The sequence below is a fragment of the Mangifera indica genome, chromosome 14 (genome assembly GCF_011075055.1).
Source record: "Mangifera indica cultivar Alphonso chromosome 14, CATAS_Mindica_2.1, whole genome shotgun sequence".
NCBI classification, from domain to species: Eukaryota; Viridiplantae; Streptophyta; class Magnoliopsida; order Sapindales; family Anacardiaceae; genus Mangifera; species Mangifera indica.
In genome coordinates this window covers 2,947,372-3,085,631 of record NC_058150.1, presented here as the reverse complement: position 1 = coordinate 3,085,631, position 138,260 = coordinate 2,947,372, and the positions used below count along the sequence as shown (strand labels likewise).

Genomic DNA, 138,260 nt, shown 5'->3' with positions numbered 1-138,260 from the left:
TAACATTCTGCATATATACACAACACAGCAGTAAGTGCAAAATTAGGAAAGCAAATAATAGTTACAATGCAACTGATGAAGTAGAAGTGTCATAATGTGATAAAAGCACTGAGACTGTTTCTTTACAAGAATAAAAAGGAAAAAAATTCAGGAATTGACTTCAGAAAGCTTCCTTCTCTTGTCCATTCGGATCAATAAAAGAATGGTAATGAAAATTCTTGAAATTCCAAAAGACAAGAAAACTTCGAGGATTCAGCTGCCCATAGACACGTAAGGCATGCTCAATTCAATATACAAGACCACTTGAAATACATGTAATTAAAGGAGCTCTCTCATTGCAAGATTTAACATGAATTGACCAACATAAATTGACTATATCTATGTCATTATTGATGCAAGACAGGTGTTAATAGGGTTGTGATATTGTTTTCTTCAACCTTGGTAGGAACCACAATATTCGTTTTTTATTCCACATGAAAGAATAAGTATTGTCTCGACCCTTATATGTAACATTCATATCAAATTGTCATGGGCATCCAAGAAAAACAAGACATGCATCCATATCTACTACATCACAAAAGATCTCAAATTTGTAGGTTTTCCCCAAGATAAGGGTAGCCTACATTGTTCAATTATTCTATACTTGGACCTTTTTGAATCCAACATATGTTATATAAAAGGGATGTGGTTCGGTTTTTAGCTTGAAGTCCTCCATTATTCTTCTCTTCATCCTCCTTTCCACCCAACCTTCCCCTTACCTTGGATCTTTATTTAACCTCTTTTATTTTCACGTTTTATCTTTGTTTTCCTTCCACGAGTCGAAAGTCTCGTCCCCCATCAATTATTCATGTAATCCATATAATTCCAAAGTAGTGCTCCAGAACAATTCAACTAAACCTCAACATAGTAATTTGACAATATATCCAACCAATTTTATAGCCAAAAGGATAGAAATCCTTCATTGAGGGATAAGTGTCAATCAACAATTAAGAATGTCTACAAAAAGACATTTGATTTAAATTCTTCAAAAAAATTATGAATTAATTGGTCATCAAAACAAAGAAAACTATTAAAAAAATTAAAAAGAACTTAAACAATCTAACACATCTAAACTAACAGAGACACATAACAAATACATTTTCTAAGGTCATCTCCTGACTTTACAAATTAAAAATATGCAAAACTACTTTATGGTTCAAGTCATAGTTATCTCCCTTGTGCCCCATGGAGTTAGCACCGGATGGCGATATTCTTTACTATTCACATGGGCAGTGCACACGGTTATAAGTAATAAAGATTAACAAAAAACCCAACATGTTTGTGTCCCTTTTTCATTGCCAAAAAAAGATACCTATGTTTCATTGATGCAATGGATTGTTACTCTGATTTTCTCTACCAAACATTGTTCAATAATAAAAATTACAACAGTAGTACACGTACATTTTATACTGATGAGTCTGGCATGAAAATGAAGAACCCACTTTCTTTAACGTTTCATTTCATGAACTCACTTGCAAAATTGAAAGCTACAAAACTATATACTAACAATAGCAAGTACATGTAAGTTAAGTGCAACTTCTAGAACCAAAGAATGGCTGTTTGTAATTATTTCAATTCTCTGTTGGCAATAGATTTTATAAACGAAATATAAATCATACGAACAACATCAGCTGAACACTTAAATTTCATATGAAAATCACACCACCATAATTTAGCCACGTTCTGATTACTTCATTCCTTCTCCTTTCTTATATTTTCCAAACAACACAGATCAGCCTTAGCTCTTAAATTACTTACTTCAACAACTCCTACAAGTTCATTTCAACACGACCAACTCAATATCTCATCAATTCAAAACGCACAAGCATTCTAACTTCACAATCCCTAACCAGCACGTACAAAACAAATACAGACACGCAAAAATACAAATACGTAATTTTAACGAGAGGGAGAGAGAGAGAGAACCGTCTTCGTCAGGTACTTGAACGTGGATAATGAGGAGCTTGAAACCAGAAGTATTAGAGCGCACGATCTTCTCAATTGTCCAATCGAAAGCTCCTCTGCTACTTATCGAAGCGTGCGGATAACCTTTGATAGTCGACTCACTCACGGCCACCATTATCCGAGTCGGCTCCGAGCTCCCCATTTCAACTCACTTCCTTAATGTTCAGTAACCGAGTCAACACACAATATCTTGCTGCGTATATGTTTCTCCTCGATTGCTTGTTTAATCTTCAAGAATGGAGGGATTTATCATCTATATGAATGTAGCGTATTGTACTGAAAGCGTAATTTAGTAATTACATAGTAGTGAATACTAACATGTGCAGGCCCAAGTTGCCACCCGTCTAGTTCGTTTTTTGTCTAAATTATTATGGGATATTAAGCAAATTGTAGACTTTCTTTTCTTTTTTTCTAAAAAATAATTAATAAATAGAAAATAATTTTTGATTATAAATAAATTATATTTTTTTGAATCAGATTTAAATTCTTGTAATAATATTATTTAATCACATAATAATATATTTTTTATATTTATTTGTATACTTATTTTTATACTAAAAAATGTTTAAACATAATTTTATTAATATATTAAAATTAATGAACAAGTGATTTAAAAACAATATTTTCATATTTGAATGGGATATTGACGCCATGATAGAGCTAATTCGAGTCAATCAATTATCAGACTGGTGATTGGTGGTCAAAATATTGTAGTATTTAAATAAAAATTAAAAAAATATTCAAAATAATTTTTATATATTTTAAATAAAAAATAAAAACTAAACATAGGTTGATGGTATTGCCCACACCATTTTATGTTGACACACCCACTATTCAATTTAAAATCCAAACTGGGTTTAAAAGAGAACTAAAACCATCTTCTAATTTTTTAATTAAACCGTTTAAACTGATTAATCTAATCCAAATGTTATGAGTCATTTGGTTTGCAGTTACTTCAACCGAATATCATAAATTATTTATATTTATTTATTTTTATTAAATATAATAATAATAATTTTATCCTAATAATATTTTTTAAGATAATCTTTTATTTTTAGTAATAAAAAATTACTCAAACTAAATACACACTAAAAGTAACATTTAAGAGCACTTTTTATGAGATTTTAACCCTTTTGAAGAAAGGTGGTTATCCATTTTAGTGGAGATTTTCAAATGATTCTTTAACCCAGAATAGTGATTTTGTTTCACATGCCAAAGACTTTATCTTCTTCAATTCTACTAACTCATCCTTACATTTGGAACATAAAATCTTCAATTGTCAGAGAGTTCACAACTCATTTTAGATTCTTTCTTGTCACTTCTAAAGGTAAATTTTTCTAATGCTGCTTCCATCACTAGATGGGATTGTTGCAGAAATTAAGGGTAAAGGACTATTTCCTACCCAGTTTAATCTTAAAAATACTTTTGTGATAATTTAAAAAGTTAAATATCCAATTATAATCTAATTTTTGTTAAAATTTTTATTAAAAAAAAGATTAAATCCTTATTTTTTTCTTAAACACTAAAGCTCTAAAAATTTATAACAAATTCCCCACTCTTAATTTGAAAACTAATATTTTCCTTTTTCAAGATTAAGTTTTGAAAAGTGACATATTTTTCCTCTATCAAATTTCCTTGCGAAAGATGACCGTTCTCTCCCTCCCAACAATAGCTCTCTGTCTAACACTTTCTCTCCATTCAAATCCCTCTCCCTGGCTAGATTTCATTCGCATTTTTGAATCTAGACAAATTGTCATTGTCTAGACGACGATGATATGTCTAGACCAAGAGTAGATGCCAAAGACAACGAACCCTTGGTTTGGATGTGTCATTGTCATCCAGACAATGATGATTTGTCTGGATAATACCTTCGTCATCTAAGCAAAATCCAACTGGAGGGAGAGTGCTTCAGATGGAGAGAAGACATCAAAGGGAGAGTCATCGTCGGGTGGGAGTGAGTTGTCATCATTGGCCAAGAAATTTGAAAGAAGGGAAAATATCACTTTTCAAAACTTAATCTTAGGGGAAAATGTTAGTTTTCTAAACCATGCAGAGAAAATGCAATAAATTTTCAAGATTGTAGAGTTTAGGGGAAAATAATAATTTTACCCTTCTTTCCAACAGAAAATTTTGGAAAAAGTTAACCCATAGGTGTATATTTAAGTTTTTCAATTGTCATGGGTATATTTTTGAAATTATGCTAAAATTTCAGTGGGATATAGTCCTTCATCCCAGAAATTAACATTAATTAAACACTGTAGAGTTCTAAACAGAGGAGAAATAAAATGGACAATTTTTCTCAATACATTGCTTCTCAAGAACTCAGGCTTAAATTTGACTGCAAATTAAATATACCCCCGAAATGGGTACAAATTTGGGACTTTTTCACAATCCAAAACAACAACAACAACAACAATAATTTATACGACAAATTTTGTTGCTTAATTTTCCTGATCTTGAGGTTGAATTCCAGTGAAAGAAATTCTTCCAAAACCCAAATGGCCAATCTGATACAATTCTAACCACATCCTCTCTGCTTCAAATCTTGCACTGTTTACACCCCCATCCATTTTTTCTTCTTCATCTTCACCGAATAATGCAAATGATTCAATCTGTAATTTCTCCTTGTTCAAATCTCCATAATTTCTCTCTACTAGAAATCCACATGATGATGATGAGCCTTCAAGTTTCTTGCATTTTTTCTTCGTTTTCTCCTTCTTCTTCGCCAACCCCAAGCATTTCTTCCCACCGTGTAGGGGATCTTTACAAAAGCCAGCGCCAGGATGTTCACCACCGCACAAGGGCAGCAACACAGCGCCACACAATCGGCAACCAGCCCGGTTGTGCATGATCTGCAATACTTGCCAGAACACTCTATCAAATCTCCTCCGTCGTCAACGGCAGCGGCGTACCGACTCCTCCTCCCTGTGGGCCCTCCTCCGCCCTTTCCGGCTTTGTGGGGTGACACTCGAGGTGGGTTCTCCATTTGATGAATAATGATAAACAAATGATGATATATTTATCACTACTTCAGCTTCAAACCTGCAAAAAGATCAACACCATAACCATATATATAAATCTTTTGATCTTCAAGTGCTTGCTTTAAACTTTAATGTCGCTCGTATAGGAAATATAAAGCCCTCCATCTCCATGCATTTATCCAAGTAACAAAAAAGCAACAGGCACAGAGAGAATTAAAGAGAAAGAGAAAGAGAGAAACGAAAATAATATTGGGACTTGGATTTTTCTCTTTGGAAATTTGTCCTGATTAATCAAGACGACTGGTTAGCAAATTTGGTTCATTTTAGATTTTACTTTAACAGTTGACGACAAAGGAAATGCCTTAAATGACAGAAACTTCACTTGTAATTAAGCAAAAACACCCTTAATTATCTCAAGATTAGTGGCAATAATATTGATTTCCAGGATGATGGCTTTGAAATGTCTATCAATGAAGCTAAAAGATGTGAGTTGTGGGTGGAGATAAGAGAGAAAAAGGTGAGCTTGAAAATGGAATGTGAATGAGACCAGACACCAAGTGAGTTACCCAGTTAATGTAATAACTTTGGCGCATTGATTTTCCTTAAACAAAATCTATCACTCGTCTGTTGCTGAATTTGGCTTTGCAACAATTCCTTCTCTGACCTATGAGAATTGAATTTTCATCAAAACGCATCACCTTTTTAAAGGCCTCTTCATAGAAAAGTAATTTTATCATAGTTCCTCCATCTCCCGTTTGACGGTTAAAAAAAAAAAAGAGTAGTTTTATGTATGTCCAATTAGGTACTTCATTTGAATGTTTAATTATTTTTATTCATATAATTATACAATAAATACCAAATTGAATACTAAAATTGAATATTAAAAAATATACAGTTCTTATCGTCAAATACATTTTCTATAAGAGTTTAGATCCCATCTAATCTCATTCAAATTGTTAAATATTTTTGTGACATGTAATTATTTGGATGAAATTTTATATAAATAATTTCTTTTATAAACGAGACCCTATTAGTATTTGTTGAATAAATAAATCTAGGACATAGTTATCGAATTTTAATCATTATATTAGATAAGTCAAGATTTTACAAACGTAACAGAGACTCGAATTCAGACTTTATCATAAAAATTTTATATAAATATTTACTTATAGCATGTGGGTGATAATAATTGGATAAAGATTCTCAACTATTTTATAAATATTTTAAATCAATAACAATATTTAAAATATTTACCGCTCATATGTCCACTTACACAACATCTTAAACCTTATATTATAAATATTAATTTATGACTAGAAATTATAATTAAAAATCTACAAAACTAATTTATTATAATTAGAGAATCAAATGAGCAGAAATCTAGGTTTGACCAGCATTTAAATTTGATGCTAATTTACAGTTTCCAAACTGCAGCAAATCAACAAACAATTAAAACCAAATCCCAGCGGCTTCTTCAAACCTTGCAAACTCTCTGCAACAATTCATAAATCATAATTTGCATTAACCAGAAATAATTCTAAAAGATTAAATTCTTGAGGCTAATGGGATCCACAAATGAAGTCCAATCCTGTCAAAATAGTAACAGTACTATTTTGTTGCCATTTCTAAGCAGGCAAAGAGCAAACCTAAAGGCAAAAATTTCACAGAAAATGCAAAGCCATAGCCCCATAGACGATGACAAGAAATTAAACAATGGTGCATTAATGCTATCTACACTGTTGCAAGTCATCGCAAAATGAAAAAAGGTTGAAGAATGATGCAGGGTTCATATGAAGAAAAGGGATTAAAAGTAAAGAAAACTAACCTCACTTCCCCAATGAAAAAAGAAAGCTGTTGATGGTCTCTGATGAATTTGAGTGAAAGAAATAAATGTGATCCGATCTGAGAATGGCAGTGTGAAAATGAAATGAAGCAGCAGCATTTTAATTTGGGATCCACTTGCCCTCTTCCTCTTTCTCTCTCTTTCTCTTAGTTTGTGATGATCTCTGTGGAATCTGAGATTTTTTTTTGATTATTTTCAAGGGTCTGACTGATGACTCTCCTGGTAAAACTAAAACCCTTTTCTTAAAAACAACAAAGCATAATGCCGATAGTACAAAATGGGGAGATTCATATATATAAAATAATGAGAAAATGATATATATGCGATTTGATCAGTCCGATGACAGCGAATATAGGAAATTGTCTCTCTTTTTCTCACTGTCTGTTCATCTTTTTGCATGACTCATGCACGTGAGTTTTCGCCTCTGCACGTGCGGCCACAGTCGAGCTTTCATTAAACTAATCGGAAATACGACCACCGCGACACTGTGCTCTTGCTTCTGACTGACTCAGTGACTCCGTGCAGCATCTCATCAGCTTCATATTTTTTTTATAAGAAAATTCAAAAAAAAAATTGATTTATTTAAGGTTTGATAATCATTCATGCACATTCTATGATATGTTATAATTCTAATAAAAAATTATATATATTCTAAAATATATTAAATTAGTACGATATAATAAATGTATTATACAATATAATATACTCTATAATGTAATTTATATTTTTTATACAGAATAATATATCTTTTTAAAAATAAAAAAATATATATAAAATTTTAATAATATTTTTAATATTTTTAAAAATAATAATATTTTAATTAAAATTTTTTATTATTTTATTACATTTTTTTCATAAGCTTAGATACAATACAAAAGATTTAGTTATCGTATATTATAGGGTACATAATTCAATTACTATACTGAGACAAATGATCTGCTCTAAATAACTCAACAATATACAGTGGCCCAAATAATTAAACGGGCCAGGCTTAGAACTAGCCCAGAAAGCCCACAGAAAATTGATAAATACTAGCGGCGTCGTCTTCCGCGGATCATAATTCGAAACCCTAACTTTGGTGCTGATGCAGCCGCTATCTAGATTTCATCGTATCTTACTCTTTGTATTGGTTTTTTTTTTTTTTTTTGAATTGTGTAATTTAAGTTCGTAGATGGGCAAAGATGAAGAGTGCTTTATATTCTGACACCTCTTGTATGAGAAGAGCTTTACCGCTCTTCTTTGAGCACAGATAGCAACTCTCTGAGCCAACTCTTTCATTTCACTATTTTTTCAGTTTATACGAGAACGTATCGGTGTCTTATGCTTGTAATATGGGCATCGGTGTTTTGGGATGTTGGTTCAAGAATATACAGTTTGAACGCAATGTCCTTTAAAGAATTTGCAGTCTTATGGATGAGTCGTATTGGTCCTCTGTCGTTCGAAAAAAAATTAATCTTTTGTTTTGAATCACAATTAAAAAATAACTTTAAAAGCAATTTTTTATTTTCTTACCATTTAATTTTTAATTTTGTAGATCATCTTAAGGGAGAACGATAATTTTTCACAAGATTTCCCCTTTGACATTCAAAAAATAATTTTCCCTCCATAGATATTGTTCTCCCTTATGTTAATCATTTTATTTTGAAGATTTAATGGTGATCAAATGTTAGCTAGTGACAAACAAGCAGATATGTGAGGTAATATTCCTTGCAAAGTTTTCAGAGGAATAAATTGAAGATTTTGAAGGCATAGAAAATGGTAAACATATGGGTAAGGCAATCAACGGAAAGACTTGCCCTTATCTAAATTTCTCTTTAAACTTGAGCACATGTATCTTTCTAAAACTGATTATAACAAGGTCTAAGTGTTCTTGACATGAGAGTTACAAGCTTCTTGTTTGACAGCTCAAATGGCATTGAAATAATGTTTGTATTTCCAGTTAACTTGTTTTTTGGCATTCCCACTTGGCTTTCTAGCTTCTCTGCCTCCTCTTCTCTTTTAATCACCTTATCGAAGCAAATATATCTTCCAAATCCAGTCTTGTTCATCGCTTCATATACACATACATGAGCCTCAGCAAGCCTCATTATATCCACGGTTGCCAGCAACCCCTTTGCGTACATCTCTTGGCCACCTGCATCGGATTTATTATGGAAACTACATTTTCAACTCTGCAAACAGAAATAGGATGGAAAAAAAAAAGAAAAGAAGCCCAGTATTTCACGGATTCTTGCCATCAATGGAAAACAAACCGAGCTGTAGGCTCAAGATTAGGAACCGAAATTGAAGGGGTTGGTGGAAAGGTAAGGATAGCGTGATTGGCTGACTGGTAGGAAAGTAAGAATAGTATGATTGACAGGTTGCGGATCCTTGGGACATGATGCTTAGGTCTTCTGATGGCTGGCTGGGCTATATTGGAAGGTTAAACTTATTTTGTATATAAAATGGTTGTTAAATGGGTAGATTTTGAGGGTTAAATTATATATGTACCTTTGAGATAAGCAATTGTGGCTGTGGGATTTCTTTGAAAAAATTCAGGACCTGTAATGAGACCTGGACAAATGGTGGCTAACTTTAGGCCCCTTCTTCTGCTATTTGCCACGCAGTCTTCTCTGACCTCAGTTTGCCCAACGCATACCATAGCTGTCAGTTATCAAATCATATTAATCAACTAATTAGGTAAGATGTTACATCATTTAATGTAATGCAAACCAAATTTGTACTGAAATGCGAAGGAAAAATACCTTCTTGTTTATGCAGAGTGATTCATTGCTCCAGCAATCTTGGTTAACTACTTGAGAGAGGTCTTCTCGCCAAATGCAGGCCAAAAGTGAGGATGTAAGCACACATTTTCTTACTGAGGAAGTTCTTGCACATGCCTTTAGTACACTCTCAGTTGCTTTCACTTCTAGCTCAGCCATACATTTCTAAACAAAATCAAATTCAAAGCACTGGTTAGTTGTTTACAGGGTAATTTTACAGAAGCACAGTTTTGCCTAATTCCTAATTATAATTTCAAGTATAATTATTTCAGGGTGGGTGGGAATGACATGGCCAGCCACTCTCATTTTTTCCTAGCCAAGAGACCAACTTCATGTGGGCATCAATTATTAATTCCTTTTTCAACAACACAAGGGATCTAGTAAACCTACGAAGCTTCTCCATATATGCCGCTCAATCCATCATATCTTTGTTGGGACCGGCACATAATTCCAGAATTAAATTCTCAGATTCAGTTGCAAAATTCACAGACCTAAAAAAAAATGATGATAGAAACTTGAATCAGTAATATTGAATCATTTTTTTAAGATTTACGGTAGAGTTTAATGGCGGGTTCTGCAGCTTTAGTTTAAGAATTTGGCTGGGTTGGTACCAGAACCATGGAACTGTAGCTCTTGGTAGATGGCACCTCATTTATGGAACTTCTGCTAGAGTGCAGCTACCCAATAATGCCATTGAAAAAATTTATGACATCTAACCACCTTTTAAGGGAATAGCAAGTCACATCCCACAACTCAATTAGATTGACATCTTACAAAATTAAACAATATATCAATTCAACAATTATTAAGCATTCAAATTGTCACTCCCCATAATTTAGTGGTACCCAATATGCAATTAAAACCAAAGGGTAAATCCCAATTATATGCACTCACCCACCTTTCCCATATCAAGCAATAATATGTGAGGATAAATGGGCAAAATTAAAGGAATGAACAGGGCTTACAGAGTAGCCAGAAAGGCCAACAGGGTCAACAAAAGCAGAAGTGTGGAAGATGCCACGACAGCCCTCAAATGCTTCCACCATATCCTCAACTTCATTTAGCTTTGCAGTAACTACTTCCAAATTATTGTTATACGTCTCCATCTCCCCAGAACTTTTCATCTCTCTCAATTTCTCTATATCTTCTGCATTTATTATTAAAGTTAAAGCCACTCCAAACAGAATCAACCGTGAGCATATTGCATTCAATTTTGCACTAAAATATTCCATTTGCTTCCTTAAACAAAATTACACCATTTATTCAATCATACAGTTCATAAAGTCAATTTCATCAACTGAATTCCGAAAAGTTTAAGGGGGAGGAAGGTTTATTAAGAAATTTGAATTGAGAAAACTAAGAAGAAGATCTCTTTGATATTAAACAAATACAATTGGGAAGTTTACCATACTAGTCCTTTAAGAAACAGAGTTGATAATAAATACATGGTATTTGAATTAATCAAAAAAGTAAAAATAAAAACCTTTTTTTTTTTTCCTTTTAGAAGGAAGCCAAATAATTAATTTATCTCGAAAATCTAATAAAATTATAATTAGATAAAAGTATTACCTTGATTATCAACAATGATTCGAACAGAGTATCCACGAAGCAGCAGCCGGTTCACAATCGCCAAACCCAAGAACGAAACGCCACTGGTCACACAAACCACCATATCACGGCGGCGCTCATCATCATCCATTCTGACACGCAACCCTCTGAGCTCTTCATCGTCTTTCCTTCTGTTAACGCTGGCGCATGCCACCAATATGCGGCGGAGTTCCTCAATCTCCATCCTCTTGCTCTCTTGGGTCTGCAGAAACCCCATCTCTGAAATCTGAAATAGATGGAGCTGAAGAAGAAGACAGTAACACTTAAAATTCACAAGCTGGTTTAGGTTGTGAAAGCGTTTGAGTTAAATATCTAAACGAGGAACAAGAATCTAAAGTGGAAATAGATAACAAGTGGCTCGTCATGCAAAAAGTATGCTAAAATTTTGCCATGGCGTTGAAGAGTTAAAGACTTTATAAATCAGCTCAGCGCCGCTTGACTTGGGTTTGCGTTGGCTCACTCGGGTCGAGTTATAGTTTTAGTAATAAAAGAATTAAAAGTTATTGAACAAGTCAAAACAAAATAACAAAAATAAATAAATAAATCACTATCGTTGATGTAATAAGAGATAATAGCAAAATCCGTTGTTTGTGAAAGTTAATGGGTCGGGTCGGCTAGGGTAGGATAGTCTGAAAGATCGGAGCTGAGTGGGTAAGTAAAAGAGAGGAATGGCTCCATCACGTGTTGAATGGCCAGTATGCACGCGCTGGCAACGTATCAATACCAAGATAGTTGATGTTTATCTACTTTATTTAAGAAGGAATAGATATTATTAATAATCTGATTTATTTGACGGGATTATTCTTAAATTATGCCATCATTTATCGGCCTGTTTCAAATGATTTAACCTCTATTAATAAATAAAATATCAAATTAAAAGTTTAATCTAAAAATAATTTTTTAAGTTTATTTTAATACATTTCCAAAGATAATCAATTAAGTTGATTTTGGAAACGTTATTAAAAAACGGGTAAATAATTAAAAATATTTGTTATCACTTACAAGATAAGATCTTTTTTAGATCAATAATAAATATTTTTTTTGTATAATCCATATGTTGATAAAGATGATTCTCTATTTTTTTTATTTATATTTGGATATAAAAATCAAAGATATTTATTTACAATGAATAATGCCACTCATTTCAAATCTTTTGTCTTAAATAAGATAGTTTCTACATAATAATTATAACTAATAGAAATAAGACAGCCTTATATATATATATTAATACCATACAGTAGTATTATCTAAATTTTTATTGCAAGAGATAGTGTAATTCTATATAGCAATGAGATGTATATAATAAATGGGTATCATTTGGAATGTATATTTTGGGAAATATAGTATAGTAATGTTCTGTGTACATGTTTTTTTATATACAATTTAGTTACATAGATGATGTATCTTTATATGATTGAATATTATTTTATCTTTAATTTAAAATCATTCAATCACACAATGACGCATTATCCGTGTATCTAAATTATATACTAAAAATATGTATATAAAGTTTTATTATATGTTATGTAGTATTACTCCACAATAATGAATGTAAACTTCAAAGATTAGTAAAATTGATTGAGTATTAGAATTTTTGGGAAAAATATAAATTCAAGTCTCTTTTATGTTTATTTAATTTATCTGATACAGTGATTGATTGTATCTTTAATTGAAATTTTGGAAATAGGGTTTGGTATATAAGATTGTTTTGATGTTAACAATAAAAAAAAAGAAAGAAAGAAAGAAATGGAAATTGAAGCAGCAGATTTATATATATAAATGTTAAACTAAGAATAGTAGTAAATGAAAATTGAAACGGTTTTTGAGAATACTTGTTTAAGTAATAATAAAATTTTTACTATTAAACAATAATTAAATTCTGTGTTAATTTTTTATATTAAATTAAAAAAAAAATAAAATTAAGAAAAAGAACCCTTTGACCCTTTGGCTTTTCTTTTCTCGCCTTCTAGAACATTTCTTCTGGACATAACAACCCCCGAACCAAATTTCAAAACCCTAAAACTTTGCTGTGCTCGATAAGCTTATCACAATTTTCAAGCGCCACATAATTTACCTACTACCTAAAAAAATCAATGAATATTTTGACTAATCGTCCTTACAATTCAAAGTTTGATATTTTCCATAGAATCTAACCTTTTTTTCTTTTTAACTTTGCCTTCAAGTAAATACGGAGTGCAGTTAAACGGGATGCCAGGGCTGAAGAACACAAGACAGCTATGCATGCTAATTATGTGACGCAGAATATTTACATTAATAAAATTATATATAAAATATTTTTTTTATATACAATTATATAAAAATATTATATTATTATATAATTAAATAATTTTAAATTAAAAATAAAAATATTATTCAATTATATAATAATATATTATTTTTATACTTAAATTATGTATCAAAAATATATATATACATAATATTATTATAATTACCCGCATCTAAATTAGTAGGATGACAAGGACTTTTTCTGCCGAAAATGTGCCTAACTGAAATTTTTACACCTTTATCCACCATTAAAATTTATATTAGTTCTAGGCAGTGTATACTCAATATAAGCCCAGTCAAGTACGAATTAAAGCATCGACCCACTTTAGAAAGAGCCAGAGCTACTAGCTTTTCAAATTACAATAAAACACCTATTTTTGCTACATAATTTAAGTACACAAATAAAGTGTTCTCATATGATTGAATATTTCTTTATCATATAATACACATATTTTAAAATCACTTAATTACATGATGACACATCACTGTATACATGAATTATGTACCAAAATGAGTACACAAAACATTACTCTTCAAATTATAATGAAAATCTTGATTCAAACTTGAGATAAGTTTGATTAACTCAAATTTAACTCAAAAAATTATATATAATAATATACTGTCTAATTGTTATATTATTATATTTTAACGGTATAATTTATATATTTTTATTTATTCATTATACTTAAAATACAAAAATAAGATATTAGAAATATAAGCATAAATTTTAAAATTTATTGATATCTTATCTAAACCGAATAATAAATTCGTGAGATCACCGAGTCAGCCATCCTTAAGCTCACACATGACTCAACATCAGTTAAGCCTCGAGCTAAGCCCAAACTACCCATTAACAACTAGACTTCACGTATACCCTGGCTTAACCAACATAAAAATCAATCACTTAAACCCCCCGCTTTATATAAAAGAGTGTTTTTGTTGAAGCCTAATCACAAGAAATAAATAATCCTTGGATTGGGGATTATTTTTGAATAACCCCAAGATAAATAGTTATTTAACAAAATGCCCCTAATTATATATTACTTGGAATGAAAATTTAGAACAACTCTATACAGAAGATGTGCCATCCGACCACTAGACATACGGGGAACAACAATTTGCTGGCAGTTACGTTCTATTGGTCATGAAACAGAACAAACAACAAACATTTCGTGAAAAACAAAAGTTGAAGGAACTTTTTGAATTCTATTTCTAGGCATGATCATGTGGTTGGTTCCACAAAGGGAGGCGACCAAAAGAGAGATTGTGTATATATATTAATTACAATATAATGCAAAGAAATTACATGTTACACACAAAGAGACTCAACACATGACATCTCAAAATTTCTGCGTTCACGGATATGGATATGGATATGGTACACTAAAAATACAATCCAATGATTACCTGGCAGGATCACAATCAACTCCCATCAAGCCCTCAATTTATCAATATTACCTTCAGCTTCACTTTCTTTTCTTATTTTCCCTCTTTGTTGGTCAAAGTATTCAATCGTTTTTCTAACTGCAGAGAAAAGAAAACATTAGATACCTAGTCTCATTATTAACAAGATGTGAATTGACCCAAAAAAAAAAATTGCAATAAAGATTCCACATTGTTTGGCATATATAATCTGTCGATCCTCTCAAATCCAAGCTATAATTTGTCGATCATCGATGAAAATAAAGATTTAGAAAGCCAAAGAAAACAAAAGTCAACAAAGAATAACATAATATTCCTTGCCCTTTTATATTTGTCAAGAAATTAAACTATATATAAAAACAAATTTTACAGACTTATTTGCACAAATTGAGGTGACAGTTTGTGATTAAGTGATATAATTGTTTACTTTTTCTTTCATTTCAAAATTACCCAATCAAATGTTACCACCTCAATTTGTACAAGTTTGTGAGGTGGTTACTAATTCCTCTCTCATACCTACTACAGATGCGAATACAGGAAATTCAACCATTTAGACCAAATAACAAAGTTGAACTTGAATATCAAGTTAAGATTATTTCAATGCATACCTGAGAATTTTTCAATTTTTGCCTCTGCAATTCTTCCGTAAGGCTTCCAAGTCTGGCATAATAATTGAATTTCAGTCAAATTTACTGAAATAAAAAACTGCATAACAACATTTCTTATTCTTTTAAAAATTTCATCTCATACCTCTGTAGCAAAAGACTCATCTGAGACTGTAGTTCCCTCTCCCTCGTAGAAGCCGGAGTAATCTACATGTACAAAGTAAATACCGTTAATAAAATTGCAAAGGACCAATTCCTAACCCTCCACACTAGCATTCCTATTAAAACATTAAAAAGGAAAAATAAATTCTTTTTAAACCTAACATAATAATCCCACACAAGCAACATTAATCTTAGCATTAGAAACCGAGACTTTAAAATACAACTTCTCTGCAATTCTGGTTGCCACAAAGATTATATTAGACTGGAAAAGCAGCACTGAACAGCTAAATTACTGATCAATAATAGTTTTGACACAATAGATTTTATTTTTTCACAAAAACTTTAATTTTTTTTTACTTGATTACTATTTTTTGTGAATATGTTTTGCAATAAAATTAATGCAGAATTAGATAGGTTTAGCAATCCCTAAGATTTTACCCAACAACTACTATTCTATACTCTGATGGATCATTGTCTCAGGGGTTTTTTAGAAACTAAAAAAGGCAGATTACTCACTTCTTATGTTTCAACGCAACAAATCACAAAGTAATTTTGTTGGTCAATTGATCAGTCATAATCTTCTTGAATGGGTTTGTAAAGAGAAAATAATGTGTTATCTTGTATTCATTAAACTACCTTATCAAGCTATAGTGATTGTATCCCTAGTAAACATTGATTGTGGCCTTTTCTAGCGTAAGAGAGAGAGAGAGAGAGATGCCAAATACCTGTAAGAGGTCCACAGTGGCAAACTCGGGCAATTCTGGAGACTTGCCTGATAAAGAAAGGAAGTCACAGCCAAGAAAGTTATTGTATGGATAATTAAGTGGTAAAATATGAATGGGAGCAATATGGCAAGCATTACCAGAAATTTCTTCCACATACTTGATCAGTTTAATAATCTCTTCCTGTCAAATAAATATACAAAAAAAAAAAAAAGAATATATATTAAAGACAAATTATGAAATGTACAAAATAGGGCATACAAATAGAAAAAAATACCCGCTGTGCAGTGTTCTGCTGCAATATGTACTGCAGGGGTGCAAGAAGTGAGGCAGCTGTAAAATTTGGAGCTGTTGGACTCATTGAACCTCCACTAACTGGGCTAAAGAAGCTGTTTATAGGTCCCTGAATGAAAGAAAATAATGGCAATGGTTATAAAGCCATTGCCTAAAAGATAAATTGCTAAGTTCCACGCATATTATTTCTAAAGTCAGTCACAAAAATCAATAAATACAAACTCATTAATGTATCATATGCACGCAAAAAAAATGTGTACAGCAAATACATGAACGAAGACATAATATGTGTCCATGGGATGATCTGAACAGGATAAACCATCATTCACTGAAATATTCATACAAGCACCAATTTAAAACTTTAATGATCATTGATTTCTGGCAATAAAAGGGAAATCACTGAAACAAGTAAGTCAGATGCATAAAATACTGAGAAAGTTTAATCAAGCCAATTGAAAAGAATATGGAGCAAATAATTTTACAAAATGGTACGTCATCAATTCTCATTTTTTATGGACTGCATGGCAAATTGATAGATAATACAGCAAAGATAACCATTGATAGCCTTTTTTTTTTTAACTTTTGTTATTATTCTTTTACCATTATGTAGATTTCTAAGAGTTTCAACTTCAGTAGAATAAAAAGTTGACGCTAAGAACCAACAAAAGCAGTGGAATAGACAACCTACACACCCTCATTATTTTAATGACTATAAAATAACAGGCATAACATATGGTATAACTGATATTGGTACATGTTAAGACCTTGAGTTTCTTAAGGAAGCAGCACAACACAAATGGATCATTTAAATATTAACTAAAGGGTACATGATGTCAAATTAGTCAGCTAGTGTAAAGATACCTTGGGGCTCAAATCTGCTGAAGTAACTTTAAAGCGTCCCTTGCGTTGGACCAATGCTCCATCTGACGTATCCTCGGCTGCATAAACAGATGCGACACAAAAATAGAAGACTCATTATAAAGTATAAAAAATAATAATGCCTCTAGTTTAAGTTGTAAGAAATCATAAAGCAATGAAATCACGACAGATATACCCAAAGGAACAATATTTGCATCTCTTCTCTGGCGATAAAACAATGAACCACTATGATTCCGCTCAGTTTGATTTTTAGGCTGCACAGAATCCCTTCAAATATTTCCAACAGACCAGAGTTATTTCATATGCATAAACAAGGCTTTTCACTCAAGTGCATGAAAAGGAAAAAAATTTATAGTTAATAAAAATCAATCAGTGCATAGCTTTGTGCAGCAAATCATGACAGCAGACAGGCTGTTGATATAAAGAATCCATTTTGCCATTGTGTGTCATCTGTCACCATCCAAGACCAAATCTTATTCTAATACTAATATATCATGTCCTGGCATTTTCAAGCAGGCATTTCATCCAACATAGGTTCCAAGCAACCCAACAATTCTGACCCAAGTTTACATGATGCTTTCCAGAGAGTCAAAAAAAGAAAGTGGCATAGGTTATAAGTTTAATGTGTCTCAAAACAACTATATTATGCATCTATCAAAAAGAAGAGTGAGTTGTACAAATCAAATAAGCAAATTTACAGTGTGCATTCAAAAATAAAGATGTGGCAGGTGGAAAAACAATGAAAAACTAAATCCTTTTGAATCATTGAATCTAAGAATTTCATTATTTCAAGGACAAGCAGCTTGCAATAACTTTTTAGGAGGCTTTAATGTAAAGTTTCCAATTTATATGCTAAAATGCTAAATAATATAGCTAAGAATTCTGATAAAATTTGAAGAGAGCTTGCAGAATGTGACAAAACTCAATTTCAGCAAGCAGTATACAATTGAGAGAAAGCTAAAAGTGGAATGGTATAATATTTATTTTTCGTATAAGTGAACAAAGAAGGAAAAATTAACCTGATCATAAATTCATATTAATGAACCTTGTAGCAAATAAACTAGGAGAAAATTCAACTACAATCATGATTAAACTTACCTGTCCCCTTCACCAATAACTTTCTTAGGAGAAAAAGCATTATCAGGTATTAGTGAACCACTCAAGAATTTTTTATGCCCAGAAATGGCATGATATGGCAGAGAGCTATTTCGCCCTGAATTTTCACCCTCATTTCTTCCAGTGTTTTGGTCCAAGGCCCCTGGTGAGGTATTCCGAAGAAACTGTTGCTCATCTGATTGGGCAGTATCCTTCCAAACAGGGCTTGTCTCACCCTCATCATCCTCACCAATATCAAAACAATCTCTGCATCAATCAAGGAAACAATTTGAGAGAAAATTCTATGTTTCTCATTTGCAATTTGCTTTTGCAAATGCAGAAGATTGATATGGTTAGAAGATAATATCAATGAAGTGGGGGGAAAAAAAGCTTAAATCAACATTTCTTTCTGCATTCCACTCAATGCAGAAGCAGTATCAAAATGAAAATACAATCCACTACCCTTGAAGGCAGCTAATGATATAAATGAAGTTATTAGCAACTAAAATGAGAGGGAAACAATTATTACTTAAGTGCTTGCAATGGTTTGATGGGAAATAAAGGAAGTGACCCCAAATCATGAAGATTGTTGAACCCATCCTGAAACAAAGAAAAGGAAAATGAGAACCTCTGATGATATAATCAAATGAAAAAAAAAAAATACCTAGACAATACTTTAGCCCATGCCACCTGACTTGGTGAACCACTTGAATGGTTAGCTCTCTTCGGGGACAGCCTTTCTGCTGGAACCCCAACATCTTCATTACTGTCCCTTTGCTTTCCACTCCCAGTTGGATCTTCTTCATTTGTTGTAAAATCATCATCCTGGATCTGCAGGAAACACAGTGTTTTTGTTATAGTAAAAAACAAGAAAACTAATTTTACACCACTAAAACAGCAGGGAAATAGATTAAACAGACATCAAAATGATGGCTGAGACTACTTACAAGCGCAGCCTGACTTTTCAAATCCTCAAGGTTGAAATTCCAGGCACTTATCCCCCTTATGTACTCTTGCTGCAAGGTAAACAGAGTTTAAAATGAGGACAACATTAATTTGGTTAGCAGACTCTATCCAAGGAAAACGTTATTTTAGATGCCATATGTAAGAGTTGCATGCAATGATATGGTTAGAATATTGGTGGAGGAAGAAAAATTTATGGGGCAGAATATGAAACCCTTTTTGTCTTATTAAAGCAGGAAGCGTTCTTCTAGTTGTTTAGACATTTTTGTTCTATTAGTACCTGGACCAACTATAAATTTAACTATAATTTCATTAGTTTCATAAACAAAACTGATGACACAATAAACAAAGTGATTAATTTCTGAAATATTCCTTCTTCCCAATAAGGAAAATCCTCTTCTCATAACAGCCCAAAACACACCAGTAATTGTTGACACAATAGTAGGCACTGATGTTCTACACTAGAATTGATAAATTCCTCACCTGTGATAGCTGCTCTTTATCCCCATAGAGAGCCTTATTCTGCAGTAGATCTGCCTCTCTTGCCTGAACATAAGAGATCAGAGGAAGTTTAGGACTCATTTCACAAGGAAATCGGCAATGCCGAAAGAAAAATATGGAATAAGCAAGAGACCTTCAGCATCCTAAAACGTTCACCTAATGGAGCAAGATCATCGAGAATACTGCGAGCCAGATAATCGTTTGAACGTGCATGTTTAAAGAAATGGTGCTTCAAAAGTTTTTCTGATGTTGGGCGTTTTTTTGGATCCTTTACCAGGCAAGCAGCGACCATCTCCTTAAAAGACTAGAAAATTTGAAGCATTTTCAAAAGAGGTTAGGTTGAAATTTCAGAAAAATCCAAGGATATCAGTCAAAAAGTGCATGCTGAACACAAACCTTTGAGAACCTCTTATCTCTTTCATAATCAAGACCTGGAGGTGCATTTTGTAAGGTCATCAGCAAAACCTGCATTTAAATAAGAGAATAAGAGATTGAATTCCAACACAGTAGGCATCTATGGAGAGCTTCAAGTATGAAAATTACTTTCATTGGTGGATACTTTGAAAAGGGAGCATGGCCATGAGCAAGTTCCAGAGCAGTTATTCCAAATGACCAGATGTCTGCTCTGTTTATACAAATAAATTTTGTGAACATTTCAACATAAAAAAACTAGCAAAACTGAAAAAGGTAAAAATAAAAATAAATAAACAAAGGCAATCCACTCACTTAAAGTCATATCCATGCAATTGCTGCATCACTTCAGGAGCCATCCTGTGAAAAAAGTAGATACATGCAAGTCTGTATAGATTAAATTTATTTGTTCCACAAAATAACAAAGCAGTGAAATCTCAAGCAACAAGCAAGAAAATAACCAGCATGGAGTTCCAACAAAAGTATTTCTGGTACGTTGCCTATCTCCAGTATCAAACATACATGCTGATACGCCAAAGTCAGCTAACTTAACCGCACCATTAGAATTCATCAATATATTCCCCGACTGCAGGAAACATTATTACTGTAAATACTAATTGTTAAATAAAAACCACAAACAAAATAGGAAAACACAAGAAAAAACAATGATAGAAAACAAAACAGTATCCAAACAACATGAAACAAGCTATACACAAGCTGACAAAGAAACAATAATGTAACAATTTATAAAACCAGATGAGCAGAGATAAGAATGCTGATGCCTTCACTAGAAGATAAAAGATAATCCATTTTCAAAAAAACATTCATCACAGTAGTGACTTCTGAATTGGTTCCCAAGTAACAAATCAAGATAAGTGAGATACCAGAAAACAAATAGGAAACTTATACTTAGATGCAATATCATATTGAAAAAATTCCTCATAACATCTGTATCTCTTTCTATAATTGTTCCCTGTTCTAATCTGCTAATGAGCATCCCTATAACACTATGAAGTTCTATGACTACTTGTTTCCAATAATTTTCATGCAGTACTAACAATTCTAATTATTATAAGGAGAAGTGCTCCAGACTGCAGGTTAATGATAATAAAATGCAATATGGAACTACTAAAATAAGCAGGTAAAGTACAATACCTTCACATCCCTATGGATGTGTCCATGAGAATGAAGATAAACAAGAGCTTTGAGGGTCTCCCTCAATAAAGTAGCAATAACAGACTCTTCAAAACCTTCTGAATAAGACGATTTCATGATATGAAGGCATGATCCCCCAGCCATGTATGGCATCACAACCCAAAGGCTGTGATCAGCAGTGAAAGAGCAATGGGCCCTTAGTAAATTTGGATGATCAATCAAAGTCATTGTTTGTACCTCACGCCTGATACCGTCCTGTCCATTGGAAAACTCTTTAATGTGATGAAGAACATATTTCCTATAGAATACTAGATGATATTAAGAGTCTTAGACATGCATTCGTAGATAATGAATCCAATTAACCTTATAGATGTAGAAATGGATTGTTTAACATTCAATCAAGGGGCAAAATACCACATATAACATTATAAACATAACAGATTTAGTCTAAAAGAACTAAGGACTGTATGTGTAAAGCATTAGCAATGAAACTTGAAACACAAGCTTATTACTATAGTAACTCTTATCTAGTTTAAGCTTCTAGCAAGAAGTTACTTAGCATAGTACTAGAGTAAAGTTGATCAAGTGGCCGTAAGCACAAGTCCCTCTGTGGATTAATTAAATTATAATAAGTTCCATATGTAGATGTTAGTTGATGTAATTGTGGTTGTGCTCAATCCACATGCATTGCCCGTGAGGGGCATGTTCGAGCATAAATACTAGTGTTGACCAATTACCTATAAATTTAAGCTTTTAGATTAAGCAGTTACTTAATAGAACTTACAAAGTTTATATATATATATATATATATATATATATATATATATATATATATCACATATCACAGGAAAAAGAGCAATGCTTCATTCTGTTCTGCTCTTGGTAAGCACTATGAAAATAATAAAACAGGCAAACATTCGAGGACAGATAAAGCATTTAGTAGAGTGATTCTTCTTTTCTTTACTTATATGTCCCAAAATAGAGAAGACAAAGTGTATTTGTAGCACATTAGGCTCATAAAAAAATAGTACACTTACCAAGTCATTATTGCACTTTTCCAGATCAAGGACCTTGATAGCAACTATTTCATTAAGTGGAATGCAGAGTGCCCTATAGACAGTGGCACTGACACCTTCACCAACTTCTTCATATAATTTATAATCTTTGGCATTGAGAGGAAATCGTTTCTCCAAAACATACTCCATGTTCTCTTCTTACAGTACACTTTTAACATCCTCTTTACTCCAAAATGGTCCAGAAAAGATCGATAAAACATATAAAAAGCACATGGGAGTCAATCTGATGTGGCACTTCTTCCAATTGGGGAGCATTTCCTTTTTCTCAGCATCAAACAGCATGTGAATCAAGTAACCTCATCAAGATGAGTGTTTAACCAATAATCCTTGCATGCATTACCATATAACCTCCCAAAAACTTGGATAATCACAAAAACAGTTGAATACTAGCAAATTGTATTAGCATCTACCAAACATATCATCCAAACAAGATGCTATATCCAATATCTAGTACACTTAACTATTTCAACCGGCAGTGAAAAACAAAATAAGGTATGTGAAACAAAAGTAAGACCACCTTAAGCACTATAAAGAAGGCATGTAACACAGGCAATGAAAAAAAGAAAGTCTGCAGCTTTGAAGTTCTATATCCTGTATCTTTTGCAGTCTGCAAACCGATATTATACAACTACAAACTGACAAATGCACTCCAAAATCCAACCCAAGACTGTCCTTTGCAAATGTGATAAAAAGATCCAATAAGGAAGAAGAGATAAATAAGCTGTAACTCCTACAAAACTGAAATACTGGAAATTTGGATAGACTATAACCTGCAGGAGAAAATAAGCATTAATCATCTTGTTTTTTCAAATATAGTTCATAAAACATAAAACATGATTCAGAAAAACGAAGCAAAACGATTGCAAAAAGCATCGGCAGAGACTCACAACACATAACAAAATTAACGGCATGGGTATTCTCACGCCCAAGTTTGATAAGCAGAACAGTCACATTCACAGAAAAGCAATTTTAACTATGTTTAAGTTAAAAACCTCCCTGACTGATAATGGAAACCATAAACTTGTTGACTCATGCCTCCCAACAAAGCAGTTGGTCCTGACTATTCCAATTGATTACCCCATAGGAAGTGTGCATGTATTGTATTAACAAAGCCTCTAACATCGAAAATAATGCATGTCTGGCCCATTTCCAAACAGAAACATATAAGATTCACATTCTAGAAAGAGTTTCCAGAAATGATATCGAAAAATGAAGAAAGTTGAGAAAGTATCGAGTCTAACGAGCCCACTGTTTTGTTTGCAAAACAAATTCCAAAAAAAATAATTACAACTTAACACCACATTTTCCGCATCATTTAGATACTCTGAACTTCCAAGAGAACAAAAATCAGTCTCTCTAATATTACAATCCAAATACCAAGCAAGCCCGTAATCTCAATGCTATAAATCAAGAGGAAGGCAATATATACTAAACAAAAATAAATAAAATAAACAACCATCATAGAACAACGTAAAAACAAAATTGAATGATGCAACTATACATACACACGCCAAAAAGCTAGGGTTCGGGTGAGACAAGAGTAGAAGGCAGACGAACTAACAAGAACTAAATCTGATTCTGATTCTGACCTGGCTAAACAAAAGTAACAAAACAGCATCGGACTGAGCTGGGCGACAAGTGCCTTATGAAATATAATTAGTAGTTCATCGAAATAAGAAGACACTGAAGAATTAGTTGGTTTCAGATGTTCGACAAAACCAATGAAAAGATGGTGAGAGTTTCAGATTCCGTCGTCTCTGTCGAGTCTTTGGAGGTCCTCTGAGATCGAATCTCTCACCGTTTACATCTATTGAAACGAAATGAAAATTTAAAATAAATAAATAAATGAGAAGTCCAATTTATTTATTTATTATTAACTGAAAGAAAGAAAATTAAATTATTTTCTCAAATCAACTGAGAAATAAGAGGGGCTGCTGTTGAGGCAAGTGGTAGTGGGGCCCGCTAAGAGGTTTGATCTGAGTTGTACTTTTATGAGTTGGCGATTCATCGGGAAAATCGTTTGATCGGGGTTAACTTTGATTCTCGATTGGTTGGTATTATTTATTATTAAAATTTAATAAATAGATTTCTTATTTATTTTTCTAATAAATATTTTACAGTAAAATATTATTATTAGAGAATAATAATAATAATGTAAAATGGAAATATAATTATTGCCCTACCAAAACTATACAGTGAGAAAATTGTATTGTATTTAATTTAAACCAACAAAAGAGGAAAGTAAATAATGATAATAATAAAAAGATTAACCACTAATCATGCGATTAGATGCCCTCACATGAGAAGGGACACCCCTTAATCTACCTTGTCACCTTGTCCCCCTTTACATCACAATAAATCAACAAATACTAAATCATTTCCATTGGATGTTACATAGATATGTATTTTAATTTTTTTATTATTTTTAAAAATAATAAATTATTAGGCTACTCTAATAATGGCATAATGTCAATTAATCTTTTAGGAAACTTGTATATGTTACTTTCAATTAGAGTTTGTTTTAAAATGAGATTTACTCGAATGAATCCAAATATAAACATAAGATAAATGAATACAAACTTGAATACGAGTTAAAGAATAGTAAGGAAAACAAAAATAAACTTGAGTCTAAACTTGAATAGAGGTTGTATTCGACTCGCTCAGCTCATAAATCAAGCATGACTTGTATTATTAAAAAAATAAATAAACTAAAAAGAATGATATTATTTGGGAAAGACGGGTCAAACATCTTATACTAATTCGAGCTGAGTTTAGCCAGTTTACATGAACCTAAGTCAAATGTGAACTATTAAATCATGAACCAAATCGAACATAAATTAGTATTTCTTCGTACTTGATGAATTTGAGCTAAACCCACCTGAAAATGAGTTTTACTTTATTTGAGCTTAGTTTGATTCAAATCTAACTTTATTACAAGTAAAATTTGACAATTTGACATAACTAACTTATTCTTGCTCATTTTAAACAACTCTTTTTATCTTTGTCCCCGTTTATTTAGAAAACTCTTGGCTTAATCATCCATCTATGGCATAAATGACATGCAATTTGGGTTTCCTTTTTTCTTTTTTTTTCTTCTCTCTCTAATGCACCATTGATGTTGGTCATCAGCTGTCCACTTCATTTAAGGATATTAGCAAATCAGTACTTGTCCATGATTGCGACTGGTAAATAGAAATAGAAGAGTCATTGACGTTTAATACTTTTAAAATTCAATACAAGAACAACTGAGATCCAGCATTCTTATTGAGAACAAGTAAGATATGGTTTAAAAGAAAATACAATCGGAAAGTGTTCTGGTGGGTGACCTTTTCTATGGTCATCCTTTGAGTTTGTCTCTGTGATAATATGCTCAGACGTCAAGACTGACTTTTAAGATGGTTATGTGATTTAATTTTAAGTCCATCCATCATCTCTTACAATTCTTGACTATGCTTATTTATTATTCCTCTATAATATTTGCTTCGAAACTTAACATTGTGTTTGTGGGCTTTAATGTCCAACTTCTATTGCAGGCCTAAGTGGGGTTGGGCTTAGTCATGTACATATGATTGGCGTGATTCCGATTATATGAAGGCCGAAAGACTTGTTCACATCTGAAGTATAGTGAAATCCCACTAAAGTGTTACTTTTAAATTTTTAAAAACCAAAATATTCACCCATATGATAATATATATTAAAAATATTAGTTAAGTTTAGAAATAAAATTGTTATTTATTAAAAAAATTAAACTTTTATCACATTTTTCTCTCAAAGTTTAAAAATCTCACAAATTTCTTTCATCAAAAGTTTGAAAAGTGATAATGTTTTTCTTAGGTTTTTTTTTCTTCTCTTTGGTGATAATTCGCTATCTTGGATAGTTGGTCGTCCTCCCTCCAACCTTATCTCCATTCTTGTATCTCTCCCTTTGCTCTCTAATGACTTTTCAAATGAAAATTGTCTGAAAAGTCGTCAGAAAGCAAAGGGAGAGAGACTAGGAGAAGAGATAAGGTCATAAGGAGGATGTTTGATAGTTAAAGACAATAAATCATTATCAAAGAGAAGAGAAGAGAAAAAAACCCTAAAAAAGAAATTATCATTTTTCAAATTTTGAATTGAAAAAAATTATGAGATTTTTAAATTTAAAAAGAAAAATATAATAAAATTTTATGTTTTTTAGTAAATGATGATTTTATCTTTAACTCTAACTAAAATTTTTAACACAAATTATCTTATATAAAAGTATTTAAATTTTTTTAAATTAAAAGTTAAAATTTTAAGATTTCGCTATACTTTGAATATGGAAATAAGTCCGGTGCCCTTATATGAATAATGTCTTAATATTTATGTTTAAAATCCAAGTCACATGTGATTAATTAACCTGGAAAGACTGAGCCCAAATAAAAGATGTAGGCATATCTGGTGAGTCGTAGGATGGCAGTTGGGCGCTGACAATTATCTAAATAATAATGGGCCTCAGGTTTAAATAAGCTTGCTAAAAGCCACTGGAATTTCAAATTCAAGTTGTTAATTTAATTGATATAGTATTAATAAAATAGGTCACTAGACTTTTAGATACAGATTTTACCTACTTAATATTGGTAATCCAACCTTGAAAGAATGACCAGATCCAATAAAGGTTTCTTATTAATAAAAAAGGACAGCCATTTTTTTTTTTGACTTGTTTAGTTATTCTAAATAAAATAAAATATCTACTAGAAATTAAGTCCAGTCTAGTCTTAATTAGGTTACCAGGTAATTTGACCACACAAGTGACAAGTTAGAGCTCTACTAGAAATTACTTATAGTTTTGATTTTCTTTTTTAGATGTGGCATGTGCTTTTATTTTGTATATCAATAAAACTATATATTTATATTTTTTATATATAATTTAGATATATAAATAATGTGTTATTATATAACTACATAATTTTAAATTAAAGATAAAATAATATTCAATTATATAATGACATATAATTTTTATATAAAAAATATATACATAAAACATTACTTTTTTTATATTTATTTTGATTGAATTATTTTATAAGAGGTATGGTACCAGCATGTTACAATTAGAGGGACCTTTTTTGGAGTTTGATTACGTTGATTATGATTAGTCAAGTTATAATTAAGTTGTAAAGATTAATATGTTAAGAAAATTTCTTATGTGGATTTACATTAAATATAAATTTGATTTAATGAAACTAAATAATTGATAATGTAATGAGATTAATATTTATTATATATCGGTTAGATTTTTTTTTGAAAACGATAATAGAATATTAAAAGTTATCACTTAAAAAGACTTTATGGGAGAATCACCTATTTTAGAAAATTAACAAATTTAGAATATTTGATGTTTGAAATATTTTTATAGTTATAGAATTTTAATTTAGTATATTATTATTTATGTGTAAATCTTATGCATTAAAATTGAATGTTACTCTTTGTTGGTGTAAATAAAATATGACATAATATTCTTAAACATTTAAAAAGTAATATCAAATAATAGTCTTAACATATGATTATGTCGACGTAAGGAGAATATCAAATTAAATATATTTTGCATCACCCATTGTTATTATTTTATTATTGGAATGGAGTGAGATTCTAGAACTGCTACATATATAATCATTATCTCTTTGTTAATCAATTGGAATCTCTTAAATCTTGAAAGGGAAAAGCACTATTTCCCACCCAAATTTTAACCCAATCTCGAACCCACAACCAAGAGAGATAAAAAATTTAAACTCTCACTTATGACCAAACTTTGATTAATTTTTTCTGTTGAAATGAGGGGTAAAATAATTATTTTACTATTTATATTAAAAGTTATAAAATTTATTACTTTTCACCCTCCCAAGTTTTAGAAACTAATATTTCACCTTTACCTAAAGTTTTTAAACTTTGAAAAAATAATATTTTCACCCCCAAACCTAGGGTTTCCATATTTTTCAAAGCTCACTCGCTCCTCATAACTTTCAAAAATAGCAGTTTCACCCCACTCTTTAACTTCATCTTCTGACGTCGTCTCCGACCTCTTCATTTTCCTGCTGCTACGACGATGGTGCAATGAAGAAACGAAGATCTCTTCATCGCATAACGCAGATGATGAAGGACGACATTGTAGTCCTTCATCCCTTGTCCTTTCGTCTAGACGTGATGATGAAGGACGACAAAGTGTCATCCTTCATCTGTTCTTCCATATTTAGACGACGTTTTGTTGTATAGATCTAGGAGACGAAGGTTTTTCCTTCACAGTCCTTTATAGCTGGAGAAGAGAGATCGGTGGAAATAATCAGCCGTTAGTGGTGGTCGAAGAAGGAAGTAAACCCTAGAGGTGGAATCTAAACTTTTCAAACTTTGAGGATGAGTTGAAATATTAGTTTTTAAAACTTGGAGGGGAGAAAATGATAAAAATTTTGAAGTTTTAAACTTTATAGGTAAAATGATGATTTTACCTCTGTCTCTAACTGAAAATTTGGACTGTAGTTCGGTTATGGGTAGAAGTTTGAACTTTTCATCTCTCGTTGGTGTAATTTTGAGATTGGGATAAAATTTGGATAGAAAATAGTCTTTTTCCCATCTTGGAATATCAAACCCTCGTTCGTTGATCATTAAAATTAATAAAATTCGTTAATTTTATATGTAAGATTGTTACTTAATTATTAATATTAAAAAAAATATTAATTTATATTTTTTATTTAAAAAAATTAACAAATTTTCTTATAATTAAGTTTTAAAAAAATTATATTTCTCCTTCTAAGGTTTCATTTTCAACTTATCATTCTTTGATGACCTTAATCCGATCGTGATGTCACTTTCTCTACCATTGATAATCTTTTTGATTGTTGAAGGGAAAAAGTGTTGGAGAAATTTTACCGATTAATTGGAAACCTAACAAAAGAAAAATATAATTTTTTAAAATTTAATTATGAAAAATATTGTTAATTTTACAAATTAAATTTAAATATATTATTAATTAAATAATTATTTTCTTCTTAAAATTAATTTATTTTAATAACATATAAGCAGGGGTTTAATATTTCAATAGTTAATAAATAACCGTTTAGAAATTCAACAACTCCTGGGTGGGAATAAGTTCTTTGGCCAAACAAAAAATGTTAATTATGACACAGTAGAATATCAACCGCAGCATCCTAATTAAATATTTAATTAAATCCTATTCTGTCATTTATATGAAATAAGGGTAAAAATCCTATATTCATTCAATGTACGACAAGTCTCTGCAAATCTTCGTCATCTTGCCTACCATGGGTCTTCTAATACATGCAACTTTATAAGATTTTAAAATTAGTAAAATTGATAAAAAATTGAAATGTTTAAAATAAATGTTTAGATTCAAATATTTATCATATTTATAAAATTTTAATTTATTTGATAGAATGATTATAAATTTGATTACTATATCTCATATTTATTTATCTAATCCTTGATTATTTAAAAAAAAAAAGTACATAAAGCTTTGGCCAAAGGACTTATTCCGGTTTAAAGTATGTTATTTTTTCAAGTTTCTTTCCTTAATTTTGAAAATCTCATTTACCCATCCACGACTATTTAATTTTGTTAGTTTTAAAGATAAAATCGTTATTTTATATTTAATATTAAAAATAAACTTAAATTTGTTTCATTTTTCTCCCATAAACTTTAAGAATTAACAATTTCCCCTCAACTTAAGTTTTCAAAAAAGACATTTCCCCCCTAGGGTTTTCAATTTTTCAGATGCAATTTTTCAATGACGAAAAAAGTTTTCCGACGATCTTCAAGCAACGTCTCTTCCTCTCCGACGTTGCCTAAAGATTATTGGAGAACTCTCTTCGTTGCTAGAAAATTGTATCTGAAAAATTGGAAACCTTAAGGGGGAAATGCTGTTTTTGAAAACTTGAGTTGAGAGAAAATTATTAGTTTTTAAAATTTATGAGGGAAAAATGATATAATTAATGGATTTAGTTAATTTTAATTGTTCATTGGTGGGTAAATGAGATTTTCAAAGTTAATAGAGAAAAACTTGGGAGACAACACACTTGGGGGAGAAAGAGGAGAGGGGGGGAAGTCATATCTAGGGGAAAATGATGCAAGATCCATAGTTGCAAAACGGCAATAAGAATTACACATGATGCATATTCTTCTCCATATTTCCTATTTACGTATATACAAATTAGATAAGACAGACGGCCCAAAAACTTTATTGTTGTAGTGAAAAGGAAGCAAATCGAATTGGGTGACCAACTCATGCATCATTATTCAAAGATGGACCTGAAATTTTATGATAAGATGGTGACAATTCAGCATTTGACAATGAAACTAAATAAATTGATTAAAAAAAATTAAAATTACTAAAATATGACAAAATGTTGCAATCTTGTTTCCCCACTGTGGGAACACCTAATCTCTAATTTGTGACCACTTTTTCCCTATGTGATCTTCTAAATCTGTTTTCTTATCTCCTCAATAGTTATTTTATCAAGTTGTAATCTCAATGAAGTTGACTAATTCTTGTTTAATATAACTACCGGCCATGATACAACAAGCCAATGGAGTATAATGCAAAATTTCTGGTCTCAAGTGAAGACAGTCAGAAAAGAAATTGGGAGTGAGAGAGAACATAACCGAAGATGATGAATTTCTTTATTTTTAGTGACAGAAAAAAATTTTTGGAAAAAATATTACTTTTTAAACTTTTAATGGTAAAAGTTATTAGATTTTTAAATAAATAGGAAAAATATGATAAATTTTTAGTTTTTAAAATATTTTTAGTTAAATAACATTTTTACTATTAAACTTAATAATAAATTTAAACAAAATTGTGTGTATTTAAGTTTTTGAAAATTAACTAGCCTGAATTTAAAATTTCATCCAACCTTGGGTGGGAATAAGTTTTTGACCTATTATAATTGAGTTTATTTTATATATTTATAGAATTATATCAAATAATAAAATTATATATATAAACAATAAATATAAATTTATACACAAACAATAATAGATTAAATAATTTAAAATTAAATATAAAATAAATATTTAATCAATTGATAATATATTATTATTTATGCATAAATTTATTCTTATTTATACACGCAATACCACTCTATATCAAAATATTTGTCATTTTAATTGTAATTTTTTGGTCCTTTCTTGATACCAACGCCTTATTCTTACTCTGAATACATAAATATATTCATAATAGTTAAATCGTATATTATATTATATGATACATATATTAAAAAATAAAATTAATATTATTTTAAAAATATTATAAATATTTTTAAAAATTAAAAATTTTTCATATATATCTATATCATATTATTATTTAAAAAATATATATATATCAGCTTATATTAGTAATTTATATTATATTATATATATATGATATTATATAATATTATTTCAATGTCTTATCGTATGCATATGAATATATTAACATAAATCTTTACCGGAAAAAGATGCAAACTTTATTTATTTTCCAGTGAGTTGTGCAGAGACTCTAACTAGAAATAGCGACGAACGAGAGACAAAATGCACGTAGAAATTTCAATGAAACAGGCAAGTCAAGTAAAGTCACCTTGTCACAATTTCCAAAAGTTGATAGTTTCTACCAATTGGCAATGGGCGGGCATGGGCTTGACTATTCCACGGGCAGCGTCACTTCGGGCGACTTTTGGCGTCGTTTCTCTACGGCGTGGGTCCAACGTCAATCATATCAATCAACTCTTGACCACGTGGCATAATTTCAATGAGTCATGATGACTATGAACACTCTTGACCAAAACTCACTGCACTTATCGAGGCTGGGTTGGGTAGGGTCGGGTTTACCGTGATTAATGAAGAAGCAGACGTTCCTGCCAATTCCACGTTTGCGCTTCCCACCGTGTATTTCTCCATTAATTACGCTCTTGTTTTTTTTTTTTTTTTTTTTTAAATAATACTATATGGATCTATTTTAGGTATATAAATATATACATATTTATATATATTATTATATGATTAGTTATTATTTTATCCTTAATTTAACATTATCTAATCATATGATAACACATATAAATATGTATATATTTATATACCCAAAATAAATACACATAATTTTATTATTATTATTTTTTCCTTCCTCACTTCTCATGTGATGAACGTTTTTTATTAAACCCATTTCACCACTTTCACAACATTATCACTGTGCACATGTTCTTTACGCCTTTCCATTAATGAATTTATTTCTTTTTTTTAATATATGGTAAGTATTTATATATAATTTTTGTATTTTTGTTATTATAAACTAGATGATGTGGAGATAAGAGAAATCAAAATCCTAGATTAATTGACAAGAGTTAGTAAATTTGATAGAATATTAAAATTTTTAAAATAAAAATTTAATAATAATATACGTTTCAATTTTATATACACAAATAGATATATATTTATATATATTATTATATAATTATATGTTATTTTATCTATAATTCAAAATCATTCAATCGTATAATAACATATATAAATATATTTTTATTTATATATTCAAAATAAATACATACTTATATGATGAGAAACAAAATGATTATCTATAAGATAAAACAATCTAGATGACAAAGAATTTAATGTAAATGTTTAAATTTTAGACATGAAGAAAACTTAGGTTTAGACATTTTGAATTTACGTATGCTTCATATAAGTGAACATATACAATTATATTAAAAAAGATTAGAATATTTCAAATGATATAGTATGTATCGTCTCAATTGAGATATTAAAATAATTAACTCTCATAAATCAAAGTACTTGTACAAGAATACGAACAATCACAATAGTATAAATACAAGATATAATTTTTTGACATCACTAAGTCGAAAAGATTATTAACATGGCTCCAAGGATCATTATTATTTTGCTCATACGATATTACAAAATAAGCGTAAAAGGAGTATACGTCAAAACTTTGACAATTTTATGTGTTGCTAAGTGTTGGGAGGAGTATTTCTACCTCTCATCATTTTCTCCTTCTTTTGTATTTATAATATTAAAAATTAGGGTTACATAAATTTAGAATAGTGCAATCGTTAATAATATTATGGACATCATAGTTGTTTTGATACAACGGAGTGTTTGTCAATTGTGATTACTAGTTTTGGAATGGACGATTTCTTGATAATAAAAAACACTTATTTAAGGTTAGTTAAAATATTTATTTTCACCAAATGTTTAATGTATTTATAAATTTCTATTTGTGAAATTTTAAAAAATTTAAATATACACCCACGAGATATTTAAGTGAACAAAATTTATTAATTATAAGAGTAAAATCATTATTTTTCTAGTTTTATACTAATTTTACTTATAAATCTTAAAAATTATAAAATTTTCCTATAATTAAACTTTAAAAAATTATTTTTTCTCTCGTACGGTTTTAATTTTCGACAAATTCTCTTTTTTCGATAACTGATATCTTTTGGTTCTCTGTTTTTTTTATAAATTCATTTTCACCAAAAAAAAGATTTGTCTAGACAAAAATGGATGGATGAAAATAAGAAAATCGTCTATAAACAATCACACCAAATTCGATTTTATATAATTGTAAAGTTTTATTTTCATACAAATAAAATTCGCATGTTTCAAAACGGTGTGAAAAAATAAGTTTGGAAAGCAGGGTGTTCATCTTTTGTTTGTTGAACAAATTAAAAACAGTCGTCGTCGTGTAGTGGACTAAGAGCTGATAAGGTACAACTCGGGATCACACAGGAGTCAACGTGAGCGTCGTCATCCTACGACAAGGTGCCGTGTGTAAGGCGACGGTGTGACCGGTCGGCATGCCGAAACATGTGAGGTAATAATCACCTGTTTCGCATCTAGCATTAAAGTTTGCTTCTAAAAGCGGCAAAGCAACTACCCTTCTCTTCTCTCACTCTAACTGGATACGTGGGAAATTAATTTCAGCTGAAAAACAATAGCAACAAGATCTCCCCGACTTCATCTCAAAGTAAGGAATTCTCTAGAGGCCAAGCATTTCGAGATTTCTTCGCACAATATTTAGTTATATTCTTTTGTGCTTAAATGAAGCTTCAAGTGAAGTATTGTTCTTTTATGGTTTTAACCGACAAAAAACCTTTAAAACCTTGTGTTGCTTTTCTTCAAATCTATTAGCAACTTTGTGTTAGCTAAATTAGAGGTTTTCGAAGAGTTGGAAGCGGTGGAAATTGTTATTTGTTTATTTATTTATTTGATGAATGTGGACGGTGAGCTGAGTTATTCTCTCATATCAGATTTAGAGTGTGAAAATGCCTGAAGAAAGGAGGAGGAGGCATTTTGGAAAACTTTATTCGTTTTCGTGTTGTTCGAATTTACCTACTGATGATCATACCCAAATTGGGCAAAGCGGGTACTCGAGAGTGGTTCATTGTAATGATCCTGATAACCCAGAAGCTCTTCAGCTCAACTATAGGGGAAATTATGTATCCACTACTAAGTATACGGCGGCTAATTTTCTTCCCAAGTCTTTGTTTGAGCAATTTAGGAGAGTTGCAAATATCTATTTTCTAGTTGTGGCATTTGTTTCGTTTAGTCCGTTGGCACCGTATTCTGCACCGAGTGTTCTTGCACCTCTTTTAGTGGTAATTGGAGCAACTATGGCCAAGGAAGGTGTGGAAGATTGGAGGCGAAGAAAGCAGGTAAAATTTGATTTTTCTTGACCTCGTTTCACTATTTTGCTTTTGCGCTTAATGGGCGTTTTGGTTTTTGGTTTTTCTTTTTTGGACCCATGTACATTAATTGCTTCGTCCTGTAATATCTTTGCTGGTTTTAGCTTTTACGTGAATTGCATCTTAAGATTTCTAGCTAGTCAATGCTTCAAACTATATGAGATTCTTTTGTTCACCGAGATTTAATATTATTTGATTGATTTGCTATCTATAACATTCCCAATTTACCTTTGATAGTTGACTCAGAAGTTCGATTCTAGATTCACTATAATTTCTCGTCCGATAGTAGGAATGGTTGTAATTAATGGTGTTTTCTACTGTTTATAGTAATTTTGATATGGTGTTTATGACGATGAATGATGTCCATCCTTAAATTTAAAAGATTTGATGTTTTTTCCCTTCTAACTGCTACAGCCATTGGATTGATCAAGATGCTTTGATGCAACACAACATTGTTAATTCTGGGGTGAAGGAAAATCATGTTTAAAGGCATTACCAGTAAAAAATCATAAACTGCAGTTCGTGAACAAGAATTTCATTTTGTATTTCTTCCCTTGTCTATCTAGGAGTCTTTTTCAGTATTGTATGATAACAAATAATTGTCATATTCTTGGATTGGAACTCGTGGTAGATGAAGTTTTCCACCTCACAGAAATTTCCGTCATAATATTTCAAGTAAAAGCAGTTATTCCAGTAGTAAGCTTCAGTGTCGGAAGTCTTTTTATATGCATGTTACACTTTTGGGTTGAAGTTAAATTTTGCAATCTATTTTATTTTACTTGTGTTCTTTTTGTCATTAGATTTACGTTTATTCTGCAATCCTGCACATATGCTTTGGTAAAGTGTCACAGAAGTTTATCTTGTTCCTTCTAACATCTTTTTTCTTACTTATACCCCATTGACACCTTTTCTTTTTTTTAATTTTTGATTACTGTATTTCATGTCTAATACATAAAAAATTTTCAAAATATGTTTCAGGATATAGAAGCCAACAATCGAAAGGTCAAAGTGTATGGTAAAGGTCATACTTTTATTGAGACCAAGTGGAAGAATCTCCGAGTAGGTGATATTGTTAAGATTCATAAAGAAGAATATTTTCCTGCTGATCTGCTACTACTTTCATCAAGCTATGATGATGGAATATGTTATGTTGAGACTATGAACCTTGATGGGGAAACCAATTTGAAAGTGAAGCGTGCCTTGGAAGTGACATACTCCTTACGTGATGAGAAATCCCTTCAGAAGTTTACAGCGATGGTCAAGTGTGAGGATCCAAATGAACATCTATATTCTTTTGTTGGAACATTGTTCTATGATGGCAAATCATTTCTGCTTTCCCCACAGCAGATTCTTTTGAGGGATTCCAAGCTAAAAAACACTGATTACATCTATGGTGTAGTTGTTTTCACTGGACATGACACAAAAGTGATGCAAAATGCTACAGACCCTCCCTCCAAGAGGAGCAAGATTGAGAGGAAAATGGATAAGATTGTGTATGTCCTTTTTACTACTCTTATTTTGATATCATCTACTGGATCTGTGTTTTTTGGAATTAAAACAAAAAGAGACATCTCTAATGGAACATATAGACGGTGGTATCTTAGACCAGATGCCACAACTGTGTTTTATGATCCCAGAAGAGCAACACTTTCTGCATTTCTTCATTTCTTGACAGGTCTAATGTTGTATGGATATTTAATACCAATATCATTGTATGTCTCCATTGAGATTGTTAAGGTTCTACAAAGTATATTCATCAATCAAGATAGGGATATGTACTATGAGGAAGCAGACAAGCCGGCACATGCTCGAACATCTAATTTAAACGAGGAACTTGGCCAAGTTGATACTGTTCTATCGGATAAAACCGGTACTTTGACATGTAACTCCATGGAATTTGTCAAATGTTCAATTGCTGGTGTTGCTTATGGCCGTGGTATGACCGAAGTAGAGAGAGCTCTAGCCAAGAGAAGAAGGGATAGGCCATTTGAAGTTGATGATTCTATAACTGATACAGGCCAAAATAGTAATAACATTGATTCAAGGAAAAAGGTTAAGGGATTCAACTTTAGAGATGAACGCATAATGAATGGACAGTGGGTGAGTGAACCACATTCAGATGTCATACAGAAGTTTTTTCGACTGTTAGCAATTTGCCATACAGCAATTCCTGTAGTAAGCAAAGAATCGAGTGAAATTACTTATGAAGCTGAATCACCGGATGAAGCTGCCTTTGTCATAGCTGCGAGGGAGCTTGGCTTTGAATTCTTTGGAAGCACACAAACAAGTATCTCATTGCATGAGTTAGATCCTGTGAGTGGTAAAGTGGTTAAAAGGTGAGGTTCTGTGGTCATTTCATATTGCCCTTAACCAGAAAACATATTAGATTGCCTGCCTTCATTTAGGAAAGAATCAAAGAACTGATCTACAGTATATGTCTTCAGGAATTTTTTTTTCTTTTTAAAAAGAAGAGTCAAAGAAACATTACCTAAGGAAACATCTTGTATTAGAGAAATAGGAATATTGGTGGTGCTCTGGTTTATACACTTTTGTTGTATGTGAACTGCCCCTTATCTTGTTTTTTAAGAATGCTTTTCTGGGAACAGTTTTATCCTGTTCTTTTTCTCACCTCGTTTGGCTAGCAAGCTGAGAAAACTACGGCTTTACACTGCTTTAATCAATATGTATATCATTCTTGACTTCTGTATTTCCTTCCATGAAATTCAGTCAACATCTTATGTGACTCAGTTCAATTTTTCAGGGTATACGAGCTTCTTCATGTGTTGGAGTTCACAGCTTCTCGCAAGAGAATGTCAGTGATTGTCAGGAGTCCGGAGAATCAGTTGTTGCTCCTATGCAAGGGTGCAGACAGGTTAAAACCTGATGCACAGGCACTGTCTCATTGAATTTATGAAGTTGTGAATTGGTGAACTGATAATATACTATTTCTGTGCATGTAGTGTGATGTTTGAAAGGCTTTCAGAAGATGGACGCTTCTTTGAGGATGAGACCAGAGTACACATTACCAGATATGCTGAAGCAGGTCTACGAACATTGGTAATTGCATATCGTGAACTTGAGCAGGACGAGTATAGAAGATGGGAAAAGGAGTTTTCAAAGGCCAAAAATTCTTTAACTGCAGATCGAGATGCTTTGGTAGCTGCAGCTGCTGATAAGATGGAAAGGAATTTGATTCTTCTTGGTGCTACTGCTGTAGAAGACAAACTACAAAATGGGGTCTGTATCAAACTTGAATCTCTTTTACCTAGTTCAGGATGTGTAATCTCTATTATTGTTGTCTGCTGGTAATTTATTCAAATGAATGGCTCATTAAGTGCTCCTCCTATTTAACAAACTGCTGTTGATACAGTTTTTATCTCCATACTCTTTTAAAAAAATGAGAAGATATCATAACCAATATCAAGAAGATGCTAATTACTTGATGAACAGGAAAAACGAAAAAAAGCAGAGGCTGTCAGTTCTAGGGGAACTCATTAATCAATTTAAATTTTACTGCTTTCTTTTGTGCAGGTTCCAGATTGCATTGACAAGCTTTCACGGGCTGGAATACATATATGGGTCTTAACTGGTGATAAAATGGAAACTGCTATAAATATTGGGTATATTAACATTTTAATGCTAATTTATCATATGTTTTTCTATTCAGTGTGGAATTTACATATTGCAAATATAAAGTATCTATATTCTGCAGGTATGCCTGTAGTCTTCTGAGACAAGGAATGGAGCATATTGTGATCACTCTTGACACACCAGATATAGAAGCTTTAGAGAAGCAAGGGGATAAGGAGGCCGTCGCTAAGGTACATAATGGTAAATTAATTTCATAATAGCCCTATCTGTAGGAATCTGAAAATGGGCACTGTTTTAGGCTTCTCTTAAAAGTGTGCAAAGTCAAATAAAAGAAGGAAGATCTCGATTTCCTTCAGATAAAAAAAATCTAGCTGAGCTTGGTTTGGTAATTGATGGCAAGTCACTGGATTTTGCTTTGGATGAGAAGCTTCACAACATGTTCTTGGAGCTTGCACTCGACTGCTCTTCTGTCATATGCTGTCGCTCTTCACCCAAACAGAAAGCTCTTGTAAGTCTTGTGATTGAGTGTTAATTACATTAATATGGTTGTGATGCAAGTTGTCAGCTTTTGCTGGCATCAAAATAATCTGATGGAATTCTAGATAATTGCAGGTTACAAGACTGGTGAAACAAACAGGTAGAGCAGTACTAGCAGTGGGTGATGGAGCAAATGATGTTGGAATGCTTCAAGAGGCTGATATTGGAGTTGGCATCAGCGGTGTTGAAGGAATGCAGGTCAATATTTTTCTTTGTCTGTGTCCATGCTTGCATGCTTGTCTATTCTCTTTATGCCTGTTTTGAGATGGTGCATGTTATTTTATTGTCAAAATTCTATTCCATTGTTACAGAGCCTTGGCTACCAGCTTCCACCTTTTTTATTTGACTCTGAATTTTATGGCTTTTGATGTGATTCCTTATCAACACCATTCATTTTGATCACATGGAGCTTCTAATATCAATCTTTGTATACCCATATTGACATTTTTTTAAACCATTTTGCACAATTTCACTGCCATCCAGATGTTTATTTGAATGGTATCTTTCTAAGCATGAACTGTGATCTTAGTATCAAATCATTTTATATATGTGTGAGGGAACAGAATTCATATTTTATACATTTTGGGTGGAAAATAGTTATGATAACATATAACTTCTATGAATTATTAAAATTTCTAGAATGACCTCTTTAAGTATAACACCAGATCACTACTCTTGGATCTGACTTATGCAGAGATTGGTTGATGAACTTACCAAGCTTACCTTTCCCAGGACCTAGCCTTTAGAGATCAGCATCTGGTAATGACCTCTATGATGATACAGGAGTTGGGTCATTCCATAGATTAGCTAACCAATATTTTTCCCTTTTTGCAATCTGACTGAACCTTGTTTCTCTACTTGATCCCTTCTGAAAATGGTTTGATTTTGAATTAATTTGTTTTATCTGAATGGTCGAACAAACTGACTTCGTATGTTATTCATGGTGTTTCCTCTTTTATGTGAGGATCGAATCTCAGTTTTTGTTGCAATCTTTAAGCAGGAGAGAACAACATTTCCTGATTGAGATTTTGCATGACCATTCAAGCACTTGGCGTTTAAAATTTTTATGTTCGAAAGAAGGATTGGTTTTGGTGGGATGATGCTCCCCATATGGTTCTACCTCTGACATTGAACTTTCCCTTCTGCATTTGCACTCTGTAGATGAACTGTTTAAAATATCAATTTTCTGTGGCTACTTGAAGGATTTAACTGCTGCATAGATTTTCCTCTCTCAGATCACAATAAGCGTTTTTGAATGGGATGTATTGGATAGATGACACATCTTGTTTGCTTCTCTCACACATAATGGACTTTCCCCTACCTTTAGCATTTCCTCCCTGTATGCGAAGGATGTCCACTTTTTCATTCACTACATTGAGAATTAGTTGCTGTCTACATCTTCCTCTCTTAATTTCATCCTAATTGAAACCTTTAACCATAGTTTTCAACTCCAGGGATGCTTATTAATATCTTTCCAAGCCAATCTAAATGATTGTAATAATCTGGTTTCTGATTTGGTTGCTTCTTTGTGTGCAGGCTGTGATGTCAAGTGATTTTTCAATAGCTCAATTTCGTTATTTAGAACGTCTGTTGCTTGTGCATGGCCATTGGTGTTATAGACGAATTGCAATGATGGTAAAACTGTCTTCACAATCTTTGGCTGCTCTCAAGAGATAAACTGGAAAAGCTTTCTGATTTATTTATGTGAAACTGAATCAGAAATTTTTGGCTACAATCAACAGAATGCATCCTCTGAGTTTCATCCTTTTTTTTTTTTTCGTGGATGCAGATATGTTATTTTTTCTACAAAAACATCACATTTGGGTTCACTCTATTTTGGTTTGAATCCTATGCTTCATTTTCTGGTCAGCCAGCATACAATGATTGGTACATGTCATGCTACAATGTCTTCTTCACCTCACTTCCTGTCATTGCTCTTGGAGTTTTTGATCAGGATGTTTCAGCAAGACTCTGCCTCAAGGTATGTGCCATTTTTTATTTGAAAATTAAAAGGAAAACCAGAGAAATTAAAAACAACGGAAAGAGCAAAATGACAGTTTGAGGATTATCATATGGATATCAAAACTAATTAGTGTTCTACTAGATATTTAATATGGTTCAACACAGGACAAAACAAAATAGACATATAAAGGGCAGTTAGAAACATTCCTGAAGGCTGTGTGTGGTGTAACAATTATAAGAAATACTGTCTTATTAACAGAATGACATGCTTCTAATCAAAACCATATCTTGAGATTCCTACTTCGTGAATAAATTTATAGGTTTTGTTTTATTTTATTTTTGGTTGTAACCAGTTGGTATTTTCTCAAGTTTGTGTTTTAGGAAGTGGTTGTTTGGATTTTGGTTTGTTGGTGAATATTCCTGGAGCTGTTTTTGCTTGCGGGTGTTAAATTTTTTGGCTTAATATTTGTTCTGTAATTGTGTTGTTTTTGTGGTGCCTTTTATTTAATTTATTTTGTTCATATTGTTATAAATAGTGAGGATTGGCCAAGCTCTTGTTTTGGATACTTCTTGTTTTCTTTACTTGGAATTGCAAAATGACTATTTTGAGGAACGATCGTCAAGATTTGTTAAAAAAAACATAAAAACTCATTTAATTATTGAATTAAATTGGAGAGTGCTACATTTATACTGTGTCCAAAATGTATTGCTTTGTGTCAAATAGTATTGTTTCATATAAAACTGAGTTGTTTCATGTCAAATGGATTGTGTTTTGATAATGACACAACACATTACATAATTTAGGTCAATTTCAATCCGAACATAGTTTAGGTTATGTTCGAATTAGAAAATCTCGATACGATTTTAATTCAGTTCAGGTTGAGGTTTCTTTGACACGAAACTTGAGATGACACAGCATGAACATTATTTGAAAACACAAGCTGTCAGGTCTAGATTATGTATTAGAAATTCCACTTCTTGATTTCACTTTCCCATTAAAAAAAGGATTAGTTTGGTTCTCCAAGAACTTTCAGGTGACTATGACATTGCTATATCATTACAATATCAAAGTTTCATTTCTTGTACCTTGTATGCGCCGTTCAGGCCAGAAATGCTGACTACATTTATTTTGCAGCATCCTTTGTTGTATCAAGAGGGAGTACAGAACATCCTATTCAGTTGGCTCCGCATTCTCGGATGGATGTCTAACGGAATTCTCAGTTCCATAATTATCTTCTTCTTCACCACCAACTCCATTTTTAACCAAGCTTTCCGAACGGACGGTAAAGTGGTTGATTATGAAGTATTTGGTGTCACAATGTATACTTGTGTAGTGTGGGTTGTCAATTGCCAAATGGCGCTCTCCATCAATTACTTCACTTGGATCCAGCACATCTTCATCTGGGGAAGCATTGCATTGTGGTATCTGTTTTTGGTAATTTATGGTACCCTCCCAACAACGTTTTCAACAACAGCATACATGGTTCTTGTCGAAGCATGTGCTTCAAGTCCGCTCTACTGGCTCACCACCCTTCTTGTTCTTATTTCCACTCTACTACCGTATTTTTTCTACAGGGTGTTTCAGGTTCGGTTTCGACCAATGATCCATGACTTAATCCAATGGGAGCGATTGAAAGTTCCAGGGACAGAAAATCCGGGTGAGTTGCCTCCCCGAGTGGAAATCAGAATGCATCATTTGAAGGCAAATTTGATGCAGAGGAACTCATGAAACTCAACTAAAAAATGTCTGACCAAGTTTCTAGGGTTGTGTGGTTTTGTGCATTATACACTGGCAGTTTAAAGGTAGGAAATAGGTTGGGGTGTAACTTTGTGTACTATAGAACGTGTAAAGCTCTGATTTATCAAAGTTAAAGGCTTCTACTGTCTATTTGATCTTCTCTCTGGACCTTTCTCCAGGGCCAGAAATCTGTAATTGTCTCGTCATTCGGTGTGTATAGAAAGTTTTGCATCACTCCAGTGAATCTAGTTTCTTTATTGGCCAAATGACTATATCACCCCCAAGATTTAGTGCATTTTTAAGTCACACCCACAGGGTTTGAAAAAACTAAAGTCTTACCCATGGGTTAACTTCCGTTAAAAAAAGTAAAAGTAAAATCGTTATTTTATTAATTATATTAAAAAATATAAAATTTATTATTTTTTATTCCTATAGTTTTAAAAACTAACAATTTCACCTCTACCTAAAGTTTTTTAACTTTCAGAAGTAATATTTCCCTTCTCTAAACTCGGAGATTATTTTTCAGACGTTTTTCGACAATCGATGACAATGCTTCAACCCACTATTCATTGGCCACCAGATTTTCACTATTCGGTGGAAGAAGAGGCGACAAAGACACGTCTTCATTGATTCCAACTGAATCGATGAAGATGAGTCTTCGGTGTACTATCTGGAAGCTTTAGAGGTGGCCGGTGAAATGGTGGGTTGAAGCTCTTTCTCCGATGGTCGGAGAACCTTTAGAAAATAAACCCAAAGTTTTGAAGGGAGAATATTATTTTTAAAAATTAGAAAACTTTAGATAGAAATAAATTTGTTAGTTTTTTAAATTGTGAGGGGAAAAATTAATGAATTTTATATTATTTTAATATAATTAATAAAAAAACGATTTTACCTTTATTTTTTTAATAGAAGTTAGCCTGTGGGTGAGACTTCGAATTTTTTAAACTTTACGGGGGTGACCATACACTAAAACTTGGGGGTGAAATAGTGCTTAGGCCTTGTTTATTTATTTACCAATGTAGCATTTATGTTCCACAGATATCAAATGTCTTCTTTAGACATGTCAATGGAGCCCGTTAGGTTGGCTCAAATTGGTCTATCGTGTTGATGGACTGGATCGTACCTAAACCCGTTATTTACTGAGTCTAGCAAGCTAGGTTGGCTTCCTAGCAGATAAAAGCCCGTGACAGAGCCTATGCCATAAATATCCGATGTCTACCCTATTTAACTATTATGATATTTCTTATTTAGATTTAATGTAAATATTTAACTCTCATAAATTAATATTTAAAAAATGATATTATATATATATTTTAATTATATAAATAGGTATATATATAAAATATTATTATGTAATTATATGATTTTAATCATAAGAATATTATTGATTTATAAATATATTATATTTAGGTATTTAAATATTATACATTTTAAAATTTGAATTATAATACGGCTATATTAAATTTTTTCTCCAATAATTTATTTTTAATCTTAAAATGCAAAATGGTAATACTTGCATATTATTTTTTTAAATATAATTCACGTGTAATTGCCCCGTAACTTGAATAAAAAAAAAAAATTGAGTAATAATCGGAAATTTTTGGATTTTAATTACATGGCCAAAGATTAGGCCGCCAGGGGTTGCTCATGTTTTATCCACCGTTGGATTAAAAGTTTTGCAGCGGAAAGACCCGGAAAGCTCTCGAATCTTCGGCGACAAGCTGTTGGCCACCATATTTTCAAACGAGCCGTGAACTGGAGAAGTTGAGTGGTAGTTCGATACTTCGCTCTTTCTTTTTTCTTCAAATAGTTTGGCTTGGATTCCAAATTGAGGCGCCAAACAAAACGCCGGGCTTCAAGGTCAGTTTCTTCAATTTCTATTTACAGTTCAATAATTGGTTCAAATTTGTTAGAGAATTGCTTATTAATGTGCATTTCGTTCTGCAACGAAATTTAAGTTTGATATGCAAAAGACGAATTGTAATTTTATCATCTCAAACATGAGCTAATACTTAATTCCGGGCAAATTAAATGTTGCATGTCTTTTATCCAAGACCTAGTAAAGATTTTCTAGTTTTTGGACTAACTTTACAATCACAAGTTCCATATCTTTATAGGTTGGAGATGGTTGTTGTGATGGGCAGCTGCTCCTTCGAGTTCATTGATAGTTAATTTAATTGAATTATGGTTTAGGGTTGGTATTTTTATGAATTGCAAATGTTATCTCACAGAGGCCTCTTCTAGACAAATACCAGACTCTTCTTTGTTGTTTGTTCAACTCTGGAACTTCACTTGACATTCCTTGCTTGTAAGAACGATAATGTTTGGAGTCGTTTTCCCTAACCGGAGCTTCCCTATGGACATCTCCGCATTTTCCCAAATCGACACATTCCACTGGATACTTGACATGAATACTTTCGTAGGTAAATTAGTTAACTTTTGTCATCTTACACTGCTGCTGGAAAACTTTTATTAGTACCTAATTGTGTATGTCTAACTTGCGCAGGTGAGGCATACGATCAAGTACGAGAAATCTGTATATTCCTTTTAAACAACTTTACTCTACCCCCTGATAAAGCTTTAGCCGTCTACATTCAGTCACCTGGGTCACCATTTTTATTTTGTGGTGCTGTTACTTTAGCTCGCCCCTCAGCTGTGCTGTCGCTTCCATGGCCTGAGCCTGGGGGACAAATGCAGCTGACTGCACCAGATTCCACCCCATTATCAGCAAAAATTGGGGTTTCTGTTGAAGATTTAGCCTCACTGCCATCACTGGATGTTGTGGCTGAGAAGAGGATTGAACGGCTAGCTATGAAAGTTGGGGAGAACTTGTTTAACTTTATGCAGTCCTTTTGTGGTGTTGATGGGTCCAAACTGATTGTTCCAATGGACATTTTGGACCGTTGGTTTAAGAAGTTTCAAGAAAAGGCTAAACGCGATCCTGAGTACCTGAAAGGTTTCGCATTGTAATCACTCCCTGCTTTTTTTATTTGTTTGAAGGTATGATTTAAGTTACTGCATTTTAATATCAAAGAGTTTTCCTTTCATCTTGTTGTCTCTGTCTATTAGTTTCTTTCCAAATCATCATGGCATACATTGTTGTTGAAATTAGAGAATAGTAATATTATTTATTTTTAGGAGTAGAATATGTGATTACTTAATATGTTATCATTGTTTTTGTAAAACTTGTTACTTATATAACATTCAGTTAAACAAAGTAGCTCTCGAAGCATTTGTATAGAGTTGGCCTGGTCCGAGCCCCCCATTTTTGGCATGGTTTGTGTGGCCATGGTTGGCAAAATTGTGGGCTATGCCGAAGACCTTGGGTCAAGGTGGCTTGTGGATTGCTCTCGCACAATCCGCTAAAAATATTAAAATAATTGAATACTGAAGAATTTTAAAAAATATATAATTTTATAGATGGCCTGCAAAAGCATACAGGCTAACCCATTAGGTCAGTCAATTGATGGGCTTAGGCATGATGCAACCCCTTAGCACGGCTTGTTGTGCTGGAATCGACCCAGCACTGCTCACTGTGGAGTCTGCAGTTGTCTACAAGAAACTTGTGTAGTAGTTTTTAGTCTTTCAGAGCACTAGTGTATCATAGCCTGAGAAAAAATAGGAATGAAAATTAACTAAGCTTTTAAGGGTTGCTTGCATTAGATTTTGAATGAAACTGTTATAGCTTGATATTGTACCACCTTCAATTCATAGGCTTTTGTCACAAGATTTTATGTGATTATCGTTTATGTTCATGCGATAATGGAATTTGAGACAATAAAAGATTAAGAGATTGCTGAAAACTAATTTAATCTTAATACTAAATGATAGAAATAAAAAAAGTTAAATCGCTATACAAAGTCAGTCAAATAAAGTGATATGATGGTAAACATGAAATAAATCATTTTGGTATTTTACATTGAGTCATGTTATGTATACATATTTTAGATATATAGATGAAATATCATTATATAATTGATTGTTTCTTTATCTTTAATTTAAAATCATCCGATTATATATAAATTATGTATGAAAACTGAATTAGCATAGTTTTATTGTTTTACACACTAGTAATCTCGTTTATGCCTAACAGCTCAATTTCATTCGGAGTTTGTGCTTTTCATCACCTAAATAAAAAAAAATCAACAATCTCAATAATTAATGTTTACCTAGGAAAGTTTTACCATTGCTGAAGATGAATGCTTTCCACCAGACCTAATGTAATTTCAGTTAAATTTAATGATTTAATGTGTAACACTTAAATAGGTAAAATTATTTCTAATATTGTTTTAATATTTATTTAAATAGTATACTATTAATCAGTTTGACCATTGGTTGATCATACGAGCCTCTTCACCAGGTTAATGTCTGAAAACATTATCGAAAACCTTAACACTCTTCGTCATATAACTCTCATTGTTTAATTCTCATTAAAATAATGACTAAATAAAAAATAACTTAACTAAATCAAGATATGAAGATGTATATTTGTTTATTTACTGTTATTAGTTCATAAGATTTCACGAGGAAAATTGGGATTCCTTTTATATTATAGGGTGTTTTAAATTGTAAATAATTAATTAAAAAGTTTTATAAATGTGACAAAAATTTAAATTTAAGATTTTTACCTAAAAATTTCAATATTTTTTTAGTTTTTTAAAGGATGGTTTTTTTTTTTAGTAATGTTATGTGTACTCATTTTTTGTACATAATTCATGTATACAGTGATATGTTATTATATAATTAGGTGATTTAAAAACATGTGTCATCATATGATAAAGAAACATCCAATTATATGATAACACCTCATTTGTGTATATAAATTGTGTACTAAAAATGAGTATATATAGTTTTATTGTTTTTTTTTTTGTTATATTACATGTGGATGGGTGCAAGCTATGTCCTTATATTTCTTCTAAAATGGAAAACACAAAACCTTCGCCATAAACATCAAACCGATTAAAAACAAAAGCTCTAAAATAATGACATTAAATACTTTTTATTAACCCAACTTATTTTCAGCAAAATGTGGTTGGTGGATGGCTAAATTTTTGTCAAAAAATTCTTTGAGTTCATAGTTGGATAGGTTTGTGGAAAATGAAATGCATGTTAAATTGTCAAGCTAGTAAATTTCTGAAACTGATCATGAATTTAATTAGCCTATAAAAGTCAACATTAATCTACAAACTTAAACAGCAGAACACAGCTGGAGTTTTTGCTTGCTGCAGAACTTAATCAAGTTTTGTGAGAAATGTATTTGAGTTTTTAAGTTTTTCTTCTCAGTCACTCACAGCTGGAATGGAGATCAAGATTCCATTGGAAAATTGTTTTAAAAGGTCTCCCATTTAATGATGTATGTTATTCATTACTTCAATGCTTTCAAGATGGTTGGTCAAGGCATGTAGCGCTTAATCCCACGATTCAATTCATCATCATAATAAAATAAATCATGTTTATAGTCTTAATTAAGGGCTTTGAGATAAAACCCATTGACATTTTAAAAATAATTAAAAATATATAAGATATCTGATAATCCTGTTAAAGGTTTATGAAGACACAACCCAGATGTCTCTGAGTCTTGCCATAGACCTTCTCATGTTTACAAACGGACTTACTAATTGACGAATCTAAATATGATACGACACAACTTATAAACATAATAAACTACACTAGCTTTGACCCGCTACAATATATTATCGTGTCTAGTCTTAATTAAGATCTTATACTTGGTAGCAAGTATAGGAAATGTATTTTATAACAATATGTACCATAATGTTTTTAAATTGATAAGTATAAAAGATATTTTATAAATATGAACCAATAACATAAGCTTCCTTGACGTTTTATTTGATTTGTCCATTCTAGAAACAGTACTAATTTATTAGAGTTTTTGTGGTCCAAGTTACAAATTGTTATTATTATAATTAAAATACACATATTAAGCATGGTTCCAAATATTAAATTTTAAAAAATTATTTAAAATATGTTTTTTTTAATGAAAGGGATTAAATTTGTTTACTATTTTTAACTATCAGAATATTGGTTTTTTTTTTTCTGATAATGAGAAATTTTATTTGAATTAAATTGTTATTTTTTAAAGGATTAATTATATCAAATAAGACAAATTTTATATCAAATAAATTGTTATTTTTAGAATTAAATCAATTAACTTTAAATTTAATAAATTAGATAAATAAAAAATTTAATTTTAATATGTTATTAGAAAAATTTAAATCTATATCTTTTTATGTATAAAATTTTAATTTTTTTGTCGATCAAACAACATTTGGAGATGTTATTTATAAGGTTATTGTTGATAAAAACATTTAAAATAAGTAAAGATTTTTTAAACGAAGTACTATTCTATGAAACGTTGAAAACGCCAAAACGGTGCCGCCTTTTACTCCTTAAATATGGAAAACGGTTATTTCGTTCACCGGATAAGCTTTTTATTTTATTAAAAATTAAATTAAAAAGATAAATATAATAAACACTTGAAACATTTTTACATATTCCAAATACAATTTTTCTCATTGGATATTCCATGCCATAATAATTAAAGAAATTAATTAAAATAATATTTAAAGTTGAATTAAACAATTTCAACATAATTTTTGTTGGTTATACTAATAAAGTCAAGAAAAAACATTTTGTCTTAATTGGTTTTTTATGAATTATTTTTAATATATATTTAAAATAAATAAATATTTATATAATTAAATTAATTATAAAATATTAATAAAAACAATAATAATTTATAAATTAATATTGTAGGATTAATTATAAAATTAAAATTAGAAATGAAGAGAAAATGAGTATAATTAACACAAATTTGGTTAAAATTATTTAATTTAATTAAGAAAAAAATTATTTTAATTGATTTTCATTGAAATTACGATAAAATCTTAAAAAAATTAATTTGGAGATAAACAAGAACGATAAAGAGGATCACAAAGACGAAGCTGAAACGTTTTCAACTCATTATTTTAGTCTCACTTCCTTCGTCTCCATTCATTTTCTTTTTCTTTTTCACCTTCTCCACACCAACGCACGCTCTAAACTCCATTAATAAAACTTTAATACTGATAAATATTCTCATCCCATTTCTCTAACTGAAACCTGAACCTAAACCCATTCTTCTGAATTTCCAATTCTTGATTTGTCTCTAGAGATGCAAGGAGATATTAATGATAACGCTGCTGCTGCTTGTTCTTCATCTGTCTCCTTTTGTCCCAGCTTCAACAGCTACGCCTCTGGTAAACTAGTTGAAATTGCAACTAGCGTTGCGGAACGACAAGAAAACGGCGTCGTTAACGGTTTAGGTGATGATTTTGAATTTGTTTCTGACGGAAGGGTGGGTTCTGATGCACGTGAGTTGTTGGTGGATGGGCAGATCCGTCAGGTTTTTCCGGTGTTTAATCGTGCGCTTTTGTTGAACGAAGAAGATGGGTATGATAATTGTCCGAGGAAGTTACGGGTGTCGTTGAAGAATCTGTTTGTCGAAGAAGGAGGAAGAGAAGGTCCACCGCCGCCGTCGTCGCCGTCTTCTTCGGAGGAGGACGAACTGGAGGCAATACCGGAGGACACCTACTGCGTTTGGTCACCTAAAAGGAAGACAACGGTTGTAGCATCGCCGAATAGAAGCAACTCAACCGGTTCAACGACATCATTTAAATGGTGGTTTAAGTTTCCTCGTTTGCTCCGAAGAAGCAACAGCGAAGGAGGTCAGAAAGATTCATTCCTCTTTCTTCATAAAAAGAAAACCAATACAAATTCCAAAGCTAAAAAACAACAACAGGGCTTGAAAGACGCCATGGTCAAACGCAATAGTGATGATAACAAACTGAAACTATCGCCTTCTCACGAAGTGTTTTTCCTGAAGAAGAAGCCCATAAAAGAAGGTGAAAACAAGAAGAGATCATCGCCGTATAAACAAGATTTACTTGGGTTTTTCGTGAATAATGTGAGCAGTTTAGGGAAAACATTTGCTCCGTTTTAATGGCATGGAAGATGGAGATCTGGGTATTTGGATCTGACTGGTTTGTTTATAATTTCTGTAAGTAGTTAGTTTGATTGGTACTGAAAAATATAAAAGGTGGGATGTTTCTGAATCTGAAGTCTGGTTGCCGAAATGAATAAAGTATTGATGAAGTGAGATTTGTTCTTATTGGCTGTTTTGTGGGAGTTAATAGTTAAATTATTTTCTGCTTTTTTGAGGGTATGCATGCATGCGTTGGCAAAAACCAAATAAATTACCATTTAATTAATTAATGTTAATTCTGTCGGCAAACCCTACCACAAATGCAAATTAATGTTCTTTTTTTTTTTAATTTTGTACAAGGTGAGCAGTTCAGGGGATTTAAAAATAAAAGTAAAAATTTAGAGGGTGAAAACAAAAATGCATGGCCGAATAGTTACAGCCCCGAACGGAGATGGCAAGGGGTCGTATTGTGGATGAATATCTACTCTATGTACCCTTTCTTCGCCCCAGAACCAATAGGGTTCAAATATATAACTCCCTATCATCTTGTCCTAGTTTTACTTCTGTCCTCGATATGAGAAAGATAAAAATCTTCATATATGACCCCAATACAAGGATGCCATAGGCAAAGAGAATTACTATTTTTGATATGAGAATGACAAAAAAATAGTATAAAGAATCTCTGTCCCTTCCCCACATAGATAATTTATCTATCTTTTTCTCTCTCCATCTCCAAAAGGAAAATTTTACACATTTTCTCCTTCCAAATTTTGCATGAAAAATAATAGAATTTGTATTAAGTATTAAAAAATATTTGTAATGTTTCAAATATGTTAAGGGAGAGTTGAAGATATATTTATCCTTATTCCAATTATAAAAATTAGAGAATTCCCTTTTCAAAGGATAAATGGAGAATCTGATTTTACAAACCGAATTGCCATTAGTAACTTCAACCTGTCAAGTGCCTAGTTGGTTTGCCGTAAAAAACTCCTTTGCCAGCACGCTACCGATTCAAAAATCAGTTTAGGCGGCTGGGCTTACTCTATGCTATTGCTACCTGGCCGCTGGAAATCGCTTGTGCTCCTCCTGTGTTTTAGGCTTGGCTACAATATGTTCCGCCTCGTATGGTTTTGGCTCTTACTTTGCCCCTGTCCCTGGATTCAACACCTCCAAAGGTTGAACTATTCGTAAAATCTCAGATTTGTGCTTATTTTTTAACCCTACTTGAAACCCCCTTTCGTCTCTTTCAGTATCTACATATCCAATAAATAAACCTTTCCTAAATTTAACCTCTCCAACCCTGTGTCCTATCCTTATACGCGGAGGAATTAAAAAGTCTTCCCAAACACAACCCATTTCAATTTTTATGTCCACATCTTTAGCTGCAATTATATCATTCGGTGACTTTAGATTATGATTAGTGCATGAAGAGGTGGGCACGTGTAAAGCAAGTTAAGGAAACGTGTGAACCACAACAAAGAAGTATCCAAGACGAAGATGAGAAATATTAATTGCCCAACTCGTATAAATACGCTCTTCAGTTTTCACTCACAGATTCCAACGATAACAAAAAAGTCTCTCGTTTAGACATGGAAGAGGAAGACAGTGCAGTCGATTCCTCTGCCTCTTCGGTGTCGTTTTGCCCCAGCTTCAACACCTACTCCTCCCCTAAACTAGTCGATGATATAGCCGCCAGTGTTAGCCTAGAGAAACAATACGAACTGCAGCAAAACGACGACGAAGAGGATTTCGAGTTTGTTTCTATCAAAAACCATGCTGACGCTTGTGAGTTCTCCTTCGACGGTCAGATCCGTCAGGTTTTTCCGGTCTTCAATCAGGATCCTTTGTTGGATGCTGATTATCATGACCAGAAGTTACTGCTGCCAATGAAGAATCTGTTTATGGAGGAAGGTCCGTCGTCGTCTTCGTCGTCGGATGCCGACGAACTTGAGGTATTACCGGAGGAAACGTACTGTGTTCGGCTACCAAACAAAAACAACGCAGTTTCTCCTAACAGATGCCAAAAGAGCAACTCGACTGGGACATTGTCATCGTCGAAGGTGGCTAGATCATCAAAAAGGTGGCTCAAGTTTCGCGATTTTCTTAAACGAAGCAGCAGCGAAGGTGGAAAAGACTCGTACGCTGTTCTTAACAAAACAAAAATAAATTTTCCTCCGGATTCGAAACTGAAACAGAGCATGACTGACGCCAAAGCCACCGGTAAAACGAAGACTGTGTCAGCACACGAAGCGTTCTATGTGAAAAACGCCATGAAACAAGGCAACAAGAAGAAATCATATTTACCATACCGACAAAACCTACTCGGATGTTTTTCACATGTAAAGTTAACAGCTTAGGCAAAAGATTTTCAGTATTATGATAGAATTCGAACTGAAGAAATACAGTCATGGAATTTCAAGAGTTGAAGGGAATGAATTTTTCTTTTATTATTTTATTAATTCTAGTTGAGCTCAATCCTAAATAAATCTTTTTCACTTAATTTTTTTGTTCAACAATAAATTCAACCGTTTGTAACGTGACACCCACGAGGAACTCGTAAAGCGTTACACCTTTCAAGTTCGAGTTCACGTTTTGGCACGTGTCACATTCTCATTAGCTGTTACTCATCTGGAAAAATCACTGCTAGCTGTCTTAATTTAAATATCAAATCTAAGATATTTCCACGTGGCACCCCGCCCAGGAACGGGCCCCAAATCACGCCACGTAAGTCACCGGGTTATTACCTCTTACTCTCTGTCTGTGGCTTCACTTCAATCATCCACACATCCACGTACCTACACTCTCTGCGTTTGCTCATTTTCTCAGTCAGTTACTTAACAATGTCGAATCTGCAACTATCCGGTTGCAGAATGGCATCGTTTGTTTCTTTGTTCTATGAAAGAAGCCTCCTGCTCTCGATCAATGGAATTGCGGGGCAGCTTAGCCTTGGACGAAACTGTGCCAAGGATTTCCGATACACTAAGAACAAATTCGTTAGGGTTAACGCAATGTCAAGTAATAAAAACAGCTCTAATTACAAGATGAATTTGAATGAGTACATGGTGACGTTGGAGAAACCTCTCGGTATTCGCTTCGCGGTTTCTGTTGATGGCAAGATCATCGTTCACGCTATCAAAAAAGGGGTAGCTACTTTACTAATTGTGTTTAATCGTGTTCAGTTTGTTCTGGTTGTTGAGATTTTTGCTGACGAAGGATATCTTCGTTGTGTTGTGTAGAGTAATGCGGAGAAATCGAGAATCATAATGGTCGGTGATTCTTTGAAGAAGGCCAGTGATTCATCTGGTGCAAGGTTTATTGAGATAAACGAATTAAGCGATACAGAGTAAGGAGATCTAGATTTTCGGTATTCACTATATAGCTACGCCATTATAAACTTTCACTAAAATCTATAGTTATTTGAAGGAAGTGACAATGTTCTATATCATTAAATTGAGGGAATTGAATTATGATGAGCAGATTAAGCTGAGTGTTTTACATTTTGTTTAATTTATTTCCTTGAATTTGGTTTGAACAACCTTGTCAAGGTGTTAGTTAATATTGTGATGCTATTATGTCCTTTTGATGAACCTGGTCCACCTGGAGTTTACATTGGATTATAGTTTAGATCTTAGATCTCTCTAGTATTTCAGTGAACTATACTCAACTAAATTCTACAGAGTTTATGTCTAGAATTACATCTTACCGCTATAGAATATATACATATGATTTTCTGGCTAATCCAGAAGCAGGATATTGCAAAGAAATTGATTCTCATTCATGGGAACTTGGGTAGCGGTTGTCAGTGGAAACATGCTATTGCATGCATCTAAGTGGGTTTGATATAGATAGCAGACTTAGACTGGGTGGAACAGTGACACACGGCTTTGTGCTTGCTACTTTGTCTTGACCTATCTTATTTTATACTTGCAAACATGTTATTCATTGTCAAACTTTTAGCTGTTGATGATATGATCTGTTTATCAATTTCTTTTTATGTTTTGAGTTTTTGGTTTCTTCAGGAATTTGCTGACAGAGAAGACAGGATCTTTTAGCCTAGTCCTAGAGAGACCTTTCTCTCCTTTTCCAATTCATCAACTGCACGCTGACTTCGATATCTTATTCAATAAAGGTCGGATGGCTGTTGCCACTTGGAATAAAACTATATTGGCATCAAATTTGAGAACAACTTCTGAAGGGAGTGGGAACACTGGGTTTGTCGTGTTTTCTTCTAAGTTTCTCACATCTAAGGGGTGGAAGCTATTGGATCATCAAAATGGACATGTTCAATCTCAGAGGAAATTTCATTCTCCACTCATAAACCAACTTGTTTGTATTTTTTCTGAAGAAGAGTCTGGACATGGAGAATGGGCTCATGGAAGCTTCCCATTGGAGGAGTATATTAAGGCGCTGGATCGTTCTAAAAGTGAGCTATATTATAATCACTCTCTTGGTATGCACTACAGTAAGGTGCGGTTTTTACCTTCTTAATGATCTATAGCACTAAGATGCTGAATAGAATGTTCTCATTTCCTCAATACACATTAGTGTTCATTTTGTTAGATTACAGAGCAAATATATGTGGGGTCATGCCTACAAAAAGAAGCTGATGTAAAAACTTTGTCTGATGCGGTAAGTGTCTTTTTTCCTCTAGTAAGAGAATAAATAATCTTTTTGTAGCACTGATATGTGATCTATATTTTCAGATTCGTGTTTTTATGCAATTTATATTTTGGATAAGCTCTTTCTAACATTGTATAGAATAAGTTATTTTACTGATCAATTTCTAAGCAGAAAATCTGTGGTTAATTGGAAGTATTCCAGACAGAGTACTTGTATCCTGCACCAATGCTTATTCTCTTGTGTTATTCTTCCGCTGGAAGCAATGATCTTTTAAGTAACACCTGTTGTGATTAGTTATTTCAATCTCATTGATGCATCATGTTCATAATATGATTGATGTGTAAAATATTAGTACTCATTTTATTGCTATTGTTGTTTGTTAAAGTTTCTGGTTATATTTCCTTTCATCGTACTTATATTTAACTATATCTGTTGACTGGGTAATTTATGGGAAACAGATTTTTTTTTACTTTTCAGTTGATTGGAATTATTTTGAGTGGGTTTTAGTTTTTCTCCAATTCCATTCCTCACAATTAACAACTAGGAAATTTATTCTTCAGGGGATCACTGCTGTACTTAATTTCCAGAGTGGAACTGAAGCAGAAAATTGGGGGATTGATTGGAAATCTCTCAATGATTCATGTCAAAAATCTGGTATCTTAATGATCAGCTACCCTATAAGGTAAGTATAAATATCTATGCCATAGTTTGAATGTATGATTTATCGCCTTAATGTATGTTATATAAATTACTTAATATATTAAAGTAAATAATTGCTACTAATTTGAGCATGCTGTTTGCCCATGCCAAACATTAAATTTTCCATATGTTCTGTTTCAGGGACTCAGACTCCTTTGATACAAGGAAGAAACTGCCATTGTGTGTGGGGCTCCTGTTACGCTTGTTAAAAAAGAACCACCATGTTTTTGTTACTTGTACGACTGGTTTTGATCGCTCCCCGGCCTGTGTGATTGCATATCTACACTGGATAACTGATACTTCCCTTCATGCTGCTTATAATTTTGTCACTGGATTGCATGAATGCAGACCTGACAGGTTCTTTTTATTAACTCTGTTATAGATGTATATTTTATGGTTCACAATACCAAGGAGGCATAGTTACTTAGATTTTCTAGTAATTTGGCAAAAATATTTGTCTGACCTTAAGTATTGTTTTGTAGGACATGATTGACTAATGGTATCTTTGATTGAATTTATATATTTTATATCAATTGATTAAATCACGGTTTTGCTTAGATTATGTTCCTGTAGCTTCAGGAATCTTTTTCTTTGCTGAAGATTTTCCTACTACAATCAAAAGATTAGTAGCTTAGTTAGACTCAAAGCTCTGCTTTAAAACTTCTTTGACAGAAAACAATGATAATCAGTTATTTGATGATTCAAGAATTCTCTTCAAGTGTTACAAAGGTCTTGGGCAATCAAATTTACAAATATTCCAACTTCTGAGTGTAGACCGGCAATTGCTTGGGCAACATGGGATCTCATAGCTATGGTGGAAAGTGGTGCACATCATGGACCGGCCACACATGCTGTGACGTTTGTGTGGAATGGACAGGAGGTAATTGATAATTCTAGCTGTAACTCACTTCTGTTATTGATATTTGATTACCTTAAAATCATGATCAAACAAAGATGCATTTTTCTCTGTGGATTTTATAGTGAGCTAGAGCCTACTTTAGGAGTAAGTTTCAGTATATTTTGGCTTTAGATCATTTTATCTGCCAAGCTTACATAATTAGAAAATTATTGGTTTTGATGGTTCTTCTTTAACATTGAGCTTGTGTTAAAGGGAGATGATGTACGGTTGGTTGGAGACTTTACTGGAAATTGGAAAGAACCAATTAAAGCAGTCCACAAGGGTGGATCAAGATTTGAAGCTGAGGTTAGACTTGCTCAGGGAAAGTAAGTGTTATGGATTCTCCTTCTTTGCTAATAGATTTTAAAAATTCCCATACTCTCCTGAATCCTGAGAATACTGCTTCATTGACTTCAATATTGATTTTATTTTTGAGCTTCAGATCTCTGATTTTCATTTTCCTAACGTAAATTACTATAGGAGGTTTGAAAAAACCTGAACATTTATTATATACTGAGTCTCCAGTCTAGGTTTTAGATGGAAATCATATATCCAGCTTCATGTGCATCCTGATCTAATTACACCTAGTGAAGAGAATAATCATCTTACTTTGATATAGCACCTTAGCATGTGGCCCCTTTTTCTTTATGAGCTTCTTTTTCTCTCAATTTAAGAATGTAGTTTGTTGTGGTTATTCTCACCTTATATTTGAGGTTTTTATCATCTGTTACTATTCTAATCATGATTTTGGAATTCTGATCTGATGGAACATCGAGCAATTAGCTTTAAGAATATGCATTCTGGATTTTTCATTTTATTTTTGGGTATAATAATCTTTCTAGAATTTCATTTAATTCACTGCCATCAGGTACTATTATAAGTTCATCATTAATGGGGGATGGCGGCATTCAACAAATTCACCAGTAGAAAGAGATGAAAGTGGCAATGTCAACAATGTAATTACAGTTGGTGATATTGCCAGTGTGAGGCCTTCTATGCGAGAACAAATGAAGGTTGGTTTGTGCAATTCAACTACCTGCCCTCTTCACCTCATATGAAGAATTGTTTTTTAAAAACTTAAAATTATGCAGAAAGCAGAAACTATAAGGGGTGGTAAGATTATTGTAAACATTATATTTCCTTTCTGACTTTGAATTCTCCTGTTTCAGGATGCTAATGTCATTAAGGTGATTGAGAGGCCTTTGACAGAAAGTGAGCGCTTTATGCTGGCAAAGGCAGCTCGGTGTATTGCATTCTCTGTCTGTCCAATCAGACTATGTCCCAAGTAGTAGGGTAATTATGCTATCATCATGCTTATCAATCTCATGCCATCTCAGCTTAAAATGCTCAACATTAAACCATAATTCAAAATTGTCAAGATATTCTCATTAAGACTTGAAATCATCTTTGCCAATTCCTTCTTCAGAATAATATTTACAGTGTACGAAAGATGCATCTGACAATCAGCATCGCAGTATAATGCTTTGCCTTCTGTAAACTTTACTTCACATGTTTGTATAGAACTGGAAGTTGAACTATGCCACGAACCCGATTAAGTATAGAGGTAAGTTTGGCAATTGTTGTATTTGCAGTGTGTTGCTGGGTTTTGTTCCCGGTAGAATTTTGTGTTCATGTATTGTTTTGTTGTAAAATTCTTCTTTGACTGGACTCAACGGACAGTAAAAGTGATTAATTCAAGTGAGTTACGAAGACATATCATCAACTTGTCAATCAATTAGGAAGGCGGCTAAAGGTCTTGTTATTTAGAAATAGCTAGAAGAACTTTGCAATATATCACCTATGCATTTACAAGATTTCTTTCTTATCCGATCCATTGTTGGTAGGGGATAACAATCCTATCATATGATACATTTAAAATATAGGCTTATTTTTCTAATGAATGTTTTGATTGTATATTTGTAACTAAGCTACTTCAAATATTTATATTGAAATCTGTCCTGCAAACTACGGATTTCAGTTTGCCGTGTTGACTCTTTAAGAAGCATGTAAATATGTTAAAGGGGTTGGTATGTTAAAGGGGTTGGGTTGACTTATGGTACAGTTCAAATCTCTTTTTTTGGCACGGTCTGTAAAATTGAGTCGTGTCAAGTTGTGGGTCATGTGGGATTGTGTTAAGGGCCTTGGGTAAAAGATCATAGGTTGGTTGGTTCGATACGAAATGATAAAAAATAATAAAATTTATAATAATTAGAAAATTAAAAATATATAAAATGATGGATTAGCGCAAGAAGGCATGGCCTTGGGCTTCCCAATTGCTTTGTTACGTTGCGGGTTGGGTTGGCTTGTAAGAACTGTTCGGGAGTCTGCAGCCACCACAAGAACTATTTAGACCAGCAACAATTCGTAGCCACCACAACTATTTAGCCCGTAATTACAATCGAACAAGTTAAGAATAAATTTCATTATGAACCTTAAACATTTATAAATGATTCTTGACACTTGATCACTTAGGCCAACCTTTGAGTTGTTGACAAAACTCATTTATTAAGTCTTATAATAAATAGTTAAATATTCAGGGCTGCACTGTGATACCAAATTTTTTTTTTTTTCAGAGAGATAGTAACAGTACTTAAATTAAATTATTAGATTGCAAGATCAATTGACGATGTAATCATATGCATTATTTACGAATACGATACACTGTATTCCAATTTACATTTTGTTATTTCTTTTAGAATTGAACAATGATTATTCTACGTATTTTTAATTCCCAGTAACATTACTGGAATTAACAAATTAAGGACAAGGGCAAGGCCATCGCACCACCATCTACCCATCGGCACGCTTAATTAACCTGCAACATAACAGGGCCAGTAAGGAAGTAACTCCCTAACAATTAAGGAACCTTCTTGATGTGTCGTCCAGTAGGTAATTAGAGGAAGCCACCCCGTAACTGAGCACAAATTTAGCAGCCACAAATGATGACAAAATAATGTCGACATTATGTTTTCAACCTTCTCAATCATTCAACAAATGTTTCCTCTGTATAATTATAATTTAAGTCTTTAGTCTTGCAATTTTATGCTTTTGATTGTCATTACTCTAAGAGCCGGAAATATATAGACCTATAAATATGGAGAGTGAAACCAATATTATACAAAATCAATTAATTTGTGTTAAAATTTAATTTATCACACTTATATATAATTTATTCTTTTTACTTTTATTAGATGTGAGACTTTTTTCTTTTATTCTCTAACACCTTTTCTCAAGTGTAATCATCTTAAATTGTTAGATCCGTCGTTTGGTTAAGTCTGTTTTCAGACAAATGTGTTGTTACTTGTATCTAAGAATACTTTAAATTGTTAGGCTTGCTGTCTGACTTATGCTCTGATACTGTGTTAGAAATATATTTGACCTATAAGTGTAGAGATTGAAACTTGTATTACACAAAATTAATTAACTTGTGTTAAAGTCCAATCCACCACACTTATATTAGGCAATTCAGTTTTGCAAAAGCTAGAAAATTAGTACTCTACAATTTAAGTATGCTAGATTTTTCATCTACTTGGAGTGACGTATCTGTTCTGTTCTTCGAAAACTTGATAACTATGGTAAGTGGAGGTGCAATTTCTATTTATTTCGACAATTTCGATCTTAATAGATGTTTAGATTGGTGTATGAATAGTGCATATATACATTTACAAGTTCAAATCAGACCACAAGAATCTTCATATTCAGTTTTAACTACTTGTTTAGAGGCTAGTAAGCATGGAGGAGTACATTCTGGAATACATACATGAATGATATTAGAAGACTGTTATGGCCAAAGCTGTCGAAATCTAAGTTGACAGATGCCTGATAACAGAAGGACGGGAATCTAGGAAACTATCACCAGAGCCTTGTTTTCTCGATAGACCCTTATCTCTAAACTCTGCCAGCTCATTTACACCATTCATTTCGTCAAATAAGATCTGCTTTCACCCCTTTTAATTCTGTCAACTTCATCTCCTTGTTTCTTGGAACGTGGTGCCCCATCTATCAGCATGCATAGCTAGCGATGAGAAGCAGAAGGGTTATTTTCTTTTGGTGAGGTGTAGAAAATGGAAGCAATTATTTTGAATTAAAAATTATCATGAGAATGCATGCAGGAACAGGCAGCTTAATTATAATTAATTGATTATAATGTGATTAAAGTAGGACGAGAATATGATGGAGGCAACTGGTTGCATCTGGGACGTCCAAGCCTCATCTACAGGGATAGAAGGCCTATTTCATTAAGCTTTCGCCTTTAATTGAAAATGACGAATCTAACCGAAGTGTGTTCGTATCGTGTTAGTTTGAGTTTTAAGTTAAAGATTTTTAACTTTAAACCATCCTAAATTAGAATTGTATTAAAAATTTTAATTCTTAATCCAATCTTTTAATATTAAGAATGACTTGATCTAATTCAAAATGATTTAAAATTGTTTATTGTTTTTACTTTTTAATTTTTTTACTAAATTATCATAACCTATTATTAATAAAACACATATATAATTAAAAATTACATGCTAAAACCTTTAAAATACGTCAATAATTTTATTTATTTATTTAATAAAATAAAATATTTAAATAAAAATAAAAATAATATGAGTAATTATGTAATCGATAAAAATTTTAATTACCATTAATATTGCCCTTTAACATTTATATAATTCTTTTCTAGCAAATTCTTCTCGAATAACATTTTTCTAAACATGTAAATTAGTTCAAATTGATTTAAATTATTTTTATATCAACTCTAATATTATGTAATTTAATTTTAAAATACATTTTGTATAAAAATAATCAACCCTAGTACAATTTTTGCGTATCTTATCAAATTAATAGGATATATTGAAATATGGTTAGCTCTACTCTTAATTAAACGGGGGTGTCAGTTGAAATATGGTATAAAAAGCCATGTAATTCTGAAACATCTGCACAATGTCGACGGCTTCAATCAACAGCTGGTGCCTTACCTCTCTTTCCTCCGCTGAATCTTCAGTAAAAAGAGCCACATTACGTCCCTCCATTGTTGCTACCCTCAACTCTTCTCCTTCTCCTCCCAATCTCATCGGAAACCACCCTGTTTTCGCCGCCCCGTCGTCAGTCCGTCTTGGGTACTCTCTCCCTCCCTCTCGTATTTTCATGCATGCATTATAGGTTCAGTTTCATAATGTGACACCACGATATTTGATATTTTTATTAACTAAAGAAGAAATAACGTAAATAATCAAATAAGTAACAGACGGTAGCCAAATTATTAAATGGAGATAATAAAAGCTCTTGGAGACTTCTTGTCTCGTCGTTTTTCAGGTCCCATCCCACGTACTTGTCTTCTTCTCTTATATTCAGTGTATAGTTTCAGTTTATCAATGGAGTTTTATGCATTAATGAGATAAATGATTTATGGGGTGATTTGCGGAAGGAAGATATGGCAAACCAGTCTTACGAGGAGGCCGTCGAAGCTCTCAAGAAACTTCTGACGTAAAAACCACTTTCCACTTAATCATCAAACTTAATTTTCTTATACAACTATTTACGCATGAGAATTTTGACTCATATACATATATTTTGATTTGGGTTATTGTAAAATGCAGCGAGAAGGCAGAGCTGAAACCTGTAGCTGCTGCAAAAGTGTAGGAGATAAGGGCCCAGTTGTCAACTCCATCCCGTACCAAACCAGCCGATGATTTATCTGAGAGGATGAAGGATGGCTTCGTTTTCTTCAAGAGAGAAAAATACGAGTAATTTTCTTCTTTGCATTGAGCAATGAACACGTTGAGTTTTTAAGTATTTAACTGAATTACTCTGTTTTGTTTTACAGGAAAAATCCAGCCTAATCATATCCCAATATAAATTGAAAATTTTCTTTAAATTTTTGGAAGTGGGTATTAATTTTTTGAATGAAAAACCAAGTGCAGTATATGATAATTGCATGCGCAGACTCGGGGGTTTGCCCATCACACGTGTTGGATATTCAGCCAGGGGAGGCTTTTGTAGTCCGTAATTTTGCTAATATTGTCGCACCATCTGACCAGGTTCTTCTCATTATTTATTTTAATTTGCTTCACTCTGTTCAATTCATTTCTCCATTCAAATGAATCATTTTGTGTCTGTTTAATCAGAGTAAATACGCTGGAGTTGGATCCGCCATTGAATATGCAGTTCAGCATCTCAAAGTAAATTCTCTACGCTTTCACCTAATCTTCTCTGGGTCCGGATTTGTAACTCAAAAGTCAAAAGTGTTAATTTCTCTCTCGCAGGTGTCCACCATCGTTGTCATTGGACAGAGCGCCTGTGGTGGAATCAACGCACTCTTGTCTTTCCCATTTGATGGAAATAATTACTCAACGTAAGCTCCTCTCTTTCAAATAACCTAATTTTCTAATCGTTGCTTTGGGCATCAATTCAACTGGTTGATTAATAATGCAGTGATTTCATCGAAGAATGGGTCAAAATTGGTTTACCTGCCTAGAAGAAGGTGTTATAAGAGCATGGGGATTTAGATTTCGTAGGAAAATGTTCATACTGTGAAAGGGTATAAAAATTCTTGCACTCATAAATTTCCCTTTACATTGATTTGTTTTGTATATTATACCCTTCTGTGAAAATTGTAAATATTGCAGGAGGCCGTGAATATGTCCCTTGGAAATCTGCTAACCTATCCATTTGTAAGAGAAGGCTTGGTGAAGAAAACACTTTCACTCAAGGGTGGTAACTATGATTTTGTTAAAGGAAGTTTTGAGCTTTGGGGACTTGACTTTGGCCTTTCTCCATCACTCTCTGTATGAACATCAAACATTTATCAGTCACGCCATCTCTGCCTCTTTTCATGTTTCCTCCTGTAATTTCCCTTGCATGCTTTCATGAATAAATGTATATATTTGGAGTGTATCATAGTCTTGTTTTACTAATGAAAAAAATTATGAGTACAAACAAATTAGCTAAGAGGGTAATTTATGATTGAATGATTTGATTATTTATTTTTCTTGTAATTTAAAATTACATAATTAAATACTGTTATTTTACTTTATATAAATAATTTTTTACTATTTATTTAAATATATAATATTACTTTATAATAATATATGAACGTTTAAACTTTCTTTTAACTTTTTCTCTGGAACTATTTGTCGGTACAATAATTGGCTGTATTCGCTACTGCATTTTTCTTCTGTTTTTTTCTTTTTTAGGTTAAAGATGTGGCCACAAGACTCCATCGGAAGCTCTAGGGACAAAAATAGAAGTCCTCAGACTCATCACTTCAAAGATGAGGCTTTTTTTTTTCCCTTAATTTTATGAGCAATACTATGTGTACCTACTTTGGATACATAAATATATACACACTCATATGTATTATCATATAATTGGTTATTGTTTTATTCTTAATTCAAAATCATCTAATCACATGATGACATATATAAATGTGTATATATTTGTGTACCCAAAGTAGGTACACATAGTTTTATTGTAATTTTATTATAAAGAAAGTTAGGTTGTATGAAAGTATAAATTTATTTATACAAATTGAATTAACTTATTTATATAAACTAAATTGATAATAGTTAATTGAGTAATTTTAAAATAAGAAAAAAATAAATAATTACACATCACTTAATAATAAGTTATTATATCATACGTAATGTATAATTTTATTCGGAAAAAAAAAGTAGAAAAAGTATAAAAAAAAGAAAAAGAAAGTTGACAACATTTACATTCTACCATCCCCTACTTCACATGCAACTCAACAATGGAGAGAAACCTGTATCGTATGGCATACCCTTCGTCAGGTAAGACAATAATGTGCACAGTTGAGGATGCGGAGTTTTTCTGCAACATAAAGTGTCAGAGCAATTGATTACCTTTAATCTGTATTCATGAATGAACACCCATTTTTTACTACTCAAAGTAGAATGATATTTCAGCAACTCACATATATATCATTTATGTATCATTCAATGTGGCCTGCGACCTCTGTTTTGATCGTTCAAGTCCCTCAGCCTGAGGATGAAGGAACCATTTAACAGAAAAGGAAATCATGTGGACCTGACTGATAAATTTTACCCATTAGTCGCAGTTCTTCCTTTGTGAGCCTGTCCTTCCATGGCGTCTCAACTGGATCAAGTACTAGCAGAGCATAAAGTCAATATATAAACTTTCAATCTAGTAATGTTTTACAGTATAATTTTGATAAGGGATCATGATCAAAGTCTTATTAGTTTCATATTTAGTATCAATTTTTTACAATATATTCTGTTCAAAATGTGGAGAACAATGGCTTTAAATGATTTGATGCTCCGTCCTAAAGTGGCCAGTTAATTTGACTGGAATGGGAAAGAGATAAGTAAGTCGAATACCTTAATTTTTTTGTTAGTTAAAAAAATAATAAAATATTTATTAAGTATCATATATATTTATAATAATTTTAAATTTTTATAAATAATATAATATATAAAAATTTAAAAAATATATAAAAGAGAAAGTGAATCAAAAATATATTTATCTTTATCTTCCCTTATCTGATTATAAGAATTTTAATTATTTTTGTTTATGTTCCAGACTACGAAGATTTTGGCCACCCCGTTCTTGTCCTTGCCCTTGTATTTATCCAAAAATCCCCTACCTAAATGGGGAGGGATAGGCCAAAGATCCTGTTTCATAGACTAAATTGTCTTATCTAGAATGAGATTGCATGAGTGCGTTTGCGTCCGTAGAAGAGAGGCCATCGAAACTTAAACCTTATCTGGGGTTTTTACATTACCTGATATTTCCATTATTATTTCTCATCCCTGCTACAAGTGGCTTACAGCTATGGGACTCTGCATTTTGCATTAAAACTCTTTGTCCCCATAGCGTTGAGGAAACTTTGAATTAACTTCCTTTTTCACGTGAAATCAAATAAAAAAAAAAGAAAAGAAAAGAAAATAGAAACAGTTCTGTTCTGAATCATTAATAGATTGGATTAAAAATCAACTTAAAGAACAACCATCCATAAACTCCAGCATGGTTAGGGTACCTACAAAATCTAACTCATCTGCAGCATTCCATAAAGAGTTGACAAAGCTTTCATCACTCATGAATTCTTGTATTTCTGAGACATTTCTCAGGCCTTTCTGGGTGGCGTTTTCCACTGAAATTTCGGTGGCTGCACTTGCATTGGTACAAGAACTTGTTCCTCTGCAACTTTTTGATGCTTCTTCTTTCTGGGGTTTTGCTAAGCTAGAATCACCATTTCTGTTTCTTTTCTCTTTGAATCCAAGCTTTTTCCTCAAATGAGTATTCCAATAATTTTTCACTTGATTGTCAGTTCTTCCTGGCACTCTTTTGGCAATCAAGGACCACCTAAAATGAAACCAACTTCTGAATATTACCAAGAAATATATATATAAATAGATGCAACCACCTTGACAGTGATCATTTATTTGTTCTGTAACGATTCATAATGATGAAGAAATTGTTCCAACCAGAAGTGAAAGGCCAAAAGAAGGATGAAAAATCAAAGAAAAGGTCAGAAATAACACAAATCATTCTTGTTGTTCCATGTTTCAAAGTTGAGGAACAATACTGACCATGTACATTCAATTATTTTTCTTTCCAGTAATTAAATACTCTGTGAAATTTATTAATTCCTCAAAAAAAAGGGTGACTGAAATAAACATGAAAGCCCTCTTCTTCAAAGTAAGCAAAAGAAAACAGAAGTAAAAGAACCTGTTTCCGAGGAGCTTATGGAGTCTAATGATAAGATCTTCTTCTTCCTCAGTAAATTTGCCTCGTTTCACATTTGGGCTCAGGTAGTTCATCCACCTTAGCCTGCAACTCTTCCCACATCTCTTCAAACCTTTATACATAACATTAAGAACAAAAAAACAGGTAGCCATTGAACAGTATAATTATCTTCAACACTGAAAGTCAAAGGCAAACAGATAAAGAGAAGAAATGAAATAGTAGTAATTAAATTGATTACCTGTTTTTTTGGCAATACGATTCCACTGCCCTTTTCCATGCAGTTTTACATAATCCATGAGTATCTTGTCTTCTTCTACCGTCCATAAACCTTTCTTATATTGGTTCTCATCGCCTTCCATTGGCTTCGCCTTCCTCATTTTGGTCGACTTGCTCCTTTTGGAGAGAGAGAGAGAGAGACAAATTTATTTAAGTATGCACACAAATAATACTATTCAGTACTATTTTATTTATATATATATATATATATATATTATCATAAGGTAAATAAATATTATTTTATTTTAATTTAAAATTATTTAATTATTTAATATTATATAATGAATATATATCTGTATATTTATTTATGTATAAGTGTTGTTGAACTTGTAATACATCACTCTACTATAGTCAGACTTGGCACGCATCACGATAAAAAAGCCTATTTTTAAGATTTATTCATCAAATTACATTCCAAAAAAAAATTTAAAAGTCTCCTCCATTTTCTTTTCCAAACATTGTTTTTAATATCTGACATTGATTTATTTCGTATGAAGAAATTAAATGGTGTTTAATATGAAGGAATAATTGTGGGTACTTCCATCAACAACACCAACTCTCTGACAATTTTGCCTTATTCACCTAATCACTATCTTTATTAAGAAACGTTTTTTTCACCCACACTATTCAGTATTTATACAACTTTATCAATGAGCCTGCGGCATTGTTTGACTTGCTTGTAAGATACCTTTCGTAAAAGAATTGGTTTTCTACTAGGGGTGAATTTTGAGGGTTAAAAAAATCCTCCACCCTTGGGTAGAAAGAGAACAATACCTTGAGTAGTGGAGTTGAGCCAATCTATAATAAACAGCGGCATTGAATATCGCCCTCACGAACTGGCAGTGAGGCCCTGAATATATATCACCGATCAATAAAGATTGATTCAAATTAAATTTATTCAAACTCAAACTTGATTCAAATAAATCTAAAAGAAATTTAATTTAAATAAGCTCTAATTTGAGCATAAAAATTTAATATTTTTTAATTCAAACTTAAGCTTTAATGATATTCGATTAGTTAAACTTGCAAATCTAAAATAATTAACAAAAAAACGATATTATTTTAATTAATATATATTATAATAATGTTATTTTAGTATCAAACTTTAAGCTTGATTTAGGTTTGACCATTTTAAAACAAGCCAAACTCGAATACAAATCCAACCATATATTCAATACTCCTGCTCTTTCTTTTCTGTATTTTTTAGCCCCTCTCTGTCTCTCACATATTTAAACCATAATTAATGGACAGTCTACGACTCTGCCACAAGGTCAAAAATGGCTGGCCATCCACTATATATTCACAAAGTGGGCAAATGATCTCAGAATTAATGCTTTTTCTAAATGGCAGATGAAATTTAAGCCCTAGTCATATTCCGGAAGCCGAGAATGTTACACACAATTTTGATTGGTCGATGTAGTAGAAACTTGAATATGAAAGATGATACAGTTTCTGAGATATGTACAAGACCCTTATATAAGGAGTAGCACAAAAATAATGGCATCTTATCAGACATGCACAACACCTCTACATACTAAGACTCATCAGGCTTTGGTTCAAGCGTTACAGGAATCTTCTCCATATGATCGCCACGCAACACCTCTACAGTCACCTGGATATCAAAAAATGAAATGAGTTAGCTATAAATTACAGAACCTGACGACTGGAGTTTCAATGTCGATATGAAAAGGAAGTTTATCAATGTAGCCACTCAAAAATAGTGCAGTGGATTTTCTACAATGGTTTATATGTGGGTTCATATATAATTTTGATAAGCCATTCAAACTAGAGTTATCAGATACCATTTACAAGAGATCGCTTGTAATACATATTGGGATTTTAGAGGGCAAAGTTTGGAGATTGCAATATACAATGAAAATGCTACCACAGAATCCAAACATGATAGTATAAGTTAATCTAATCCTGAATTGATGAAAATTGGAGTACATCCCTCACGTTTTCAACTCACTAGCATGATGTACAGGACAGGTTTGTGTGTCAAAGCAATGGCAGAGCTGCATACAATGTACCCCAAATGTAAAACCCCTTCATCCCCCTTTGATCACTGATGTTAAATTTCTGCCTCTTGGTCACCCTAAAATCAAAATTCTAATTCCATCCAGCGGTGCATGTTTGAGCTAAGTTAGTACTAAAATCTGACCATTTGTTTGTAATGACAGATGTTCTAAGGGTCTATCAGATCAGTGACATCACGACTATGCTGAATCACTAGCCATGGCGTTATGAATTTTGACACACAAATACACAGATCTACATGACATAAATCCCACTGTTTCTGATAATATCATTTCACAGGAAAACTTGTCAATATTTTGAAAGAACTGTTCCCACAGAAAAGTATCCAATTGTATCACTTACCATAAACACATAACACTACAATTCTATTTCTTATTGAAACGGAAAAATTCTGATATGAATTTACAGAAAACAATCTCAGACAATCTTGGGCTCCCACAAGAAAGAAAGGTGGCATGGGCTCGGTAAAAAAGAATCACACCGTACCTTATCACCTACTTTACATTGGTCAAGAATTCTGTATAAGTCACTGCCATTTGTGATCTTTTTTCCATTCACAGATGTTATGATGTCACCCAATATGAGTCTACCATAGGCATCGCGTTTGGTTGGTAGTAGACCCTGCACAACAAAATTGATCAACTTACCTAAAAGGAAGCGCCAAACCTTCAATCTTCTGACTTTAAAATTAAGAAAAAAATGCGAAGTTCAAATATTAATAGAATATAATATTAGTTTTATATTGTCAACGAGAAAAAAAACATACATACCGCTTTCCCAGCTGGACCATTTGCTGGAGCATCTAAGACAAGCACCCCACTTACGCCTAACTGCTCCACGGACTGATCAGGTGCAAACTTAATCCCTAAAATAGGTCTTGTTATCCTCCCATACTTCACTAGCTGGTCAACAATGCCATTCACCTGAAAACATATAAATCAAGATAAAATTTTAAGCATAAGAAAAAAGAGTTATGCATCCTAGTTTAATAAATATGGCACACAACAAAGTTTCCCTTACCAAAATTTAAAGGCAATGTGTAAACAATAACTTACGGTGTCAACAGGAATAGAAAATCCAACGCCAGAGGATGCACCAGATGGAGAATAAATAGCTGTATTTATTCCAATAAGGCTTCCTGAACTATCAAGGAGTGGGCCTCCACTATTACCAGGGTTAATGGCAGCGTCTGTCTGTATAACATCCTGAATGGGACGGCCAGTAGCAGCAGAACTAATTTCTCGGCGAAGCCCACTACAGTAGACATAAAAGAACATGTTAACAAATCACATGCAGCTAGGCTATAATGTTGCCAATCGTACAAGCACTAAAAAAATAAATATTACTTTACTTTTACCTGATCACGCCAGTTGTTAGGGTGTGGTCAAGTCCAAACTGCAAGAGCATAAATATAAATTTAGAATCTTACTGTCAAATAAGAGAATGTAATGAAACTTGCCAAGCAAGTTCAGTAACTTGGATGAAATGAAAAAGTTCTCACATGAAATGCTAAAATTTTGATCAGGTACTTGGATGATAAGCAAAATTCATAATTAGGTATGTAGATTGCAACTTGATGAAAACCAGATCTTCATACTAAATAAAGCACAATTGATAATCGAAAAATCTAGGAAAAAAATCCATGCATGCATTAAAAAAAAGCACATTCAAAATGTGTAGTCTAACAATTAACAGAAAATTAAAAGAAACAAACCAACCATGCAATCATCTTAAACATTGGCAAATATAATATAAAAGATTACTTACAGGGTTGCCAATAGCATATACTTTCTGACCAACAAGCAAGTCTGCAGAGACACCAATAGGTATTGGTCTTAGTTTGTCTTTGGGTGCCTCAATACGCAAGACAGCAACATCTTTGTCTTGATCAAATCCAACAACTTGTGCATCATAAGTTGACTGATCAGCGAGAGTGACCCTGTACATCCACTAGCGCAAATTTAAATGCCAACTGTAAGGACATACTAGAATCTACTGTCAAACTAGAAATTAGCTCACATGTTTGGCTGCCAAGAGATTCATGCATCATGACATTGAGCGCCAATCATATGAAAAGTAAAGGGACAGAAACTGTCTATTACTATGACTATATAAACAATAAATACACGAAGCCCCTTTTTTTTAGTGGATATATACTCAATGTTTTTTTGCACTTTTTTCAGCCGAAGACTTTTGCTATTACATTGTACAATACCCCGGATGATATTTCAAATGTGTGGTCATGGATAATAGACATAACTTATAACTAAGGTTACAATCCACAAAACCAAAGATGAGAACCAATGCAAAAATTACTGAACTAATTTCTTCATTTAACCTCAAACCTCTAAGATTTGTATATCTGGTGAAGTGATAAGCATAAATTGATTTATTATTTCATGAACTCATAGACGCATCCAAAATCTGAAAAATGAAATAATTTAAGGGATAAGTTGTGCCTGTATTAATGGGACTATATTCTGGTACCAGCAACAACATAACATGTTTTTGGTTTTGTAAAAAGTGATAATTGCAACTTGAAATGTCATAAACACTAGGAAAATTTACATAAACTTATCATAAAATATGCAGGTACAAATAGATGTTGTACATGTACTATATCTATGACCCTCAGTACCATCAAAACCATGTAGGGATAACAATACCAGGGTATCAGATTTGATCCTTGGTTAAACTTATCCAAGACCTAATATATATACAACCTCCTCTTGCATGTACATCCCATAATTTGATGTTTTCTGGGAGGAAGTCACTAAGGGCTGAGTGGGGGTATGACCATGGAAAATTCTGTTAGTCCCCTCATATTTTGTTTTCAAAAATACAAACACAATTTTTTATTGTGCAGAAGTAGTCTCAGTGCAAATCCCACCACTTCATAATTTTTTTTCTCTCTCAAACCACAGATATATTTCAAGCATACTCTTTTTTCTCTTCTAATTAAATGTATTTAACAATAATAATTAGTTCAAGTTCAAAGCAACCTAGGCACGGCAGTAGCAAGACTAAAATGAATGAAATAAATAACAAGAGAGGAGGTAAACTAACTTGAGATCAGAAGCGCCACGAATCACATGATAATTGGTCACAATGTGACCATCTTTATCCCAAACAAAACCCGATCCAGATCCTTGTGGGACCTCCAACACATCCAACGTAAAGACATCCTGCCTGTGTGATTATAGAAATTAGCAGAAATTAAAAATAATGACAAAACAAATTTCACCATATAACACAATTAAAATCAATACAGGATCCAATAATTGGTAAATACCTTGCAGCGAGGTTGGTAATATAAACAACAGAAGGAGTATTCTCTTGGAAGAGACGAACAGTGGCAAGCTCATCGGTCTGAAGTTTACGAGGCGGAGTGACGACGAAAGCCGAGGCAGAATCGACGTTGGTAAGGAGAAGCGAAAAGGACAAAACAACAGAAGTACAGGAGATAAAGAAGGACTCTAGAGATGAAGAGAGAAAGGACTTTTCGCTAAACAGGAGTTTAGAGTAAGTGGAAGTAGAGTTAGAGTTAGAGAGGGAGCTGTTGAAAATGAAAGAAGATTTGGTGCGATTTTTGTTGTAAAGAGAAAAGGATTTGGAGAGATAAAAAGAAGTGTTAACTGGTGGTGGTAGCCTGTTTGGAGAGCAAGAAAATGGAGCAGGATTGGAAAGGAAAATTGTGGAAATAAATGAATAAGGAGCCATTTTCAGGCTTGGTTTGAAGAGTTAGTTAGTTGTAGTTTGTATTCTTTTTATCCGTGAGGAGTTCGTTTCTATTGGTGAAATGAAAATGTGGTGCTGCTGGATGATGATAGAATAGAACCTTCTAATATTTACATTGACGTCTACCCTACTTAAAATTTTATTTAATCTTTCAATATCATGTTTTTATCTTTTGTATTATTACCTGGTAATACAAGAGTCTGGATCTTAATATGACCTGTCTCAAATCTGAACCCCTTAGACTAGACATGTCAATCGGATCGGGTCAAATGGAGCTTCGGTTTGAAACACAAAAAACAGTTTGACCGTGATAAAATCTGGTCTGATACTGTAGAGTACCGGGCCAAGCCCATAGGTCTATTGGACTGAATTTAAGATTTTAATATTAAGCCCATTGGTTTGATACTATTTATAAAATAAATTTTTTTCTTATTTTTTTTTGGGTGACATAAGCAAAAGGCAGCAGATACAGAAAATTTGCTTCTACTGCCTTGCGTTAGAAGCAGAGCAGAAGGGCAGATTGGCCCTGCATAATTTTTTTTTTAATTTATTTAAATAAATCTATTTTATCTTCCTTTATTTTCACTTTTATTTATAAATCTTTTAATCTTTCAATTTCAATTATTTTTATTATATTTTCAATCTTACCTTCTCTCATTAACTCTCTTTCGAAAAATATCTAAATTCGTAAATAATAATTCTTTATATTTATAATTTTATTTTTATTTTTATTTTATTATTACAAAATATTTAAATTCATAAATAATAATTATTTATTTTTGAAGAATTCAGAAATTTAAACATAAAAGATGAGTAGATAAATGTTATTTAGTAGATATATTTTATTTATGTTTTGTAATTTATACCATATGTAAATTAATATATTTGTATTATGTTATCAATTTATAATATTTTTCATCATATAACTACGGTATTCCTCTGCCACAAGTGAGAGATTATAAATAAAATTTCGAGATACTGTTATCGGTTTTAATAATTAAAAAAAATTTATATTAAAAAATTGATTAAATGGGCCGGGTTTTAGACCTTTATATTTCAATGGGCCAGCCCGAAAGCCCATTACTGTTTGGGTTTTGGGCCAGACCCGGCCCGGCCTGACGCATTGACATCTCTACCTTAGACTATTTGAAAATTCTACATTTAGTAGAATCTGATTTTAATATGAATTAGCTTGAATCCAAACCCTTTTAAAAGAGACTATTTGAAAATTTCACACTTACTCAATCTAGCTATTTGAGTTTTTCAAGTAACTTGAATCTCTGTATTTGGATTTGAACCTGTGTAGCCCTAAAATGTTCTCCACGTTCAGAGAGCCTGGGAACATAAAAAATGCCAAAACTGCAAGAATTATTTTTGCTTGTCACTGTTATGAAAGTTTGATCCACAAAAAATAATTTATGGAAACACTTTTCCTGTTCTGTTTTCTCCAAGACCAAACTAAAAATTTCTTCCAATATGTCCTTATCTAAGCTCAGTGTTTTCTTAAAATTGGAGATCCAAAGTGTACTAGAGATTGAAGAAAGGAAGGTCATGGAACTTGAACACTTGCCTTACCCGTCATCCCTACCTCTGGACAACAAGTTCTTAAAAGATGCAGCGAAAAGGATCCAATTTACAATATTTTCCTCAAGGGCCTTGCTCCCTGGGCAAGTCTTCAAATTTTCTGGCATTTACATCCGCTTGTAGCATTGGTCTCTCACCATTTTTCCAAACTGTGCCCTCTGCCAGATGCTCTTTGCTTGGCGTCAGCATTACGTAATTTGGATCAGCCCTTCGATAACTCCAACATACGAGCTCAACTCATGTAGCTCCTGTAAGTTTGGTGATATACCATTATCAAATTATTAAAGATGATGTAAACCTTTTGTTCAAGTCTTCAAATTGTTGTTTTGTCTTCTATTTTGTAAATAAAAACAGTCCTTATTCATTTTGAACTCTTAACCACAAAGAGTAGCTTGGTTTTGATTGAGTTGGGGAAGGATGATAACGGGGGCAATTGGATTATTTACAATTTTAAAATATTATATCTCATAATTATGAGTAATATTATACATATTTATTTTATAATATAAATATATATATACACTTATATATATTAGATTAAATATTATTTTATTTTTAATTCAAATTTATCTAATTATATAATAATATATATCAAATATATATTTATTTATATTATTAAAATAAATAAATATATATATAATTTTATTTCATCCTTACTCTCCTTAGATTAAACAAATATTTGTCTTCATGTATATATTTGGAAGCTACCATTTGTGGTTTTATTTCTAGTTAGAGATTGTCGGTACCATGGGAAAGGCAACGGTATACTTAACAAATGATTGGTGAATGAAAGGCGAAGACGCAGCCACGCCCATTGAATGTCATTTTTTGGTGGCTAAAAATTAAAAGTGCATCCATCATGAGTTTTGTGTGAAGCACCTTTTTTGACCATCTCAATGGCCACTTAATTGCGGGATTACAATTAAATTTTGGTTAAATCATTATGTCCCACCAACTTTTGATGGAATCGTTTGAAAGTTTTTAAAAAAAAAAAACCCTTAAACAAAACAATATTTTATTCATAAATTTTTATTAATTAATTTTATACCTTAATTTATATTAATTTTAATTAAAAATAATAAATAATTTATTAGTATAAATATAAATAGATGTGTACATATAATTATATGTTTGAGAGTAAATTATAAATCTTAAGATAAAGATTCTTTTGATATTAATTTATTGATCAGATGAAGAATATTCATCTTTGTTTGATCGAAGAGACAAAAATAACGAATCATTTTTATTTCTTTGTGGAAGGAAGACGATTCATCTTCGTCCAACGAAATTAGTCTGATGAACGTTGACAATTAGAGAAGAAAACGGTGGAAATGACATTCGATTGACAGAGATGGAATAAACAATCTTAGAGAGGAAATATTGTTTTTCAAGGTTTAATTATAAGGAGAAATTGTTAGTTTTTTAAATTAAAGGAGAAAATGATATAAGTGTTTAGGTGATATTTGATTTAGAGAATATTTTATTACTAAAATAGGAAGATTATCATATCTTGAAAATTAGTGAATATAAATTACTATTACATTTAATAAAATTTGATAAAAACGAACAAATATAAATAATTATTGTATTTGGTTTGAGGTAATAAAATAATTCTAATATATTATTTTACTCAAATGCCCTTAGGTTTAATTATTCTAAAATATATTTATATTATTTGTTATATTAATTTTAAATAAGATTATTTTTACTTAAAAAAATTAATAAATAAAGATATAGTTATAATAAAATCAAGATTACTTTGTTAATATTTTAATACTTAAGATAAAAATGATAACCATATTACCTCTTATATTATTTACTATCACCATTGATAATAAAAGATTATCGAAATATTTTATTACTTATAAATCAAATAAAGTAATATAAGTAATAAAATATAGATTACCAAAGTAATATTTATAAGCCTTTAACTAAATACCCCTGAAAATTTTAAGGTTTAATAATAAAATAATAATTTTACTCTTATCTTTAATTGAAAATTCTAATGGAAGTTAGTTTATAAATGAATGTTTGAGTTTTTCAATTAATGAAATATACTTTTTGAGATTGAACTAACACTTAAATAGAAAATACTCTTTTGCCCATTTTTTAATATATAATTGAAGATATATTATAATGTATTAGATAATAAAAATTTAAAAATAAAATAATATTTTATTATCAACTTCAATTTTTTTTAGAAATAAAATTCGTGCAGAAAACCTCAATTCCACCCTAATTTTTTTCATATTATATCGGCGGATTATAGTCATAAGGAATATTTTTTACGACATCAATGACAGAGAATAAGGAAGATGTGGTTCAATTTCTGGGACCGGACGGCGCACACCAAGTGAAGAAGCATGGCGCCATTTGGTCAATAGGAAAAGAATAAAGTTGAATGTGGCGTCTTGGAAACGTAGGCTTCTGTTCTTCTCTGGCCTCTGTTCACCACTGCTTTATTTCTCTTCATCCCATCTCCTCAATTTTCATTTTCAATTCCTTCTTACAATTTCACTTCAGATTCATACTCCTTCCTCTGTTTCAACAAATCTGTTTTCAAACATCTTTTGTAAGTCTGTTTTTTGTGGCCCAACTGTGTTTTTCATCTTGAGTTTGAGTTATGTATTAATTCTGTTATTTTGTCTATGTTGTTGGGTTAAAATAAAGCTCTTTATTGAGTTTTAATGTGTTATGATCTGTAAAAAGGTGATGTGTTACATGTACTTTGTTTCGTTTGTTTTTGTTTCCAACTAGATCAGTCTGTGTAACTTTGGGAATAAACGTGGGAGATCTTTTTGATGGTTCATTTGCATGATCGAAGTTCTATACTTTTTTCATTATCTAATGTGAGAAACACGTAAACTGCAATTTATTCATTATGTTTTTAATTTCTTTGGTTTTTGTGATTTATTTCTTATTTCTTTATGGTTTTTGTGATTTAGTTCTCATTTCTAATCCATTTTGTGTTGCAGAGACATTTCAATGACAACCAGTATAGCTGCTGGAAGTGGCAATCTGCCTTTTGGAGTGGTTGGCTACAAGGGTCAAGGTTGCAAACAAGCTTCTTTGGTTTCAAGTGTGGCACTTAATGGATGTCCACAGAGAGAGCTCTCATGGTATTTGATAACAATTTTGGTGTCTGTATTAAATTGGTGCATGGATTTCATTTTGATGTCTTGAACACTAAACTCATTTTATTTGGGTTTCTTATCATCTATGAGAAATAAATATTCTTGAGTTCTTGTTTGAAGGCTACCTAGAATTGATTGAGAAGTTTACTTTCTGCAAAGGACTTGAAGTATCGTGGCTATCAGAAATTCACTGCTTAATTTTAACAAACATGCACACCAAATGAAAACCACAAATATGAACATTTAATTTTAGCAATGTGTGGTTCTGGAGAAATTTGCCACATAAAGAAATGGTGGTTTAGATCTTTGAAATCGCATACAAACACAATAATTAAATCTTTTAACTGTTTGTTTGTGTTCGGTCTGTTGCTTTGAAGAAAAAAGTCTTTTTCATATTTATGCTTTTAACCTATGCGTATTCTTGTAAAATATTCCAGGTCATGTGGGGTATCCAAAACTTTGCTGTCCCAGAAGTGTAATTTCTTTCAATCTTCTGTGAGTGAGAGATGGAAGTCCTTAAAAGCTGTCTCTGTATCAGCTTGCTTGAGAGACGGTTCAACAAAGTATTTTGATTTTGCTGTCATTGGAAGTGGAGTTGCTGGTCTCCGGTATGCTCTTGAAGTTGCCAAACAGGGATCTGTTGCTGTGATTACAAAAGCAGAGCCTCATGAAAGCAACACAAACTATGCCCAAGGTGGTGTTAGTGCTGTGCTGTGTCCATCAGATTCTGTAGAGAGTCACATGCAGGACACCATGGTAGCTGGGGCTTATCTATGTGATGAGGAGACTGTTAGAGTGAGTTCTGAAACGGACAACTCTAGTGCATAGAATCAGTTGTTTATCAACTATGATTTCACATCACATGTTTAATTGTTGAAGTACTAAAATGTGAATTTGAATGGCAGTCTAATTTTGGATTTAAACGCTATATGGATGGTCCTAGAGCAATGAAGAACATAAGATTAAAATTCATTATCTCCAAGATAGAAATTGGATGATGTTCTGTGCCTCATGTCTCTCTAGCCTCAACTGTTATTATAGTTTTCACATAATTACTATTAATATCCTTAATGTAATTAAATTGGCAGTAACATATGTTTAGCATAGAAAATTCAGTCAGTAAATGATGACTTATTGAGATATTAGAGCATGAAGGGTTGTACCATATATTTGTTCCTACACTTTGTCAAGATAATAACTATTTGACAGTAATCTAAAACTTCCAGCTGCTTAGTCAGTCCTTTTACAGTTTTTGTAACACTTTGTCCAGGTTGTTTGTACAGAAGGACCTGATAGAATAAGAGAGTTGATTTCTATGGGTGCATCCTTTGATCATGGGGAAGATGGAAACTTGCACTTGGCAAGGGAAGGGGGCCACTCCCATTGCAGAATTGTTCATGCAGCTGATATGACTGGAAGGGAGATTGAGCGGGCTCTACTAGAAGCAGTTGTCAATGACCCCAATATATCTGTTTTTGAACACCACTTTGCAATAGATCTGCTAACTTCTCAGGTTCGTTATCAATTTTAACTGTAAAGTTCCGTATTGTGTTTTGCAACCCTTGGATTGGTATGTTTCAATGATAGATCTTTAAGAAGATGCATAGCTTTTACGTAGTATATATTTTATATGCATTCAGAACATTTTAGGAGCAAAATATACCAAAGTTCTTTATCAGTTCTAGTTATCTTTAGATTTAACATTGTAATTTCAATCACCCAGCATAATTAAATGCTGAAATGAATTGTTTAAAATTGTAGGATGGTCCTAACACAGTTTGCCATGGTGTTGACACTTTAAATACTGAAACACAAGAGGTGAGAGCAGTTTTACTAGTTTGTTTCTAGCATTATATTTTGTTAACTGTTTGCAAATTAACTTCACATCATGTTCTGGTGCTTTACCTTTGTCACAATATCAGGTTATACGATTTATTTCAAAGGTGACCTTACTAGCATCAGGTGGGGCTGGACATATCTATCCGTCGACAACAAATCCTCTGGTATTTTGCTTTCATTTTTTTTCTGTTGTGAGTATTTGTTTGCTTCAGTATGTATAATTCTTTCTGTTCCCATAACTTAAAGGGGAAATTTTGTCCCCTGCATCTTACTGCTAAAAATTCTAGAATTTGAAACAAGTGAATAATGAAATGTATTGTTCAAGTGAATGTGTAAACATGCTGTGTTCTCTCTTATATTTTATGCTGATTAATGGCAAGTATATTGCTACTCAAAATTGTTTCATTGACATAGGAGGCCAAAAGTGTTTTTTCTCTTCTATGGTATCTATGTGTAAGAGAGAATCTGAGAGTTTTGATAATCATATATTGTTTTGTCCTAATGTTTTTAAACTATGGTAAACGGTTTGTGGCTTCTCAGTAGAGGACCGTTTCATGGTTACTATTTTTTTTACTTTTTTTCCTGGATAAAAATCAAAAAATATTTGAAGACCATAGAGAGAGAAGAACTTTTTCTTGTGGGATAAATTTAGACTTTTGGTTTCTCTTTGGCTTTTTCTACTGAACTTAGAAATATGTCTTTTCTTTTTGCATCATGATTGGAATTAGTAATAACAATTTATGCAGTCTCATATTTGGTTTTAAAAAAAAAAAAAGGTTACTCTAGCTAATTCACCGTCATATTTTATCTGGTTATATAGGTGGCCACTGGAGATGGAATTGCTATGGCCCACCGAGCCGAAGCGGTGATTTCCAACATGGAGTAAGTTTATTTTCAGGATTATTTTAGTTTCCATTATTTCATTCATAGCCATATTGATGGAATGATGTTTCTGTGTTATATGGTACATAAACCAGTCTACTGGAAAATATTGCACTAAAGATTTTGTTTCATTTGTCCAAGAGTTCTATAAATTGTTGTATCATTATTTTTCTCAGGTTTGTTCAGTTCCACCCAACTGCCTTAGCTGATGAAGGCCTTCCTATGAAACCAAACAAAAGTCAAGAAAATGCATTTCTCATCACTGAAGCTGTCAGGGGTGATGGAGGCATCCTTTACAACTTGGGCATGGAACGGTTCATGCCCCTCTATGATGAAAGAGCAGAGCTTGCTCCTAGGGATGTGGTGGCAAGAGGCATAGATGACCAGCTTAAGCAGCGGAATGAGAAGTATGTGTTGCTTGACATAAGTCATCAGCCCAGAGAGAAGGTCCTGTCACATTTTCCCAACATAGCTGCTGAATGCCTCAATTATGGTCTAGACATAACCCAACAACCAATCCCAGTGGTCCCTGCTGCACATTACATGTGCGGGGGAGTCCGAGCTGGGCTTCAAGGGGAGACAAACGTGCAGGGCCTGTATGTGGCAGGTGAGGTTGCATGCACAGGTTTGCATGGAGCAAACCGGCTAGCTAGCAATTCTTTGCTAGAAGCATTAGTTTTTGCACGAAGAGCTGTCCAGCCTTCAATTGATCACATGAAGAGCTCTAGCCTTGATCTTAGTTCTTTGAGTTTCTGGGCCAGACCAATTGTGGCAAAATCACTTGGGAGCTATACAATGCTCAATATTTTGAGGAAAACAAGGGAAGTGAGAAAAGAACTGCAGTCAATCATGTGGAAGTATGTGGGTATTGTTCGGTCTACAACAAGGCTAAACACTGCAGAGCAAAAAATAGCTCAGTTGGAGGCTACATGGGAAACATACTTGTTTGAACAGGGGTGGGAGCAGACAATGGTTGGAATTGAGGCTTGTGAAATGAGGAACCTCTTTTGCTGTGCAAAGCTGGTAGTGAGCAGTGCCCTTGCTAGGCATGAAAGCCGCGGACTTCACTACACCACTGATTTTCCACATGTCGAGGAAAGTAAAAGGCTCCCAACGATTATTTTCCCTTCACCTATAAATTCCACATGGAGTTCAAGACAACTGCACAAGCTGCCTGTGTGTTAGCAAGCGCAGGATATGTTTCCAAGTACAACCTGCAGAAACTTGCTCTTCACCGAGCACCTTTACTCTTTACATCAGAAAACCTGCAATAAATACCTTCAGCAAGAACTGATGTGTTCCTTGCAGCATTTGGAAAACCGATTTAGGTTATCTTATTTGAAATTCTTTCTGTTTCATCTGATTTTCTTTTATACAGATTGTTTCTGATGGCTAGTTATTAAAGTAAAATTTAAAAAAAAAAAAATTGTGTAGGAATCAAAATCAAACGCTTTTGTCATCCTTCAATTTTGTGCTCAAGATTTGTTCTCTGATATTAATGTAAAATAGTCCCTGGGGATATACTGATGCAAAAATGCAGCAACAAAAGTTTTCGCCTAATTATTTTTAGCTTCTCTGTTGATTATATTTGATTGATATTCTTCAATAACAATTCATCTAACCAAAGGGATCTTACGTTAATCTTATAAAACGGAGGGACCATGTATCTTTCGCCTCAAGTGGACACCATCCAAAATTTGCTTGTTGGTAGGCATTAACTTTATTAGTCTCCAAAAAAGATCATGAATCAGAAAGTGCCTCTTTCTCTGACAAACACAATCAAATTAGAAGAAAGGCCAGGCATTGTAATCATTTCACTATCCTACTTTTGTCTCTTTTCAATTTAAAATCTGCAGAACATTAATACTCTAATGCAACTTGTACCTCCTTTTTGATTTTCTTGAATTAAAAAATAATACTAAGTACATGTATGGACTCCCACACAGTGTGTTTGTGGTATGAGACTGCAGTTATTCTTGCTTCTGCTTAGCCTAACATGGTCTCCTTTTCCTTCAATTTGGTTATTATGCTTTCATTTTTGGTTCTGGGATTGATGTTTGTGGGTAGTGTCAGTGCTTAGGGCTGTGAGTTTCCAGCTATATATAACTTTGGGGACCCAAGTTCAGACACTGGAGGAATATCTGCAGCAAAGTCACAGGTCACTTCACCCAATGGTGAAACTTTCTTTGGACATCCAGCCGGAAGATCTTGTGATAGTCGTCTTATTATAGATTTCATTGGTAAGCAGGCTAATCGTGATGATAAAAAATGTGCCATGTTTTATTCTTTTTCTAATCTCGATGCTCAGTACTGCAGCTGAGAGCCTGTTGTTACCATACCTGCGCACATGTCTGGATTCAATTGGGACCAATTTCAGGCATGGTGCTAATTTTGCAACTGCAGGTTCTTCTGTTAGGCCTGGTGGTTATAGCCCTTTCCACTTGCCATTCAAATTTCTCAATCTATACAATTCAAGTCCCTCTTATGCTTCTGTATTTCCATCAATTGGAAGTTCCTGGAGATGCATTATTTGTTGTCAAAATGTGTTTATGTATGATCATGTGTTTGGTGAATTTCTATAACCAGGAACAACTGCTTCATTCAAGAGCATTCTCCCAAGGCCTAAGGACTTTTCCTAGGCGCTATATATGATAGATATTGGACAGAATGATCTTTACTATGGTTTTAACACACAAATATTGAAGAAATTCAAACCTCTACTCCTGATGCTAGTTCTGGTTTATGTTCAGCAACTATACCAGGAAGGGGCAAGGTTTTTTCGGATACATAACACAGGACCAATTGGGCGTTTGCTATATAGTGTTATACATGACAGATCAACTCATGTACCTGTTAGTCTGGATCCTAGTGGGTGTGTAAAGCCCAAAAATGAGGTGACTCGAGTTCAATAAGGAGCTTAAAAACAAGATATCCTGAGGCTGCAACTTCCGCATGCAGCATTGACCTATGTTGATGTACATTCCGTAAAATATGAACAGGTTAGCAGCGGGAAGAGTCGAGGCAACATCAATTGCAAACTCCGTTTTGACTGTTTGGTCTCCTGAATATGACATAGCTTTAGGTCGAATGAGTATATCACGTCTTCGTATGCTTATCCGATTTGATAATGATTTCGTTTATAAAGTGAAAACAAATGCACATATGCCAACAGAGATAGAGAAAGGGGCAAGCGCATTAGTAGAAATAGTTAAAATATTCTGGCAAAGACAGTTAGGTAGGCATACCAACAGAGATAATGAAACCACACCTTTTCTTAAGTAGAGTTCAAGACATACAAGGAAGATTGTGACGAAGGAATTTTAACAAACTTGAGTATAAATGCAGCTCTCTTTTAAGATCTGGTGTTCTTTCTTTTCAGTATCTGCCAGAAGGAATGGACAAACCAACAACCTAATTTCAGCCTAGAAGATGGTTTACAAACGCAATTATATACATTCTCAGCAATTATGATACTTCAATTTCATCTACTTTTACTATTTTGGGCTGCTGTCGCCAAGAAAGGTGACAAGTGACCTCAATTTTCTGTTCCGAACCCTCCCTGCATCTTTCAACAATTCGTCTAATTTTTGCTTCTCATCTTCGACATTTGGGTCTGCTGTTCCGAGCTTCTCTTCCCTCATCCCAACAACATGTTCCAGAATTTCAATAGCATCACCTAGTCTGTGTCAGATAATAAATTAGAACAAATTAACAAGAGATATCGCATAAGGTGAAGAACTGCAATCAATATAACAGAAATAATTTGGCTAGAATAAGTACCTGCCCATTGCATCATAGGTTCCAGCCAGATTGCTGTAAACCCCTAATGTGTCATGGTGATATGGTCCATAGTTCTTCTCCAAAATACTCCTTGCTTCTTCAAAAAAATCAGCTGCCTCATTTATTGAATAAAGCTGCACACATGCAAGACCCATTTGGTTCAACACCAGACCAAACAAGGCAGACTTTTTCTCGCCACTAGACCGAAATTTGGAAATGGCACTTTTCAGGATGTTGTAGGACTCTGAATAATTGCCCATCATGTAATACATAACCCCCATCTGGGCTTCAATTCCTGCAATAGTACTTTGTTGACCTGGGGTATTGCTGAATATTTTTGAAGACTTTTTGAGTAACTTGAGTGCCTTGTCTGATTCATTCAGAGATTGATATATAGCAGCAATATCAATTAAACCACAGACAATCTCTTCAGAGGGGATTCCAGGATTAGGCCTGCTATAGATTTTGAGCGCATTTTCGCAATAAGACATGGAGTCCCTTAATTTTCCTATCTTGTGGTACAAATCAGCCAAACGTACAAAAACTGAAGCAACAGTGGGGTGATTTTCTCCTTTAGCTGACTTGAACACAGTGAATGCTTTCTGATAAGAAAACATTGCTTCATCAAATCGAGCTAAGGATAAATATGCATCTCCAATGCTGCAATCAATTGAAGCCACATCTATTTTATGGCCATAGGTTGCCATGGCCATGCTTGCTAAAACATAATGCTCAAGAGCAGCCTCATAATCTCCTTTTGAGTAGCAAATGAGTCCCATGAGTCTCCTGTCCGCTGCTTCTTCGATAGAAGCAGGAGAACCATTCTCCCTGTGAATGTCAAGAGCCATCTGACAAAGCTTCTCTGCCTCATCAAATTGAAATGCTTGAACATGAGCCTCAGCCACATACCGACATGTCTCACCAACTCTACGGTCAGTTTCTCCCAAGACTTGCCTTTGGATCTCCATGCCTGCTGTGTAACACAGTATGGAATTCTCAATCTGACCCAACATTGCATAAGTGTCACCCAACTGCATGCACCCAGCAAATTTAGCCAGTGCATGATCTTGGCCATCCTCAATGACTGGAATTTCAATTGAACGCTCAAGAATAGGAAGTGCCTCATTGTATTGGCCTAAGCTGCAGTATATTGCTGACATAATATGCAAACACATTACTTGCTCTAAATTAGGTTTCCCATTTGCACATACCTCAAATGATTTCATCGCTTGCGTAACCAATTCAAGAGCTTTCTGGGGATTTTGACATGTAGAAATCACATGTCTCGTTTGTTTAAGTAAAAAGGGTCCAAGATCTGGATTATCTAATGCCGTCTCAGGATCCTCCAGTCCATTCCGTCTTTGCTTCTTCATAGAGAAAGCATTAGTTGGTTTCCTTATATTTCTTTCATTCTTTTTATCAGATGCAGGTCTTTCTTTAGAAGGTTTGGCCTTAGGACTTGACTTTGTTGGAGAATTTTGCCTTCTACCATTCTTTGCAACCTTTCTATCAGTAAAGCCATTTACTTCCTTTGGAGTAAATTTGCCGCCAGCTCCGCCATCACTCTCTTCCTTATTCTCCACCTCCTCTACTGCCTCTTTCATCATCTCTTCCTCTCCAACAATATCCCCAACAAGATGCCGCAATTCTGAATCAATCCTTGACTCCTCACCATATGAACCATAACTAGCCCTTGATGGAGATTGATCAGAGCTTTGCATCTCACACACATTGTGATAAAGCTGCTCAATTGATGTCTCAACTATTCCATCAATGGCCAGATCAATGGAGTCACTCGGGGGACTCTGTGGACTCAATGGACTTCTTGGAGACCTTTGCTGTAAATTGCTGTCCTTATACACCTTGTAGCTTCCATTAGATTCTTCTACTCCGCCACTGTCTCCATTCAATGCCTCCATTGTCAATCCAGGCATTATATCTGCAAATAAATCAATGGAAAATAAAAAGATGCACACTTTCTGCAGATAGAAAAAAACAATTCCTATCCAAAAATAGCAATGTAAAATATAAAACTTTTGTTATACAGGATATAACAGAAGCTTTTTCATTAAATAAATCAGATTCCCAAAAACTGTAAGCTAAATTTCACCCTAAAAAATCAATATTCCCTGAATATTATAACATTCAAAGACAAAAGATAAAGTTATGCACTTGCATAATGCCAAAATACTCTGTTGCCATATTCTTCCATCACCAAAACACTTTCACTTGACATATAAACATTCCAAAGCAAAACAAACCCAGAAGAGAGAATGAAAAACTGGAGCTCTCTTCCAATGATCAATATCCAGAACAAGCTATAGAAATAATCTTAATCAAGCAACAAAGCAAAAGAAAGAGACATAAACAATGCAAAATTAAGGAAGATAAATGAAAAACTATATATAAGCTATACCTTTCTATATTCTGTTTCAATGAAGAGAATTCAAGTCTTTGATGGTCTTGAGTTCCATGTTTGTATTGTGCTTTTATATAGAGAGCACAAGTTCATGTATGCAAGAAGAAACAAAATTATCAGAAGAAACAGAAAATTGGCAAGAGGCTAAGGGCAAAGTAGGAAATAACTAAGTGTATTTCAGAGACAATAAAACTATATGTATTCACTTTACGCATACAAATGTATATACACTTATATATGTTATCATATGATTGAATGATTTTAAATTAAAGATAAAGTAATGTTCAATCATATGATGACAGATATAAGTATATACACAATTGTGTATTTAAAATGAGTATTCATAGTATTGTTTTTTATTTGAATAATATTATATGCACAATCTTATACACAAATAATAACATATTATTAAGTAATTAAATAATTAAAAATAAAATAACATCAAATTATATAATGACACATTATATATATATAAAAGTATAAAAGTTGTGTTTATAATTTTTTTATTTTAATTTAAAATTAAATTATATAATAATATATTATCGTCCACACAACTTTTATTTGTGTTGAGGTTTTTAATGTAAAGGTGAGGGGTTCCATTACATATAAAACTATAGAAGAATGTTGAAGCAACAATGAAGGCGACTTCCCTCCCACCTATTCTCTAGAAATACCCAAGATTTTAATTTTTTTTTTTATTATGTTTACTTAGAATTAATCATTTATTTATTATGTTGTTTCTTCAATCTTCATTGATATTTATGGTGAATTTCCTTCAGAAATTAGAAAATATTTTTCAGTTTTCATCAAGTAAAATTTATTAAAAATTGGTACATTAAGAGGATAATAAATTAATATTAATTAGTAAAGGATAATTATGGATTAAGGTTTGAGATTTTATGCATTGGTTTCAGCTAAGGCGTTGAAAATTGGCTGTACCGGAAATGTTCTGGTGACAGCAGGAGTGTGTGACGTTGAATGAGTTACAGATTCAGCTTTTACCACGTGGCATTCTGATGTGATGATGATTGAAGGGATCCACGTGGACAAAATCCAAGATTCCAGCCGCATCTTTGGTGCTTCTAAAAGTGGTCCACCATTGGCCGGTTGCAAAATAAAAAGGCTTCTGGCGCTGGCCACAACATTCAGAAAGACAATCCGTGAGTCAAGTGTCGTGACACGTCACCATCTTACCTCGAATTCGGGTCGGAATTGGATGGAGGTGAGATGGAAATGGATAGCATTTTTTAAAAAATAAAATTTAAATTACTCTTTATTTGAAATTGAATAATATTAAGTTTCTTTTTTTTAATATTTTAATTTAAGCACTCAAAGCCATGATCACAATTTACACGATAAATTAATACTAGATAAAAAATTATAATAAAAATAATTTAAATAATAATTAGAAATATAATTAAAAGAAGAATCCTAATAGGGTCAAGAAATAAGGCAAGTTGTGGACGAATTTGAAGGATTAATGGTGTGTTGTGGACACCAACCTAGTAAAGCTAATATTGGAGACAAAAAGGCATGACAAGCTTTTTAACTTTTGTATTGTAATGAAAACAAATCCCCATGCCTATCTATTTTAAATGGATTATCAAATATCTATTTATATAATTAAATATTTTATCTTTAATTTAAAATTACCTAATTATATAATAACATATATCAAATATATATCTATTTGTATACTCAAAATGAGTGTACATAATTTTGTTATATTCTCTTTGTTTTAATTGTTTATGTGGTCAAGGCTTTGGGGGTTCAAATTTATTTTCAAAACCCAACAATCATATCAAAAGATTTTTTTTAATTATTAAATTATGCCCATGTGCAATGACGAACTGTCCCAAGCACACAACGAATACAACGTTGTAACAAATAAGGTTTTCTAGTAATTATCAAAAGGTCTCATCCCAATTCTATAGTATAACAATCATCTAATAGAAAATTAGCTTTTTCGAAAATATAAATAAGATGTAATAGATATTGATATAACTCGTTTGATTTAAATTCAAATCAATGATTAAGGCGTAAATTGAAGAGGATTGAAATTTGTTTTTCTTTTAGGAAACTTGTATATAAAAGGGAAAAAGGAGGGGAGGACATGAAAAGACAAAACTACAACTAACATCTTGTGTTATTCCATAAAGGAGGCAAATTCGTCAATTATTGAGTCAAACCATTTAAGAAAATCTTATTTCTCATATATTTCTTTTTATCTTTTCAAAACTTTCTTATATTTTTTTTCTTCTTTCTTAAGCTATCCTCTCACACACTCATAGCACACTTACTAAAGTCTTCTTAGATTTCAATTGTTTTTGTGTAAGATTCTGAATTGTGTATATTAATTAGTGATGAGAAAACGTATTAACAAACCATTTCATGAGAATAATAAGAAATTTATAAAACTTATCTAGAACTATTTGAATAAGTAATTCTACCCATGTTACTCTCAGGGATAGACTCCAACTAATTATTCGAGCTTGAATCGTAATTTAAATCAAAGGAATCGAGCATAAGTTAAAAATTAAATTTGCTATTATAAACAAGCTGATTTTAGATTCAAAGTAAAATTATTTTTTAATTAAATACCAGTTTCAATTCACGAGATTCTCAACTACAGTTGGTTGGATATTGTGAATTTAAACGACATATCCGGCAGCCCACAAATTTTTGCTAAGATTAATTTTCATTAGGCCCTTGAGAAAAATTCATGAGCTTGACGATAACGATCCAAGACAACATTGAAGATGGAATGAGTCGGCTCCAAAAGATTAGAATACGGACCTAAGACAGCTCTGGGCAAAGGTGAAGCATCTTCGTCTTTCAACCAGCTATGCTGACAGACTGATAGACCACTTAAACAATAACAGGTGTGATAATAGTCTTTAGATTTTCGAGGTTTGTCCTTGAGTCCGCCTTCAGGGTCCTGCAATGACAACATTTATCAAAAAGTACAAATCCAAGCAGGAGAATTTATATATGTTGAGAACAAGAAAATTTGTCTCCTTTAAGGATGGCTCAAATATAATCGTATATCATCAAATGTTCCATCTGCAACTCCCTACCTAGCCCACAGAACAGAAAAAAGCCAAGCCTTTGAACTGAGTCAAATGCAAAGACAAAAATACCATAACCTCAGACTAATTTAAACTGATGCAGAGATGCCCAATGCTCTTTTGGCTCAGTTCAGTCAAAATAATAGCTTGATTGCAGTCCCACTAATTTTAATCTAAAGCAAACCTCAAATGACCTTGACCAAGAAAATTTATGATTTGACACATATGATTCTCCATCAGTTTTACTACTTAATTCAATTTGGTCATTTTTTTATTTGAAATAGCACAGACAAAAGCACCACTCCCTTCACTCAAGCATCAAGTGATCGATAAGTAAAATTATCTTTCAAATCTTAACCTGTGAGCATAAAAGTACATATCTCTGCAAGGCAATGCTGTTAAAAAGAGGGGCCCTTTCTGCATGCCCCTCAGACGAGACAAAGCCTACATTGTCAAAGTAAAGTGGATAGAAATCATTCTGTGAACCTGCAAACAATTAACAAACAAAATTAAGATCTCATGAATTTACAGCAGTGGCGGACATATAGAGCAGAGGTGGCCTCGCTTATGGCTACCACATAAAGTAACAGTGTATTTAATACACATGGGAAAAATTGATTTTCTTATGCACAACCCTCTTGAATAAATATAGGTTTCAATTGTTTAGATTAGATTGCACAAAATGTTTTGTAAAATATCCTTTCTATCTCTTAAAACCCAGTATTCAATCCTTATATTTACGCACTTGCTTCTTCTAATAGGCAAAATTTTATATCTTGAAGTTGATTTTCAAGAAAACACTAATTTAATATCTTTTTGAAAAACCTGTCTTACATAATAATTAAAAAAAAAAAGATTATATTTTCTTAACTTTAATTAAAAATTCTTCTTATTTATATTAAGGGCCGTTCTTGTAGTATTACCCTCCAATTAAACTTCAATAGCATTTTATTTGACTCATCCAAAAAAAAAAAGCCTTTATTTTAATTCTAACTGTAAAGTTTAATACTGAATATTGTAATTGTATTTTCCTTTTACATCAAAGAAAATGAAGAAAATCTTCATATTTGAGTTTACTAAAATTAAAAATAAAAAATTTATTTTCAGCTGTAACCTTGTCAAAAGGCATGATGAGGCAAAGACTTGATTCCTTAATAAAAATGGAATTAAAACCACATTATTCACTTCAAGTGAACCTACCTTCCCGTGGAAAATTGCAAGCATCATCACTTTCTGATGACGTACCATCTGAAATCTCTTCCCCTTCTGATATATCTGATTCTGGAGTAGCTTTTGGACTATCAATATGGTACTCTGCTTCTCCAGGACCTGACTGTGTCAGTCTTTCTCCAATAGTTGAATGAAACCTTTGTAATAATGCAAATACACCTCCCTGTTCACTTTTCTTTGTTTTAGTCCACTGTACTTAAAATAACAAGGAAAACCAGCAGATTCATAGAGAAATTAGTAACCTGCCAGAATGAGTAGCAACCATCAACAAGTTTATTGGTTCTCCCTTGAAATCCACCTTCTACCCCTTGTCTAAATGCCACCCAATCCTATACAATCAAATTGAGCAATGAGAACATTAACACTCAGTTTTATGATAAACCGAATCACCAGATCAAACATTAAGATCTACCAGATAAAAACATAAACAACAGTAGAAAAGGAAACATTGTCTTACAATTAAGGCAGCCAAATCCAAACAATTGACCTCATTGATCAGAATCATTGTAGCCAATCCACAAAATGTATAACTGAGCATCAAATTATCAATCCATTAATGGCTTTGCTAAGACAGGCAGACAGACAATAGTATGTACATGAACCAAAACAAAAAGGAACACATTACAATGGCATTAGCTAAACCAAGCACAGAAATGAAGAAAAAAGAGACAGAGAATGCAGAGTGAAACATACCCACCATGAGCTTCAGAACCAGGTTCCCCAGCAATACCTCCTTCATAGGTCTGACATCTGCATAGAGATGCCATAGAATACAAAATTTTCATTTACATTCATCAATAAAGCCACCTGATAAACCAGAATCAGATGGATCTACTGGCAAATTTATATTAAAGTCCACTGGAAACCAACCTTAAGATGTAATTTCCAACATTGCGAACAAGGTCATCATCCAAAATATTCAGTAAACTCGCAACCTGTTTATAACAAGAGATTAGTCGCTGAAAGACAGTGAGAATTAAAAATACAAAAATGATGTTGAACACTAGTTTCTGAGCAGAAAACATTGAAATTGTATGCAGACCATAATAAAGCAAGGCACAGATTTTGCTCTAACAGTCAAGATGAATAGTGAAATATAACTTCATACCAATTCACATGACAGTAATGGTAAGTTCCAAATTTAAAACAGGGAAAATATTAATTAAGAACAAGCAACTGTGTATTGGGAGGATTTAACAATGGCATCAATTAAGAAAGTATACCAATGTATCAACAAACTATTGTACGAAATAGTATAAAATTATAAGAATTTGATGTCAGCTTGAGAACCATACTTTTGAAGCTACTGCCAACCAATGTTTGACTTGATGAACAAATGTACTGACTATTATAAGCATGTCCTTACTTTGACATTAGAGCCAGAATGAGCAAGTGTATATATAAGCAAGGATTAAGGAAAAGTTATTATATATATTAAAATGTGTCCACATACATAGAAAGAGAGAGAGAGAGAGCTAACTTACAGAAATGGCAGTGTAGCATGCTCGAACGTCAATTTCTCCCTCATCATGCATCCTAAGAAAAACCAATTGGTGATTCTAAGTGGAAGGCATAAAATATAAATTAATATTCATGAAATCTAAGTAGTTTCTCAATTAAAATCATAAAAAACACTGACAAACCTGAAGGCCCCACCTGGATCTTTCATGCGCTTCAGAAACGTGTACATTTTACCCCTGCAAAGCATTCCCAAGAGATAATTTCAAAGAATTTCAGAGGCTTGATGGCATATGGAGGCAAAAGACTGACTTTAGAGAAGCTTAAACTCACCTATCAATCGACAATAAAGATTTATCACTACCCAAAGTAATTAATGCATTCACCGCAGCATAAGTTGTGGCAAGATGAGGCATCTGATAGAATATAAATATGTGAATGAGAAACAACTGTGAAAAATACATTTCAAAGTAGAAATAAAAAAGAAACAATAAGAGCAATCTTATGAGCCTAATCTTCCAAAGACTCATCCTGTAAAAAAGCAGGATACTGAAATTTAAGCAGTTAGCTTAAGAGATCAGTGGCAAGAATCTTCAACCAATAGAATGTACTATTTTAGAAAAGAAAAGATGGCAAAGATCAAAAGACTGACTTCATTAATAACATTAGAGCCTCTCAGATGCAACAGAATTAAGAAAGTTCAAAACCACCAGAGGATTTCAACTTTGTCCCTTTTGTTTATCTATTACCAGAAACAAATTGATTTGCTCATTATGTGATAAAGTTCATAAGATAACATTGGAACAACAGCTAAGGGGTATGCAAATGAAAGAAAGGTTTCACAATTGAAGTTTGAACAAGGAACACTTTAATTTATTGCAAATATTGTTGGTTGCAACTAGGAGAGTCTCCATCAACGGTAAACAAGTAATTATGCCAACCAGTGGATCATCTACTTGCCTGTCCAGGTCCACCAGCATATCCACCATCCGGGTCCTGCCAATATAAGAAAACAGAATGACATGAAAAGCTGTAGATGTAATAATAGCATTTTACCTTAACGACCAGCTAACATAGTGTGCATGTAAAATTGGTAGCACCAAATATGTTAATTATACAAGCGGATCACTAAGCATGAAGCACCGAATGTAATTGATCTCTCTGATCAGAAGGCACAAAAATCCTAATGATTTAAATGGCCATTAGATACTTCACAACTATCAAGGTTCAGTCATTTTATTAGGGGACAAAACAGTACAGATTTCCATATATGGACAGCGCCAGATGAATGTGTTTGATCCAGGTAATGCTAAAGCACACTGCTTTTCAAAAATACGTGATGTGCACAAAAAGCATAAAATAGGAATTAGAAAAACATGAACTTAGGGCCCAAAGTATCTAAATGTTTGGATATGCATTGGCATCCATGATTTGTATATTCAAAAGCACAAGCACATAGAAAGCTCATGTATATTTTCACAAAAAAGGTATGTAATTGTGTTAATTCTCACAAAAGTCAATAGTATAATTTTTTAGGGGTATAAATACATTCCAACTAGTAATATTTAGTCCTAAAACTTAAAGTTTAATCACAGAAGATTCAACAGGGATAATTGCAATTCAATACACCAGGGACAGAGATTTTGAACCCCAGACAACTTCCAACATCCAAATTTTCAATGATCATAATCAAACAAAAGCACAAGACACCTTTAAGAAACTCTAAAAGAGAAATTGAGCCTTCAAGAAATTATGAGTAGAATTTGTGATACAGAGTGGCGATAGAAATCCACCTACAGTCTCCCAATGAAATTTTAAATAGACAAAGAGGAATGATGCTTCCTCTACTGATTTTATTCATAGTTCACATAAAAAAAATAGAGTAAGCAAGAAAGCATTTCAACAAATTGAAAATACACTTAATTCAAAGCAAAGTATGCTATGAAAATTAATATAAACGTCATACCTGACAACGACTAAGAAAGTCAATGGTCCTATCTTCAAATGCAGCATCAGCAGACTTTCCAAGTAAAGCAACTGAATGCAGGATCCAGTAGCATAACCAAGGACGACTAGATAAAGCAAGAATCACAACAAAAAATAAAAAATAAGAATGCATTGTGACATTCATGTAACTCATGAACACAACCAAATATCTTTGAGGAAAACACTAAAAAAGCTCAAATATGTTTTGCACGTTCAAAGATACAAAATTTGTTCTCAATAAATAAACTTCCACTAATATGGACATATGGAAAGTGTTCAAAGACTAGTAAATGGAAACTGATCATTCTTTTGACTGCCACTCTACGCTACTTGAAACCATTTCATTCATTGACCATGCAGTTTATTGGCCAACTGGGTTGTTCATTCAAAGAGTATTCGTTTGAGTTTTAGTGTCTGTTTATGTTTCTCAGCAATGTACTGTTAGATGATGAAAAGTCCCATTCCTATTAAAAACCTTAAACAATATTTCAGAGTTGAGCAACCACCCTCCTCTTGGCTATTTTGAAGAAAAGGAAAAGATTTACTACTTCTACAGAAAAAAAAAATTAATTTTAGAGCAATTTTCAGTATGTCTCATCTCTTTACCTAAACTTCTCTCTGAATCCATCTGGAGTCTTTAAGTATCTAAACCATCTACTCAACTACAAGGAATATACCTCGATATACAAGAACTTAATAACAGATGAACTAAATGTATAACACTTATTTTAAAATAACTTCAACTTAAACCTTAGCTTAAACGTGAGTTATGAATACTTGAACAAGTTTAGACATGGTGAAGTTCAATTGCTCAGTTTAACCACAGGTTAATTTGTCTGACTGTAATTCTCTGAACTAAAACTGAATTAGTCTATCTGATATAACATGAAAATGGATCTCCTGAGAAGTGAGTTCTTACACGAAATAACAAATTAAAATCATTCATTCCTTTCTTTCTTTCTTTTTTTAATATTCACTATCTAATTGGCTTTCTATTAGCTGCTATATACAATTAAAAAAATGCCTTTAGAATATGCCTCCAAATATTTTTTAGTTCTCCTTGTACCATATTACAATTTCAGTAGCGTGGTTACTACTTTCCTATGTTAAGTCTAAACTTTGTCCACGGATATCATTAATAGAAATAATTAGATTATGTTAAATTCATACAATAATCATTGTGTCACTGAATCTTAACACATTATATCCTTCTATATATCATCAAAGTAGCTACCTTCTATTGCCAATCCAACATACAAATTATACTTAAATGTAATCACAAATAATTGTTAACTCTTAGTCCAAAATTGTACTTCTAAAATATCTTCAACTCCATTCCTTAATTCTCATCAGTGTGGTCAATTAACAATTAATTAAGAACTTAAATTCAAAAGAGAGGCACATACTTAGCATCCAAAACGCAAAAGGAAGGACCAAGTTGTTGGAGACCTCTCAGCAAGTACTCCATGTGATTATCACGCTGAAGCTCCATCCTGTAAACCAAAAAAGAGACAAACTAAAAATTCGGAAAGCCAGAATTTGCGAAAAAATGAGATTGAAACCCTAGTTAATGTGAAGGATTTCCTGCTTACATTAAACGCTGAGTTTTGGGGGGAACACCGGCGTAGGTCTCGTACATCATTCGAACGTCGTTCATAACCATCAACTGCTCTTTCTGCGTCACGGTCATTCTCGAAGATGACTCCATTGAGTGACTAGTTGAGTGGGGAGAGTGTTGAGCTCCGTTTTGTATGTACGTGTGTGTCTCTGTGCGTGTATGCGTATGTGTGTATATATATATATATATATTATTTGCTTTTATTTCGTCATATTATTATTATTATTATTATTTATGACTTTGGATTCATCTCATTTTTAAGCCAAATTTGGATTTTTGATATATAGATACTGCTCAATCTTAAGAAGCTGTTAATGAGTTGAGTATTGTGACGCTGCTAGGCTGAGGACATTGCCAAGAAACTTTATGAATCAGTAGCTCCGAGTCTTCAAGGTAAAAAGTTGGCATCTTTTACAATGATCTCTTGACATTTCAGGTTGGCAACATTTTCTAGTTTGAGTGATTTACATTTTCTCGTTTCGAGTGGCCCAAAAACATTTTTACAGCCACCAAATGCGTAACAAGGCAGATAGAGAAGAATAATATTCAACAGGAAACACAAGTCTAACTGGCGAAGGCAGATCTGGGCACACCAGACAAATTGCGATTAGGATTCGGCGACAAAGCTGTCCAGTTGGATACGATACGAAATGACAAAAAAAGACGATCAAAGCTGACCCGCACCGTTTACTCGATATCTACTTTGAAAAACCAGGCGCCCCCGGATTGAAAACATATGAATCCACTCTTCATCCTTATCGTCTTTTATTTTTTTAATAATAAAATTATATATATAATATTAATAAATCTATAATAATATATATAAAATAAAATAATATTTAATTATATGATAATATATTATTATTTATATATAATATTTTTTAATCAATAAATAAAAATAATATTACATATTTAAATAAATTATGTAAACTTATTCACATAAACTCATATAATAACATCTAATTCAAAAATATTAAAGTAAGAGAAAAGTAAATAATCATATCATATTAACAATCTCATACTCGCAACTGTTCAATTGTTCATTTTGATCAGCATATATCAATACTCTAATAAAAAATCGATTTATTTTTGAATAAATTTACGAATGTTTTAATTTATAAGTTATTAAACTTATCAAACAAAAACCATTACTAAGGAAAAGTAATTATCAAAGAAAGATATTATTGAAATAAATATTGAGTTTACTTAAAAAAACAAACTTATTAAAAATTCGCTTAAAAAAATTTAAATATAAAATTTTGTGTTTACTTTAATTAATATCTTTTCTAATGTATTAATAATGAAATAATTTGTTTATATATTATCATATAATTTAATAATTTTTAATTAAAAATAAAATATTATTTAATTATATAATAATATATTAACGTTATATATAATTTAGACAAAACATATGGATATATAATATTATTTGGGTAATAAATAAATTACATGGCTATTTTCCACATACGGTTTGCCAGTTGTAATTATAATTTTATAATTAATATGCTAAAATTAAAAAAGCAATAAAAAGGCGTAATATTTATTATTTCATTATTAATATACTAAAATAAAAAAAATGTAAAAGGTATAATTTCTGTCATTCATTATCAATTTGCTAAATTTCACGTGGACTCTTCTCTACATACCAAAAAGAGAAAGAAAAAACGTTTTCTTTCCTGTGATAGAGACAGCAAGCCAAAATTAGTCACGAGTCTCGGTATTATTTAATCGCAAGAATAGCAGGCTCAGCAGAGATCAGATAAGTATTCCAAACTAAGAGTGAGAGATATCAGATATGGCCATGAAGCGTGTAGGTACTTCTTCCATCAGTGCTTTAGCTTCTTCCTCAACTGTTTTCACCAGACAAGCGCATGTAAGCAATTCATTTTTTTTTCCTATTCAAATTACTCTCTTCTTTCCATCTTGTTTAATTGTCGGTGATCGGATTGTAGTGAAAAAGCGAAAGAAAAATGAATCTCATCCTCATGGGTGGATTATGAAGAATTTAGAAACTAACTGGATCGGTATGGATTTTAGCGGATCTTAACCGGAAGTTGATGAAAGTTTTCCCCGAATTTCATTGCAGTTTTTGTAATTATATAATTGCAACATGCTATTGATTCTTGTTTTTACAGTAGGATGATTGCCTGAAATGATTTTCGTGTTGATTTGAGTCGTTAAGATGCTGATATTTGGACTAATCCAATAATTTAGCAGAGCTGGTGTTCTGTTGCGCAGTAGTTTAAACTATTTTGTTGCCAACTATCGCACCATTTGCTAAGTTGTTCACCACTAAATGTGATATTTTAATGATCATATATACTAGTCCAAGTAAGTTGTATGTTTTTAAAAGCCGTCATTATTAAGTTTAAAATTTGGTGGTTCTGCATTATTTGATGTCTCTTGTTGTATTCATCGCAAAACATGGGTAATTTGATATGTTCATGGAGAATAAAGATACATTTAGATGAGTCTTCTTCACAAATTAAGAGAGGTACTGAAAGACTTTACCAGTTTAATTTTTGAGATAATGATAATGGCAGATTAATTACATAACTAGCATGAGTTTAATTAGAGGTGGAAGAAATTACTAATATAAGATCTTGATATGCTGGAGTTGGACTCTGGTTACATTAGTGATTAAGTCATTATCCCTGCATTTCTTCTATTATGGTTGGTTTAATCAAGTTTCCTCTGTTTGATTGCAAACAGGCTTCTTCCGGAAGCAAGAAGATTGTTGGGGTGTTTTACAAGGCCAACGAATATGCTTCAAAGAATCCTAATTTTTTGGGCTGTACGGAGAACGCTTTGGGCATTCGTAACTGGCTCGAATCGCAAGGTCATCAGTATATAGTCACTGATGACAAAGAAGGACCGAACTGTGGTTAGTATTTTGACTTGAAGTAGATTTAAGCAAAATGAAAATATTCATCGTAATGAAAAAAATATGAACAAGCTTGCATGCAGATGCCACCATGCTATGCAATTCATAAGGTTTTCCCATCATTCTGTTCCTTGAGCAACTATTGAGATTTTTGGCTGACCAGAAGGCCTCATTTATATTCAATCTCTGAGTAAATCATTCAAATATTAATATCACTGCTTGATGGTTTATAAGAGAACTATAATTCCTTAAATAACTTGAAGCTTACTGATTGCGATTTCCTTATGTAGACATGTAGTTGATAAGTGGAAGCTTCCCTCAAAATTTATTGATATTCATTTTTGTGGTTTTATTGCAGAACTCGAGAAACATCTTCCTGATGCACATGTCCTCATATCAACACCTTTTCACCCTGCCTATGTTACAGCAGAAAGGATCAAAAAAGCCAAAAATTTGCAACTTCTTCTTACTGCTGGAATTGGTTCTGATCATATTGACCTGCAAGCTGCTGCTGCTGCTGGTTTAACTGTTGCAGAGGTCACTGGAAGCAATGTAGTCTCAGTGGCAGAAGATGAACTCATGAGAATCCTCATTCTTCTCCGTAATTTTGTACCTGGATACCATCAAATTATCAATGGGGAATGGAATGTTGCAGGTGTTGCCTATAGATCTTACGATCTTGAAGGGAAGACAGTGGGAACTGTCGGTTGTGGACGTATTGGCAGGCTTTTACTCCAACGTTTGAAACCTTTTAATTGTAATCTTCTCTATCATGACCGGGTGAAAATGGATCCAGAATTGGAGAAACAGACCGGGGCAACATTTGAGGAGGATGTTGATATAATGCTTCCCAAATGTGATGTAATTGTCATCAACACGCCTCTTACTGAGAAAACAAGGTAAACTTAGCGTTTCCAAATGTCTTTTGTTTAATTTTTTATGTATATAAATAAATAATGCAAGTTCAAATGTCTTTGAGTGCTAGATTGGCATTCTTTATTAAGGCTGTTCACTGCAACTTCACAACTTAAATTTCCTGAACTTAATTCTTTGCCAATAATTATATTTTGGTTAAGGAGCTTGATTATATAATAGATAATAACAAATTTTGTTTTCTAATTAAATATTCTTTTGGTCAATCAGGTTTTATGCTAAGTTCAATATGTTCATTTTGTTGCAGAGGAATGTTTGACAAAGATAGGATTGCGAAGCTGAAGAAGGGAGTCATGATTGTTAACAATGCTCGAGGAGCCATCATGGATACTCAAGCAGTTGTTGACGCATGCTCAAGTGGACACATTGGAGGTAATTTATATAAGTTAGTTTATGTCATCTGTGAAACTGCTGTGCTACATATAAGATATTGCATCCTATTTATTTTCTTTTGAGGATGAAAAGGCTGTCCTTCAGAGTGGAATTCTTCGGTGTCAATGTTTTATTTACTAAAAAGAAGGCATGCCAATCCTCTCTTTATCTAATGGTTTTCTTTTCAACCACATATTTAGGTTATAGTGGTGATGTCTGGAATCCACAGCCGGCTCCTAAGGACCACCCTTGGCGTTACATGCCAAATCACGCTATGACTCCTCATATTTCGGGTACAACTATTGATGCACAGGTATATTGTTTATTCCATAGAAATCAAACTTAAAACATTTCATCACTTTTAGGTCTGGCAATTTTGAAATTCAAGGTTAAAGTTAACCTGGTTACAAGTTTTACTTATTATAGCACTTATATCTCATACCAAAGCATGATAGTTTATGCCATAACTCATATATACGGTGTCAAATGTCTACTTCTCAGTCTTTTATTCTTACTGAATGCATGCTTCTCTGTTTCATTTTCTGCTCACAAGTGAAATAATGTAAAATCTTACAGTTGCGATATGCTGCCGGAACTAAGGATATGCTTGAGAGGTACTTCAAGGGACAAGACTTTCCTGAACAGAATTACATAGTGAAGGCAGGCGAACTGGCACCCCAGTACCGATAAGTTGATGTCTTTCGTCAAGTTCGTCTCATTTATGCAGCCTCTAAAGGTTTAACGTTGGCAATGTTGTTCTTTCTATGGGCAAGCTCCCTCTGAAATAATGTGACTCTGCAGATGTCTTTTGTCGAGTTCTTTCCCTTTAAAATAACAGAACTTTGTGATATTTTGCTCGTTGAACTTCTACTCCATGATCTATGAGTGAAATTACTACCGAATTTCCCATTAGAGTAGAGTAAATTTTCGAAAATACAATTATCACTGATTTCTCTTATGATTTTGGTTAATAATGTGAATTTCCTTATCTAAATTTCTTTATATATTTTAGGTACAATAAATTAGATAAGGTGGTGAAGGTTTTAATTAAGATTTCTTTGATTTTAACCAAATCATGAACATAGGTCAATGAATGGTAGAAGTTTGAATACATTAGTTAAATCCAAGTTGTGTGAATTTGAATTAAACTTAAGTCACAAATTCAAATCAAATTATTTTTTATTTGAGACGAATTTGAATAATCTTTTGTTTTGATTCAACAATCTCAAATTGAATTTAGGCCCAATTATTTTTTTATTCAAACCTAATTCTGGTTGTATCCACACATAGTTTTCTTTCACCTTATTTAATATTTGATAAAACTAAGAGTTTTTTCTTGTAAGACATCAATTTCACAAAAAAAAAAAGAAAATTATGTTTGTTGATCGAATATTGTTTCATGAGTAATATTAATACCCATTCACACACATGTTAATTAAAGATTTAATCGTGTACCCTAGGCTGGAGAGCGCTCTCTGTCTCACTCACTCTTTGCAAGGCCCGTTGCTCCTATTTTTTGTTCTCCTTACAACCATTTCCATCCAAATGTGCTTCATCTTCTTAGCATTTTTAAGCTTTTGCTGCAGGTGTTATGGAGAGTGACAATGAACTAACCCTCACTAATCCAAGTTATTATTGAACAGAAGTCAGATGTATAAACAATATTGGGAAATCTCGTGTTCCTGCAGATTCTCGTCATTTTGTTTTCTTTTGCATTTCTTCTCAGCCATTTATTTCTTTTCTCGAAATGCATATGGAAAACCCATAAACCAAAATTTTCTGTGGAAGCATTTGTTCTTTTTCTCAAACGGGGTATGGAATCATTTATTTAAGTTTGGCACACCTAAGAAAAGAAAGCAATTTTAAAAAAATATAATGACAGCTTTAAAACTTTGTTGCTATAAACACTAGTTTCTGTCATGGTTTTTCTGCAGAAACAGCTGGAACCAAGTTATTGTAAATGTCTTGTTCCATTTGTCTTTCAAGTCGTTCAAGAGTTTTATATTACACGAGTGAAACGATTTTTCTTTGCACTCAAAGTTTGCTTGGTTTCATTCGCTCTTTCTCTGAACCCAGATGGAAATAATTTCAGATAGTATTGTTGGAACAATTGTTCTTGGAATGGGAGGAGTTGGCAAGATTACAGGTAATATGACGATAATTTATGAATTGCTTGATTGCTTATATAAGAACTATAATTCCTTGGATTACTTGAAGCATATTTTATTGATATTCATTATTTGTGATTTGGTTGCACAACTAGAGAAACATCTTCCTGAACCGCACCCTGCCTATGTTAAAGCAGAAAGGATCAAGAAAGCCAGAAATTTTCAACTTCTCCTCACTGCTGCAAATGTTTCTGATCATAGTGACCTGCAAGATGATGCTGCTGCTGCCGTTTTAAGTGTTGCAGAGGTCACCGGAAGCAATGTAGTCTTAGTTGCAGAAGATAAGCTCATGAGAATACTACTATTTCAAGTATGAAAATTGAAACTCATATTACACAAAACCAATTGGTTTATGTTAAGATTCGATTTACAACACTTATATATCACTCTCTTATATTCTATTTATTAGACGTGGACTTTTAATCTCCAACAATGGGGAATGAAATGTTGCAGGTGTTTCCCATGAAGGGAAGACAGTGGGAACTGATGGTTGTGGATGTATAGGCTATCCAGTAGTGCTATTAAGCTTTAAAGCTTTCATTCTGAAGCAGATATAACTGTGAAATTGAATAGCCAGTGTTGAAAATTTTGTGCACCCTTTTTCCCCTGTCCTGTATACTAACAATGCCATGCAGACCTAAAAGAATCATATGATCAGCTGAAGACACAGACTGTCCTTTCCATGATTCATTGTTACGAGTTTTCTGAAACTTTTTGCTTGGTTTGAGTTGCCAGCACGTGACTTTTGAACTAAGACTAGTGCTCGGTGTTACTCACCGAAAGAAGATCGAAACTGGGTATCTTGTCCAACAAATTTCTCTCAAATGAACTGGATTCAAGCCTAGCTCTCTGCAGATTAGAATTAAACAATGTTGGACAAACAATGGATAGTAAAGAGGATACAAGAGATAAACCAAACTCTTGGTCTCATTCATCAAGGCAAAAAGGTTCTGCTCGTCAAACTCAAGATCATCTGAAATACGAAGCCTAGCCGCCCCTTCCAAAATGTCCTCAGATTTGAGTAGACCAGCACCACCAACGGCAGCTACCCAACAACACATCTAAACATTCAAAGGATCTCCTGCCTACCCAAAACCCAACTCCATAACTTGATCTCATAATCCATTGTACATAATTTAAGTCCAGTTACCCGCATAACCAAACTTTATATGTGGGCCAAAAAACAAAACTTGTCAAACATAAATAACCAAAAAGAAAAGGACTTAGAACAAGAGGAGGCATCATTTACTGGTTGAACTTCCATTGCATGATCTATCAGTGAAACTACCACCAAATTTAGCATTAGAGCAGAGTAAAATTTTTGAAAATACAATTCTTTATTATTTTAGGAACAATAAATTAGGTAATGTGATTAAGTTTTAATTAAAATATCTTTAATTTTAATCAATTGATCGTTGGTTAATCAATCATTTAGTGGGATTCGAAACGTGAACACACCAATAAAATCTTTACTTTATTACTGTATTAAATATAATAATAATATTTAGAGGTATTAACTTATCATATTTTGTTTGTGTTTTTTTTAATTAAAATAATTCAATTTTTAAATTTTATTATTGAAGAGAACAAACTTTAAAATTTTAAATATTTTTTTAAAATAATTAAATTCTTACTATTTTTTTATTAAAAATATTGAATTAATTATTTTTTTCCAACTAAACAAATAATGGTAATTGTGATATCATTACCTTTAATCATACTATAAGTTTGATGCATCACGAGGAAAATCTTAAAGTTTCAGCATAATTTATCAGTCCATTTAATTTAAAAAGGCCAGAGGACTTTTTCCCATGTAAAGTGTCCTTTAATCTTAAGTTCATATCCTTTAATTTTAAAAACTTTATTTACTCATTTATGAGCGGTTAAAATTAACAAAACTCTAACTTCTTAAAATTTTATTTCCCCCCCCCCCTTTCTAAACCCTCAAAATTAACCATTTCTCTTGTGAGCTAAATTTTAAAAAATGACATTCACCTCCCTAGGGTTCAGTTTTTAATTTTTTGCATCAAATTTGATGTTATCGTCGGCGATGAAGATTTTCCAACATATCATTATACTTTGACGATCTCTCTTCTCTCTTTTGGAATATCGACCAAAGTAAATCTAGTTTAGAAAGACGATTGTCCTCCTAGATGTTTTCTTCTGGGAAGACCATCATCTTTTTAAACAAAAACGAGATCTTCGTATTCACCTTTTCAGACTAGATTTACGTCGATCGACATTTCAGAGGAGTGGAGAGACCCCATCGAAGTATGGTGATGCGTCAAAAAATTTTTGTCACCGACGAAATCTTAGAGATTGAAAACTAAAACCTAAAAGAGAATATCATTTTTTAAAATTTGATTTATAAGGTAAACTTTTAGTTTGTACGATTTTTGAGAGAAAAAAGATTAAATTTTAATTTATTTTTAATATTATATATAAAATAATAATAATTTTAATTTTTAAATTAATAAATTTAAGTTTCTATAAATATGTATTTAAGATTTTTATAGTTAAAACAGTGAAAATTTGATATGAAAGTATACTCTGGGCGGGAATAAATCCTTTGGCCATTTAAAAAAAAAAAAAAAAGGCTTGGCTCTGTTTCATTACAATCTTTTTTAAATGATTTCTGTACCTTCATTATCACTTTTATGTACTCTTTTTCAGAAATGCCTACGACAATAGCTGAGTACGGCCATGTGCAATAGCCCACTGCGTTAAGTCACCGCATTCTAATAAGATTTGAAGATGCCCAAAAAGAACCATGCTCATTTTTAATAAGTAGTTTGGGTGAAAAAAAAAAAGAGTTTTTTTTGTTTTTTTAATTTTTTTCAGCCATTTTATTGATATTTTGCCGGATTCTTGCTGCTTCCAAACGTAGACATAATATATTATTTAATTTAATTTTGAACTTGGGTAAGGAAGATTTATTATGCAATTAGCCGTAGAATATTAATTCAAGCCTTTTTAAATGATTTTTTAAGATTAATTTTTAATTTATTTAATTTAATGATTATAAAATTAATTATTATTGAATATAAAATTTTACCGAAAAGAGTGTAGATAATAAAAAGAATCTAGAGTTTGGATTGGAGAAAGAGAAAAAGTGCGGCCCCGTGAAGGGAAAACTTGTTTTTGATATGGAATGAAGTCAAAAAGATAAGGAATCACGTGCATGGTGATATGTGGCTGCAGCAGCAGCAATAATTGTGTTATTTCATGGGAAACAACACTTAAACGATAAGGTTCTTTTACTGTTGTCTTGTCGGTGTGCCCTGCCCTGTACAACTTCTTCCACTTTCAAGATTTTTTTTTTTTTTTACTTGGGTTAATAAAAAATGACAAAAAGTGAAAATTGGTCATGTAAAATTCATTAGAAGTCTCTTTAAAGTTTTATGATATTGTTGGTGAAATGACAATATAAATCTTTATTTATTTAATATAAAGAAGATGCAGAATTTCCCCCACTTTATTATTGGAAGAAAATTGATGATCACATGAATAATATCTTCTTCCACAACAATGGCATCAACCAACCCATACATTAATTTCTTCCATTTTTAAGCTCCTGCCTGCAACCCTAGGTCTCTTTGATCCTTTTGCCTCCATCCAATCAATCATAAATTTGTGAATGAAGTGGGGAAGAATTAAAGAAGCAAAGTTGTTCCTTGAAAAAAAAAAAAATCTTAAAATAAAATTATAAAAAATTTTAATTATGTATCATATCATACTAATTAAATATACATTAAAACATGCATCATTTTTTAAGGTATCTCATATGGTTCAACAACGATAACTATGAAGTAGACCAGTCATATGTATACAAGTAAAGACGGACAAAGTAATTGTACCAGACAGTGGATTCTGAAGTTGCTGAACTAGGCAACATGATACGAAAGAGAAGTACTGGCAAGGACTTCCTATTTATGGCAAAAACTTATAACGAATCCAAGTCCTCTGGAATCCCACTGTGCCTTTTCTTGCTTAAATCCATCTATTATTTATTTATTCAGAAAACCCAGAGAGGAAATGAAAGATTATCCAGTCTTTCTTAATATTATCTCAATTTATTGGCCGGTTAATATATAAGATATTAGTTTAGCCGAAGAACTTGGAGATAAATGACATTACATATATATATATATATATATATATATATATATATATATAGACAATGTCGACTGTTAAAGTAGTTAAGTTTCAGATTATTATATAAAAAGTTTAAAAAAAAAAAATTGAGAAATTTACAGCAACTTCCATGTAGCTGTCTCCGGTTTCCGGTGTCAACTTCAGTGTTGAAAGAGAAAGATTACAGATGTATAAGAAAAAGGTTAATTGACCGTGAATACCATAAAATAACAGCCAAGCACGAGAGAGAGAAAGAGAAAGGGAAAGAGAGGATGAAATGAAATGAGTTTAAAGAAGAGGTGCAGTGACATTATGAGATAAGAAGCGGCCCAGGTGGGTCAGAAGACACACGTCGTCTTCAGGCGGAATCCATGTGCCCACCTGCCTTATGCTAGCAAACAAACACATTATTATTAATTAACAAGCAAGAACTGCTGTGGTTAGTTTTAGTTTCGTTGCACTGTGCTGTGTTATGATTTTGTTTTCTGTTTTGTGTTTGTGGGTTTGACGCTTTCAGGGGAGGCTGTTGATTGTTGAAGAAGCAATGAAGGAGAAGAGTGAAAGTGGTGGTGGTGGTGGGTATGTGAGAGCGGATCAGATAGATCTGAAGAGCTTGGATGAGCAACTTCAGAAGCATCTAAGTAGAGCGTGGACTATGGAGAAGAACAAGAACAAAAAAGAACATGAAGAAAGTGAAGGTCTTCATCCTCATCATCCTTTACACCTACAAATTCATCATCCTCATCTACAACCGCAATTACAAAGACCCTTCACCACCAGCAACAACAACCAAAGTTGTGCTGTAGCTAGGCTAGAATGGGAGATTGATCCCTCGAAACTTATAATTAAAGGTGCTATAGCTCGGGGAACTTTTGGTACTGTTCATCGTGGCGTTTATGATGGCCAAGATGTTGCTGGTATTGATTTCTCGTTCTTTTTATTTTTCTATTTTCTTTCTTTCAATGTTTAGGAGATTTTATGATATGGGATTTTTGCATTTGGCATACAATTAGATGCTTTTAGCTTGACCCTTTTGAATAAAAACCAAAAAAAGGTTGAATTTGGAAGTGGATGACTGGGTTGAAGGCTCTCTGTTTGTTGTTTGATTAATGTTTTGGGATGAACAAGAAGTACTGTTACTATAGCTCTTAAGGCAATCAATGTCCTTAAACAAATATTGACCAAAAAGTACAAATTTTCCTCATTTGAAGCCTTTTCGTGGCCTCGTATAATACCAGTTTCTTTCCCATTTCTATGCCAATCTCTTACTGGGTACTTCTATTATTTTTACTTTCTTTCACATTCTCCAGATTTTCAGTGGCCAAGCAGAGAGATAATTTTTGCCTTTTTTTAGCAAAATTTTTCTTGTGATGGACCCTCTTACAGATCTTTTCTTTCAAAATCCGTGATTCACGAGATTGTTTGTGTTGGCAGTTAGCTGCAGTTACAGTGTTGCCCTGTTCTTTTCCTTCAACTTTCATCTGTCCTTACTTCTCCTTGGTTCACATTTATAACTTCACCTTTTGGGGATAAAAGCCAAAGAACTAAAAGCACCAAAATTTTGCAGTTCTGGCTGGCTAGAAAGCTGCCAAATGGATGCTGGTATCATCAGCCAATCCAGCTACTTTTGACAGATTAATGAATCTAATTGTTGAAATAATCTTTAATTAAAAGCTGTGAGTAAGTTTTGGGTCTTAGGTTTCATTTGATTCATTAAATTTTGTTTTAAGATGTGCAGTTGCTTTAACTATCAAGTGAGGCTTTTTCTTCCTAATGCAACTTATGTGTTTCTAAATTCAAAGTGATTCCTATACCTTTTCAATTTTTCAAAAACCATTAACTTTCATTTCCTTCTCAAGCTCAGTTAAACTTCTTGACTGGGGGGAAGAGGGCCACAGAACTGAGGCTGAAATAGCTTCACTTAGAGCTGCTTTTACCCAGGAAGTTGCTGTTTGGCACAAGCTTGATCATCCTAATGTAAATAAGGTAAAATTTTCTGTTTTCACTGGTAACATACTAAGCTTGACCATCTACAACTCTGGAAATATTTTCTTTGAGTCCAACGTTATTAATATGCTATGCATGCGGCTGTCATGAATTAACATGGGCTGTAACATGTGTGTCAGTGCTCGAAATTGTTTGGCACCATTAAATTTCTTGAGTGGGAGTGAAGCAAATTTGTTCCAGATTCTTGGGTACTTTTGTGAAACTAATCTAAAATTATATAAGCCAAATTCCTTGTTGCAGTTTATAGGGGCAACCATGGGCACATCAGAGCTAAATATACAAACAGAAAATGGTCATATGGGTATGCCAAGCAATGTTTGTTGTGTAGTTGTTGAATACTGCCCAGGGGGTGCTCTGAAATCTTACCTCATAAAGAACCGCAGAAGGAAGCTGGCTTTCAAAGTTGTTATTCAGCTGGCCCTGGATCTTGCACGAGGGTAAAATCTTCATGCCATATTTGGATACATTATGTAATTTGGATAAACTGAAGTTCCAGTGCAAACTGTGATTTTAGCTGGCTTTCTTCATTTTGTAGGTTGAGCTACCTTCATTCTAAGAAAATTGTCCACAGAGATGTTAAAACAGAGAACATGCTTCTGGATAAGACTCGTACTGTGAAGATCGCTGACTTTGGGGTTGCTCGCCTTGAAGCTTCAAATCCTCGTGACATGACTGGAGAGACTGGAACACTGGGATACATGGCACCAGAGGTATATAACTAAATATCAATAATGAACTGTGCAGCAAAATCTCTCTTCAATCTCATGCATATTTCTGATTTATTCTGAGGGGTTATGCTTTACATGTCAATTTGAACAAGACAATAAGAAAACAGCTTCAAGTTGTTTTATTCCCCTCTTTTGGGAGGTTTACATTTTTGCATAAGCAGTAAGATGATTGATTGTCAGCAATGTGTCTTTTCTTAAGTAATAAATTAGACTGTATATGGCTTTCTTCTGCTCCTTTAGCATTGTCCCTAAACTGATTGCCAATGGCTTTATGAATTACAGGTTCTGAATGGCAGCCCATACAATAGAAAGTGCGATGTGTACAGTTTTGGTATCTGCCTGTGGGAGACATACTGCTGTGACATGCCATATCCTGACCTTAGCTTCTCAGAAGTGACATCAGCCGTTGTCCGTCAGGTAAATGATTCATCTTGTGTCTTTTGTTTCCACCGGAATTGAATTCTAATTCGTAACTGGACAACAGAATTTGAGGCCAGAGATACCTCGCTGCTGCCCAAGCTCCCTTGCGAACATAATGAAGCGATGCTGGGACGCTAACCCAGACAAAAGGCCAGAGATGGATGAGGTTGTGTCCATGTTGGAGGCCATTGACACATCAAAGGGTGGAGGCATGATTCCTGTAGATCAGCCTCAGGGTTGTTTCTGTTTTCAGAGATCTAGAGGACCATAAACTAGTTGCCCCGTAAATTTAAGCAAAGATGATATGTTTGAGATATGGACTTAAAGTTCAGAAATCCAAGCTGTATTTAATTCAGTAAAGAGAATGGCATCTTAGTGTCCATGGTATACAAAACTTTAGAGGCTATAGTCTAGAAGGAAATCCCTAATATTTGTTTCTTCTGGATAATGCATTGTGTAAAGCTCTTCTTTCTTTCATCTTGCCCTTTGTTTAATAATACAATTACAGCATGGATTGGCCAGACAAACTCTCTGTAAGTGATTTGATGACCAATTGATATGATCATGGGCTTCATCCATGTTATTTGTTGCTAGTAAATGCCACGCAGTTACTTGGGTGATGATATTTGGTCACTCGACGTTCAGAATGAAGACAATTTATCAGTATTACAGTTATCTTTATCTTGTAAGAGATAGGAATAAAGATTGTAATGGGTGATGATATTATCTTGTTTGATTTATCAGTATTACAGTAATTTTCTATTATCAATGATAATGTGACAGGTAATATAAGTAGTATTCTAATTACTATTTTCATTTTATGCATTAAAAGATTATCAAAATAATTTTAATTTTATTATAATTATATTCTTATTTATTTTTTTTAGGATAAAAATAATCTTATTTTTAATTAATATAACAAATAATATAAAAAATATTTTAGAATAATTATACATTTAAGTAAAATAATTTATTAGTATTTTTTTATTACCTCTAATCACAAATAATAATTATTTATACATGTCAAATTTTATTAAATATAGTAATCATTTATACTCAATAATCTTATAAATAATCTATTTTAAGATAATTTTGATAATAAAATATTATCTAAAATAGACGTCCTTACAAGTTATAGAGTGATACTCACCGACCAACATAATTAAGCAGCTCCTTCTGTTTAGGTGCAACAGCATCTCTACTCCTATCCTCCAAAATTTGTTATAACTCAGCTATTCCAACTTCCAATTTAACAAGTAGTGCAAGCCCATGCACCTTCTTCGATTCAGCTAAACCAGACACACTCAAACTCTTTCCTAGTTCAAGTGTTCTTGATGCCTGTCTCACATTCTACACATTACTCATCTCAGCTAAAAAAATAAAAGTTGAAATGCTTTCTCTTTCAACAGAATCAAGAGCTTTAACCCCAGCAACGGTAAGACTGTCTGTAATATCTTCAAGTGGTTTTTGTACTTCCCTCACAGCTTTATTATTAATAGGCAAAGCATTTCTCGACAAAGCACCCTGGTCCTTAATTGGCGGACCCGAGATTAACACAGACATATCAGGCAAAGCCAAGTTATTTCCATTTAAATTTACATTTGCATCAGCAAATGAAGGTGCTCCTGTAATCAATCCGACAGCTAAAGCTAAAGAAATAGCGCATTTCTTCAATTTCTGCTTAAAAAAAAAAAAAGCAACTTTGTTATAGTCCTCACTGAAAACTAAACAGGGCCCATCTAATAGACCATGGAAAATGTACTTGCCTGACACGGGTTACGATTAAGACAATAGGAAACCAGAGTTAAACGCATAGTCAACCAAGCATTATTGTTGGTGGCGGTGGTGTGAGTTGCTGCAAAACGAACACTGCTGTTGGGTGATTCCAGAAAAATTAAGTTACAGGAAATAGTGCCTGCCATAATGAAATTTTAATACTTTGTTCCAAAGAGGTAGGAAAGGCATATGATTGCTCTGATTGGAACGAAAAATGGAGAGTTGAGAGGGAGATAAGATTTTGGTTTCAAAGGAAACTTATGGATATGCTGCAAATGAAGAAGAATCACACTCCCTTCAATCCTCAGGCTTTGGTTAGATTACAGATATTCGGAATTTTTAAAGGTTTATGCCTCACTGCTCTTCATGAAAATGGCTAAGGCGATGAGATATACTGAAATCGCATATATAAAAGTTTTAAGCGAAAGAATATCAACCATCAGAGTGGCGCAGCGGAAGCGTGGTGGGCCCATAACCCACAGGTCCCAGGATCGAAACCTGGCTCTGATAGAGTAGCTTCTGAATTTTTTGGTTCTGTGGGCCTGAAAAATAGGGCGTTTGAGAAAAACAGGCCCGCAATGTTCCGCAAAATGCCGAAATTATATCTAATAGAATATTATTTTATTTTTTATTTAAAATTAATTAATATATTATTATTTATATTTATTTTAATTACATATAGCTTTATATTTATTGTTAAAAGTAAATGAAAAAATTTGAAAAACTTGAGTTGACGTAGATGTTTGGAACCTGATATTTGTGTTCTGTTGGCAACCGGACAGGGAGTCTTAATTTAATTATGTCATTGCCATCAAACTGATTTGGTTTAAAGCTCACCGGCGTCCGTACGTCCACACATATTCTACGGCCAAGTATAAATTTGTTTTTTTTAAGGCCAAAGGATTATTTTCCGCTTAAGGTAGGTTGTATTCTCAAGTTTCTTCCTATTCATTTTAATAATACTAAATAACCACTCATGAGTAGTTAAAATTAACAGAACCCTAACCCCTTGAAATTTTATCTCTTTTTGCCCCCTTAAAATTTTAAAACTAAAGTTTCCCCCTCAACCCAAGTTTTTAAAAACTGTATTTTTCCTCTTAGAGTTTCCAAACCTTTAGATCCAATTTTTTCGACGATGATCGGTGATCTCTAAACACATACTCTCCTTCTCTGACGGCCCCTCTTCCGGTCGTACACTTCTGATGTTGTACGATGTCGTCGTTGACGAAAATGATTTATCTTGGTCTCGACAAAGACGTCAACAATAACGCCTAGGAGAGGAAGACGTTGCACAGTCGAAAAAAGGAGACGTCGCCTGGAGATCATCGATCTTTATCGAAAGATTTAAGGGGAAGAAATGTTGTTTTTGAAAACTTAGGTTGGGGAAAAATTGTTAATTGTTAGGGTTTGGAGGTAAAAAATAAATTAAATTTAAGTTTATTTTTAATATTACAGGTAAAATAATGATTTTACCCTTGAATCCGTTAATCTGACATTTTTTTTAACAGTCCATAGATAGATAAATGACCTTTTCAAAATTAACGGGAGAGGGGGAGAATTTACAGAAAAAACATAACTTGGGTGGAAAGTAGTCGTTTGGCCTTTTTTTTTAATGCCTTTCATATTTTTAACAATAAAATTTTATATAATTATTTTTAGTTATTTAATTAAATAATAATATATTATTATTTATATACAAAATTTTATATGTAACATTACTTTATTTTTAATATCCTGTTTTAATCAGACAATCTTAACTTGTACAGTTCTGTGCTCGCCCGGCCTGACCTAACCTTCCGTCAGGTCTAATGACACGGAAGTGTCTTTTAAGAAGAGGGAAAATGTGACAGCCGAGACCTAGGATTAATTAAGTTAAAGTGGACAATGTCACAAATTAATTAAGTTATACCTATTGTTTTCTGTCATTTTCAATGCACATCAAGTCCAATTATTTTAATGAGATTTATTCAAATGAAAATTTTTTTTTAATTAATTATATGTAAATAGTCAAAAGTTTCTTTGATGCCCATTTTATCCTCATCCCTAAATTTTGACTCTTAGTTTCTTAAACTTATTTTTATTCATATTTTCATCTAAAAATTAGTTTAAAATTAAAGAAATATTACATCAAAATCATCTTAATATAAGTAAGCAACATTTCATCATATTGTTGAACATTTTGTTTGATAAAATATGAGATTTTTTTTAATAATGATAAATTATACTTTGTTAATTTGTAAATTGTGATTTTGTTGTTGTTTTGAAATTAATTTGATTATAAAAAGGATTTATTTACATTGTAATGAAAAAATGTTTAATTTTTTAGAGTGAAAAAAAATATTTAGATTCTCAAAAAGGTAAATGGGTAAGAGTGGGGTATGCAAGTACTGTTGACAGATGTTGTTCACAGATAGACGGACAGACGTAATATTGCTCACGGATATTATTCATAAATATTGTTTATAAGTATTTATCATATACGTTGTTCATATGTATTGTTCACAAGATTGGTAAATAAGCAGATAGGTAACCTAATTTGAAGATTTCATCATAAAGTTTGAGTATGAATCTATTTAAACTAAAGATTTAGTCTATAGTCTTAGTCAACCCATGAGTTTTTTTGATATTATTTGTGAAGTTATTTATTTAAATGGTGATAACTTTAGGTAAATAATTTTTATATGACTTAGACCTCCTAAAAGGTAATAGAGGCATGCAAAGGTTTCGAATATTGGAGCTTGATTGGAATAAGTTACTTCCTTTTACAAATGAGTAATACCATATGTATAAATAAATTCTTCCGTTGTTCGAGAATATTGCATGATCTGTTTTTTCTTTTCTAATCTAAATGTGCTCTTTCGATAAGGCATAAATGCCTTCACCATATATATTATAATTGATTAAGCTATTTGAATGTGATATACTCTCAGTATATAAGATTTAATTTAGTTTGTATTTTTCATTAAGAATTTTTAGTATCGAGTCTTCAAGTGTAGGGTTGAAATCATACACATTCAACACATTTCACCGATCTCTCAAAATAAAAATATACGTATAAAAAAATTATATAAACTTATATATATAAACTGAGATGATAACTTGTAATTAAGTAATATGATTGTTACTTTTTTTCTCATCTGAAAATCACCTATTCAGATGCTACTATATCAGTTTATACATATAAATTTATATAATTAGTTTATACATGTAGTATTGCTCTTTATCTCCAAAACTTTCTTCCTTCTCTCTCAGCCTCATTAAGTGCTTCATTCTTTTCTTTAACAATTATTTAACTTTTTCATTCTTTTGTCACTACAGTTTCCAATTTCGATAATAATTCCTTCCCATCTCCATTTCCATCGATCGATCCCCATCTCCAATGCCCTTTTCTCTAAAGTTGAAAAACAAACTCTGCAAATCCCATTTCTAGTCAAAAGATACCATCCATGCATACCTTCCCTTAGTTGTTAAGCAATTTGAACAACAAAAGCCACTCTTCTTTCTTTTCTTTTCTTTTCTTTTGTTTGGTTCTAGCAATTTATCTCATGATTCTTTTCTCATCTTATCTTTTTATTTCAGCAAGTAAAAAGGAATATAGCAAATGAATAAACCCTAATCATGCATATTATAGATAATAAATATCCTTCAAAATCCTTACTTTATCCATTTTCGAATTGTTTTTTTGAATGAACCCACATAAAATAAAGAATATGTTAGAAACACAACATCTAGATATGTGGAAATTATGTAGATATATTTAGAATAAAATCTAAGAACAAATATGATTCTTCATTAGATTTGATAAAAACAGAATGGTTTAGTGGAGAATCTAGGTTTAATTGAAATACGTAAGTTGATTAAATATGTAACGCAAACTATACTACGTTTAGGATTTAAAATACTAAATCAAAATCCTTTAGGGTTATACAAATAATTGAAATGTTATACAATTTGTTTCTGTAACGTTGCCAAAGTTACCTATTGAACTCTTACCTCTTAAATCTCCTTTGAATAATAGTTTTCAATAGATAAAGTTGTATGAGTCTCAAAAAGGGTATTTAACGAATCAATATTAGATTATTTACCTTATTAAAAATAAAATAAATCTTTGGTTACACTAATATTGTATATCTAAATTATAATTTTTAAATGTATCAGGGTTATCTTTAATGATTACTTAAATTCATATATAAACTATTATTAAACTATTTAATTAATAAATTTTATTTGAATTAAAATAATAATTAATTTTAGTGAACATTAAAAAAAATTTCTAACGTATTAATATATGTAAAGGTTTGTTTAACTGCGTGAGAGATTGGTGCTTATTATATAAATAAGTTTCGATGGGATACAACTCATGTGTTTTCTCTTTTTTAATATATATACTGTTGCTAGAAGTTTTGATTTTTTTATAATAATAAAATTATATGTATATATTTTTAACATATAATTTTAATATATAAATAATATATTATCATATAATAAAATAATTTTAAATAAAAATAATATAATAATATATTTTTTAAATTATGTATAAAAATATATATATGTATATATAAATTTACTCTTTTCGTAATTACTATTCCTCTTGCGGAACAACTATTAACTACTTGACCCAAATTTTATATATTATTATTTTATTGGCCAAACGACAATTTCCCACCCAAGGTTTGATGTTTTCTTAAAAGTCCCCCCTTTAACTATGAAAACACCAAATACCCATCCATGACCAGTTAAATTTAACAAAACCCTAACGTCTAAAAATTTTATCTTTTTTTGCCCCCTAAACTTTAAAAACTAAAATTTTTCCTCAGCCTAAGTTTTAAAAAATGCCAGTTTTACCCTAGGGTTTGGTTTTGAAATCTCCGGCGACCGTTCCGGCTCCATTGCCTACGACTTCTCCCTCCCGAAGCAGCCTCTCCTTCCGGCGAATGCTTTCCTCCCATTTGGAGGCTCGATCGACTTCAGAGACGCCTTGAGAGACGAAGAACTTCGTCTTCCCCGACGAAGATGAAGTGGATCGAGCCTCCAAATAGGAGGAAAACATTCGCCGGAAGGAGAGGCTGCTTCGGGAGGGAGAGGCCGTCGGTAATGGAGCCGGAACGATCGTCGGAGATTTCAAAATCAAACTCTATGGTGAAACTACTATTTTTTAAAACTTAGGCTGGGGAAAAATTTTAGTTTTTAAAGTTTAGGGGGGTAAAATTAAATTCTATTTTAATTTATTTTTAATATTATAGCAAAAATAATGATTTTACCCTTACCACTGTTAGGGTTTTGTTAAATCTAACCGGTTATGGGTGTGTATTTGATATTTTCATAGTTAAAGGGTAGAAACTTGAGAAAACATCAAATATTGGGTGGGAAATAGTCGTTTGGCCTATTTTATTTTCCACAACTAGAAATAAAGCTTTATTTGCAGCTAAAAATATTTAAGATTTGCATTAAAGCATGGGACTTGATTAACTCTCTGCCACACCGCACACACAATCTAACGGCCCAGATCTACTGGAACACTACGCACCCCTGGCGTAAATTAGATACTAAGTACGAATTAAAAGTCCACTCTCATAGTGGTCCACATTGCCAAGCATAATTACCAAAACCACCCTATAAATAAAATAAATGTTTAATCATCGACCGCAAAGGTCATTATCGTAATTTTATTCGGTGAGACGAATATAAAATCTGATAGAGCCTTCTCTGTAAACTTTAGTTGCAATAGACACCTATAAGCGACGCGAAGAGTGACAAAGACACTCACAAACACAACTCTCTCGCCGGAAATTCAAACGTCCGGCGATATCAACTCTCACGCCTGATCCTTATTCAGCCCAAACTCTTTAAATTTCGCTTTGTTTTTGTCTTGTTTTGTTCAGCAACTTTTTAAAAAAATTAAACAAAATTTTGGTCGGAGCTGGGTAAGGTTGGTGGTGGCGTGATGGGATTTTGTATATGTCCTTTGGAAACACCGGCGAGGTTGCTGTGGACTACTAGCTTCTTTCGTCACAAGCTTATGATTTTCTAATTTTTAATCAGTATTGTTTAAGCTCTACTTCTCATCATCGTCGTCGTCGTCGTCCACTCACAACCCTTCCTTTTAGATTGTTTTTGTGTTCATAAGTCGGTGGAGAGCTGCTGACAGAGCTAGCGACGAGGATATATACTTACCTACTTGTATAATACATAGAGAAAGAGATAATTGCAAGGTTTTGTCATGGAGTCTGGACGTCTTTTCTTCGACCCTTCTCTAGCCTGCCATGGCAACATGTTGTTCCCCGGAAATGGCGATTACTTATTTCGAGGTAATTTTCTTCATGTTGTGACTCATTTTCTTCTGTAAAAGAAGATAAAAAGATGTGGGCTGCTTTTTTTTTTCTTTTAAATTTATTTGGATTTATGATTTGTGGTTTCTGAGATATTAACAGAAGGAACAATCTTGAATTTTTTAGTTTGAACGTGATTGATTGATCGATCTTGGTCATCATACTTCTATCTATTTGGTCACTGATATATTTAAATTTTGATTGGTTTTGTTTTATTTAATTTGGTTTGAAGGAGCAAGATCGATGATGAGCATTGAGGAAAACTCAAAGAGGCGACCTTTCTTCACTTCACCAGATGACTTGTTCGATGACTGCTATTATGACGAACAGTCGGCTGAGAAAAAGCGCCGCTTATCTCCCGAGCAGGTTGCCTAATTTTTACTCAGGACTTTTCAATTTGCTTGAGTTCTATATTCCTTTAAGATCAATATCTACACTTCTGCTTGTTATTTAAGCCTTATAAGCGTAAAGTTCGGCTTTTTTTTTTTTTTTAATTCTCTGTTAGATAGGGACAGTATTACAGAGTTTAGATTCGCTTTTTGGCACCTGATGAGGTCTTTGTGTTTAACAAAGGCAGCTGACTGAATCAATTGTCTCAACAACTAAATAAAAAGCATAAAATATAAATCCATTTTCATGGGGTGATTATGTTTGTTTTGTTATGTTAATCAGGTGAGTCTGCTGGAGAAGAGCTTTGAGGCAGAGAACAAACTGGAGCCAGAACGGAAGACCCAGTTGGCTAAGAAGCTAGGATTGCAACCGAGACAGGTGGCTATTTGGTTCCAGAACCGCCGTGCTCGGTGGAAGACCAAGCAACTTGAAAGAGATTACGATCTCCTTAAAGCTTCTTATGATGCTCTCCTCTCTAACTATGACACCATTCTCAAGGAGAACGAAAATCTCAAATCTCAGGTATATTAATACAATTAATCAAACATAATCATACAACTAAATCTATTTCTAGATCACAAATTTAACCTTTTCAAGTTATGTTCTGCATGTGAATAATCAACTATGTTTTTGAGACTCTGGATGTTGTTGGACACCTATGATCTTTATGTTCTAAATTTGAGATTCGATTTAAGGCAAAAACTTGAATCGCCATATGAAGACGAATATTTGAGTTTTCAAATTTAGCATATGTTCTAAGCCCAACTTTATTCAAAAGATACCATTGTGAAACGCCATATGAAGACGAATATACTTTTACTTTGGATATGTGATTTTCATAACAAAATTGATTCCTTTTTGACATAGCTTGATTAACTAATCTAATTGTAACCCGAACTCTAGGTGGTTTCTTTAACTGAGAAAGTTGGAGCAAAAGAAGAGAATACTAAAGAGGCGGTGGGAACAGAAATGGCAGGAGTTTCGGCAGCCCAATTGAGCAATAAGGTGGAGGATAGGCTGAGTGGTGTAAGTGCAGTGGTGGATGAGGATTGTCCACAGATAGTCGACAGTGGTGATTCGATTTCATATTTTGCTAGTGATAAATACAGGGGATGCATGGAGGAGGAGGATGGGAGTGATGATGGGCAAAGTTACTTCCCTGATGTGTTTGTGGCTGCACAGAATCAGCAGCCTGAGGAGCCATTGGATTGGTGGGTGTGGTCATCTTAGGGGTCACTAGGCTTTGTTTAATATTTGGTGTTTGTATTTTCTGTTGAAGCATTATCAGTTGAAAACCATAGAAAAGTATTGGCTTTATATGTTGATGTATGGGGCTTGGTATGAATAAAACTGTGTTCAAAGTCAAAGGAAATTTTGTGTTGCTATTACAATTATGGTGAATAATAAATAAAAATGAAGTGCCCACCATGCATAAATTTTGACCTCAACATGAACTCTTAACTATCTAAAGAAGATCTCACCTTAACCAAGAACTCGCGCAATTGAAGAAAAACTTAAAACCAAAAATATAGATATATTTGAAGCCAGATGAACCTACCAAGAAGATATTTTTTTCTCTTAGTGATCTTAAGCAATAGAAGCAAGAGTGTGTAAAAATTCAAATCCCCTTTAAAAACATTAAACTTTTGACTTAACTCATCCAGTGATCATAAAACTGGTAACTAAATCTGGGGTTTCATTTCCTTAATGTAATTGATTTAACCCCAAAACAGTGGCTAACAATTCGCATTCAGCTTTCAACTCCTAAACAAGTATGAATTTCATTTTCTTTCCCATGGAGGAACATTGGTGGGGATCAACTGTCAACACACCACACATCATCAGCCACTTCCAACTTGCAATAAATAAACTTTAATCGTAATTCCTACTATTCTCCTTTTCCCTTTATTATCCTGTTCTTCCATCTCTCTGAATGGTACATAAGCACCCGCTTAAAGTACATTCTCCATTTCCTAGCAGGACTTTGATTGGCAAGGAAACAAAGAGATGCCAATGTCCTGCTCACCAAGCTAAGAAACAAGAATTTTGGGAGAAAGGAAGAATATCAGCAAGTTTGCCTCCAAAAACAGCATAAACCCCATATGCGGTGGATAATCCAGTCAGATGCCTATGCCTAACTTACGTGCCTCAACTTTAGGATGTCTTATATCACATGGCCTGGGAGCATATTAACAACACACCTAAATGAAAAGTTTCAATAAGCGAAAAGCCAATGAGAAAATTAATGTTTCTCCACAAACTAAACCATATAAGAAGCTACCAAACTCTAAGGGACCATATATCTCCTCAATGTAACTTCCTGCATTTCTCCATTTTCAGTTATGGTATCCCTCTTAGTTAAGTTCCTAGGAAAAAGAATCCTCAGGGCTAGTAAACTAAATTGAGTTAAAATAGGTGAGTATGATGTCAATTTCCACCATAAAATTCTTTGCAAGCAAACACAGGTAACCTCTGACAAAGGAATGAATGAATTTTCATTCTTCCTACATTATGGCAAGTTAGGAAATACCAAAAGACAAAAAAACCAGAAGTGATGAGGAAAGCAGTGAGACACGGAAATTAAGAAATGAATAAAGAATGAGAGTACTAATCTGCTCAGTTTGATTTTCTGTTCTTTTTCCATTTTACACTAATTCATCTGGTAGATGTGTATGGCTTGTGCTTATCTAAGAAAAATTTGTTCAGTTTCGCCCGTCATTCCAAGAACAAATCTAAACATTGAAGCAAAAAGCAGTCCAAAACTGGAAGCATTCCCACTAATCCACAAGTCCTCATGAATACAACTTCAGAATAAATGTAGCTTTAGGACTCTGCTTCCAAATCCAAGTTAGCATTGTCAGGTTTATATATACACGTACCTGAAGCAACAGCAGCAGTGGCCGCATTGCCTTTGGGTCCCAAATTAGCCGCATGATCAATTTGATTGAGATAGACACAAATGTGTTCTTGATTATACAAACCTTCTTCATTTTTACAACACAGGTAGGCTGTCACTTTCCATTGGCACCAGGACCTAATATGTCTGGATTGCCTCTCCCACTGAATTCAAAAGCCACATAAACCGAAATCAACCATCTGGTTCCTTTCGCTTCTTGTTAGATTTTCGGCTTACTTTGAAATTTTCAGCCAATTCTGAACCGGGCAGTGACTTGTGCTCCAGTATGCTGCTGAGCTTCAAATCGTCAATCACATCAGAATTGGATAAGGACTTCTCATAAACAATGGCTGCATCAAGGGAGTAAATCCGCAAGGCAAGAGAAGAAATAGTGGATGTTTTGGCAGCTGCTGAGTATGATGACCAATACCACCACTCATTCCTCAAATACTCAGACTTGATCATGTCTTCCAATATAATTGTAGTCTGGACTATCTAATAGAGAACAAATGAAGTAAAATGTAAGTCTCAACAAATCCATGCCTTCAAAGAGAATAACTAACAAATGAGCAACTTTGAAAGAAAGAATTAAAACAGTCATTACACAATTATCTAGTACATTTTTATTATACTCAAACAGCAAAACAAGACCACATATTCTCCATACTTAGATCTTGTGGACATGCAGAAACCATGAATCATATTCTTGAACCAATAGTCAAGTTTCCTATTGAATTATCTCCTAGCAAAAAGGAAAACAACATGATTGTGCACCCTACAACAGAGAATTCAGTCGACAGTACCTCAAAGAGATAAACTATGAAAGAACTTCAAAACAGCAAATTGAAACAAGCCATAGACAGAAATTTATCACTGAACAAAGTACTCATAATAACAAGGGAATGAAACCAACCTCATATATAGTTTCTGCAGATTTAACAAATGCACGCCAAGCCCACCTCCTTTTGGCATCGGCCTTTGAAGGTCTCAAAGCTGCTTCAGGGAGTGCAGCCTCCATATCAAGTAAATTAATCTTGAGACGCCTTATTATCGGTGACACCTTACCAGTTAACGGCCTCAATGAAGATTGGGGAATGACACAACAGTGAGCAACCCCAACTTCAGAAAATCGTCTATCTGAAAAGGATCTTTTATCTTTTTGTTTAGAACATCCCAAGGCTGGTTTATTACTTCTAAGTACTTCAGCTATCCCAGTTGCAGCTGATTGTCTAGAAGAATTATCAGTGGTGTTGTCATTGCCAGCATTAGTCACAAACTGGTTTGCTTCTGCAGATAACAGTATCTTGCCAGCTTTCAACTCATTCCCTGCTCCATCCACCTCTTTTTGAGGAGAAATTAACATGAAAGTAGGGTCACTCAGGAAAGGAGATACAGATGGGACGAGCAAGGGGGTTCCTTTTGAACCAATGAGACCAATCTCCTGTATCAATTCTTTGTTAGAATCTTTCGTCATAAACTTGGAGCTTATCTCCTCCAAGTCAAAAGGGCATACTAACCCCTCATTTTGAAATTTTATCAATGGTGAGCCCATGTCATTGCACCCACCTTTAGAAGTTCCAACAACATCAATTTCAGAAGTGCATGCTTCCCTAGGTATGTCAGATTTCATATTCACCTTCACTTTTGAAGAATTATATATCTCTTTGCTCTTCATAAAGACTAAACTGCACCTATCATCATTATGCTCCTCAAATTCAACATCAGTGAAAAAAGTTCTGTGGCATGAGAGGCAGTGGTTTCTGGAAGGCCAGATCAGTTCTAAGCATTCACAACGATACATTTTCTCTTCACTAGTCATTCTTGCCTTTTTTCCCCGCTTCCTCATGATTTCAGTGGTTTCTGAGTCAAAGCAAGGACCATACTTTTTCTCCAGCAAGGCGGCTGCCTTAGTAACGAGACAATCAATAAGTAAAGCTTTTTCACTATTATTGGGTGTTCTCAAACAACTCTGGCAGTCATCCTGCACTTGGTTTTTAGTTTGTTCAGGATCCTGGAATCTTAGCCTTTGCCAGTGCAGAATAGACTCTTTCAGTTCTCTCTCTTTTGGGTTGTTGTCCTTCAACCACCGAATCAGTTCTTCAACTTCAGCATCAGTTTGATAAAAAAACCATTGTGGACTAGCCATAGTAACATTAGAATCGTAGGTAAATGGGCAGCAAGCTTTTGAGCCCTCTGTGTCCAATGAAGTGGAAGTCTGCAAGACTGAATTTTTGCCCATTTGCTTTCGAAAATCCAGCTTTTTCCGTCCTTGATGCAATGTAAAACTCCCATCAACGATAATCCGAGGATGCATACCAGACATAGGTGAAAACCAATATAATCGACCAACAGAATCACTGCCCAAAAACTCCCCCCTCACAGTTAGCTTCAAAAGCTGTAATTCTGTGGCAGTAATTGAGTCTTGTAGAGCAAGTATGTCATTCTTGATGGTGTTCAACTCAAGATTGTATGCTTGTGACTCATTCGTGACAACAGATGGGACTTCATGAGCTACTTGAGGGCTCATGAAGTGTGACAGGGTAGAGAGTCCCTGATGATCAGAAGATGGTGATTGAATTGCAATTTCCTCAGTCAAATCTTGTAGGTTCTCCTTTAATTGGATTTCTCTACTCACGTCATCTTGTGGCAAAGTATTTGATAAAGGGAGCTCATTTAATTTAAATGATTTATCAGTCTTTTGAGAAGGTATTTCACTGTTGTCAACAGCAGCTTGATGATCTTTTATTTTATCATCAGTATCTGCAGGGTTCATGAATTGGCTGTTACAATTATAGCTCTTCTCTGAATTCAAGAGAGATGGGCACTTGTCAGAATCATTAAACTCAGATTCCTGTCGACCAACCTCTTTTGAATGTAAATCATCAGAGGAGACATTAAAGCCATTATTTCCACTGCTTGAGCGCTGTGACTGTCCCATAAATTTTCCATTATTTTTAATAGTAGTAGTGAGCCCCTCCTTAACTTTTCCACTTGCATTAAGCATAGTTGTCTCCACCTTCACAACTCTTGCAGCCACAGTTTCTTCCCTTGACTTTAAATTTTTCCATTCAGCAGAAAAAGAACGTAATTTCTGCTGCAATTCAGCAGTTGTTTCAGCACATTGCTCAAGGTGTTGCCGAATAAGGGCTGAGTTAAGTAACTCATCACATAAAAACTTAAGCAGGAAGGTTCTCTGCATCCAAATGAGGAAAAAGAGCTCTATTAACCACACCGCAAAAAGAAAGAACATAAATGCACTATAAACAACACAAGAACCCAGAACTAAGACAAGCATAAAATGCACAATAAAGCTTATGGCCTTTTTCACATTCCATAACTTTAACTATAGAAATGGTGTCAAGTTTAACTAAAAGACAGAGACCCAAAATCAGACCATTCTGCACTTGTGCACATATTCATAAATCAAGGTTTAGGCAGTTCAAAGCCAAAGACGACACAGAATTTCTAGGTCAAGGAAACAAACATCATGAATCAAGATGTCAGATAAGTAGTAAAAAGAACTCACAAATAAAATTACAAAACACAAAAAACCAAAAACATAGCCAAAACAGTATGGCAACTCATGCGGCGTGTATGTGTTCTGTGCATATGCATGAAACTACAAGTACAAACAAAATCGACCATAGCTTATGTAAAAGATCACAAACTATACATTATAAGCAAAAGCCAACTACTCTATGGTCAAGCTGGAATCAATCAATGCAAAGATCTGGAGTATTCAATCAGATAACAGTTCAATTTATCAAAATGTTTAAGACTAAAATGAATAAACAAATAGGGTTCAACAGACAACCTCATCTACATTGTACTCCCAGTATTCTTTTTCTTCCATTACAGCTGTTAAATGCCTGAGTGTCTCCAAGTAGACCCAACTCACTTCTCCCTGGTATTTCTTTCCTCTGCTTCGACCACTGACTTCAGAATATCCTGATAAATCCTGAAGCATATGGTTACTGACAACACAAGATGGACAATACCAGTTCCCTTCAGGAATCCGTGAAAGTGGAGGATCCAAGCAGTAAGTATGATACTCAGCATCGCAAGTATCACACAGAAGAACACTATCATCATCTTTATCCACCCCACATACTTTGCAGACTCCTTCATCCCACGGAGCTTTTGGAACCTCACTTGTGAGAGCAATAATATCATTTATTTCTCCTTTTGCTTCAGCATCTAAGTGTTCAGATTTTGCATACCCCAAAAGTTTCTGAACCAGAGGGACAACCTGCGACAGAAGAATCTTTAAACAGCTACAAGAAGTCAAAAAGAAAGATAAGAAACACTGAAATGCAATAAGTGGGCAGCCAGGGAGAGAGGGAGCATAACATACATTTAATTCATGTGAAGACCAATTATTTTCCCCTTTATATACTTCTTTGAAGTGAAAATATAATCCATAATGTTACATTTTAAGGACTTACTTTAAGCATTTTAGTGATCATTCTTTGAGTTTACACCCTGTATCTCCTATTTGTTTATCACTACAAAATTGCACACAGATTTGAAGAATCATGTTTTGTTCAATAAAAATTCTCACTTCTTCTCTTTCAACAAACTGCAATATATTTTGGCTTACTGCTCTACACCTCAGAAAACTTTTTCAAATTGAAGACACTTGAACTCCATTAATGTTTTTATTGAGTTGGTTACTAATTCCCAAGGTAATGCAGTCTTGCAATTAATCCTTGATAACCAAGCTAAATTTTAAAGGTGAATGACATATATCAAAATCCTAGTTTTATTCCATTGCTTGATCTATTACAAGCACAGTCCACAGAAAGAAAACAGGTCAAAAGTTTTTTGTGGGTCATTCCATCCTCTTGTAGTGATTTTCTTTAAAAACAAGTTGACGGTTTGGCTAAAGGAGCAAAGGTCAAAGTTTGTATCCACAGAGAGAAGTGGTGCTGTTTTAGATACTATTTGCATAATTAGGCAAGAAACAAAAGGACAGAGTCGTCTAGATTTTTATGAACAGCTTGTTCACTCTTTTGTAATTAATTTTCAATCAATGATTTTATTTGCTCTTCTTTTCACAAAATAAATAAAGAGCTCAAGTTTGTATCCACCATAGCAATTGAGTACTACTGGGAAATTCAAACATTAACAATTGGAGGTAGCATTTGTGAAGCACCAATACACATACTCTTAAGACAAAAATTATTGACAAACAAGTTCAAATAATTGGGATGGAGAGAGAGAAATCCAAACCTCCTTTTGATATAATGCTTCAAAATTTTGGAATAGTTTCTCAGCCAATTCAACATAATCAGGCTGATCTGCATATGCCATTCGCACATTATTCCATAACTGCCAGGTTAAAGCAATGGTTATTTCATTTTTACAAGCTGGAATATCAACATAATTCATCAAAACAATATAAACCTAACCTAAAAAAGGACTTGCAAGTTCAACATCATAATAAAACACTAACGTGAAATTCAACGCAAGCATTAAAACCATAATAACACACCAGGTGTAGCTCTTAAATGTGGAAAGTAAACACCTTCAAACCAAATTTGTTCCTGTGATCATCAAGCTAGAATATTTAAACTCAAAAATGTAAAATGAAGAGGAATCGTATTTTTATTCATAATAATTCTCTCATATATTCATCAGACTAGATATTTTTATCATCAAAATGTATATTTCATTAACAATCTTTCTCGCTAAAAGACGATGAATCACATTGCCAAACAACAAGATTCACTTATCATATTAATATACAGCCAAGTTCGCAGTTTAACGCATGCCAACTTTTAACAAGTGAAATGGACACAAAGCATCATCAATTATGAATATAGGAACTCGGAGGAAATCAAGCTATAGGCTTTGGAAAAACTTTACGAAATCAAAAGCAATTAAAAACTATAGTCATAGTCAGACCTCCCGAACATCCTCGAGAAAAGATTCGTGCGATCCGTTGTAAGCCCCTACTGCCAATCTCATATCAATAGTCCTGAAATCAAGAGGACGAGATACCATGCCTGGAAATCCAAGTAGCCCCTCATCATCATTATCAATAGAACTCAACTTTCTTCCCAGTAAATTACAGAAAACTTTTTCATCATCTGCTGCAGCAGCATGACGTAAGACAATACGAGATTGCTTCATTATGATGTCAGATACAGATAGGACAGTTTTTCTCTTCTTTTCCTTGTCAGATTTTTGCGGCAATTCTTCCTTTTGAACATCTGCCAGCACTGCAAGAACGGCTTTCTGTATTCAATCAACAATCAAAATGTATGAGATTTAGAATCACGCCTGCTCCGATTATACTTGATCATGGACTAAAAATAACAGAACCACAATATACAGACAATTTAACAGGAAAAATGCTAAATGAAATATTTATAAATAAACAAAAAAAGTCAAAACAATAACTCCAAATTCAGACATGCAAATTTCATTTTGATTGACTTAGAATATGATATAAGGTAAGATACAAGTAGAAACTAAGATAAAAAGTACTAGAAGTAGAAGAAGTAGAAAGTAAATTATGCTTAAGACAACCCCAAAGGGTGAGCTTAGTGCTAAAAGTTCTTGATCTCAACTAGAGGTCTCAAACCCTACAGAGCCACTCATTATTTCTCACAAGTTTCCTAGACACTAAACTCATAAAGTGTGGAACTGGCTCCAGTTTAGAATATAGTGCATATATAGCGAAGGTAGAAGAATTCATTTATACAAAAAAATCTACTTAACACACAGTGCAACCTTTTTTAAAGAATGTTCACTCTTACTCTTTTCTGTGAAAAACGAATGTACTCTCTCTCAACTTGCTGTAATTGAAATATATATACCAAAGGTCGTTTGGGTGGTTCAAGCAAGGAGGAAGGCATTTGAACCTTCCCCAAACCACATGTATTTTATTGTGCAACACACTCATAACACTGAATTATTCTTACAAAAAAAGATAGGTGATGATGTCAAAACTTACCAAAAAAAGGTTTACATTGAAAAAGGACGAAAATTATATGAATTAGTTTAGTATTAGTAATCATATTTTATTTATGAGAATTTACAGAACTAATCATAGAATCAAAAGGAAAAACAACAATTGAAAGGTAGTTTAAATGCAAATATGAAGAAAGGCATATTTAATTACATTGAACTGCTAAAAGAAGACAACCAGGATAAACCATAAAAAAAAAAAAAAAAAAAGAGAAAAAATAGCAAACGATTATTAACATTCTTCCTCAAGAAGGCATAGATGATAAGTTACAGCAAATAGCACCTTTGTTGGTCCTGATGCATTGCCTTTGTAAACTTCTTTACTGATTGAATGTTCCAATCTTTTTTTGGCCCAATCTGGTGGATTTTTATCTAGGGCTTCATAAATACACCTTCTGATTCTGGTTCCTACATTTGTTGGTAGCTTCCTAACAGGTTCCAGAACCTTTGCCCACTCAGGCATAGTACCATCACTCACAACTTTCTTTTCACAGGAACCAGATGAATCAGACCCTTCATCTTCAATGGTCAGCATGTCATTCTCTCTATTTAAAATACCAAAAATCTTCTTTGTAGCCTCTGCAAGCAACTGAAGATTGAAACAGTCAAAGAATTAATACACATTATAATTATGTTTTTCTTTTTGGTTCCTAATCCTAATTCTCGATCATATTGGAAAAAGCTAAACCACAGCCTACACATACCAAGTCAGTGGAAAAACATCATATATCACAAAGAAAATTATAATTAAGCAGGCAATCACATACGTTTAGGGTAAAAACAATGCCAAGTGCTGAGTAAAAGGGCAGCTTCTCCGTACACATAATTCACAATAAGTGATCATAATATTACAGATATACAATCTACATCTTAGATTGACAGAATCTTTTAAAAGAGACATGAACTTTGAGAAGGATTTCATTCTGGCAACAATTTTACAAGTGAAGTTAGATTCTAAATATGTCACTCTTGGATTTAGCAATAATATAAATTCATGCTTAAAATAAAGAAAGTAATATATGCGATTAGCAACTTTTTAAATTGCGTCAGCCTGAGAAGAGGTGTATGTCGAGAAACAATGAGAAATTGTATATGAATTTTATGGAACATTAATATCATCGATTGCAATGTCAGAAAATGGAATATGTTCCTGTTGAACCAATCTTAAAAGTTAAATTTTGTGATACCGAAAAATCCATTGGCCACACTTGTCTGCACAGTGAGTTTGAAACTAGCAAATATTGCCCAACCCAGCTTTAGTGATCGAAAAACCCACGAGACACAACATCCTAAGTAGGTGAAATTATAGGAATTTGAACCCCCAACCTCTTGATTGTAAATCAAGAATACCTATCCACAGTGGTTTCCATCAAGAAAGTCATATTTCTCATGAAAAAACTTCTCTAAATTGAATGCAAAACTAATACAAACCAATGTTTTCAGAGTTGGACCAGAGGTTGACCTGGTGGAGAGGCCAGTCTGGTTAAACTATTGGTTGAAGAGGTGAACTATTTAAACAAACATTATAGATAATATTCAAAACAATTTTATTTAATTATTCATTAAATATAAAATCTTAATTGCACTAAAATAAAGGTACACTTGGCTTGATGGCATACAACTATATCAATTGATAAGATGTTGGGTTCAAGTCCCAACAATGGCAAATTTTAGATTTTCCTGGTAAAATACCAAAGATAGCTTAAATAAAAAAACAATAAACCAAACATAGTTTGGCCTATTGATTCTTCCCAACTTAAGCAAGTTGAGACTGAGGTTTGAGTCTCAACGTTGGAAAAAAAAAAAACAAAAAAAAACTTGCATTTTTATGTTGAGGTCATGCTAAAGTTAGAATGTGGGTTTGTTCGGGGTGCCTAAACCAGGCTTGCTCCCGGTTCTGTTCGGACTGGCCCAACCAACCGATTATCCAGGTTTCAAATCACTGATAGAAACAAGTCTACAACATCCAGAAACTTTTCGAAATGACACAACAAATTGAAAGAAACCTGGAATATTGAACTAGTAGATACTATGAAAGCCATCAAGACATGAATATGCTTTCTTCCAATTTTCTTTGAGATAATATGCAAAACTAATATATTTTTTCCTATCTTATCACAATAGTAATAGTAATGGTAATATGTAGAAAGATAAGACTGGAAGTTGTATTTTCAGTGAGCCAGTGTCTAGGCCATAAATTATTTTTGTGAAATAAAAAATTCTCAATTTAAATATCTTCTACTAAAATATCACATTAATTATTCTTCTAAAATCCAAGATATGAAAAAATGAATTTCATTCTGAATTGACATTAGGATCAGTCTAACTGCTGAGAGAAAAATAAAGTGGTAATTTCTTTCCTTCTAGCAATTCCTACTTCCAATTCATATCATAGGAGTACATCTACAGCCCAAGAGATGGTAGGATCCATGCAAATTAAAACAGTGTTCCCTAGATCTTTTGTTGACTATTTATGTTAAATATACAGCATAAGAGATGGTAGGATCCCTGTAAATTAAAACAGTGTTCCCTAGATCTTTTTGTTAACAATTTATGTTAATAATGAGCATGTGAAATACCACTAAAAGAGCCAATCTTACCAAGGCATCTGCTTCCATTCCAGCCACTCCAGTAAGTGAACCACAGAGTACCCCTCCATCACCTTGTAAGCAGCGAAACACTTTACCACTTTCACGAGCAGTAATATCCGCAGAGTCAAGGACACCGTCCATGGATAAGAAAGCCAAGATGTATCTCCGAGCTAATTCTGGCCAAGTCAATTCATTGATAGGGAGTGTATTGAGCCTACCCTTCTTAGGAGGAATTGAACAATCTGCATCTTTCTTCCTTCCCCGTTTTGATTTTGTGTCTCCAGAATCAAAGTTTGGGTCAATAATTGCAGCCACTTTTGATTGCAGTTCACTAATTAGCACCCCAAGCAAAGAGCTATGAGCCTTGGTCAAAACCACACCAGAACATCTACTGTAATTTACAGATGCTATTCTAGCTTGTGCCACTTCCTTCATTGATCCAGTTTCCATCTGTATAAATGCATGTGGATTTTTCCTTGAGGATAAAGCTTGTCCACCAATACAGCCAGTTTCTCGCAAGTTTGGGGGTTCAGTTCCCTGGATTTTCTTCTCAGATTTGTCAAGAGGACTTGAGCCATCAAACCATGGGTTGGTAAGCTCCTCCTCAAGTTCCTCCAAGGAAAAAGGTCTCTTTAGACCTAAAATCTCATGAAAACGCCCAAAGAACTCCCATACCTGAAAAGATAAGCTAGAAGCTCAAGGTTTCCCATCCAATGAACTCAATTGTGTATCCAAAAACGAAATATGTTCTGCTACAAATAAAGCACATCAAATTACACATGCATACCTGATAAAAGTCACCAATAATGTGAGGAGGAAACCTCAAGCATGATGCCTTTCCAGGAGGGCAATCATCATGGTCTTCGATCAAATAAGGTTTGTTGAATCTTCCAAATGAACTATCTGATACTTCTTCATTCTTGCATTCTATCCCAGACTTCATTTTAGCAATCAGGAGTCCATTTCCAACAGTTAGGGATGAGGTGAAATAACTTCTATCTTTCAGAAATTCATAGCGTGAACAGGCTTTGACACCAGGAAGTTGTTCAATAATTTCTTGCACAAACTCAGTGTCTAACCCAAATCTATCCTGGTCCAGCCAATTCAGAAGTACATTGCTCATTGTATCAAATTTATCATCTCCCTGATACTCAAATGGGATGTTAATAGAGACTGGAGAACCAAAAAACTTTTCAAGTACAGAAAACCTCATTTTGTTCTTGTCATCCATCATATCCCAGTTTGGCAATCCCCTTCTATTTTCAATGTGCTTGCAGGAAAACTTTAAAGCACCTTTTCGTTTACAGATCTCAGAGCAAGTATCAACAAGCTTCTGAGACATCATTCTCCATGCCAATGATGATGAACGATCTTCCACAGAAATCTCACCAATTTCATCCCTCATCCCTAAACTATCAGTTAGAAGCTCGGTAGATTTTTTATGAATGGAACTAACTTCACGCAATAAATTATCACATGTGTAAACACTGTTACTTTTGTTTGTACTATTTCCTAGAAAAGTCAAGATATCATGCTCCATAGGAGGGCAAGGATCTGAAAGAATTATCTGAATACTGATGTCATTATCATAATCATTACCATAAGGAGCTATATCGCTATTTTCTTCATCAAGTAGACCAGAAATTTGCCCAAAATCTGACCTGAAGAGCATAGTTGATCCGTTTGGAATGGGTAACACAGAGCATGAACACCTTCTTACCTTAAAAACAGGACCAGAATCTCCACCATCTGACACTTCACATATAAAAATAGACCCAGTTAACTTATCATGCCAACAGGAGGTATAACCAACAGGACTGATCCAGTTGACATTATGATATGAAGGTCTTGCATCAACATGCCCCAAAGAAAGAACAAAAAAATCTTCAAACTGCACAGGAAGTCCCTCCTGAGAAAAAAAAAAAAAACAGGTAACAACAATTAGGCATTAAGAGGAAGATGAAAAAAAAAATCCAAAAACTGCTGAAACTCTCACTTTTATATCATCACACTAACAGAACAGAAAAACTATTAAGGACGAAAAAAATTATATGGAGAGAACGGAAGATGAAGCATAAGTACCATGTTTACTTACCTTACTGCGCTGAAATCCAGTGAAACCACTTTCCTCTCTTATAGCTTCAGTACCATCCAAAATAGTATCTGATCTACTAGGAAAATTCTCCATAGGTTCACGATTGGATGAAAACTCATTAGAATAACTACTTATCAAATCCTTTTTTTCCTCAAAACCATTAACAAATGAAGATCTTGTTAGTTTTCTTCGTTTGGCTAGATACACCCTTCCTTCAGAAGCAGCTCCTTCAGCTCTTATTTCAGCATCCATAGATTTGTAGTTAGAAATCAAACCCAGATAAGAAGCAACTTCAGACATTGAATCAAAGGTCTTTCCATCTGGAGAACAGTAAACAGCACACGGTTGACAACTGTTCATGGAATGTCTTAATTCAACACGCCAACCTTCATCTAGAAAACCCTGCCTTCCAGAGATAAAGTCTCTAAGAGCCTGCAACAATTTATCACTGGGATCTGGAGACAGCAATTTACTACTAGTAAGATTTCCAGTGGAATAGCCCAGATCTACCCCCTTGAAACTTCCATCCATGCTTTGTGTATGAAGCAATATATCTTCAAGACCAATTTTTACAGTGTGCGCTGTAATTCCAGAAAGCTTCTGAGATCCATATCTATTCCCCGCATATAAAAAGTTTGAATAGGTCACTGGAGCAACAAATCCATTGCCACCAAAAGAATTATCACCCAGGGCGTGCTTTCTAAAACCAAAATAAATATAACCAGTAACTAAACATGAGAATTTAATTTCAAGAAATCTATTCAAAGAAATTCATATATAATTAAGACGGATGCAGAGCAAAGATTCAAAACAGGGATCACCGGGAAAATAGAAAAGAATGGCTTAAGTACGAGAAAAATAAATTAAGAGTTAACCACTCCCAATTACAATTTGCTTAAATAGATATGACTCCACCAATGAAGAGGCACCCAAAACCATTCACTACCCGTCTAAGATCTTGCATCTATAAGATTTTTGCTTAGGCAGATCTCTCTCATTTACCAAAAAGTCAATACTTACTTTTCTTTCTCTACAAGGAAAGACAATAAATTGTCTTTAGACAGCAGAAGAAAAGTGAAAAAATCTTCACCCCAAAATGTTTTAGAAATGAAGAATTGACATATCATAGAAGGGATGGGATCACTTCAGAATTCATTCTAGTTTGTAAGCAGCTGACATGAGCAGAATTTAAATCCTTTATTAGCAATACATTATATGTCAGAAAAATTGGCCTGACTATCACTTCAGTGTTCCTTTAGTTAGTGAACAGTCTTTCTTTCTTTCTTTCTTTTACAACAAATAATGTGACCTATGTGATGTAGGTACTATGTTTGGCAGGAACACATACCATGAATAATAAATTTTAGTATTTACAAACAAACAGCAAAATGCGCTTCTAAAGTTTAAGCACATTATCAATTTACCAGGTTTTCCTTCCCATTTTGAAACAATTTTCACAAAATAGAACTGTTAACATTCATTCACCAGTAATGGTATCTGAAGAGATGTAATCTAAAATGAAAAATGAAAGCCTCAATAGCAACTATTATAAACTAAGAAACTTATCAGTGATCTTTATACAAGTTGCCCCATTTTTGGTGAAGAGAAACAGGCTATAATAAACTCTCACAGTAATTTCTTATAACCTTTACCATATCACCCAAAGGTTTGGCCACTTGTGTTCAATGACACCACCAAACATGGTCATACAATAGAACTTGTTTCGGGTAGGCCAGGAGGAGGGTTTCATAGTCCAACAGAGCTTGGCATTGGCATGGATAGAAGAAATTAGCAGTATTAAACTCACGACTTTGGGCTTAATTGCCATTCAGTAACTGAAGTCAGCATAAAATCCTCCCAATATAGTAAAATTGTCTACAACCCCAACATCGAACTAATTAAACCACCTAAGCTTAATGTATCAAATTCATGACTTCGGGCTTAATACAATTCAATAACTGAAATCTGTATAAAAATTTCTAAGTAGAAAGTTAAATTAGCCATAATCCAAACAACAATCTAAAGTACAGCCTAGGCCTTGGCTTTTCATCTCTATGCTAATAACAAAACATGATTCATAATAAACAAATTTTCATCTTATTAACACTAAAATCACCAAAAGTTTCAATCTTTAGATTTACTACAAACTTAAACCAATGTGTTAACCAAAATATTATTTATTTCACCTAAAATATCTTCGTCAACTCGATTAAAGTTGAAGTACAATAAAGTTCCATCCTTTCTCTTCTGTCTTATCAAAAAACAAACCTACTAACACTTACTTCAAATTTAGAATTTCACCATTGCTAAACCCATGACAAACCAAACGTAACGTACCGGGCATCAAACAGCTCCTCGGTAGCTTCCCCGTCAGCATCGCTGGGCGGAGAAGCATTTATATCCAAAATCCTCTGTTTCTTGCCCAAAGGCCAGCGTTTACTTTTAACTCCGCTTTCAACGCAGTCGCTACACACCCACTCAACCAAATCAACCGTCTGCCTCCCATGCATTCCAGCACACTCCAAGTGAAACCCCCTCTCGCAGCCGTCGCACACAACCACGTATCCCTCCACCTCCGGCCCTCGGCATGTGCCGCATATTCCACCCCTACCTTCCTCGGCCGAAACCACCGCCGACGCAGGCTCCAGCGAGCAATCAACCGGATTCTCCATAGACAAAGTGGTCGGGATCTCATTAAGATCGATGCCGAGAGGCGAACGAGTCGAATCTGTGAGTTCCATTATCGGAGTCGGCGTTTCGTCTCCGTAATTGATAACGTAAACATGCTCACTTAGATTTTGTTCTTTTTTTTCGGACTACCGCTGGATGGCCTTTTCTTTTTTTCCGGGTACTCGGGTTTTTGACGGATGGAGAGACAAGGATAGGACCAAGAGAGGACCGTACAAAGAAACAGTAAACAAAAGAAAGTTTTGTTAGGGTGATTGAGGATTGTCTCGTTCGTCTTACTTGGTTTTATATTGGCTTTACGAAGGCGCAGGTCTAAGCTCTAAACTGGTCACTGTTTCGTTTTCTCATTTTATTAAGATTATATACAGGGAGAAATTTAACCCTACAAGGTGTTCACCTGCTCCTGGATCGATCATGTTATGTTGAGTCTAGTTCGAGTTCAGAGTTTATTCTCATTTGATGATCTCCTACATTTGCAATTCAATTCAAATAAAATGGTAATAAATTTATAAAAATTTTAAATTTTATTTTCAAATTTTGAATATGAAAAGTAAGTAATAACAAATATATATAAGTCAGGAGAGTTAAACATAATTTTTGAAATATATAAGGTATAAATTAATGTTTTAGTTGAACTCAAATCAATCACATTTATTTCAAGTTCAAGTTTTATCGAGCTTAACTTAAAGGCTACTAGATTCTAATTAGTTAGGCTCGTAAGGATTATGACAACTTTCCACCTATTTTCTTGTCTGAGTGATCAATTGTCATCCTTAAACTTTATGGTTTTGTTAATTAATTTCGTTGCTTTATTTGTTTCTAACTCATATTGTTTATGAGTAATTTGTTTCCTTAAATATTCTCTGACTGTTAAAAAAAAAAAGACTTAAACAAAATCGAGTAAACAAAAGATATCTAACTGGATGAAAAGTAAAAAAAATAAAGCATAAATTCCATTTTCCTTTTAAAAATATCTAAAAACTGTTTAATAACAATCAAACAAGTGGAAAATGTTAGGGTGAACAAAAAAAATTTGGGTTGAGTCGGATTGAAATATTGGATGTTAGGCCAATTGTTGAAAATAAAAGGATATCAAATCTATATAAAGTTTTAGCATGAGCTGATTGTACCCATTGGGCAATTTCAAGTATTTGTAGAAATTTTCAATTTTTTCAAATTTCTTGTACACATGTTGTAGTTGTTGCCCAAGTTACGAATTTGTCTAACTACTACCAATGGGTGTATCCACTCAATACAATCGCATACTTGTAGGTTGATTACAAAAAAAACGTTAATCCTTTGAGAGACGAATTAGATTGGGTTTATCTAGATAATCTTCATGAGATATATCGTTTGAAATGAAACATTAACATGTAGGTCAACTATTAAGTTATTGCAGACAACCATCACAATAAGAAAAGTTGATGAATGTTAACTGTTGATGCCAACAACTCAAACATAGCAAACTCAATCGTCGCATGCAAAGACTTAATACTTGCATGTTGCATTCTTAGCACTCAACATCTTTATTAGACTAACATGTGGTACAATCGTTAGTAACAAGTGAGCGTTCATCATATCCTTATAGCTAAAGAAGTTTATCACAAGTTGATACCATTTTGCTTGTCCTCCCAATACGGGATGCAAAGAAGTACATGAGCACATAATGAAGCATTGTGCATACCTCTACAAAAGTTGGATATTGACACACAACATTCTTACACTTCTTCGATATAACTTGCCTCATAAAATTAATTGTCAAATTCCAAACCATAACAAACCCTAGCTCGCCTCATAAAATGAGCTATCAAAGTTGGATATTGCAATATTTTGTTTAAAAATTTCATATTAATTTGAACATAATTTAATTTTTTAGACAATTCAAACTAGTTTTTCTATTGAAAATCATAACACTAATATGATTTTTTTGTATTATATTATGTCAGATTAATGAGTCATATTAAAGTTTGTTAGGTCTAAGTTCATTGTGATTTAATCAAAATGGCACGTTCAGTTGAAATGACATTAGAATAGTATAATTCAGTTTGATTTCAATTGTAATTACACCTTAATAATATGATTTTAATACAATTTCAACTAAAATCACACTAAGATAGTGTGTCTCTAACTTAATCTCATTGGACCAGTCATATTCTAGCTAAAATCAAAGTGGTCTAATATGATTAAAGGTTAATGACCATCTACGATTGTTTTAATTTAATTTTTTTTTTAATCAAAGTTTGGGGTTTGGGATGGGATTAGATTGGGGGGGAGGGCCAGGTTATTTAATTTTAGTAACATTAAAAAAAATAAAGAATATTTTTATTTTTTAATGTAATTATTTTTAAAATAAACAAATTTTACTAATTGTACTTGACATAAGATGGAAAAATGTTTTTTTTTTTTTTTAATTTTAAAGATAAGACCTTGTTGTTTTCGCATAATTAATATAAAAAATAGTCTTTATCCCTAAAAATAGATGTAGCCAAAATGAGAGTCAAACTACACAAGTACACCATGTGTTATTATGCCTCCCATGTCTCTTATCATACATTAAAACAATAGAGTGGGCACACCGACACAATGCTCACATGTGGTAGGTCATTTTCTCA

The 138,260-nt window shown here is 33.2% G+C and overlaps 17 protein-coding genes, 1 long non-coding RNA gene, 2 other non-coding genes and 2 pseudogenes across 32 annotated transcripts; 13 read left to right on the top strand and 9 right to left on the bottom strand.

Moving 5' to 3' along the window:
- Nucleotides 1-4,290: 4,290 nt before the first annotated feature.
- Nucleotides 4,291-5,068, bottom strand: LOC123196865 (annotated as a pseudogene).
- A 1,243-nt stretch (nt 5,069-6,311) lies between these two features.
- On the bottom strand, nt 6,312-7,133 carry LOC123195445. The gene is made up of 2 exons (XR_006497456.1): nt 6,811-7,133; nt 6,312-6,477 (listed from the first exon to the last, which is right to left on the bottom strand). It is a non-coding gene; the product is annotated as an uncharacterized LOC123195445 (long non-coding RNA).
- An 869-nt stretch (nt 7,134-8,002) lies between these two features.
- LOC123197098 lies at nt 8,003-8,095 on the top strand. The gene has a single exon (XR_006497799.1). It is a non-coding gene; the product is annotated as a small nucleolar RNA snoR1 (small nucleolar RNA).
- A 489-nt stretch (nt 8,096-8,584) lies between these two features.
- Nucleotides 8,585-11,642, bottom strand: LOC123197056 (cinnamoyl-CoA reductase-like SNL6). The gene is given in 6 exon segments (XM_044611237.1): nt 8,585-8,962; nt 9,319-9,408; nt 9,411-9,471; nt 9,573-9,755; nt 10,556-10,737; nt 11,160-11,642. Coding segments are annotated over 6 exon segments (1,068 nt in total). The 5' UTR covers nt 11,416-11,642; the 3' UTR covers nt 8,585-8,666.
- A 3,028-nt stretch (nt 11,643-14,670) lies between these two features.
- On the bottom strand, nt 14,671-24,662 carry LOC123196382 (serine/threonine-protein kinase BLUS1-like). 4 transcript variants are annotated; one of them, XM_044610384.1, is made up of 21 exons: nt 24,275-24,657; nt 22,731-23,539; nt 21,694-21,948; nt 21,000-21,124; nt 20,854-20,898; nt 20,671-20,752; nt 20,524-20,592; nt 20,261-20,431; nt 20,110-20,172; nt 19,611-19,679; nt 19,339-19,494; nt 19,193-19,263; nt 18,667-18,930; nt 17,744-17,835; nt 17,551-17,627; nt 16,673-16,798; nt 16,536-16,578; nt 16,399-16,445; nt 15,657-15,718; nt 15,515-15,566; nt 14,671-15,008 (listed from the first exon to the last, which is right to left on the bottom strand). In XM_044610384.1, exons 2-21 carry the CDS (start codon nt 22,896-22,898, stop codon nt 14,964-14,966), a joined length of 2,082 nt encoding a protein of 693 aa, XP_044466319.1. In that variant the 5' UTR covers nt 22,899-23,539; nt 24,275-24,657; the 3' UTR covers nt 14,671-14,963. The 4 variants fall into 4 exon arrangements, with proteins under 4 accessions (XP_044466319.1, XP_044466318.1, XP_044466320.1 ...); XM_044610383.1 differs by having other exon boundaries at nt 24,359-24,657; XM_044610385.1 differs by having other exon boundaries at nt 19,354-19,494; nt 24,359-24,655.
- Nucleotides 24,663-34,421: 9,759 nt separating this feature from the next.
- Nucleotides 34,422-43,537, top strand: LOC123196403 (probable phospholipid-transporting ATPase 8). The gene is made up of 11 exons (XM_044610420.1): nt 34,422-35,440; nt 36,449-37,806; nt 38,232-38,342; nt 38,431-38,707; nt 39,002-39,090; nt 39,183-39,291; nt 39,360-39,569; nt 39,674-39,796; nt 41,135-41,233; nt 41,388-41,579; nt 42,696-43,537. The coding sequence occupies exons 1-11, from the start codon at nt 35,051-35,053 to the stop codon at nt 43,287-43,289; spliced, it is 3,552 nt and encodes a 1,183-aa protein (XP_044466355.1). The 5' UTR covers nt 34,422-35,050; the 3' UTR covers nt 43,290-43,537.
- Nucleotides 43,538-44,963: 1,426 nt separating this feature from the next.
- LOC123195580 (protein OPI10 homolog) lies at nt 44,964-46,345 on the top strand. Of its 3 annotated transcripts, none has more exons than XM_044609369.1 (3): nt 44,964-45,158; nt 45,492-45,721; nt 45,805-46,345. In XM_044609369.1, exons 2-3 carry the CDS (start codon nt 45,619-45,621, stop codon nt 46,266-46,268), a joined length of 567 nt encoding a protein of 188 aa, XP_044465304.1. In that variant the 5' UTR covers nt 44,964-45,158; nt 45,492-45,618; the 3' UTR covers nt 46,269-46,345. The 3 variants fall into 3 exon arrangements, with proteins under 3 accessions (XP_044465304.1, XP_044465302.1, XP_044465303.1); XM_044609367.1 differs by having other exon boundaries at nt 45,416-45,721; XM_044609368.1 differs by having other exon boundaries at nt 44,965-45,158; nt 45,530-45,721.
- A 3,919-nt stretch (nt 46,346-50,264) lies between these two features.
- LOC123196182 lies at nt 50,265-51,465 on the top strand. Its single transcript, XM_044610088.1, has one exon. The coding sequence runs from the start codon at nt 50,470-50,472 to the stop codon at nt 51,295-51,297; it is 828 nt and encodes a 275-aa protein (XP_044466023.1). The 5' UTR covers nt 50,265-50,469; the 3' UTR covers nt 51,298-51,465.
- Nucleotides 51,466-52,819: 1,354 nt separating this feature from the next.
- LOC123196184 lies at nt 52,820-53,779 on the top strand. The gene has a single exon (XM_044610089.1). It carries the CDS (start codon nt 52,869-52,871, stop codon nt 53,634-53,636), a length of 768 nt encoding a protein of 255 aa, XP_044466024.1. The 5' UTR covers nt 52,820-52,868; the 3' UTR covers nt 53,637-53,779.
- Nucleotides 53,780-53,925: 146 nt separating this feature from the next.
- Nucleotides 53,926-59,215, top strand: LOC123196181 (phosphoglucan phosphatase LSF1, chloroplastic). 2 transcript variants are annotated; one of them, XM_044610087.1, is made up of 11 exons: nt 53,926-54,422; nt 54,516-54,622; nt 55,299-55,746; nt 55,840-55,908; nt 56,460-56,581; nt 56,740-56,955; nt 57,373-57,478; nt 57,710-57,822; nt 58,365-58,509; nt 58,666-58,789; nt 58,923-59,215. In XM_044610087.1, the coding sequence occupies exons 1-10, from the start codon at nt 54,120-54,122 to the stop codon at nt 58,783-58,785; spliced, it is 1,749 nt and encodes a 582-aa protein (XP_044466022.1). In that variant the 5' UTR covers nt 53,926-54,119; the 3' UTR covers nt 58,786-58,789; nt 58,923-59,215. The 2 variants fall into 2 exon arrangements, with proteins under 2 accessions (XP_044466022.1, XP_044466021.1); XM_044610086.1 differs by having other exon boundaries at nt 58,666-59,215.
- A 3,210-nt stretch (nt 59,216-62,425) lies between these two features.
- Nucleotides 62,426-64,398, top strand: LOC123196534 (annotated as a pseudogene).
- A 2,023-nt stretch (nt 64,399-66,421) lies between these two features.
- Nucleotides 66,422-67,652, bottom strand: LOC123196871 (transcription factor WER-like). The gene is made up of 3 exons (XM_044611016.1): nt 67,449-67,652; nt 67,193-67,322; nt 66,422-66,826 (listed from the first exon to the last, which is right to left on the bottom strand). The coding sequence occupies exons 1-3, from the start codon at nt 67,585-67,587 to the stop codon at nt 66,454-66,456; spliced, it is 642 nt and encodes a 213-aa protein (XP_044466951.1). The 5' UTR covers nt 67,588-67,652; the 3' UTR covers nt 66,422-66,453.
- Nucleotides 67,653-68,830: 1,178 nt separating this feature from the next.
- Nucleotides 68,831-73,318, bottom strand: LOC123195483 (protease Do-like 1, chloroplastic). Of its 2 annotated transcripts, XM_044609203.1 has the most exons (8): nt 72,816-73,316; nt 72,590-72,712; nt 71,291-71,462; nt 70,881-70,918; nt 70,579-70,777; nt 70,294-70,446; nt 70,010-70,144; nt 68,831-69,098 (listed from the first exon to the last, which is right to left on the bottom strand). In XM_044609203.1, the coding sequence occupies exons 1-8, from the start codon at nt 73,241-73,243 to the stop codon at nt 69,021-69,023; spliced, it is 1,326 nt and encodes a 441-aa protein (XP_044465138.1). In that variant the 5' UTR covers nt 73,244-73,316; the 3' UTR covers nt 68,831-69,020. The 2 variants fall into 2 exon arrangements, with proteins under 2 accessions (XP_044465138.1, XP_044465139.1); XM_044609204.1 differs by lacking the exon at nt 68,831-69,098 and having other exon boundaries at nt 70,075-70,203; nt 72,816-73,318.
- A 3,772-nt stretch (nt 73,319-77,090) lies between these two features.
- LOC123196206 (L-aspartate oxidase, chloroplastic-like) lies at nt 77,091-82,260 on the top strand. Of its 4 annotated transcripts, none has more exons than XM_044610125.1 (9): nt 77,273-77,417; nt 77,603-77,694; nt 77,821-77,964; nt 78,417-78,774; nt 79,250-79,492; nt 79,741-79,797; nt 79,902-79,982; nt 80,639-80,700; nt 80,877-82,260. In XM_044610125.1, the coding sequence occupies exons 2-9, from the start codon at nt 77,660-77,662 to the stop codon at nt 81,883-81,885; spliced, it is 1,989 nt and encodes a 662-aa protein (XP_044466060.1). In that variant the 5' UTR covers nt 77,273-77,417; nt 77,603-77,659; the 3' UTR covers nt 81,886-82,260. The 4 variants fall into 4 exon arrangements, with proteins under 4 accessions (XP_044466062.1, XP_044466063.1, XP_044466060.1 ...); XM_044610126.1 differs by having other exon boundaries at nt 77,275-77,417; nt 77,608-77,694; XM_044610127.1 differs by lacking the exons at nt 77,273-77,417; nt 77,603-77,694 and adding an exon at nt 77,091-77,264.
- Nucleotides 82,261-83,954: 1,694 nt separating this feature from the next.
- LOC123196205 (protein KINESIN LIGHT CHAIN-RELATED 2-like) lies at nt 83,955-87,005 on the bottom strand. The gene is made up of 3 exons (XM_044610124.1): nt 86,897-87,005; nt 84,481-86,419; nt 83,955-84,381 (listed from the first exon to the last, which is right to left on the bottom strand). Exons 2-3 carry the CDS (start codon nt 86,412-86,414, stop codon nt 84,195-84,197), a joined length of 2,121 nt encoding a protein of 706 aa, XP_044466059.1. The 5' UTR covers nt 86,415-86,419; nt 86,897-87,005; the 3' UTR covers nt 83,955-84,194.
- Nucleotides 87,006-89,462: 2,457 nt separating this feature from the next.
- On the bottom strand, nt 89,463-96,433 carry LOC123195471 (protein farnesyltransferase subunit beta-like). Its single transcript, XM_044609183.1, has 14 exons — nt 96,234-96,433; nt 96,048-96,134; nt 94,622-94,727; nt 93,616-93,651; nt 92,989-93,071; nt 92,841-92,894; nt 92,682-92,733; nt 92,068-92,132; nt 91,891-91,947; nt 91,655-91,727; nt 91,440-91,526; nt 91,168-91,360; nt 90,326-90,453; nt 89,463-89,837 (listed from the first exon to the last, which is right to left on the bottom strand). Exons 1-14 carry the CDS (start codon nt 96,347-96,349, stop codon nt 89,601-89,603), a joined length of 1,374 nt encoding a protein of 457 aa, XP_044465118.1. The 5' UTR covers nt 96,350-96,433; the 3' UTR covers nt 89,463-89,600.
- A 1,545-nt stretch (nt 96,434-97,978) lies between these two features.
- Nucleotides 97,979-101,363, top strand: LOC123196784 (formate dehydrogenase, mitochondrial). The gene is made up of 6 exons (XM_044610906.1): nt 97,979-98,135; nt 98,975-99,146; nt 99,505-100,045; nt 100,327-100,451; nt 100,652-100,764; nt 101,028-101,363. Exons 1-6 carry the CDS (start codon nt 98,058-98,060, stop codon nt 101,139-101,141), a joined length of 1,143 nt encoding a protein of 380 aa, XP_044466841.1. The 5' UTR covers nt 97,979-98,057; the 3' UTR covers nt 101,142-101,363.
- Nucleotides 101,364-101,492: 129 nt separating this feature from the next.
- On the top strand, nt 101,493-103,205 carry LOC123196785 (formate dehydrogenase, chloroplastic/mitochondrial-like). The gene is made up of 3 exons (XM_044610907.1): nt 101,493-102,597; nt 102,715-102,929; nt 103,073-103,205. Exons 1-3 carry the CDS (start codon nt 102,528-102,530, stop codon nt 103,121-103,123), a joined length of 336 nt encoding a protein of 111 aa, XP_044466842.1. The 5' UTR covers nt 101,493-102,527; the 3' UTR covers nt 103,124-103,205.
- Nucleotides 103,206-106,999: 3,794 nt separating this feature from the next.
- Nucleotides 107,000-110,486, top strand: LOC123195461 (serine/threonine-protein kinase STY13-like). 3 transcript variants are annotated; one of them, XM_044609160.1, is made up of 7 exons: nt 107,000-107,126; nt 107,271-107,670; nt 108,618-108,739; nt 108,983-109,197; nt 109,296-109,470; nt 109,771-109,905; nt 109,973-110,486. In XM_044609160.1, exons 2-7 carry the CDS (start codon nt 107,298-107,300, stop codon nt 110,177-110,179), a joined length of 1,227 nt encoding a protein of 408 aa, XP_044465095.1. In that variant the 5' UTR covers nt 107,000-107,126; nt 107,271-107,297; the 3' UTR covers nt 110,180-110,486. The 3 variants fall into 3 exon arrangements, with proteins under 3 accessions (XP_044465095.1, XP_044465094.1, XP_044465097.1); XM_044609159.1 differs by lacking the exon at nt 107,000-107,126 and having other exon boundaries at nt 107,161-107,670; XM_044609162.1 differs by lacking the exon at nt 107,000-107,126 and having other exon boundaries at nt 107,164-107,670; nt 109,001-109,197.
- Nucleotides 110,487-112,122: 1,636 nt separating this feature from the next.
- Nucleotides 112,123-112,194, top strand: TRNAM-CAU. Its single transcript has one exon. It is a non-coding gene; the product is annotated as a tRNA-Met (tRNA).
- A 5,204-nt stretch (nt 112,195-117,398) lies between these two features.
- Nucleotides 117,399-119,775, top strand: LOC123196857 (homeobox-leucine zipper protein HAT5-like). The gene is made up of 4 exons (XM_044611000.1): nt 117,399-117,992; nt 118,246-118,379; nt 118,686-118,925; nt 119,307-119,775. Exons 1-4 carry the CDS (start codon nt 117,905-117,907, stop codon nt 119,631-119,633), a joined length of 789 nt encoding a protein of 262 aa, XP_044466935.1. The 5' UTR covers nt 117,399-117,904; the 3' UTR covers nt 119,634-119,775.
- A 1,195-nt stretch (nt 119,776-120,970) lies between these two features.
- On the bottom strand, nt 120,971-135,977 carry LOC123196856 (methyl-CpG-binding domain-containing protein 9-like). Its single transcript, XM_044610999.1, has 10 exons — nt 135,298-135,977; nt 132,961-133,660; nt 131,653-132,774; nt 130,875-131,540; nt 128,558-128,863; nt 127,207-127,539; nt 126,532-126,630; nt 125,114-125,548; nt 122,213-124,492; nt 120,971-121,794 (listed from the first exon to the last, which is right to left on the bottom strand). Exons 1-10 carry the CDS (start codon nt 135,699-135,701, stop codon nt 121,492-121,494), a joined length of 6,648 nt encoding a protein of 2,215 aa, XP_044466934.1. The 5' UTR covers nt 135,702-135,977; the 3' UTR covers nt 120,971-121,491.
- Nucleotides 135,978-138,260: the final 2,283 nt, after the last annotated feature.

Bases quoted from the DNA above. Each gene is read 5' to 3' on its own strand.
- LOC123196184 (XM_044610089.1), top strand. From the start codon at position 52,869: ATGGAAGAGGAAGACAGTGCAGTCGATTCCTCTGCCTCTTCGGTGTCG.
- LOC123196403 (XM_044610420.1), top strand. From the start codon at position 35,051: ATGCCTGAAGAAAGGAGGAGGAGGCATTTTGGAAAACTTTATTCGTTT. The intron at 37,807-38,231 runs GTGAGGTTCTGT...TCAATTTTTCAG, and splicing joins AGTGGTAAAGTGGTTAAAAG to GGTATACGAGCTTCTTCATG. The intron at 39,570-39,673 runs GTAAGTCTTGTG...AGATAATTGCAG, and splicing joins CACCCAAACAGAAAGCTCTT to GTTACAAGACTGGTGAAACA.
- LOC123196382 (XM_044610384.1), bottom strand. From the start codon at position 22,898: ATGGAGTATGTTTTGGAGAAACGATTTCCTCTCAATGCCAAAGATTAT. The intron at 20,173-20,260 runs GTCTCTTGCTTA...TCTTATGTTCAG, and splicing joins AACGTTTTAGGATGCTGAAG to GCAAGAGAGGCAGATCTACT. The intron at 17,628-17,743 runs GTATATCTGTCG...CTGTTTATGCAG, and splicing joins TGCAAATATTGTTCCTTTGG to CCGAGGATACGTCAGATGGA.
- LOC123196785 (XM_044610907.1), top strand. From the start codon at position 102,528: ATGGAAATAATTTCAGATAGTATTGTTGGAACAATTGTTCTTGGAATG. The intron at 102,598-102,714 runs GTAATATGACGA...TTGCACAACTAG, and splicing joins AGGAGTTGGCAAGATTACAG to AGAAACATCTTCCTGAACCG. The intron at 102,930-103,072 runs GTATGAAAATTG...GAAATGTTGCAG, and splicing joins TGAGAATACTACTATTTCAA to GTGTTTCCCATGAAGGGAAG.
- LOC123195483 (XM_044609203.1), bottom strand. From the start codon at position 73,243: ATGGCTCCTTATTCATTTATTTCCACAATTTTCCTTTCCAATCCTGCT. The intron at 70,919-71,290 runs GTAAGTAATCTT...ATGCTCTTGCAG, and splicing joins TATATGCTATTGGCAACCCT to TTTGGACTTGACCACACCCT. The intron at 70,778-70,880 runs GTAAAAGTAAAG...TGTCTACTGTAG, and splicing joins CTAACAACTGGCGTGATCAG to TGGGCTTCGCCGAGAAATTA.
- LOC123196205 (XM_044610124.1), bottom strand. From the start codon at position 86,414: ATGCCTGGATTGACAATGGAGGCATTGAATGGAGACAGTGGCGGAGTA. The intron at 84,382-84,480 runs GTACTTATTCTA...TATCTGACACAG, and splicing joins ACCTATGATGCAATGGGCAG to ACTAGGTGATGCTATTGAAA.
- LOC123196784 (XM_044610906.1), top strand. From the start codon at position 98,058: ATGGCCATGAAGCGTGTAGGTACTTCTTCCATCAGTGCTTTAGCTTCT. The intron at 100,046-100,326 runs GTAAACTTAGCG...ATTTTGTTGCAG, and splicing joins CCTCTTACTGAGAAAACAAG to AGGAATGTTTGACAAAGATA. The intron at 100,765-101,027 runs GTATATTGTTTA...AAAATCTTACAG, and splicing joins GTACAACTATTGATGCACAG to TTGCGATATGCTGCCGGAAC.
- LOC123196871 (XM_044611016.1), bottom strand. From the start codon at position 67,587: ATGAGGAAGGCGAAGCCAATGGAAGGCGATGAGAACCAATATAAGAAA. The intron at 67,323-67,448 runs GTAATCAATTTA...TTATGTATAAAG, and splicing joins TCGTATTGCCAAAAAAACAG to GTTTGAAGAGATGTGGGAAG. The intron at 66,827-67,192 runs GTTCTTTTACTT...GTTTCATTTTAG, and splicing joins CATAAGCTCCTCGGAAACAG to GTGGTCCTTGATTGCCAAAA.
- LOC123196856 (XM_044610999.1), bottom strand. From the start codon at position 135,701: ATGGAACTCACAGATTCGACTCGTTCGCCTCTCGGCATCGATCTTAAT. The intron at 133,661-135,297 runs GTACGTTACGTT...TTTTGGTTTTAG, and splicing joins GAGGAGCTGTTTGATGCCCG to AAAGCACGCCCTGGGTGATA. The intron at 124,493-125,113 runs GTTGTCTGTTGA...ATTTGGATGCAG, and splicing joins GGGAGTACAATGTAGATGAG to AGAACCTTCCTGCTTAAGTT.
- LOC123196182 (XM_044610088.1), top strand. From the start codon at position 50,470: ATGCAAGGAGATATTAATGATAACGCTGCTGCTGCTTGTTCTTCATCT.
- LOC123195461 (XM_044609160.1), top strand. From the start codon at position 107,298: ATGAAGGAGAAGAGTGAAAGTGGTGGTGGTGGTGGGTATGTGAGAGCG. The intron at 109,471-109,770 runs GTATATAACTAA...TATGAATTACAG, and splicing joins TGGGATACATGGCACCAGAG to GTTCTGAATGGCAGCCCATA. The intron at 109,906-109,972 runs GTAAATGATTCA...ACTGGACAACAG, and splicing joins CATCAGCCGTTGTCCGTCAG to AATTTGAGGCCAGAGATACC.
- LOC123195580 (XM_044609369.1), top strand. From the start codon at position 45,619: ATGTTTGGAGTCGTTTTCCCTAACCGGAGCTTCCCTATGGACATCTCC. The intron at 45,722-45,804 runs GTAAATTAGTTA...TAACTTGCGCAG, and splicing joins TGACATGAATACTTTCGTAG to GTGAGGCATACGATCAAGTA.
- LOC123196206 (XM_044610125.1), top strand. From the start codon at position 77,660: ATGATCGAAGTTCTATACTTTTTTCATTATCTAAT. The intron at 79,493-79,740 runs GTTCGTTATCAA...TTAAAATTGTAG, and splicing joins TAGATCTGCTAACTTCTCAG to GATGGTCCTAACACAGTTTG. The intron at 79,798-79,901 runs GTGAGAGCAGTT...TCACAATATCAG, and splicing joins TAAATACTGAAACACAAGAG to GTTATACGATTTATTTCAAA.
- LOC123196857 (XM_044611000.1), top strand. From the start codon at position 117,905: ATGGAGTCTGGACGTCTTTTCTTCGACCCTTCTCTAGCCTGCCATGGC. The intron at 118,380-118,685 runs GTTGCCTAATTT...TATGTTAATCAG, and splicing joins GCCGCTTATCTCCCGAGCAG to GTGAGTCTGCTGGAGAAGAG. The intron at 118,926-119,306 runs GTATATTAATAC...CCCGAACTCTAG, and splicing joins ACGAAAATCTCAAATCTCAG to GTGGTTTCTTTAACTGAGAA.
- LOC123195471 (XM_044609183.1), bottom strand. From the start codon at position 96,349: ATGGAGTCATCTTCGAGAATGACCGTGACGCAGAAAGAGCAGTTGATG. The intron at 92,734-92,840 runs GTTTGTCAGTGT...GGTTTTTCTTAG, and splicing joins GATCCAGGTGGGGCCTTCAG to GATGCATGATGAGGGAGAAA. The intron at 91,948-92,067 runs GTTGGTTTCCAG...ATCTCTATGCAG, and splicing joins GTTGGAAATTACATCTTAAG to ATGTCAGACCTATGAAGGAG.
- LOC123196181 (XM_044610087.1), top strand. From the start codon at position 54,120: ATGTCGAATCTGCAACTATCCGGTTGCAGAATGGCATCGTTTGTTTCT. The intron at 57,479-57,709 runs GTAATTGATAAT...CTTGTGTTAAAG, and splicing joins TTGTGTGGAATGGACAGGAG to GGAGATGATGTACGGTTGGT. The intron at 58,510-58,665 runs GTTGGTTTGTGC...CTCCTGTTTCAG, and splicing joins CTATGCGAGAACAAATGAAG to GATGCTAATGTCATTAAGGT.